Below are 144179 nucleotides of genomic sequence, written 5' to 3' on the forward strand. Positions count from 1 at the left end.
TGGTGGTTTGGGATTTTATTTTGTGAATTTTTTTTGAGGCTCCAATTCTGGGTGTTTGAATCCTATAACTCTGCCTTACCCAACATTCCATCCCTCTTCTTCCCACACAGACACCACTGAGACAACACTCACTCCATTTCCTGTTTCTCCCAGGTCTTGCTTGCTGTACATTATTTATATTGACCCAGCTATCAGCTGTCATCTCAGCCGTGCTCACTAGGACCCTTTGCACAGATGCATAGAACAGCAACCAATCTCTCTCTCTCTCTCTCTCTCTCTCTCTCTCTCTCTCTCTCTCTCTCTCTTTCTGTGTATATGTGTGTGTAGTTGTGTGTGTAGCTGTGTGTCTGTCTATCTGTCTGTATGTCTCTCTTTCCCACATCCCCAGACTCTAAGCTTAAAACCTAGAAGTCCATCCCTTCCTGACATAGCTGTGCAGATCTCTCCTGTCCTTCCTCCACTCTGGCCTAGTATCTCAGAAGCAGGGGCTGCATAGCCCTTTCTCTACTAGGCACAACTCTACGGGAACTTGGAGCCTAGAGAAAATTTTGCTCTATCCAATTAAAACCTTCCCCTACCTTTGCTTTGAGAGTCAAAAAAGCATTTTCTCTAGCAAACATTTTTTGCTTCAAAGAACATCTAATAAAAATCTTCTCAGCGGGACTTAGGCTTTGAGAAACACAAAAGCCTGATATCCAGGCACCTTCATTCTGTCCTTATCTCTGTCTTCTAAGATGAAAGGCTGGGTGTTATCATTTCTTACAGCCACTCAATATTTCTTAACCATTTCAAACAATTTATTTTTCAGTTCTGGGTGTCATTATACAAATAATTACTAATACTGACTTTTTGGGTGTTTTTCATACTTATTAGTTTCCAACAAAATGTTTTAAATTGTGTGTGTGTGCACAGATACAACAGAAAGCTCATTGATTATTCACATATTTATAGAACTGTTGAGGACTTTAAAGCCATTTAACTTCTCTATAATTATGTTCTTGGTGCTAGAGAAGACAAGTACAGCATCCATCCTGAAGGAAATGAGTTTTCTGATGTACTCTGAGACTTACAGGATGTAATTCACAGTTCCCGCACAGTCTCCAGGTTTGCTAATTTATAATATATTCACATAGTAATGGAAATGCCCTCAAGAGAAAACTGCATATGTTCATAACTTTGGAGGATACAGTTTGAAAAATCTAATTAATGGTTTCATTAATAATTACAGAATATTATAGGCTGGTTAACTCACTTCCTGATATGCAAATAGCCCATCTTACACAGAAATGGAGTAGCAAGTCTGGTTTTAATATGTTCACTTTTTATTAAAAAATGCATTGAAAAGAAGGCCATTTAGCAAGACATAAAATAGAACCACTAGTTTAAGTCTAAAAGCATTTGACTGTCATGATCTCTTCTCCTCACCCCAGTGATATTAAGTGCTAACTGGATAAAAGAAATACCTGAAGCAATATTTTAATGCCCACGCTGAGATCCACAAAATACAAAATCTGTAGGAATTTTGATTTAATTGATCTGGATGAGGTGCTTTTAAAAATCACTCGAGGTAGTTTCCAATGTGCGCCCTGCGTTGAGTTCCACTGCATATTTACATTGCTCTTGAAGTTGGACTTCTGTGACCCACAGACCTCCCCAATAATCCATGTTCTCATAAGAACCTTCTTTTGGTCAGTGTCCTCTAGGATTTTCTCTTAACAAATAGTATACAGCTAAATGATGGGACAGCCTTTCATTACCTCGGGCTTAGCTGGTTTAGCCACAGGACAATTTCTCTCCACCTTGAAAAACCAAATAGCCATGTTGTGACCACCCTATGAGAAGTGCCTTGTGATAAAGTATTCCAGGTGACCTTCAGCCATTGGCCAGATGAGAAACCAGGACTTCCCTGATGCAGCTGAAAGGAAAAGAACTCTGCCAGCTTCCATGGGAGCCTGGGGAGGTAGCTTGACCTCCACAACCACACAGAATCCTGCTAATAGCTTGTTTGTAGCTTCATGAGATCCTTGTCTAATACACAAGGAGTTCCCATAAACTGACAAGAAAATTATCCAAGCAGAAGAAGGCTAAAAGACAGAAAATGAGAAAGATAGCAAATGCATGAGCAGTGAGCATACCAGGCTGATCAGATCTCTGACCCATGAAAACTGAGAAAAGATTTGTTTCAACCTTCCAAATTCATGCTAACTTACTACATAAGGAAAAGAGGCATGTATTCCCTCCCTACCTCCCCCACAGTAAAACTATCACCACCACCACACAAGTAACAAACGTTCTTTGATTATAAAATCATAAGTATCTACAAAATAGACATGTATTTTAGGGTGGATCTACATATTTTAGGGGTGGATCTACATATTTTTCAAAGCTGGGGCATTATACAGTATTACCAGCACCCTGCTTGCTTCACTAAGGAGCACCTCAGAGGTTCCCCTAATACAGCACTGACACTGTCTTTTAATGTCTACAGAATATTCAGGGTATAAATGTGAGACAATTAACACTCGGTGGGTCTAGGTGTTGGCCACTATGAGCAATGACACCCAAACCTTCTGTATGAGATCTTCATGTGTGCTGTAATCTCTCCTTTGTGTCCCTAGAATGTGGATGTTAGATTGAAGTGAAGTTCAGATGCATTTCTTTATTCTCCTAGACATTATCAATCCTCAATTTTTTTCTTTTCTTTTTTTCGGAGCTGGGGACCAAACCCAGGGCCTTGTGCTTGCTAGGCAAGCGCTCTACCACTGAGCTAAATCCCCAACCCACAATCCTCAATGTTTAACTGCCATAATTTATTCTATTATTTTATGTCTGAAAGTACACATATTGCAGCAAACAGTAGTAGCATCTTCTTTTTATTTTTTTAGTTTTGGTCACTTTGAGATATAAACAGACATACATTTAGTTTCCATTTGTCTGCCTATAAGGACGTTGATCTTTTTGGATTATCTCTGCTAAGTTCTCATTTTCTATCTTTTGCCCTTTTTCTCTTTGGATAATCTCCTTGTCAGTTGGTGGGAATTCCTTGTGTATTTCAGACACCAACTGTCTGTGCTCTACATACAATTTTTCCCAAAGAGATTGCTCGTCTAATCACTTTTTAAACGTATTGAATCCTGATCCACTGTTACCCGTTTGTAAATGCGGTCTTCTAGACATGCTGCAGCCAGTTTCTATCGTGTTGTTGCATTTAATTTTTGACCCATTCAAATTCTGTCTGTGTGATATAAGGCAGTGATGTAACTGAATCTACTTCCTGGTGAAGAGTTTGCTGGATTAACACCATATGTTGCCAAGCCCACCATTTTTCGGAGTGAAAATATCGCCTTAGCTATATGTTAAACTCTCACACAGACTAGAGTTTATTTTCAGATTCTGAATTCTTAACCACTGATCTGTAGCCAATGCGGTATTGATTCAAATGCATTGAATTCCATCACCTTCTCAGCTGGCAGAGCAAATGCTCCCTCTCTGTTCCCTACTTCAGAAAGGTCTCACCCTATCTAAGACATTATCCTTCATTTAAAATCTCAAAACCTTCCTTAGACTGGAAAAGGGATTTGCTGGGACTTCTCAGTAACACCATTTTTTTCACTCTCCAGTCTTATCTAGGGCATATTTTAATGTTAACTCCTTTATGCAAAAGCTTATTACAAATGTTTATTCTTCGTTCGTTTATATTCTTTAATACAAGCTAGCAGGTTCACCACTTTTCTCCTGGGGACTCTCTCAGGATGCAGGGACTCAGGGGAAGGCAGACCCTGTGTGCTAGGAACATAATTTTCCCGTTCTCTTTCCCCTCCCATTTCCTCCATTTCTAGTTAATATTTAAGAATGAGAATTCGTGTTCTGGCTTAGTCGGAGTTCATCACAGAAAAAAGAATTGACAAGATAAATGGAGGAAGAAGAAATAGGGGAAGGGAGGGAGGGAAGAAGGGAAGGAGGGAGGGAGGGAGGAAGGGAGGGGAAGGGGGGAGGAGGGAGGGAGGGAGATCATGAGCATTGGAAAGGTTTCCAGTCTTTCTGCAAGCTGGTGACATGGGAAACCTGGCAGCACATTTTGACATATCCACAGTTAGAAAACAGGGGTTCCATTTCTGAAGGCCGGAAAAACAGAGGCGTCATTAACAAGAGAACAATATCCCAGCTCAATCATCAGGAGGAGGGAGGACTGAGACTGCCTCTAACTTTCCTCTCCCTCTGCTTTGTCATCCTTTCCAGGCCTAGGATTATAAGATGCCCATCGGCATCAAAGAGGACCAGCCAGGTACCTTGCCTGGTCACCAATTCACGTGCCTTGTCTTCAGGAAATCTCCTTGAAGAGAGTCCCAGACAAGTCTGAGCACCCTAGACCCAGTCAAGGGGCGTGTGCAGCTATCAATCATCACAGGTCCCAACATTCGGAACTCATGAGCTACTGAGTGCTTGAGCACTCGCTTTCACAGGCGTGGACTCATTTCAAAGCCTGCTGCAAAGGCCTGGAGATAAGGGTTTGCTGGACTAGTGCCTGTGTAGCATGGATGATGGCCCTGAGTGCAGTCCCTACCACTGCAGAGAGAAGTTAATTGTGTTTAAAAAGAGCTAGTATTTTCAAAAATAATAAAAAATAGAATAAAGAACAAATAAAATGCTAGATTATGATCCACTTTTCTTCCTCTTTCATGTGGTGGCAATTCTCTCAAGTACAATATTGGGAAATTGTCAAAATTCTTAACATTTTACTTTTCTCTACAACATAAATTGGCCACAAGGGTCCAGTTAAAATGACACCCGCTACAATTTGCTCCAAAAATTTCCAGAATTTGTGAGTGTTAATCATCAGATCAGCGGAATCACCCACAAGTCAACACTGCATTAGTGAGACTTTCTTCTCCCTGTCATACCAAATGCAAACGAATAACCCAGTCTGATTCCCATCCAGACTGACGTTTGTAGAAAATGGGAGGATGATTGGGATAGGTGAAAAGGGATAAGGTTGTTAGAAAAATGAATACATAAGTACTCGGTCATGCCTAGAGAATGTGTGCATACCCGTCACACTGAAGGGGGTCATTTTTATCCAAATATTTCATCAGATATAAAGTCTGGTTAAAGTTCACTACGTGTTTGCTGACAATGACACTATTGAAAATACAGTTCTTTAATTAGACCATTTCATCAGAGCCATGATGAGGCCAGTAGGTGATAACTGAAACCCATGAAGGTTTTACTATCCACTTGACAAGACACAGCATTCAGCTGAGGGTGGGAAAAGAAAAAGAGCAAACTTAAGACTTTGTTTCTATACATTTGACAGTTATCTCAAAGATCAATGATTCCATTTTTATTTTTAATTTTGACCCTGCTTCTCTAATTGCTTTTCTCCTGGGATATAGTTCTATTAGTTGCCATGAGAACAGCATTTCCTGTCTACCTTAAAAACGATGTTACCTCCTTCTTTACCATTCCCAGGCCCAAGTGGGTTCGGGACCTATTAAAATTTCCTAGTTTACAGAGATATAATTTTTAAACATTTCTCTATAAATAAAAACAATGAAATACAAGATTGTTGATAACAATTGAAATTAGATATTTTCAAGCGATATTGTTCTTATCAACACAGATGCTCATATCCTACACACACACACACACACACAACTTTAAGAAAAGAAACAAGTCCATGGTAGAATAGAACTATCTCAAGGTATCTTAAATATGTAAGCCCTCACTAATTTGCTTTTCTCTGGGTTTTTTAAGTCTAACACAATGGCCAACTTTATTCAGAGATTCAGACAAGTTATACTCTGAGGGTTAAGAGGAGTAACGTGAGGAAAGTGTTCAACCACAAGGACACATGACAAAAGTATGTTTTTCCATAGAGGCAGATAAACAAACAATAGCCAGTTGTAATGCATAATATATAGAATTCTAATTTTTGTAATATTTATATCAATAAGGACATGGGAGGTGGGAACTGGGGTAAAAACCTGCTAGCCCAGTGGAGGTAACCTTACTTTTATAACCATACACAAAGAGAGTCCCTTCCTCTTACCCAGGGTTTCGTCCATGAAGCTCTTCCAAGCCAAAAGAGCGCTTTTCTTTATTTCTTAATTCAGTGAATAAGGACAAGGCTGCCCACTCTCTCCCTACTTATTCAATATAGTTCTTGAAGTTCTAGCCAGAGCAATCAGACAACAAAAGGAGGTCAAGGGGATACAGATCAGAAAAGAAGAAGTCAAAATATCACTATTTGCAGATGACATGATAGTATATTTAAGTGATCCCAAAAGTTCCACCAGAGAACTACTAAAGCTGATAAACAACTTCAGCAAAGTGGCTGGGTATAAAATTAACTCAAATAAATCAGTTGCCTTCCTCTATACAAAAGAGAAACAAGCCGAGAAAGAAATTAGGGAAACGACACCCTTCATAATAGACCCAAATAATATAAAGTACCTCAGTGTGACTTTAACCAAGCAAGTAAAAGATCTGTACAATAAGAACTTCAAGACACTGAGGAAAGAAATTGAAGAAGACCTCAGAAGATGGAAAGATCTCCCATGCTCATGGATTGGCAGGATTAATATAGTAAAAATGGCCATTTTACCAAAAGCAATCTACAGATTCAATGCAATCCCCATCAAAATACCAATCCAATTCTTCAAAGAGTTAGACAGAACAATTTGCAAATTCATCTGGAATAACAAAAAACCCAGGATAGCTAAAGCTATCCTCAACAATAAAAGGACTTCAGGGGGAATCACTATCCCTGAACTCAAGCAGTATTACAGAGCAATAGTGATAAAAACTGCATGGTATTGGTACAGAGACAGACAGATAGAACAATGGAATAGAATTGAAGACCCAGAAATGAACCCACACACCTATGGTCACTTGATTTTTGACAAAGGAGCCAAAACCATCCAATGGAAAAAAGATAGCATTTTCAGCAAATGGTGCTGGTTCAACTGGAGGGCAACATGTAGAAGAATGCAGATCTATCCATGCTTATCACCCTGTACAAAGCTTAAGTCCAAGTGGATCAAGGACCTCCACATCAAACCAGACACACTCAAACTAATAGAAGAAAAACTAGGGAAGCATCTGGAACACATGGGCACTGGAAAAAATTTCCTGAACAAAACACCAATGGCTTATGCTCTAAGATCAAGAATCGACAAATGGGATCTCATAAAACTGCAAAGCTTCTGTAAGGCAAAGGACACTGTGGTTAGGACAAAACGGCAACCAACAGATTGGGAAAAGATCTTTACCAATCCTACAACAGATAGAGGCCTTATATCCAAAATATACAAAGAACTCAAGAAGTTAGACCGCAGGGAAACAAATAACCCTATTAAAAAATGGGGTTCAGAGCTAAACAAAGAATTCACAGCTGAGGAATGCCGAATGGCTGAGAAACACCTAAAGAAATGTTCAACATCTTTAGTCATAAGGGAAATGCAAATCAAAACAACCCTGAGATTTCACCTCACACCAGTGAGAATGGCTAAGATCAAAAACTCGGGTGACAGCAGATGCTGGCGAGGATGCGGAGAAAGAGGAACACTCCTCCATTGTTGGTGGGATTGCAGACTGGTACAACCATTCCAGAAATCACTCTGGAGGTTCCTCAGAAAATTGGACAATGAACTGCCTGAGGATCCAGCCATACCTCTCTTGGGCATATACCCAAAAGATGCCCCAACATATAAAAAAGACACAGTCAGAATACAGCAAACACAGAGGCGAATGCCAGCAGCAAACCACTGAATTGAGAATAGGACCCCCGCTGAAGGAATCAGGGAAAGAATTGGAAGAGCTTGAAGGGGCTCGAGTCCACAATGTACAACAATGCCAAGCAACCAGAGCTTCCAGGGACTAAGCCCCTACCCAAAGACTATACATGGACTGACCCTGGACTCCAACCTCATAGGTAGCAATGAATATCCTAGTAAGAGCACCAGTGGAAGGGGAAGCCCTGGGTCCTGCTAAGACTGAACTCCCAGTGAACTAGATTGTTGGGGGGAGGGCGGCAATGGGGAGAGGATGGGGAGGGGAACACCCGTAAAGAAGGGGAGGGGGAGGGATTAGGGGAATGTTTGCCCGGAAACCGGGAAAGGGAATAACACTCGAAATGTAAATAAGAAACAGTCAAGTTAATAAAAAAAAAAAAGAAAGAAAGAAACAAATCTTCCCTAAGACTTAGGAAATTGAAAGGTGATTTCATGACATCATGTGAAACACAACCTTGGAGTTTTGGTAGCAGGTAAGTTGTACTTCATCCACTTGGTCTTGGAGCTTCCTTTCACATACTGATAGCTTACAAATAAAGGCAAATTCCATGCTGGCTCCATTTCCTCTCATCAAAATAGAATTGATCACCTGTAATCTCAGCACTTAGCAATCAAAGGCTGCTGGATACTGTGTGAGTTCAAGGCCAGCCTGGTATATAAAACCAATTCTAGGAAAGCCAGGGCTGGACTATACAGTGAGACTTTGTCTCAAATTAATAATTCATGAAAACCCACGATGAACGGATACACTCAAATATGGCTAGGAGTGAAAGCTTTGGGTGTGGCTGGTCAGCACGGATGTGGCAGACAGCATATGAATAAGTTTTGCAGTTACTCAGGTCAGCACTGAAGCAAAGAGAGCCTGGACGTTGTTGGAACACCAAAAATAGCTTCTCCTATGGGAATGAATGGATTTCTTCCCAACTCTACCCAGCAGCTGGTGCTTTACTTCCTGTGTCTCAGCATCAACCCTGTGAAGCCCCCACCAGTCTCAGCCATTTACATTGAACCTGAAAATCCATTTATGCTAAAATAGAAATGGTTGGTGTTGTGACCAGTTGTTTGCCTTCGTGATGTTCTTATTGCAAGGCTTTTCTGACTAAACAAAGCCAGGCAGAAAGGAAGAGACGGACTCGGAGGTGTTGAGCTACGGTCTGAGTGAGTCCGTCCTCTGAGGTCTTCCAGGAGAATGCTCCCTCCCTTCCACCCTACAGCTTCCACATGGCATTCTGCCCCCAGCTCACAAATCTCTTACATACTTCTCCCTACTTTGCCTCCCACCTAGGAGGACTTTACGTTCCTCACAAACCACACTTCTACCCGTGACAATGTAGGTCAAGGTGAATTCATGAACAGAAGAGCCATTTCAGTTTAAGTTCGGGGGAAATCCTATCCGATCCATCAGCACTGCTTGCCAATTCAAAGGAATTGAAATAAAGAAGTGAATCATTTATACTTGCAGCGTTCTGTATGAATTTAAAACGCACAAATGTACAACTGTTACCGACATGTCGTTCACGTAGAACCAAACCCCGCCATGGGTACAAGCCCACCAGCTCAGACTCCGCTGCTGAGTTTGAACAATGTCTTATGTGAACCACAGTCATCATATGAACCAGTATTTCTGTCCGTTGTTTGCTTATATTTTTATTTGATATTTCTAAATAGGAAAGAGTCAAGATGCTTCTCCTTATCTCATGTAAGACCAGGTAATATAATTCAACTTTCAACTTGAATAGAAGAGAAATATTTTATTTTTTTATTGAAAATAAAATTATACTGCAACATTACCCTCCCTCCAGCTCCTCCCAGATCCTCCACACTTCCCCACCCACTCCAATCTTACCCTTTCTTTCATTGCCATACAAACAGGAAGAAACCTTAAGACTTGAATTTTTTTAAGACAGTCTGAAAAGAAATCCCTTTGTCTTCTTAAATCACTAGTGGTTCACTGTTTTCTTACTTGTACCCAGTATGACAGGACTTTCGAGTGACCTTTTTAGATGAGTTTTCTCTTCCAATGTATTTCATGTGTATCATAGAGATACTGCTTCTTTTGCTCATTTTCACCTGTTTATAGCATGCTTGGTTAATTATTAGTTATGTACTTAAGTAATTAACTAATCTCTTAATTATAAAAAGTATGGTCACAAGAGAAAGCATAAAGTATGGGACTGTGCTAGGAAAAAGAGAAGGCACCATCAGCCATCTTCATGTATCCGCAGTCACCTTCCTCTGCATGGTGAACCATTTTTCACATGAAGTGAAAATTACCCTCCTAAACAGCAAGGCGAATAAGCTTCAGAGGGCTGAAGGAGCCTCTTCTGAGTGCAGTGTGACCTTGCCCACCAGCGTAGCTCCACAGAACAGGAGCCAAGCCTAACCTGGGAAGCACATGTGCATATCTCTCTGAAGAAGTCCAGAAGTTGCAGCAAAGCGCTGTACCCACTCCCTGACGCTCACAACACGAAGATAGTAAGTTTCAGAGGAAATGAGAATAACCCTAGAGCAAGGTAAACCAAAAGACTCGAGCAATTGACATAGACCAAGCAGTCGAGATCTCTGCTCTTGCTGAAAGAGGTTTTCGACTGCAAATTTTTGTAACCTGCAGATCCGTGTTCTTTGAGACTGAGGATTGCAGGTGTCACTATTATTCGCTGAAAAAATATTACCCTTGCCTTGAAATGCAAAACCTCCCTCTCACAGGAGTAATTTCTTTGTGGCATTCAGGTACAAAGGCAAAATTCTGAGCTGAAGACTGAAAGAAAACGAATGTGCAAGAACGCCTGATGGGGTGCGAATACATTGTTCTCACGTCAACAGACAGGAAAGGGAGGCGAACCTCAGTGTATGTGTGTGATTCATCTTCAGTCAGACTCTAATTGCTGCACTCAGCTTAATGGTTGGAACCTGTCCCAGAAATATTGAAAACAGGTGTGCAACAGAAGATGGTTTAAGGTGTCACTTCCTGTGAGGTTCAACCATATTTGCAATTGTCACATGTGATGTGCGACTTATAGTGCAATCTGAGTTTTAAATTATAGAAGACAAATCGATTGGATTAGACTCCGTTAGAAACACTCGTCACTCTGATTATGGAAAACTTGTGCATAGGTACATCATAAATCTATTTTTGCAGTTTTAACTGAATTCACTCATTAACGATTCATGCATGTGTATAACTCATTATGGTCACACTTACCCCTCAGACCTTTCTTTTCCCATTGTCGCCTTTTCTTATTGTCCTTCTTACAGACCCCTGTCCCTTTTCTGTATGTCTTTTGTTTCTGTTTTCATCTTGTGACCCATGAATTTAACCAGGGCTTCCTGTATTAGCACAGAGTCAGAGCTTTCCACGGGAGAATAGGGAACTCATTGGTGACTACACTACTCAAGACAATGGCTCTCCTACACCCAGCATTCATCTACCACCACACAAAGGAATAGGGCCCTCTGAGCCTCTCCACCCGCCCCCATCCAAAACTGACATCCAATCTTGGGCAGTCCCAGTGCAGGCAACTACAGCTCTTTAAGCACAAGATTAAATGGTCGAATCACATGCAAAAGACAGTATTTGAGGACATTCCTTCCTATTATCCCATTCCTTTTTTTCTGCTTTCTCTTCCATAAGGGTCTCTGGCCCCTGAAGTGGGTGGTAAACATGTCCCCATATAAAAATAAATATCTAAGTCACATGTTCTCAGCACCTTGAGAAGCCAAAAGTCTTTGTGTTCACCACTATTAAGTATAAGAAGCTTCTGTGTGCATATAAACTAGAAATCAGTCCAAGACCATGCTCATTAAATGAAACGACAGTAGTAAATTTGCCGATAGGGCCTCTGACATCTCCAGCCAGGAGCTATTGACCAGATTTACAGCATCAGGCAAGAGTTATTTCCTGTAGCTCTAACCTCAGACCCAATCAGAAAGCAGTCACTTATTCCATAAGTCATATCACTATGACACTAGTGGACCCAAAGCATATAAGACCTACCTCTTGATAAGACCATAATATCTTTTCTTCCCCAGCTGCCTCCATACATTTCCAAGCACTATAGAAGTCAGCTAGCAGAGAGAAGGCTCCAATTCAGTCCTGATTTTGTCATGAAACCAAGCCATATGGCTGCCTTTAGCAAAAAGGTCTTGCCAATTAGTTCTTATGGGTAACCAAGAGCAATGCCAACAGGCTGGGTTGCCTTGGTGGCTATGGGGTCCTTCCTAACCAACATGTCCTTGATCCACTTGGAAATGACTTTTGTGTATGCTCAGAGTACAGGTCTAATTTCACTCTTCTACATGTACCTATACAGTTTTCCCAGTACAACTCGTTGGAGATGGTATGTCTTCATCAGTCTGTGTATTGTGTCATCTATTCAAAATTCAAAAAGCAATAGTTGCTAAAGGCTTGCATTTTTCAAAACCTACTTTAATAAGGGTTCTTACAGGCTTCAACCTCCCTATAGCCCACCAACCAAAGATAGGGAAGGAAAATGGCTAATAGGACAAGTGGGGACATGGACCTGTTTAGAAATAGGTTCTTGAAGAGAGTCCAACCTTTGTTGAAATCCAGTCCAATAGAAAAACACTAAACATGAATCAACAGCAGTGACTCCATCCAGAAGAAACCACGGGGCTCTGCCAATTGGCACAACCCTGTCAAAACAGCAAGAAGTGGCTGGGACACCACCAGAGGTTCTTTGGTGAGCCTTTCTCTTTGAAGTCATGACAAATGAAATCAGCAAAGAAAACAAGGCATTGTCAGCAAAGACCAGTGAAGACCAGCAAGGTGAACCAATGCCAGGGTGTCATCCACTGTCCGTTGGGTCATACTTTCCAAACATCACATGGCCTCTCAAGTGTCCTCTCTAGCAAAACATCACATGCTCCTTCACCAGGCAGCTTCCAGTAAAACATCCTCTGTGTCTGCTTCAGCAAAACATCCTCTCATAAGACAGTTTCCAGAAAAACATCCCAACTGGGTCTCCAATGAAACCAGAAATTTCCACTTCAGGTTGCATGTGCTTATATCTGGATCCTCTATTCTATTCCATCAATTCATGTTTGTATTTGTTCTAGTACTGTGCTGGTTTAATTGCAGTGGCTGTGCAATGTAACTTGAAATCAAATATAGTGCACTGTGCAGCACCATTTCTTTTAGTCTAAAGAGACTTCCTATGCTCCCTTTCCCCCTAACTCTCTTCCTCTCCTACCTGCTATTGGGTTGTTGGAAGGAATAAGGGTTGGAAGGGAGGTAGACATAAAAAGAGCCCAAATAAAATAGATAAAGACAAATATGCCCCACAGAAACCTCTTAGAACTGATACTTTCAGCCAAGTGTTAGGATACAAGCTAACCTCATAGCAGCCTTTCCATACACCAATGGCAACACACGGAGATCAATCGTGGAAACAGTCCCATTCACCACAGACCTCAAAAATACTTCAGAATAAAGCTAACGGAGGACATAAAAGACTTCCATAATGAAAACTTTAAAATGTTTAGGAACATCCTGAGGAAGATACTAAAAGATTGAAAAACGTCACCTTTAATTCATCAGTGTACTAGAAGTGTGGCTTCAAGTTTCCCTGAAACCACATAGATTACAGTAGTCTCAGTAAGCAATGATGTCAGGGACACAGAGCTCAGATTAGACAGGCCTGAAGAAGACTTTGAAGAATTAGGAAATCTGAATACTCAGTCACACTTAACTGGTTCCTGTGAAACAGTCATTTTTATTCTAGAGAAAGTTCTCTAAGTTAAAGATACTGAAGGAATGCATTAATTTTTTTTCTTTTCACTATGGTTGGAGGTGAGATATCTAATTTAGTTTCTAAGATATCTAATCTAGACATGCAATATCTAACGAGAGTTCCTGGTTCTTAAAAAGGGGTTCTTTAAAGCACTCAGCAACCACACTTCACATTCCAGATTTATTTGGGAGGGTGATATTACATAGTTTGTCTTAAAATTTTAGTTTCCCCATACATTACATTTCTAAATAAGATCTATTTTCTCCTTTTAGCTTTTATCATGCTTTCACTTCATAAGCAGAAACAGTGACACAAGGTGTCCTCATTTAACCAACTGTCATAGAAAGCATCTAACCCAGTGTGGAAGGAAGCATAGAGACTCTCAGAGGCCCTGAAGCAGGTGGTTTTCTCCTAGCTCACACCCTCGTCAGAGAATGTGCTCTTCCTCTGCAGCCTCACAAAGCACACAATAATGACCTTTTACGTTCAAGGTCAAATGATTCTGTGCCCTGGGCCTCGTGGCTGTTTGCCCCTCCTCCTCTTGCCCTACCTTGTGTCTGACTATGATAAGGACATCTGTAATTGCATAAAGGCGTAAACATAAGCATGTAGAGGCCAGAAGATATTTGTATTTGAGGCAGGATCTGTGCTTGAAACCCATCTATTCAACTGGGACTTCTGGCCAGTGAGCTCTAGATAGCAACACACACACACACACACACACACACACACACACACACACACACACACACACCTCCCCAGGATTACAGATACAGATATACCATGGATACTTAAGGAGCCAAACTCGGCTCCTCACATCTATGCCATTAGTACTTTACAAGCTGAGCTATTTCCACAGGCCCCTAGGTCCATATTAATGTTTTCCATGTAATCTCCATTACTGTTCACCAAGCATATTCATAACTTATAAGTCCCTGCTGACCTAGACATAATACTCATTCTGTAAAGACTTAGGCTGTGCTCAATAATATCCCAGAAAGTTAGGCTTCCACCCAGGCTTTCTGCCTAGATCTTCTGTTTTCACCCTTCAACCAACTTCCAGGTTTTCCATGAGTACGGCTTCCCTTGTGCCTGGACCGGGTATGCTCACTGTATCTCATTCACCCTTGCTTTCTCAACCCTCTTAACAATGGAGAACTTCATTCCTAACACCTATTCTACAACAAACATTGCTCTGTGGTGTATCTTTTGGTTTGTGTTGTAATTTTAAGCAGTAATTAACAACATGTAGGAGTGGGAAAGGGTAAGACAACTCTCATGCTGTAACCACATTGTTTCTCTCTCTCTCTCTCTCTCTCTCTCTCTCTCTCTCTCTCTCTCTCTCTCTCTCTCTCTCTCTCTCTGACACACACACACACACACACCATCCAAGTTTGAAAATGGCAGTCCACGAACAATAGGCCATTCAAGGGAACATTACTATAACTATAGGCAATTCTATAACAACAGGCAATTACTATAACTGTAGAAATTCTGAGAGCAGAAGGAACAACCTTCTCCAGGGAAGAGCACATTAACTGGTTATCAAATACCAAATGGTCAACCCTGAAAACACACATACAAGTAACATTATACAAACTGAGAAGGTTGTATTTATATATTTATATGTAACTTAGTGGTTTGAATAAGAATGATCTTCATAGGCTCAAATATTTGAATGCTTAGTCTTCAGGGAATGGCACTACTTGAGAAGGATTTAAAGGTGTGGCCTTGTCAGAAGAAGGGTGCCCCTGAAGATGGGCTTTGAGATTTCAAAAGCCCAAGTCAGGCCCAGTGGTTCATTCTTCCTGTTGCCTGAAGATTCAGATGCTGGCAGCTATGATTCCTAGATTAGTGCCAAGGAGCAACATCTAGGTTAAACCCAGGACTTCAGAACAGGGCCTTTGGTGACATTGGCAGTTATCTGGAACAGCCCTTATAACACAATTCCATGGAGGGCAGGGCAGGAGACAACCCATAGAGGTAAACACATAGACACACTCAAGACAGGAATCACTGGAAAGGGTTCAGGTGGGTGAAGTCAGGACCTGACAGTTTCCTTTATTTTTTTAAGTTATGAGAATGAGCAGATGGTCTATGGTCTCCAGGAATAGTGGTGTCTTCAGGCCTCTTGTGCTTTTTCCTTTGGGGCCTTCTAGCAGCAGAGAGTGGGTTAGGCAGAAGGCTGTCTATAAACATTTAGACCTAACTCAGGGTTGGTGTTGGACAAAACCAGGGGCATAGACTGGAGAGGTAGGTACCCCTCCACACATAGTCCTTGGAGAACATGTTTTCCTCCTGTTACCCCAGGACAAGACAACAGTCAGAAAACCAGAACAGAAAGTCCAAGAAGGAGGGGTCATGGCCGTTTATGACACCTCAGACAATGGTGAGCTTCAAACAGGAATGCCTGTGGCAACTCTTCCCCCCAAGTCTATCAAGCTGAGGGAGGGAACAGGGTAATTGAGAACAGAAAGGAGGAATACTGGCAGCTTAGGGAGTGGGAAGCAGGCAGAGAGCACGGTCTTCTTGCCTGCACTGTCCTCAGGTGTAGTAGGAAGCAGTTGGTGGTGGTCTATGCTGACCCTCAGAAGAGACCATAGTGCTTCAGACTGTTCTTCAGGATGATGTCATGAGCGGCATCAAACACGACCTGCCCCTTCCTGGTGTCTGTGGTGCATGTTAAGTGCTTGTGTATCTTCTTAGTGTCTACATTTATTCGGGTCTTCAAAAATATTCTCTGAACGTAGCTGGCTAAAAAGGACATGAGTCTGAAAGAAGTGGGTAGGTACAAGGGACAGTTTAGGGGGAGAAAACAGGAGAAATAATATTAAAATTACTAAAACTATATAATAATGTTATCTTAAAATTAAAAATTAAAATATATATTAAAATGAGAAACTGTGTCAGATTTTTAAAGAGTTAACACAAAGGACACTGGCTTTGGCACATCTGGAAAAGTACGGAAAAATACTTGCAGGTACTATAGTCCGCAATGTATTCAGGGTGCTTACGATAACTACTTATTAAGTCAGTCTGGGAGTAGAGCCAATCCTATTGACTAATAACCCAGACTTCTCTGTGTAGCTTTGATAGATGTTATGCAAATGGGATCACTGATGTTACAATTTTTCCTTTTTGCTTAACTCCTCAGAAGTTATGGTTTACCCCAAGTAAATTGATGAATTTCAAAAATTTAATAATCACATTTAAAAGTCACAGGTGCCACATATACCGGGTAATTAAAAATGTAAGTAAAGAAAAGTATAAAAGTTTATACAGCTAAGGGACTCATCAACCACCAAAATATCACACATAAATGTAGACAGTGGAGTCATAGGTCTGTTCCTGTGTACTCTTGGGATGGTGGTTTAGTCCCTGGGAGCTCTGGGAGGTCTGGTTGGTTGATATTGTTGTTGTTCTTATGGGATTGCAAACCTTTCAGCTCCTTCAGATCCTTCTCTAACTCCTCCAATGGGGATCCCATTTTCAGTTCAATGGTTGACCGTGAGCATCCACCTGTATTTGCCAGGCTCTCGCAGAGCCTCTCTGGAGAAAACTATATCAGGCTCCTGTCAGCATGTATTTCTTGGCATCAGCAATATTGTCTGGGTCTGTTTTTCTATAAATGTCAAATTGAATTGTTGGTTGAAGTTCTCAGAACCTTGCCTGGGTCTAGGCATTACCTCATTCATGAATAGTGGTTTAGTCAAATGGATTCTACCACACTTAATGGATCTCAGAACTTTTCCTTTTAACATTTTTAGTGTGATGACCAGGATTCAAAACAGAGTTCCAGAGACCCGGGGAGCACTAAAGAAATCAGGAGTGTTGGCTTCTGAGCTGTGTACTGTTTCTTTGCATGAGGGTCACTGGCTAAGTTCTCACTGTGATTTGAAAGATCCACTGACTCATTTTTGAACATGAATTTGTTTGACCAACCATTTTGGTCCAGACTGCATTTGGAAGTTGTGAAGGAAACATAGGGATGAGTCTTGGAGGAGGCCTCAGGTGTCTGACCTGGTCAGACAAAAAGCTCAGTGAAACCAAGGAGTCAAGAGTTCACCTGGGTCTAGTACTCTGCACCTCTGCTTCCTAGTACGATACAAAATCAGTTTGTGCTATAAAAGAGTACCCACAGTGCAGTGTGCTATGAGAGGACTGCAGGGCCCTTCTGGGATTTATGACCGCTGCTTTAATCAGATTTAAAAAAAAAAAAACACTAGAAGTTTCAGGAGTTGGAACTTCTGCAGGCAATTCATATAGAATCATGGCCAAACCTGCATTTTTTTCTAAAAAAAAAGAAATGGAGTGAAATTTGTTAGAAATAGTTTGGAATTACAATGACCACAATGAAGACATATAAATTTGGGTAAATTTGTTTAGCTATGGGATCTGTTATAAAGAAAGACTGAAAAGCATATAGAGTGAGTTGTATTTTGTAAATAGAGCATCACCTATACAGGACTACACTGTGGCGGAAGGTTATTTGTAGAAGTTTGGCCCTTAGGTAATGGGGTTGGCTTATTTCACTTAAATCTCTATGCCTTGGTCAGAACATTACCCTTAGAATTGTGAATATGTCCTCTTGGTCTGCTTAGAAAATGCTCTCTAAAACCAATGCATGACTTTAATCCCAGCACTTGGGGGCAGAAGCAGGAGGATTCTGTGAATTTGAGGCTAGCCTGGTCTTCATAGTGAGTTCCAGGATGGCCAGGCTATATAGAAGGACCCTGTTTTGAATAAAACAAACAGAAAGGATAAAGAGAGGGAGATAGAAGAGGAGGAAAATGAGGAGGAGGAAAAGGAAATGAATGAAACAAGCAAGAAGGAAAGAAAATGTTCTCCATCTCATTCCTTAATTGGTGATACCCTGAACTCTCTCTAATTAGAGTCACACAGCCTGAGCTAAAAGCCAGTCTAATCTTGTTTATCTGGAGACCTAACTCTCTGAAGAAGAAAGATTACATATGTCAAAGATGCCTTTATCTAAGACGTGTCCTCCCCCCACTGGACCTGGAGAAAAAAAATTAAATCATTGACAGCATTTCCATTAGTGGTGTTAGGGTATTAAAGACACCCACTGTGCTTGTGTTGGAGCTAGTCTAGGAGTATTTATTCTATAAAACTGAATATACTCAATTCAATATGTACACATTTTAAAGTTAAGACATCCAGCTGGTGGATTGTTCTCTCAATCAATACGAAGTGACCTTCTTTATCTCCCCTGACCAATTTTAGGTTGAAACTGCAGGACAGCAACATCTGCCTGTTCTCTAGTTCCATTTGCTTGGAACATTTTTTCCTTTATTTTTACATCAAAGTTGTATGGGCCTTTGATGGCATCTTTTGTTTCATGATGTTCTGATAAAATACCCTAGCAAATGTAGATTATGGGGGAAAGGGTTTATTTTAGCTCATAATTCCACATTACAGTCCATTACTTGGGGCAGTATAGTAAGGCATTGGTCACATCCACAATCAAAGGCAGAGAGATTAATTAAAGCTTTAATAATTAAAAATGGTGCTTGGCTCACTTTGCTTACTCTTCCACAGTTCAGGGTCCTACGCCTAGGGAATGTTGCTACCCGCTGTGAACATATCTTCTCCCATCAATTAACATAATCAAAATAATGCTCACAGACATGTCCACAGGCCAAAAGAAGGCAGACAGTCCCTCCCTGACACTTTCTACTAAAATGTTTCAACTTAACAATTAAAACAAGAATCACAGGTGATGAGTCAAACTTTTTAGCAACAGCAAATAGATGGATCGTTTTTTATCCAATCTTCTACTGTGCATCCTTTGCTTGTGGAATGAAGGCCATTAATACTCATTCATTACTGGAAAGTGTGCTGGCTACACTTAAGTCAACTTGACAAATGCTGTAAGCATCCTAGGAGGGAGGGAACCTCGGTTGAGAAAATGTCCTCATTAGATTGAGCAGTAGACAAGCTGATAAAGCATTTTCTTAATTAGCGATTACCTGGGAAGGCCCTGTCTATTTATTGTAGGTGGGGCCACCCCTAGGCTGGCTGTCCTGGGTTCTAGAGGGAAGCAGACTGAGCAAGCCATGGGGAACAAGCCAGTAAGCACCAGCCCTCCATAGCCTCTGCATCAGCTCCTGCTTCCAGGTTCCCACGTTGTTTGGGTTCCTACCATGGCTTCCTTCATTGATGAACTAGGGATCTGGATGTGTACACCAAATAAATTCTTTTCCTCCTCAACTTACTTTTGGTCATGATGTTTCATCATAGCAATAGTAACCCTAACTAAGACAAATGTGTAATAACTATTGTCCTTTTGCCAATTTCATAGTATTTTCCTATTCCTCATTTGCTTAAAATACTATTCTAGCAGAGTTTATTCTTCCATTTGGCATTGTGAATATGTTTGCCTTTCTCTTCAGTCTGAAGAATTCAAGTATCTACTGAAAAACTGGCTTAGTAGTTATGAATTTCATGGTTTTATGATGAAAAGTTTGTCTTTCTCAGTCACAGATTGGAGATAGGATTTTTCTGAATATAGAAGTCTGCGTTGGTAGTTTTCTTTCCCATTTCCTCCTTAAAATAGCTACTAATAGGTGGACAGTGTGTAGTGACACACATCCTTTCCCATCAGTCAGGAAGCAGAGACAAATAGATATCTATGAATTCAAGGTCAATCTGATAAAAAAAAAGTCCATACTGGGTCCAGTGAGATATCTCAGTGTATAAAGACACTCCAATCTCCAGCATCCACCTAATAGTAGCCAAGTACCAACTCCCACCAACTCCTCTGGTCTTCATCTCCACATTGTTACATTGTTGTATGAGCCTCATCCCAAACACAATGAGCCATTTAATTAATTAGTTAATTCATGTAATTAAGAAATAAATGTGCACCTGGCAGTGGTGGCACCCATGCCTTTAATCCCAGTACTTGAGAGGCAGAGCAAGGCAGACTTCTATGAGTTCAAGGGCTCACCTAGTCTACAGAGCAAGTTCCAGGACAGCCAAGGCTACACAGAGAGGCCCTGTCTCAAGAAAACAAAACAAAACAAAAAAAGTAAAAATAAATGCAAGTTCATTTCAAAAACTACAGTGTAGATTCCGTGTCTCTGCATTAAGCTGTTCTGTCTGCTATCTGTTGTTTATGTTACCTATCCCTGGGACGGAAGCATTCCCCAGACCAAACCAATAACTCCAGGCTGCTTCTGTACTTTCTTTCCTGATTTGTAAAGTTCCATATTTTAATATGCTGTTATCACTAAAGATACTTGCCTTTTACTTCCTGTTTTGATAACCATTAGCCAATTTTCACCCAGATTTTTTTTCTTGAAATTCTAGCTGACCAGGCCAGTGTGCCATCTACTGTCTTCTGACCTGAAGAATTCCTTTTTATTATCACTATATAGTCACTAAAACTAGAAATAATATTATACAAAGAAAGCAAGATATGGTTTGTGGGTCTGGGCTGATGAAGCTCTAGTGCATGAAAGGTGTTTTGAAGAAAAATAAATATGGAGCCTCCAGTATAATGGCCAGTGAACTGGTTAGCTTTTAACTGTTAACTTGGCACACCCTAGGGTCAATGAGAAGAGAACCACAACATAGAAACTGTCTAGATTGGGTTTTGCTATGGGCATGTCTGTGAGAGATTGTCTTAATTGTCTTAATTAATGAAGGAAGTCAACATACTGCAGGCAGCACCATTCCCTAGGCAGAAGGTCCTGAGCTATGTAAGAGCAAATAAAGCCAGGGCTGGGCCAGTAGAGGCTAGGCGCCCAAACAAAAATACAAGAATAAATAAAGCCAGCTGGGCATAAGCAAGCAACATGTCTGCATCTGCTTCTCTTTGGTCTTGACTGTTAATGTGACCTGTGACCAATTGCTTCAAGCTCCTGCCACTGTCCCAAGAAAATAATCTGGGTGAAAATTGGCTAATGGTTATCAAAACAGGAAGGTAAAAGGCAAGTATCTTTAGTGATAATAGTATATTAAAATAGTGAACTTTACAAATCAGGAAAGAAAATTCAGAATCAGCCTGGAGTTGTTGGTTTGGTCTAGGGAATGCTCCCTTCCCAGGGATAGGTTACATAAACAACAGATAGCAGACAAAACAACTTAATGCAGAGACGTGGAATCTACACGGATTTAATGAGAGAAGTGTAGAAGAGGAGAGGAACAGAGGCCGGACATGAGCATGTGGAGGGAATCAGGGAGGGGAGTGGGGAGAGAAGGGACAAAGGGGAAGAGGGCAAGAGAGCAGAGCAGAGAAGAGCCACTGTCACTTCTACTATGATGGACAATAACCTAAAATGTCAAGTCAAGTAAACTCCTTTTCTCCCTATGTTACTTTTAGTCAGGGCATTTTATCACAGAAGTAGAAATAAAATTAGAACAACTGATTATCCTGAAATGACAAGAAGAAAAATAGAGAACAAATACATAAAATGATATTTTAAATAATCTAGAAATGGGAGATGAGTTTGAGGTGATCAAGCTGACTGAAATTAGAGGACTAAAAGGTTTTCTGGGAAATGTACTATTGCTTCTCTGCCTTTTAGTTAAGATCAAGTGTGGAAATGTACACTATTACAAATATGTAAGTCCACAAAATTAGAATTTGGTTCCCTGTGTTTGAAAGCAAGGTTCTCTTGAAAGATTTGTCTGTTTGAAGATCTTGGGTCTTTTCCACTTTATTTGGCTCTTTGTGTTAGTGTGTGAAGTATTATCGCTTTGGTTAACTGAATGATTATTTTGCACTGACTATGGGTTTCTTTTATCGAGAGTTCTGAACCTTTCATTCTTTGAAAGGCTTTCACAAATCAAATTCTAGACTAGATCTTCTGCCTTCAGACTTACTTTTGGTGCATTCCGGGAGGCTTTTAGAAACAATCTAACAAGACAAACCAGTTAGGCTTATGTACTATTTACAGGGAATTTTTGCAAACAGAAAGAGAATAAAAGATCTTTGTAGCTACAGTCTCTCCTTCCCAGGTGTTCTTTTTGAGACATGCAAATGCGAATTGTCAGCTTCCTCTAAGACCAGTGCTTGATCACAGATCTGTGATAGGTAGAAAAATTTAAAACTTAAAAAGAAGGCATATTTAAACACTGTTGTGGAAACCTCCAAGTTGCCTGCAGGTCATTTTCCAACACTGCCCTTTCATGGCCAATTAGAGAAGCACTGGCTGTTCAGTACCTGATGAAGACCTATAGGCTGCTTGGAACTAGCTGCACACTAAAGATGAACCAAGGACCTGGGTTTGAATTGACCCAAAGCTAACAAAACCGAAGGTAAATAACAATGGATATTGTATATTCCTTCCTGGCCAACAAACCTAAAAGGCAAGCAGCTGACAGGGCTGACTATCCCTACCTTAGACACACTGTGCTCTAGGCAACATGGCTCTTGGCTGATTGGACTAAACCAAGGAATGTTATAGGTCAATATTTCCCACAGAGATGCTTATGCCCTATTCTAGACTGAAGAGTTTCCTACTCAAGGAAATTCATAGAGCAGACTCTGACAAATACTAGACTGTTGTAATTTTGGAATCCTATCCTTAAGTAGAGTGGGGATTCCTAGAATTCTCTCAGAGACACTGGTTGCTCTTGAACACATCATGGAGGACAGGAATTGATAAATGCAAGGAAATGTTTTGACAGACTTTCACTCCAAACACAAGTTGTGAGATTATTGTGCAAAACAATTTGAATGAAACAACTTACATGTAGTTATGAACCAAATCTGATCCAAATCAGATTGCCTACAGTGGCCTTGCAAGGAGACCATATTACACACTTGAGTTGGGGAAGGAATTTAATATTAAGCTAGGACTCGTGGATGTTACAAGCACATACATGGTCTGTCCTAAGTCTTTAAACTTCTATTTCTAGAAGTCTCTTTACACCATTCACCATGGAGAAGATAAGACAATACCAACTATGGGAAGATGTTGGCCTGGTGATTCTCCTAACTTCAATGATTGCCACTTCAGTGAAAGCCTCAGAATCAAAACATGAGTCTGTATCTTGTAACATAAAACCTCATATGAGTTCCTAGCACAGTTCCTACACACAGATTTAAAGATCTTAGAGTACTGTCTTAGTTAAGGTTTCAATTGCTCTGAAGAGATACCATGACCAAGGCAACTCCTATAAAAAAATAACATTGAATTGGGGCTATCTTACAATGTCAGAGATTCAGTCTATTATCAATATGGTGGAAAACATAGCAGCTTGCAGGCAGACATGGAGCTGGAGGAACCAAGAATTATACATCTTTATCCTAGGGCAACCAGGAGGAGACTGTCTTCAGCAGGCAGCCAAGAAGAGGCTCTCACTTCCACACTGGGTAGAGCTTGAGAATAGGACCTCAAAACCTATCTCCACAATGACACATATCCTCCAACAAGGCCACACCTCCTAATAGTGCCACTCCCTGGGCCAAGCATATTCAAACCACCACATTCCACTCCCTGGCTCCCATAGGCTTGTTCAAACTCCTTAGTCTATAGGTCAATACCTAGCCATAGCAAAATGCACAATTCATTTAGTCTAACTTTAAAAACCCCATATTCTGATAGAGGTTTAATATCCAAAATATACAAAGAATTCAAGAAGTTAGACTCCTGAAAATCAAATGACCCTATTGAAAAAATGGGGTACAGAGCTAAACAAAGAATTCACAGCTGAGGAATATTGAATGGCTGAGAAGTACCTAAAGAAATGTTCAACATCCTTAGTCATCAGGGAAATGCAAATCAAAACAACCCTGAGATTCTACCTCACTCCAGTCAGAACAGCTAAGATCAAAAACTCAGGTGACAACAGATGCTGGCCAGGATGTGGAGAAAGAGTAACACTCCTCCATTTTTGGTGGGGTTGCAAGCTGGTACAACCATTCTGGAAATCGGTTTGGAGATTCCTCAGAAAATTGGACATTCCACTACCTGAGGTCCTAGCTATACCACTCCTGGACATATACCCAAAAGATGTTCCAACATACAACAAAGACACATGCTCCACTATATTCATAGCAGCCTTATTTATAATAGCCAGAAGCTGGAAAGAAACCAAATGTCCCTCAACATAGGAATGGATACAGAAAATGTGGTATATCTACACAATGGAGTACTACTCGGCTATTAAAAACAATGACTTCATGAAATTCATAGGCAAATGGGTGGACTAGAAAATATCATCCCGAGTGAGGTAACCCATTCACAAAAAAACCACACATGGTATGCACTCATTGATAAGTGGATATTAGCCCCAAAGCTTGAATTACCCAAGATGCAATCCACAGACCACATGAAGCTCAAGAAGAAGGACAGCCAAAGTGCAGATGCTTCAGTCCTTCTAAAAAGGTGGTACAAAAATATTCATAGGAGGAGATATGGAGACAAAGTTTTGAGCAGAGACTGAAGGAATAGCCATTCAGAGTGCCCCACCTGGGGATCCAGCCCATATACATACAACCACCAAACCAAGATAATATTGCTGATGCCAAGAAGTGCATGCTGACAGGAGCCTGATATAGCTGTCTCCTGAGAGGCTGTGCCAGAGCATGACAAGTACAGAGGTGAATGCTTGTAGTCAACCATTGAACTGAGAATGGAATCTTCATTGGAGGAGTTAGAGAAAGGATCGAAGAGGCTGAAGAGGTTTGCATAAGAACTATTCCAAAAAAAACAGAGTTCCCAGGGACTAAACCATCATGTACATACCCATAGAGTACACATGGACAGACCCATGGCTCCAGCTGCATATGTAGCAGAGGATGACCTTGTTGGGCACCATTGGGAGGAGAAGCCCTTGATCCTGCCAAGCCTGAACCCTCCTGAGTAGGGAAATGTCAGGGCTGGGAGATGGGAAGTGGTGGGTGATTGGGTGGGGGAACACCCTCATAGAAGGAGGAAGGAGGATGGGATAGGGGGGTTATGGACGGGAAACCAGGAAAGAGGATATCAATAAAATATTTAAAAATCCTATAATCTATAACAGTCTCAACAATGTCAAAGTTCAAAGTCTCTACTGAGATTCATGCAATCTCTTAACTGTAATCCCCATAAAATCAAAATTAAAAAGCAGAGTACAAACTTCAGACATATGGTACATATGGTACATACACAAAAAATACTAGACCAAGGCAAGACCAAAAAACAGCTGGGGAAACTCCAAACTCTGTATCTCCATGACTGATGTCCAACTCCTTTTACCTTTGATGATGGCAATACACTTCTTTCTCTTGGGATGGTTCCACTCCCTGTTAGCAGCTTTCCTCAGCAGGCATCCCATGGCTCTGGCAACTTTAACATTTTAGGGTCTCCAACGCAATTTCAACTGCACAGCTTCTTGATCCAATGTCTGTGATCCCACGGAGGGCTCAGTCACTTCTCCAGCTTTGCCCTCTGTAGCATTCTAGGCTCTGGTTGACTCTACTCTACTGCTGCTGCTTTTTTTGTTGGTATTGGCATCTCCAACATGCTAGGTCTTCCACTGCAACTAGGCTTCACTAATACCTTCTCATAGGCTCCCCTTTATGGTGTCCCTTTTTGCATGACCTGTTTAGTCTTAGGCTGTGAACTGTAATTGAAACTATACCTTCACCTTTCCTGGCCTCTCGGTGTCAAGCCTCACCAACTCTCCATGACCCCTTCATGCCTTCAAAACTAGTACCACCTGGGTGATTCTCACACATTACCAAGTCCAGCTTCAGCATGAGGTACAACCTTGGCTATCTCTGGAATACAGCTACTTTGTAATCTTAGAAAACACTTCCCAGATGATTTCACTTCAGTGATGCTGCTCTCTTCTTATCACCACTAATTTCTTAGCTCCAGCTAACCAGCATCACTTGTTCCAATTGTTCCTTCTATTCTGGACTGTAAAGCCAGTGCCACATGGCCGAAGCTGCTGAGTTCTCCAGCTTACTAGAGCCGGAATATAGCCTCTCTTGTTCTATTACATCATCACCAGCTTTCTGTTTTCCATTCTTCATTGCCTACGTTTGGCTGTCCTGGAACTTGCTCTGTAGACTGATATTAAATTCAGAGGATCTGCAAGGTTCTGGCTCCTGACTGCTGGAACTAAAAGCATATACCACCATGCCTGCACCTAAGCCTTTCTTTACCATGACCCTGCTCTTTACTAGGCTGGTCTTGAACTCAAAGATCTGACTTCATCGGTCTCCTGGGATTAAAATTGTATACCACCAGACCTGTACCTAAGCTTTTCATAGTCACTATGCTTCAAGAAGCCTGTCTTCCAGCCTTAAGATCTGGATCACACAGGTGCCCTCCATTTCTGGATTGTAGTTCGTTCCAGAGATAGTCAAGTTGACAACCAAGAATAGCTACCACAATCTTTCCCTTGTCGATCTGATATATAATCATATTTCCTTATGTCCAAATGAAAACAATAACCAGGTCATAATATCACCTAACATAACTATCCCTGTTCAGCTGTAAACACACAAACAATAAACTTAGCTGGGTGGGATCTTGCCCAGGGGTCACCACTCCCTTAACTCCTTGAACATAGGATTACGCTCCATTCCACTTCCTGGTGCCCCTTTAATACTTGAACCATACATCTTTTTTCCCCCCAAGATTGCTATGCTTGGTTAAAATGCTTTTCATCAGACTAGGCCACAGGATAAAGTCTAAACTAAGCTCTTTTGAGACTTCCTTTGTTAATGCAACTAATCGAAATCTCTTTACCTTAGTCTCAGGTAGACTCTTCATACAAGGGCAAAATGCAGCCACATTCTTCATCAAAATATCACAAAAACAGTCTCTAGGCCACATACTAACATTCTTCTTTAAAACCTCTTGAGTCAATCTCCCACAGTTCAACTCAACCTCATGTTGCACTATAATTAATAAGGTAGTAGAAAAGGTTTCCACGAGTTCCCACTCTGTGTAGATCTACATGCTCTAGTTGTTTCTGTCAGCCGCTTTCACACACTGTCAGTGCTTTATTAATTATACACAACACCCTCAATACCAAAATCTTCCATATTCCTACAACAATGGCCCATTAAGCCATTCCACTGCTTTCTACATCCAAAGTTTCAAAATCCACATTCCTCAGAACAAAAGTATGGTCAGGGCTATCACACCAATAACCCAGTCCCTGGTACCAACTTCTATCTTAATTGAGGTTCTTCTTGTGAAGACACACCAAGACCAAGGACAACATTTAACCCAGGCTAGCTTAAAAGTTTCAGATATTCTGCCCATTATCATCATGGTAGGAAGCGTGGCCACTTTCAGACATGGTGCTAGAGAGCCAAGAGTTGTACATCTTGATCCTAAGGCAACCAGGAGGAGACTGTCTTCAGTAGGCAGCCAAGGAGAGGCTCTCTCTTCCACACTGGGTAGAGCTTGAGCATAGGACCTCAAAACCCACCTCAACAGTGACACACATCCTCCAACAAGGCCACATCTACTCCAATTTGGCCACACCTCCTAATAGTGCCACTCCCTGGGCTAATCATATTCAAATCACCACAGATGCACTAAGGAAAAGTTTACCTCACATGCAGATGATTTGACTACCCAAGATGAAATATAGCATCTCCACCATCCTGAAGCTCTTCCTGCTCCTGACTTGTCCTTGCTTCTATGGCTTTCACTTGTTGGACTACTGTGATATCCGGTCTTCTAAACACTCTTTTCTAGCCATTATGAATTAGCAGCTGTGGGGTGTTAGCTCAGAGGCTGTACAGCAAGTGGCCTTGTCAGTTACTAATACGTTTTTGCATGAAATAAACACATTGGGCAATGAAGATTCTCCATTATAAGAAGCAAAAATCATTATCGGTCATCATCTAATCATTCAGTTTTAATGGCTTTATTTTCTGCAGGCCTTGGGTAGGAATTGTATGCCAAATTGCTGCTATTCTCTTCCTAAGAGACGTAATAGCAGCCCCCCCTGGTGCTGTGCCTTCTCAGGCTTAAACGTCTACATGCCGCCATCTGCTAAATGGTCTGCATTGGGTAGAATGACAAGAACTTAAATGTGTAGACATAAGGGTGCTATAAATTATGAATGACTTTTCGAATTATATCTAATATCATGGTTACTTAGAGTGGCACAGACACCAAAAGCTTGGCCATATTCTAACCTAAGAGAATAACCCAAGGGGAAGAATAGTTAAATAAAATTTTGTGAGGAGGTATGCAATAAGGCTAGGTGCCTGCGCTGGGTCCACTATTCCAAATCAATAGAGTTTTATCCCCATAACTGGACTTCAGTTGGCACTGAAGGCACCGTAGACAATTGCCTAAGGAAAAACAACTGACTAGGCCATAGCCAATAACTAGTAAATTGTTAGCTGTAGCCAGTCAGGTTGCTCTGTGTCTTGATTCTCTTTTCCTGTTACACTGTTGGTTGTTGCTCTCCGAATCTGTCTCGCTCCTACATTGCCTGCTTTATTGATCAGGGTTTGTTCCACTCAAATACTGCTAAGTATAACTGGTCTGGGGAATTCTCCATTTGACATACCTGCATATAGTAAATGATTCTAGCAAAATTCTATCAGAAGGCCTCATTACAACACTACAGGTGTTTGTTCTGTGCCCTCCAGGGTGCGCTACGTGCTTTGCAATGGGTTCCTAAACCAAGGAGGCTCTGATGAATTTTCTGGGTTTCCTTAAACTTCATCTTTTGTCTGGGATTTAATCTCTCTAATGGACAAAACCTGCTTCAGAGAACTGTGCTGATGGTTAATGGTGTCGGGGAGGCATCTGAAAGGCTCAGGGTGTCTTACACAAGGTTCTCTTCTTTCCCAGTCCACTTACAACCAACACAAGACCAAGAAAATTCAGTCTTTGAACAGAAAGGGGCTCTACACTGAGCAAATCTGAAGGCATTCTAGAGATAAATCATAGCACTGAACAGTACAGACACTGGGAGTGGAATAAACTGTTTCTGCTTCCTCCAGATGTCTGCCTTGTCCTTTCTCACATGTTACCGTGTGTGTGTGTGTGTGTGTGTGTGTGTGTGTGTGTGTGTGTGTGTGTGTGCATGTGTGTGCATGTGTGTGTCTGTGTGTGTGTGTGTCTGTGTGTGTGTGTGTGTGTGTGTGTGTGTGTGTGTGTGTGTGTGTAGTTGGCATTTCCCAGTCAGAACTTTCCAGTTATTCTGGAGCCCAAGGTACACTTAATTTTTTTTTGTCAAATCAGAGTCCTCTGTTCAGTGCACTATTAATAAAGAGCTCATTCACCTAGTAGAAAAATATTTACCAAAATCATTATGCTGCAGACAAGACCAAGACTGGGGTATCTAAAGCAAACTAAAAGTTAGTCTCTTAGACCTCATTATCTGAAGAAAGTCAATACGTAATGAGAAAGATGAACTGACTGATGTCTAATGCATAATGAAAACAATGACTATGCCAAATGCATAGCATAATTAGCATCCATTGCATGAAAGGACATGAGTGTGGCAGTGAGGCAGGCTTCTTACTCCATAGGTAAGTGGCATGCTTTAAGCAGTTTCCCCCTAGCAAGGCAAATTGCTATCCATGTCAAAAGCAAACTATAGGAAAGAACTTGCCTGAAGTAAATTTTCTTCCCCTAAGTATGCTGAATTGGTGATTCATATCTTCCCTCTTTAGAAAACAAAATGTTATGTTTTGGTTGAAAATAAACTTCTGTTAGACTCTGTGGGGATATAAAATATAAATAAGAGCATATAATGGAAAAAGAAAACTTCAGCCACTCTCCCTTGCACTTGATGAGAGAGAGTATCATTTTGGTCCATCGCCGGTGAGAAATAAGCAAAATCAGCTGCAAAGAAGAGTCTCCAGTCACTGAAAGTTTAATGGGGTCCAATTAAAGGCCATGTATAGCTGAAAAATTTGTACTAAGCAGAATAAAATTGATTAGCTAAAACAGTATGACTGAATCCCCAACAATGACAGTGCTGGGTCAACTAGATGGCTCAACAGATAATGGTGATTGCAGCCAAGCCTAATAGCATGAGTTCAATCCCTGGGACCCACATAATAAATGGATCAATCTGACTTCAGCAAGCTGCCCCAAATAAATGAATAAATGCAATGAGGTTTGTTTTAACTGACAGTGACTACAAAATATTAGGAGAGAAAAAATATTCAGCCAGTAGGCATTCTGTTAATAAAACTGGATCCCAACTAGTTCATCACAGAGAAGAAATGGCTTCTGCCCATGCTACCAGAGGATTCCGCTTCTTGTCATGAACTGCAAGTAACACAAAAATTAGCACTTTGATTATTTTACTGATTTGTGCTTGGGTTTTAGCCTTTTGTGTGTGTAAAGTTTACCATACCACAGAGGCTGGCTGAATTAGCATTGTAAACCCATCCAGCTAACGATCAATGATGTCAAATCTGCCAGAATGGTTCCTCTCCATGAATTTTTTAAGAGCGGCAGCTGTGTGAGATCAGCCTTGCTCTTACTGACTTTACCAGGGTGTTTAACCCCCAGACAAGGTACCATGATGAGACAGCATCCTACCCAGTTGGATGGCCAGCTCTTGAGAGCAGGATTTGTTTCTGGTCTCTTCTCAATAGAGTACGATGAGATTAGGTGGCACGCCTTTCCCAGAACATCTCATTTCTTGGCATATGAAACCATCTGTAAGCTGTCACAGTTTCTGCAGGGTCTTTACATGAGTGTGCTGCTTTTACAATGTGCCCAAGGCTTGTGGAATTCAACTTGTCGTCTACTGAGGAAGATTTATGGCTCTGCAGAAGTGGACAAGATCACTTGGAGAAAGATGTGGCACCTCGTTTTCTGAAAAGACTTAAAAAAAAAAGTATCATTTGATTCCTAAACCACTGTATCACTTAAAATACAGACACAGTAAGGAATAAATCATCCTAGGTGGAGCAGTTCTAGAATCATCTATTCTAGTTTGTATAAAGGGTATATGTAGATCAAGTGGCTTTTCAATGTCAGTCATACAGGCTATTTAACTATCAACTTTGGTCTGTCCTTGACAAGAGAAGTTAAGCAGAAAAGTAAGAAAAGAAAGGGGAAAGAGTTCCAATTCATCTAGTAAGGGGAAAAAAATAAAGAGACAAAAACCAACTGAGTATGCGCAGGTTAACTTCACTCACTTCTGAGAGACTCTCTGCTCTAAGAAACCGAGTTCCTATCTGGGGCAATTGTTCAATACCTTCAGCTCTCAGTCCAGACCTAGTCAAATAAATGACAGCGTGCTTGGGAAGAAACCTTTCAATTGGCAGTCTATGTGTGTACAGCAAACACTTTGTGTGATTCTAGTACTAAATTCAGTACTGTTTTGCAACAGCATCGAGTTATATTCTTAAAAGAAGTTAACAGGCTTCTTGTGACATTCTGAGCTCAGGGACTAGGGACCCTCTTTCCTAATAAGGGAGTCCAGCTATTGGCGCCAGATGACAAGCCCTAATTTAGACGAACGGAAGGAAAACTCTGAAGCCGCATAATGTGTGGCGAGAGTGCTATAGAAATGTAAAGGACTATTGCTACAGGATGAAGGCTACGATGCAAAAGCTGGCGGCAGAATAGGTGGGTAAACACCGCGAGGATGAAGGTTGGAAGAACCTTAAGAGGCAGCCGGCGGCACAGCCCCCTCTGCTGGCTTAAACATTCATCTGCAACTAAAGTCTACACGGAAGGAGAAAAGCAGGACTGGAGCTGCTGGAGGAATTGAGTAGTTGATAGGCAGACTAGACTCAAATGAAAAATCTAATGTCGTTACCCACCGGTGATGGTGCATTCAAAGGCACTTTGTATCCGTTGGTCAGCTTCGGCAACTGAGTCTAGAACCAAGAATACAATCCCAGCTACAGAGTGACGACGTAGTGAAAGGATTACAGGGTTTGGGGGGTCGTTCGTTTCTTTCTTTCTTTGTTTAAATAAACCAAATTCATGCGACAGCGCTTATTCAATCACAAACTGGTGTTCAGGAAAAGCATTTGCTGCCAACAAAATACTCAGGTAGGTCCTGAGTTCAAGGCCAGTCTGGGCTACAGAGTGAGTTCTAGTACAACCAGGGCTACACAGAGACAGCCTTCCTCAAAAGCAAAGAAAGGAAGGAAGGAAGGAAGGAAGGAAGGAAGGAAGGAAGGAAGGAAGGAAGGAAGGAAGGAAGAAAAAAGAGAAAGAAAGAAAGGACAGTAGGAAAATTTGATAATTATTTAAAGTTGAAAATGCAGTAGCTGAAGTGACATAGAATTCAGATTTTAAAAACCTGACAAACAAAATTGGTCTCTGGGCTAAATGAAATCCCATCTCATTGGAGTTTTCTCTCCTTCCACCTATGGACCAAGGAGAAAAGGGTTCAGAAATATGTGCTGGAGTGTGTTCGTTAACATCACATTCCTAAATGTCAAATTCAGCACCGAGGGATATTAGATTAACACATGCTAGATCCAAGCACTTTGCAGGGTCTCCCATGTGGATTTAATGTGCATGGGTACAGGGAAGAGGTGAGCTGCCTGAATCAGAACTCTGATAACCAGCCACCTCCATCCCAATATTACACAGCATTGATAATAAAATATAATCAAGTGAAATGGCATTAAGTGATACTGGGCAAACCATGGTATTGTAACTCCAGCTTCTTAAATCAGGTGTGCATTCTCAAGACTTGAATTGTTTCTTAGTCATTAAAAAACTTAAACCGTTCCTAGTGAAAATTTTAATGTACAGCATAGAAGTCCTGCTGAGCCCAGTGCTATTTACATGGTGTGTGAAAATTCTAACGTTCCAGAAACCTAAATATCTTCGTTTACCTTCCCTCAATAAGACCCTGGCTATCTCCTGAAACACAGTAGGGGCAGAGCGCCCTCTGGTGTCTCATTTATATTATTATGCCCGATTAGAAAGTCTCATTTGAAAATTTCTAGCTGTTTATTGAAATTTATTTATATTTGCTAATGTACAATTGCGTTTAGATATCAATCGCTGATATTGTTACTAGTTTAGAGACTTTTCTTACAATTCAATTTGTATAAAATATTGGTCTACAAACTTAGTTAAAATTTTGCATCAATAAAAAACAAAGAATATGCATTTACATACTCATTTCACTATGATAATTAGAGATCAAATTTTTATTCATAAATTATTTATCAAGGTTAATTTTATACATTTAATGCTTTTGTTAAGTGGCTACTGTACTAATTAATTCACAGTATGGAAAAATGGTATAAATTAGAATTCAAAGAATTAAAAATAAAGAATAAGGAATTAAAATAAAGAATGCAGAAAAAATTAAACCTAAGCCCATTGTTAAACTGATTATTGAAATCTAGAAATGTGGAAAATTTGATTTTTGTTACTACAAAATTTCCTTTCAATAAAATTTCAGTATAATTGCCTCCAAAAGAAATGAACTGAGAATGGAGTCCACAATGGAGGAGTTAGAGAAAGGATGGAAGGAGCTGAAAGAGTTTGCAACCCCATAAGAAAAGCAGTACTAATCATCCAGAGCTCTCACGGACTAATCCACCATCCAAAGACTACACATGGACTGACCCATGGTTCCAGCTGCATATGTAGCAAAGGATGGCCTTGTTGGACACCAACGGGAGAAGCTCTTGGTCCTGCCAAGGCTGAATCCCCCAGTGTAGGGGAATGTCAGGGTGGAGAGGCAGGAAGGGGTGGGTGGACAGGTCTGGAAACACCCTCATAGAAGCAGGGGGAGAGGGCATGGGATAGGGGGTTTATGGACTGGAAACGAGGAAAGGGGATAACATTTGAAATGTAAATTAAAAAATATCCAATTAAAAAAATCTTGGAATGTTATCCACCATCCATCAGAAAAGCAACAGAAAAATACTTATTCTAGTCTCTTTCCCTGCTCTACAAACGTATTTGATATAAGCCAAATATCAATTTGACTATTTTATTATATTTTTATATATTTGCCTATATGTTATTATGCTTTGCTGTGGTCACTAAGTGCTACTTTGTCTCTACTACTGGAAGTCAAAACTGCGATGAACATAGCAAGATTTTTGACAAGTAGGCTCATTTCAGCATAAACATAGTAACACATTTGTCTGCAGGCATGAAGAAGCCATACAATGCTAGAGATACTTTTTAACTCTTTTAACTCAGAACTCCAAGTTCAATGGACACATACTGTAACCCTAAGTGACCAAGCCAGCCAACCACCAGAATCCAGAACCAGGAACCAAGACAGGAAGCAGAATTGGTCCCTTTCACCTTCACTCCTTGAGGTGCAACTAGAGAACTCTTGTCTTCTTTTCTTGATTGATTAGCTCAGCTATATTGGAAGAATACTTTTTACTTAGGTGTGGAGAGCTTTTGGGGCCATGTCTAGAAACTTGGTGACCAGCTCAGTCAACCAGTTCTCCGGTGAGTGAGCAAGGATTAAAAGGGGGAAAAAAAGACAATTAGGCAACACTATAGCATGACCCTAGCCAGTTTTGAGGCTGAAGCGGATTTATTTTTTCCCAGTCTGCTTTTATACTATTTTAATTACATGCAAATAATAAGATCAGTTCTAGGTTAAGGAACAAACAAGGCAATAAACAAAGTCCCATGATCACTGTTTCTAGGGGCTTATCAGGATGACCAAGATATCTGAGCCTACTTCCCTGACTTAGCCCAAAGTCATATTCTTGCTGAAGCCTACTTCTTTGTTCTAGCCCAAAATCAGATTCCTCCCTGAACTTACTTCCGTGTCCTAGCCCAATGTCAAATTCCTGCCAAGTTTCTAGACATGGCCCCAAAAGCTCTCCACACCTAAGTAAAAAGTATTCTTCCAATATAGCTGAGCTAATCAATCAAGAAAAGAAGACAAGAGTTCTCTAGTTGCACCTCAAGGAGTGGAGGTGAAAGGCACCAATTCTGCTTCCTGTCTTGGTTCCTGGTTCTGGTTTCTGGTGGGCATTCATACCAAAATGCAGACAGAAAGATCTTAATTCACTTTGGCTAGAGGTGAGTCAATTAATTTGTCAATCTTTTGCCAATGTCCTAAAAATTTGAGTGAGGCTGAATGAAATACTAATGGACTAATATTAACTTGGCTCAGACAATTTTGAAAGAGCAGAGCATTCAGACCCGTGGTGCAGCTATTGCTGGCTGCCGTTAGCCAAGCCTACAGTGAGCATCAGAAGCTAAAAGCAGACCAGAATGGTCTGCGAAATGAACTCTTTAGACAGAAACGATGCTCTTTTAAAGGTTAAGACAATGAATGCAATCATATAAAAGGATAACACATTAGAAATACATCAAGCAATTTACACTGGGATGATAGAAAAGATGCCTTGAGAACGTTTCAGGAATTAGGGCTCTAAAGTATAAAAGCTGCAAACTAATTTGAGAGACTTCCCTTTAAAAATAAAGGACCCAAAAAATAAAACTACAAAATAAAAATAAGAGTACCCCTTGGTTTTTCCAACCTTACATACATCCCTACAGAAGCATTTTCCCAGGTTTATCTTTTCAAGCCCCCCAAATTGCTGCCCTCTAAGGTGAGAGACTCTAACTACTGCCTCAGTTAGCAGCAGAACTGCCATATTTATATACCCCTAGAGTTATGAGTTTATGGAGGTTTCTACCAAGACTTTTTTAATGAGGAACCCATGAGATCAGGCAGTGTGTAGCTGGGTTTGGGATCCTTTATGGGCACCCCCTATAAGAGATATATATAAAGCTGTGAGGGCAAGCTGAGGTGAAGTAGAGACACCAGAAGGTCTGAGATGCTAGATCACAGGAAATATGCAAGGAGAAAAGCTGCAGGTTCTGAGCAAAGCCAGCCTCAGTAGGAGGCAACATGGGCTTCTCATGGTAATCCACGAGGCAGAGTTTCTCGAGACTATTGGAAAGGCGGATGGTGTGTTCATGTGACCCAGATGCTAGACATAGAGTCACAATATTTAAAGCCTTCTCTGCTGTGTTTGGGTCCTGCCTTTGCCCACACTTTCCTCCTCTTCCTTCTTTATATAGCAAGCATGTTTACTGTTGGCTACACTATATCACAATTTTGTAACATTCTCTTTTTTGCAGTCACACTCAGAGCTAAATGTATTACAGTGAGAGGATACAATGCAAACTCAACACAAGGAAGTTAGAGAAGTATACACTTCCAGGACTCCTCTTCAGGTGGACTCACACAGAATATACCTGGTTCCTGAATCAGGACAAGTACAAAATATGTGCCAGAGAAGCTCAGAAGAGACATGGTACTGTAAGTTTTTACTGTGGTCTGGTCATGTAGACACCTCCTGTCTAGTATACCCCAGAACTTCAGGTCTTCCAAAGGAAAGCATATGTTCAGCTTGAACCACATCAACACACTTAAGTCATGGTATCAGTAAGAGAATGATACTGACTCTCCTAAAATGTAAGCTCCTGCTGGTTAGCCAAGGCAAGCTTTGTAAGCAGGCCTTTCTCGTGCTATTGTTTGCTTTTGATGGTTGCATACATAGATATAAAGCATCAGAATCACGCTTCCCTCCCATTGTCTCTTATTTTCTTTCCCTCCTGATCAAACCCTACTTCTCCCTTTCCCAAATTGTTGTCCTTTAGCTTAGTTTAGTGAATCATCTCATTTAACCACAGCAATCTATGTGGCCATTGGATTGAACTATCCATTTGAACTGGAGGACTCTAGTAGATATACAACTGAAGTGACTAACACACACACCCACGCCACCCCTGCTGCCCCTGCTGCCCCTGCTGCCCCTGCTGGCCCTGCTGGCCCTGCTGCCCCTGCTGGCCCTGCTGCCCTTGCTGCCCTTGCTGCCCTTGCTGCCCCTGCTCCCCTGCTGCCCCTGCCGGCCCCAACGCTTCTGCCCCACCCCACTATGCTGCTGCCGCTGCCATCTCCCTAAAATGTGTCAGCAGCAACAGTTCAGCAGTGAAGGGTAGAACCCCTGCAGTGCCTCCTCCACCCATGCCTGACTTTTGTCAAGCCCATTATTGTGAAGATTCAGTGCAGGCTTTTGCAGCTGCTCAGTTTCTGGTTGCCATGACCATGCCCAGCCCTGGAGCTGGCACCATGTGGTGCTCATATCTCTTTCCTGGCTCTTATGTATTTTTTTCTGCTCCCTCTTCCACAATGACTTAGACAAAATAGTGTAAAGGTCTTTTTTTGTCAATTATTCTCAGCACCTTGCACCGTCATAAATTTCTGCATTCACCTCCATTCACTGAAAACAGAGGGCTCTCTGATTAGAGCTAAGAGTAGTGTTTGATTATGGGTATAAACATGTTGAAATTAAGTCAGTTTGGCTAAACTACAGTATTTGGGTATAAGAGTCTATGACTTCCCCTTCCGTGGGATTTTGGCCAGGTTTATAGTACAAAGTGTGAATGAATTTTCTCCATGGAGTGGGCTTCAGATCCAATGAGATACATCCATATCTGTTATACCTATATTGTCCATGTCACTATCACACAAGTGGCACAGCTTACCTGGCAGATAGGTCATAGATTACAGGGGTCACAATATTGCCACCTCTTCCTCTCTTGCAGCTAACATAGAAACTTCCAGGTCTATGAAAGTTAGCCAGCCAGGAGGAAGTCTCCAGCCCAGGTTTAGCTTGATTTCTCTGTATCATGCAGCCCAGGTATATATAGACTTTCATTTATATGGTTAAATGTTGATGAACACCTTTAATCCCAGAATTCAGGAAGCAGAGGCAGGCATATCTTTGTGCATTCACAGCCAGCCTGGTCTATACAGTGAGTTCCAGGGATGCCAGAGCTACATAGCAAAACCCTATCTTTAAATAAAAATGGGTTACTCTCAGTTACAGAGGAGATTGTAACTTTGAGCATCATTAGAACTGTTAAGAGACTTTACAGGCTAGGGGAAGAATACTCTGGTTTGAACCTAAAATGTAGGTCCCAGTCATTTTGAGCACTCTGTCCACAGTTGGTGGCATTATTTTGGAGAGCTATGGAACTCTTAGAAGGTATGGTCTAAGTAGCTCAGTAGGGGCAGGGATGTCGCTTCTCACTGTGCTTACAGGTCTACTCTGATATGGACAGCCTCCTCCATTCACTTCTATCATGGCGAACTGAGCCCCTCGGCCTTCCATTTCCCGCTATGAGAAACCAAAGCCCACCGAAACTGTGAGTTAAAAGAAAGCTTTGCTCCCTCAAGTTGTTTCAGGAATTTTGATCACAGAAACATGAAAGGAATGATTAACAAGCCTATGAAAAACAGACACTTCTGGTTGCTTCTCAGAAACAATGCTTGTCACCTTGTGCATAAACAGTAGCATTTTTTGTCAGTCACTCATGTTGTTGGAAAGAGAGTGCCTTGTTTTCTTCTGAAGGTCTACATGTGTGTTTTGCTGCTGTTTGCTATGGACTCTTTATTAAATATGTTATGGATATGCATGTATGCTATACATGCTTGTGAGCATGCAAGTGTGTGTGCACATGTGCCAACGCACCCATGGAGGCCAGAAAAGGGCATCAGATCCACTGGAGCTGGAACTACAAGCAGTTGTAAGCTGCCCAGTCTAGAGGCTGAGAACTGAACTCAGATCCTCTGGAAAACCGGGAATCATTCCTAACCTCTGAGCCATCTCTCTGGCCCTACACATGCTCTTACTCCCACGTGTTCTTCAAGTCAGCTTACATTTTTCAGTCACTAGAAAATATACTTCGCATTTCGGGGAAAAAAAAAAAACTAGTCTTCACCAAATTTTTACCATAAACCACCAAACTTGTGACAAATCAGAAGGAAAACTATTTTCTTACTTGGCATTCTGGTGACCTCTTTGAATCTGTAATGTGTCTATATTGTTATTCAAAACGCTTTAATTTTAAAAGCCAAGTATGGAGGTAGAAATAGAAAAATCATGATTTTGAGGCTCTGTGGGCCTATTTTAACAAGATCTGACCAGAAAGAAAGAGGGATGGAGGAAAAGAGGGAAGGGGAGAGAGAGAGAGAGTATGAATGCACATTTTAATTTTTTTAAACATTACCTTATACCTGTTGTTTGCACAGCATCTCCCATCATGCCCGTGAAAACCTGTCACCTTAGCCAAAGCTGTTGGCATGGAGGAATGTCCTCATACATCTCCAAGCCTCATGAATATCATTCTGGATATTATCATCATTCTCTTGTTAGAATATTTGCCTCCAGACAATGAAATGTGATTAAGGAATAACATGAGAGCGGGCGACTGTGAAGCCCTTGAATAAATCTGTTAACGGGCATGTTTTCCATTTGCTCCCTCCTATAAATAAGGAGATATATGGCCTCATAAAAATACAAGGAGAACACAAAGCAGACAAGGAACATATGCCAAATTACAAGTGATGGGGCATAATAAAAAATAAGACCAATTCAAAAAGAATTATGTATAAATCTACAGGACAAGGGCAGATTCATCCTCGGGAGCCAGCTCAGACTTGCATAAAATGAGACTGTATGTCTCCAAGTTCTGTCTCTCTTATTTAATGAAACTTTGAAGCCGATCAGCAAACTTTCATTTCTTCTCACTTCTAAGTTTGCGAAGCAGCTGCGTCAAAGAGCTCCATGCTTGATATCAAAGGTCCTAGATGGAATTTCTAGTTCTATCAATTGACCCTTTATAATTTAGGAGATAACCAACCTCACATATGACAAGCACAACACGCCTTCTGGACTGCAAGAGGCTACCATAAATCAGGTACATATGACATACGAGCTCACACCATGTGGACTGCAAGAGACTATTGTAATGTAGGTGTGAGTGACCAACACACCTCTGAGAGATAACAGTAAAACCTCTGGAAATGTGTTCCTATCCTGCACTTTAAATATTCAAATAAGTAAATAATTAGCGGTACCTATCACTAACAACAAGATAGTAAAGAGTGAACTTTTGGGGTAACTTTTGAAATATGAATGTGGTTTCTTCTCTCTCTCTCTCTCTCTCTCTCTCTCACACACACACACACACACACACACACACACACACACACACACACACACATCTCTCACGTCTTTGTCTTCCCCCTTCCACTGTATGTGTGTGACTTTTAATATAGCTGAAAGCTACCAGATTAAAAACAGTGGAAACCGACTATACATGGACTGACCCTGGACTCTGACCTCATAGGTAGCAATGAATATCCTAGTAAGAGCACCAGTGTAAGGGGAAGCCCTGGGTCCTGCTAAGACTGATCCCCCAGTGAACTAGACTGGTGGGGGGAGGGCGGCAATGGGGGGAGGGCAGCAATGGGGGGAGGGTTGGGAGGGGGGAGGGGGATGTTTGCCCGGAAACCGGGAAAGGGAATAACACTCGAAATGTATATAAGAAATACTCAAGTTAATAAAAAAAAAAAAAAAAAAAAAAAAAAAAAAAAAAACAGTGGAAACCGGAAACTTCTGGATTAAAAGCTTTAAATTATCTAACTTCTGCCCTGAACAATGTCTCTAGGTGTACCTGAGAAGCAAGGTATCGGTCTGTGGCATTTAGCATTTGAGATGATGCCACATGACGTGGAGGAAGGATTTGTGAGAGGAGAGGACAGAGAGTCCCGATTCTGCTTGTAGACAGTGGGAGCAGTGGCAGACTCCATTGACTTCTATCCCATTGGGATACATGCCCCATGGGCAGATATGCTGCATGTGGGATTTTAAGAAAGTAATCTTTATATCGTACGGTTAAAAAATAAATCGTGTAGATGAGCTCCAGGTCTTCATCTACCTGGCTTTGACTAAATCAAAAGTCAGGGGGATGGTGAGATGTGTGTCCCCTCAGCTAAGAATTCTGGCTGCCCTTCAGAGGACCTGAGTATGGCTCCCATTGAGCAGCCCCCAGCCAACCAGGGGATATAATGACTCTGTCCTCTGCAGGTATTACACATGTGCACACACACACACACAATTTAAAAAAAAATACAAATAAATTGTGGTGGGTTTGTTTTTTAAGTAAATCACTTCAAGTGGTCCTAATCTAATCAGGTGATCCCTTAAAAGCAGAATTTCTCCTAGTTGGCTTCGGAGAGAGGGGAACAGGATGCTATCAAGTGTCTACAGAGCTTGTTCTGTGTGATCCTCAGAACAACTAGGGAGAAAACAAGTCTTCAATCCTGGAGTGGTAAGGAAGGGAATCCTGCCAGCACCCCTAATGAGTGTGGAGGGAGACTTTAACTCCCTGAGATATCAGAACAGCTTCTACCGTGAGCACAACCCCGTAAATGTGAACAGGGAGTCTAACTAACCTATGTCCACACTTTCACTGGAGGAGACTGAGACTTTAAAGCTGGGGTGGCCTAAACTGTGCACTCTTAGAATCTGCACCCCAAGGGAAAGTTATGAATGTGGTGGAACCTGACTTCCTGATGCCCAGTATCGGTGTACGATGGCAGGCACTGAGAAGCCTAGCTTCCAAATGGCATGTTATACATTTCAGTGCTCATACCCAGTGGGTAGGCATTAACAGATGTTTAAAAAGAGAAATTCTATCATAAATCAGTTATCCCCAGTAGTGGAGTAATTCCTTTGTGCGTATGACAGAGATTTGAAAGGTTCTTAAATATTCAACTTGACACCTCCTCCGGATAATTCCCCGTGTTGCACCAGATTGCAGCTTCTAATAACATTAGGTTTAGGCAAATAACTCTAAGACTTTTTTTATGCCTGACAGAGAGGCTCTTACTTAACATATGTCTATGGATTAGAGAGAACAGCAGCATTTAAATCAGCAATCATTTAATAAGCACCTGCTTTATAGCAGATATTAGATTACCCGCTTAGATCAAAGACAACCTCCCCACTATTGATTGCCAGCTAAAATCGTGACTAATGAATGATCAGAGGCACCTGCTAAACTAAAATCAGATACAAATACGTATTCTATCCCTTTATGACCATGAAGAATGTCAGGAAGAAATAAAACAATAGATATACAAACCTGGCATTATTTTCAGGGGCTCCAACTGTCTGCTGAAGTTCTACAAGAAGCCACAGGCAACTACTAAAGTTGGTTGCATACAGTGTGCCAAGGTATTTCAACACACCAACAGTAAATGGTTGGAATGTACGATTTTAAGAGATAATCTTAACAAAAACATAGGATACCTATATATAAACTTAACATAGGATGGGTGAAAGATCTAAAACTCTGTAAAATTCACTGAAGAAGACTAAAATACAAAAATTCTTATTCTATATCTATAAAATAGATAAAGAATATTTTATGGATCGACAAATAGAAGCTAAGTTTTATGTGAAAAATCAAAGTGACACAAACATTTTGCAAACTAATATTTTGGAGGAAATATAAGAGACTTGCCTTACCTGATATTAAGACTTATTAAAAGCCAGGATTAGTGGCACTGGCCTGTAATCCGACCATTTGAGAGATGAGGCAAGAAGAATCAGATGTTCAAAGGCAACATGAAACCCTGTACCCCAGAAAAAGGCATTATGTAAGTCAAAATAGCCTGGCTACCCTTATAATAATTAGAATCTGTTGCTGTTCACAACGTATGTCATCTTATCTTCTGCAGTTAAATGTTATCACAGGCTTGTTTCTATCAGGTATCATTGTCCCTCTTAAAATCAGGAACCTATCACAAGTAAGGTTTTTTAAAAAGGGAAAGCTACAAGAAGGCTTTTCAAGGATGTAACTGTGGGTGGGGGGTTGGGAGTACTTGCATATCATTCGTGAGGCTCTGGGTTCAATCCCTACTGTGTACTGGATATAAACACACACAAGCAAACACACACACATGCACACGTGCACACACATGCACATGCCATCAGTGTATGTCCCCTCACCAAAGTTTTTCTCTGTGCTTTCTGAGGAGAGCCTTGAAGGTCTTGGGTCTTGAAGCCAGGGAATCCAGGATGACTCGTGTAACAAATTTAGCCCAAAAATCTTAAGATGCCTTCTTGTACACCAGGAATCAACAAATCCTCACTACAGAGGTTCATGTTTTAAAATTTTTAATTATTGTAAGCCAAGGGGAAATATTGAGGAGATAGTATCACACAGAGTATTCAAAGAGTTGTAGAAAAGAAGTGACAGAACACTGTTAGTGCTTAACTTCTAAAACTACACGTGAGTGTGGAGAGATAGCTCAGTGGTTAAGAATAGGAAGAGATCTTCCAGACAACCTGAATTTGTACCTCAGCACTGATTCCAGGCAGCTCGCCACCACACCAACTTGAAAGTCCGACTTCAAGGGATCTGACGTGAACTTCTGTCCTCTGCAGAGACAACCTGCCCCCTCCACACACAGAGAGGGGAGTGGGGGAAGGGAAGAAAAGGGGGAGGGAGGCAGTAGAGGAAGAGAAAAACAAAAGAAAATTAAAGAAAGAAAAAGAGAAAGAGAGGGTATCTTAAAATTGAATGTTCTAATCCAGGCTAAGAGTTTGATAAACTCTCAAATAACTTTCTTCCTTATGAAAAGCAAAATCTCAGTGCCAGGATTTTATTAGAAGTCGTCATGTGAAGAATGTACAAGATATTAAAAGGAAGTCACCCCAGACATAAAATTCAGCATCAGATGAAGGACCAGGGGTTAGGCGAAGGCGCTGGAGGAAACGTGAGCGCACGCATCATCCTCGACTTCAGCCAACGGCTAAATGAAGTCAGTCCCAAAGAGACAAAGGAGGAATGCGAAATTATACCCGAGTTACCAGATCTGAGTACACCGGTGCGAGATGACAGCATATGACCCTATGTCACTTCAAGGGGCTCCAGTCTGAGAAAGGAAGCACAACCCAGCCCCGCAGAGAAGAAGCGTTGGGAACTGTAAGCCAGGTTTGAGGTGTCTGATGTGGGCTCTAGGAAGTCAGCCTGCGTCCTCGGCCAAAACAAGAGTTTTAACCACTGACCCATCTCTTCAGCTCCAACCCACCTCTCACGAGGATTCCCGCCAGGTGAGGAGAATTTGCGAAATTTCTTTCTATTAGTTCAATGTACAGAAAGAAATTAAAGGTCTCGCTCTCTATCTGTGTTTTCTTCTCTGGCTTCATCTTATGCAGGGAGGAGTTCCTCTGCCCTTAAACAACCATGTACAGAGAACTATATTTTTCTTCCTAATAAACATGTTCCTTTCTTGGTGTCTAAATCTTATTTTCTTCACTAATCCCTTCTCTGGCCCTCACTTCAGCTACATACATACCCATTATATGGATGCCTAATGGCTTATTTATTAATTATTTATTATTTTTACATTTACATTGCATCCCTAACTGTCTCCAGAAATATCTAAAGAAATGCCCCTTCAAAAAGACTAATTATCCAACACTTATAAACAACTAATAGTGAAAACAATTTATAAAAAAGAGGAAAGAGTAAAGCTTTACATACACTAAGTCCCTTGTGTTTTACATTCTCGTTCCCCAGCTTTCAATTACATTCTTATGGGAGGTTGCTACACTTCCTCTCATACTGCTGCATCTACCTCAAACACCACAATGGATGTAATCTTCCCAAATGATCCATGTCATGCATATCTCTTCTACTCAAGAAGACACGCATTCCCACAAGCCCTCTTCTTTTCTCTTCATCTCAGCTGCTGGTGTAAGAGGAAATGCTATTTCTCAGTCCTCCTGGCCCAGTAAAGTAAATGACCTGAGAAGCATTAAAACCCAGATTCCTGAGTCCCACACGGCTCTGATCAATCAGTTTCTCTGAGTTGGACCCAGCTAACAAAGTTTCAGAACTCTCCAAGTGAGTCTAATGTGTAACAGAGGTTGGCAGTCATTGACCTAGCACCAGATCAGATCAGATTTGGGAGAGCTTGTTCTGGGCCCCAGGCAATGGTGCATCGCAATTACCTGAGAAAACTGGTTCCAAGCACTGGGCTTTGAGTTACTGAATAAAAACCTCTGAGGGAGACTGCCAAGCATTTCTATTTTTAGCAATCAGCTCTCCCAGCATTTTTATGTAGCCAAAATGATCTTGCTTTGCTAGCTAGCTTGGAGACCAATCACCTAACAGTGCTCTGAACTAGTCATTAACGTATCCATAAAACAACAGAGAACTGTGCAGGCATAGGTTTTGATTGGATGGGTCTCTGGCAAACCCTGAGATTCTGTACTTCAGTGAAGCTCCCACAGGGTGTCTGTTTTGCAGGCCTTAGAATCACACTTTCAGGACTCAGAACTCACACTACACAGAGACCCCACCCCTCCATTGTTTCCTCCCTCTTCGTGCCTAGTGTTTGTAGCTTGTCTCTGTTTTAAGTATCTAGAATGTTCTTCATTCTAAATGATCACACACCTGACACAGGATCTCTTTCCCTCAGTCCTCACATTGACCTATTCTTGCTAAATATCTCCATAAAGTACTGCAACATTTATTGTCCATACCCATTATTTCCATGCCCAATGGCTTGCTTACTAATTATTTATTATTTTCACACTTATCTTTCATCCTTAACTATATCCAGAGCTACCTAAAGAAATGTCACTTTAAAAAGAGTAATAATTCAACACTTGCAGACAACTAATAGTGAAAATTTTTATAAAAGAGAAGAAAGAGTAGATTAAAGAAAAAAGAAAGCCTTGAGAAAGATATCATATTTTTTCCTTAAATAAGCCCGTTTTCATGGATGACATGAAATGACCAGCATGGGCAACTGTCCTGGAACAGGTTGACCTCCCATTAGTACGATCTCTTTTAATTAATTCTGGACTCTGAGAAAGCTTGCTTGTTAAGCTGAGCAGTGGTTTTATGTCCAAAACAATGCTTCATAGCTCTTGAAAAGAGAATTTTCAGCTTCATAAGGAAACACAAAAATAAAAGCAAGATAGCTTTAAAAAAAACAATCTTGAATTAGAAAAGAACTGTTTTAGATATCGTTATACCAAATCTCAAATTATACTACATAGCTATAGCTATACTATAGTAACAAAAACAGCCTGGTATTGGCACAAAAATGGACAATCATGGACACTTTTTTTTCTTTTTCTCTTTCTTTTTTCTTGAAGTCTCTCATTGTCCACAATGTAAAATCCATTGTGGCTTTTTTTTGAAAGGTATCTGTTACTTGCTGATTTGTAACAAAACCTTCACTATTTTAAGTTTCCCTCCTATACTAACAGGATTCTATATGCATCACTTGGCATCATTTTAGCCAGGATGCTCAGGCACGCTTGCTGTGTTGAGAGCGCTCTGCTGTTGTATTCAATAGACAACTTTGTAGGTGGTTGGTTGAAATGATAGCATTGCTCGACCTCCGAGGCAGTGGTGCTCAGCCTTTCTAGTGCTGTGTCCCTTTAATCCTGTTCCTCACATTGTAACTCCCAGCCATAAAATTGTTTTTGTTGCTACTTCCTAAGTGTAATTTTGCTACTGTTGCAAATCACAATAGAAGTATTCTCTGATGGTTCTTAGGGGCCCACAGTGGGAGAACAGGTGCTTCAGGGGCTTTTTTGTGTGTGGGGAGGGGGGTTGTTGTTGTTTTGTTTTGTTTTGTATTGTTTTGTTTTTGTATTCCTACACAAGTAGCTCAGGCTATCTGGGTCTTGTTTCCCGTGTCAATCTAGAACGGGAGGAGGCAAGCATACAATCTGCCTGCTCGGATCCTTCCCTATTTTTGCACAGGAACAATCTATCCTTAACAAATAAGCCTGGCAGCAGAACTGGCCGTGGCTTCTAACCACAGGAAAGCAATAAAATTGGGTCCACAAAGATAAACTTCTTAGACTCAAACACCGAGCGCTACAAGATGATTATTGGAAGACGACAAGTTAAAAGCAGAAGAGTTTCTATTGATCGTTGACGTGGAGAAAGCTTTCCAACCATGACCTGGAATCCAGAAATGCTAAACGACTCATGCTTGACCATAATGATGCTTTAAATGTGAGCCAAAAATAAATAAATAAATAAAACTGCAGTCAGTTAAAAGGGGGAATTTAAGCTTGCCAATTTTTGCTAACAAAATGTTTATGGAAATTTTAAGTATAAAAGCAAGACTCTGAGGAAACAAATGCAGAACTTTTTTAACAGCTGGTCATTTTACAATATCTTTAAAAATTATAACTATTTGGGGCTGGAGAGCTGGCTCAGCAATTTAGAGTATGTACTACTTTTGCAGGGGAGCCAAGTTTAGTTCCCAAGACCTGTTTCAAGCAGCTCCCAACCACTAGCTCCATGGGAGTTCAATTCCTCTAACTTCTCCAGGCAACCTTATTCTTGTGCACGTACCCACCACACACAGAGACGATGGCGACCCATGAAGTCAGAGCTGCTGGGAATACAAAACATGTGAGCTGCAACCAGCAAGGCAAGAAGGGTGGGGCTTTCTAAGTCTTCTGGGGCTCACATCACGTCATGGTGTGCCCTGGATACAGGATATGAAGCTATAGAATTTACGTTTTCCCTGATTGATTTTAGTCTTCATTTGGTCTAATCTTTCTTTTCTGTTCTCCTGTTCTTCCCTACTTTTTAAATTCTTTCAGAGGTTCATAGCTAGGGGTTACCTCAAATGATATAGTATTGTCTGTGCTTGGATATTTGAGTAATGCTAAAATTAAGACTGTGAAGACTCTGTGATGTTGACTAAATAAGGTTTACATTGTGAGATAAACCTTCGAGAGCCAAGGTGCAATGTCATACAGGGAGGATGTCACACAGAGCATCACGTGTTAGGAACTTGGACCCCAGTGTTGACACGAAGTGTGTTGGATCACAAGGGTGTAATCTCACCAATGGATTTCCCCATGTCTGAATGAGCTGCTGTCAGGTGGGGCTTGGTCGCAGCACCAGATCACTGAGAACATGTATTTGAAGGGCATATTCTGTCAGTAGAGCTTCTCTCTCTGCTTTGTGTCTGCCACAAGGTGGGGAGCATTCCTTCCCTGATGAATGTCTTCTTCCCTTCATCACAAGCAAGGCAGACAATTGGGCTCAAGTGAGAGAAGTTCTTCAAGATGTTCTTCTCCCAAGTTCCATTTTGGTAGAAAGCTGAATAGCAGCATGCCTTGTTTAATTAAATTAACCTTTAATTGAATACACATATAACATAAATATCCTTATATTCGTAACAATTGATTTATATATGTAACATAATTAACGTTACATAGTAATGTAACATAATTGATGTAACAATTAATAAGAAACATGGTTTTTCTTCCTTATATTTAACAAAAAAGAACCTCCTGTTGTCAAATCTCACTGAAGATTTCAGTAATTTATTTAAAGAAATATTTTATGCTTAGGAAATATTATGTAATTTCTCATTATTAAAAATAATGGTAGAGTAGAATCTTCATTCCTTTAATTATTCAGGAGAAATAACACTAACTTCAGAGTCATAGGAAGTTGACATAATTATGCAGCACAGCATTGTATTGGTTGTGTCATTTTATGTGAGCCATTAAACTTCTCTGGAATTTACTGTCCTTATCTATAAATTGTGAACTGTCCTAGTACTCACCATTATTAAAGTGCCTGTACAATGTTGGAACCGTGGGACACACTCTTGGAGGCTAATCTACTTTGCCGTACGCCATCTCCCTGAATCTGCTATTCTCTTTCCTACCAGCCTGGGGACTACAGCCCAGACATTCAAGGTTCACCATCAGCCAAAGCTCCAGGCCAATGTTACTGAGTGACCTAGGTCTTAGTGATGAGCCACGGTCCTCCCTGTCTTCAATACAGTATATTTTCCAAGCTTTCCACATCTGCTGCAAGTCTCCTCTGCAAATTGGTAAATGAAGCAGAATGTATCATTTCTGCCAAGATAATTTGCATTTTAATAAGACATAAAATCTACTCCATTAGTCATTAGAGCAATTTTAATCATCACATAGCATATAATTACTGTACTATATAATAAGTCCCTTTGAACTAATTTGAACCTGACTCGACCGGACTTCGCAATCGTCTTATTTAGAGACAAGCTAGGCAATTTTTTGATCACTCCAGAAACTATCTACAAATGAGGGAGAAACTTGAACTAAAATAAACTTTCCTGATATGTACTACAACACCAAAAATGAGGAAGAAATCTGTTAATTATGTAGGAGGTTTTTTCTTTAATGCTCTAGTATAATGATCTATATTAAGATTTCCAAATTTTAAGCTATCTTTTGAACTTAGAAAAGCAAAAACCTACTTGCATATAGCATATTATACTTTTAATACATTGCTATCTTCGACTTCCTAATGCTTCATATATAATATGTAAGTCTATATTTGTGTAATTTTTTTGTTTTGAGTGTTCTTACTAAGGTCAATGTCAAACTTATCTTTGAGTGTTTTAATTGTAGACATCTTGCTTCCTTTTTTTTTTACATGAGAGTAACTAGTAGAAGAATTAAATAAATGTTCTTCTTTGGAATCTAGATTTAACTCATGTAGTAAACAACCTGAACCTCATGTCCGTTAATGGTTATCTACAAAAACATTAACAATCCTTTTATCCAGAAGTCAGTGTAAACATGCCAATCTCCTACTGAGACACTTCCTTTTTTATTATTATTATATTAGATGTCTTTACTATTCGGGGATTGGTGAATGTATTGGTCTATTGTAAATCCATTTTCCGTTTTTATTATTGTAGTGACCTAGCAGGATTTGGGCCTTTTTGATAATTCCCAGAACCCTGTGAAACTTTGTTTCAAATCTTAAATATACACAAAATTTGTGAGGGGCACAGCTTGCCCATCCTTTACTATAAGAGCCTCCACAAATCCTATATTCATCCCTCACAGTAAAGGGCTCTGTGAATCTCTTGTACCCATCCCTGATCACAGTGAGGTGCTCTGTGAACCCCGTGAGCCCATCCTTTGCTGCGAGAGCCTCTGTGAACCCCGTGAGCCCATCCTTTGCCGCGGAGCACAGGCAATCCCGTGTGCTCACCCTTCCGCTTCATCAGTCCCTTTGCTCACTTTAATTCACCTAGCTTCTATCCAGTTCTCTCTACAGCTCATTATTTTATGAAATTGCAAATACTATATTATTTCACTGTAAACATTTATATTCCTTACCTACCTATAATGAATCTTTTTAATACCGCACAACGTATTATGACAACTGAAAGAATTAACAAGGGTTTAACAATAGCAAACATCCAGTGATTAAAGATTACATTTTCTTCGTGAATACCGTAATTTAAAAATAGGTCTCATGTTTTATCCCAGTAAGCCCACAGACTGAAGACAATTTGCCCACCTTTGAAGATCCTTGTTTGGTAGATTGTTTCTCTCTCTCTCTCTCTCTCTCTCTCTCTCTCTCTCTCTCTCTCTCTCTCTCTCTTGTTTGTTCTAGGTACAGCATGTGGAGGGAGAGGCGGACTGTCTTGTGGAGTGTGCCATTGCTTGTAGTCTGCTGATTGTATGTCCAACATCTTTCCAAAATCTCTGTATTTCCTGTGAATTCATAGTTTGTTTTAGGGGTGCTGAAATTTTTGTATGGATGTTTTGCTCAATGATGGTTTAGTTCATGTTTTTTGCTCCAAGAGACACATATTATCTGGGTGCCTTTTTGGGTGACATGAGCAGCTATTAACGGTTAGTGTTTGCCTTCATTTTTGATCTTTTAATGAACCCAATTTTTACTTGATTATCTTCTTATTTATTTTCTATTCCATTATTAATAATGCTTGTGGGGCAAGTGGAACCGTAACACCGGACAGAAAAACTGGTAAGACTGAGTAGATTAAGGAACCCCTGCAAGTCTCATAATTGAGAATGGAAGGCATCTGAATATGCTCCAACCAGACTCCTGTCCTGAAACACCCCACTAAGAGGACCATGACAACTGGTCACAGAGCATATAGCCCAAGAGTTCTCCATGTTAACGGGGTATCTGGATGGGCCCTGAGGGTTTAGCCAATAAAGGTTTCTTCTCTGGCATTCCTTCCTGCAAAAGGTATTTAATCTCTGGTCCTCGTGGAGTAAGTCACATGCACCTTTTCTACCACGAATAAACAGTTTAGATAAGCAAGAACTGTCTCCTTCCTCAAAGACTGCTGCTGAAGGAAGCCTTTGTCAATATCAAGCCACCTAAATCTCCTGCAGATGGCCTCTCCTGCCTCCTGACACTCACCCTGAGCTAAGCTGAATTAGCTCCCCCCACCCCAACTCATCTCAGATCCTCCTCTGGGCCCCACATTCTCAGCTCCTTGAGGTCCCCCCGCAGTGTCTGGATATCTTGGAGCTGGAGTTAGAGAACCACAGCTTCAGCTGGCTAGTGCCCCCATGTTGGCCTTCACTCTACCTCCCCTGAGCAAGTTTCTGAATGCCACAAGCCTGCCACTCCGATGGCAATGGGGAAGGAATATAGCCTAGCACCCCTGCGTTTAGTCTCTCAGAGCAGCGTCCTGTCACCCCAAAAACACAGAACCACAAATATATTACATTTCTTCCATATTCATTTAGTTACTACTATGATAAGATATTTTTGCATCAGCTACATAGTAAACATTGCATTGCCATTAAAGAACACAATTTTAGAAATCTGCTGCTTTTACAGTAAGTAATGTAAGCTTGGGTAACAAATTTCCTTTAGAGTTCAACAGCCTGAGGCCTAACTATGAATTTACAGTACGTATGGTTTTAAAACTGAGTCAGAAGAAAGCTTAAGACCAATTTTATTAGCATTTGAGAGAAAAGCAACAAGATAAACAAGCTATAAATCCTGACAACTGCCTAGAGAAAAGGAGATGGAGGGACAGAAAGCCACACATGACTGTTCAATCAATGCTGACAGTCAGCCACAAGGTGAAAAAGAAAGGGGCCTTAGGGGAAAATACAGGTCATAAATTAGTCTTCAAGAACTTGTGTTAAGGGAGGATGGGGAGGGGAACACCCATGAGTAAGGGGAGGGGAGGGATTAGGGGGAATGTTTGCCCGGAAACCGGGAAAGGGAATAACACTCGAAATGTATATAAGAAATACTCAAGTTAATAAAAAAAAAAAAGAAGAACTTGTGTTAAGCAGTGATTTCTTCAATATTTAAATGTAAAACTTTTCCACTCTTCTCAAAGTGAATTATTTTTATATTATTTTATAGTCTAGAAAGCGGTCATTATTTTGGTCGATCTTTAAAACTTGCTAAAAAAGCATTGAGATTATAAAAATAAGAATTGAGGATCATAATCAGCTAGTTCTGTTTCTTTCTTTGAACATGTTTCTCTAACATTTTACTCTTTTGTATGATTCAAGGGGGGGCGGGAACAGCCACCCTGATGTATCAGGAGCTTGGGTCTCTCCATATCATTCTGTCGGAGCTGGCCAAGCTGGAAGTCCACAGCTCCTAGTAGATCTGTAAGAAAAGTGCAGCCACAGGGCAAGGCGCTGCCCCAAGCGACAGATGTACACATACAGAGAATCACAACTTAACACACCGGGAAGCCCCAGACAAAATCTTCTTAGAAGCCAGCGTTTGAGGAAGAAAACTAATACTGTAACTGCTAACTGCTATAGGGTCAATGTGAACATGTCTGGGACCCGAGATTCATTAAAAGTAACGTTTTCCATTCTGTATCATCTCTGTGCCTGGTCAGATTTTCAATACCATCAATTGTTCCCCGTTCCAATCCACCCCGTCTGTACTTCCAAGACGGTCAAGGAAATGGTTCTTGAAGCCACTTGGAGAGACCTTTATTTTGTTATTTACTTTTACTTTATGTGTTTGGGTGGCTTGCCTGCATGTATGTCTGCAACACATGTGTACCTGTTACCCTTAGGGCATAGCATCCTCTCAAACTAGAGTTAACGGACCACTGTGAGCCACCATGTGGGAGCTGGGAATCAAAGCCAGGTCTTCTGGAAGAGCAGCCGGGGAGCCAGTGCTCCTAATCACTGAACCATCTCTCCGGCCCTGGGGACTGTCTTTACATTCCAAAAATGATTCTGCTCAAGGAGCTCAGACTCTGAGAGGCAAGGGGTAAATGTGCTCATGTTAAAATGGTAAACACTGAGATGAATTGGTAACTTCAAAGCAGAAGGAAAAAGTGATCTGACTCGACGGTGATCAATAGACACTCCTTAGGATATCAGCTCATAGATGTACACACGGCAGGGAATACTGTTCTACAAAAGATATCGCCAAGATATTAAGGAAAGCCAAAATGGAGAGAGAAAAATGCAAAAGACATTGAGAATAGTTATCTAAAACCTATAAATAATTCTTAAAAGCCAACAATCAGAAAACCGATAATCCAACCTTAGAGGGGTCTGTAATAATTAACAGACACCTCACCAAAGAAGACGTTCAAATGTAATATAAGCATACAACGTGTTCCGGATGCTATGCCACTGGGGTGTCAGACTTTGTGGTAAGCACTTTTATCCACCGAACCATTCCATTTGCCTGCTGTTACCAAAGGAAAAAACACATCTTTATGATCGTAAAAGTAATAATTATGTTTTTATGGGAAGAAAGTGATTCTCTACCTCCTACTAAAAATTATCATACAAAAAAAGAGTCCTTAGGCTCTTGAGCTCTGAAGGTAGGCTTTTGGGAATCTATTATATTGTTTATATGTTTGTGTATAAAAAAAGCAAGAAATCTGAAATAGCAAACAGTGGTAGATTAACAAAATGATATTTACAGGAGCGTTTTTATTTATACTAGCAAGGAAAACTTCAAAAGCTGGAAAACACTATAGAGCAACTAGTTAAACTATATAATTCATTTTGTGACATATATGTATGTATATTATAGAATTATTGGGCACTTATAAAGATTAGAATATTGCAGTTTTAAATGGAAAGCAGAAAGATAATATTTCAGTGTTCTTATAGATGTGAAAAAACTAAAAAATGGGCAGAAAAATCTAATAGCAGTTATATGGAGAAGATGGATATAATGTTTTTGCTTTTCTATCTTTTCTTTTATTGTTTATTCTAATCGTGGAAATGTTGGTTTTTTTCCAGGCCCGACGTTTTCGTAGACTGGTTACACAACCTACCCCATCACACAGGCAAAAGAACGAGACTTCCTGGCTACAAATTTATAGTCCCTTAAAGGCTGCCCTTAATACTCATTCCCAGCTGATTTCATCTCTAAATACACTCATGCCGGAGAATGTGAGAACACAGTGTGTTTGGCATTGAGACTTCTTGTTTGCAAGGAATACAGACATTTGGCAATGCCAGTCAACTAGGTGGAGGATGGGGAAGACTGAACATGCCTGCCCAGGTCTTCACAGTTATTACAGAGGAAATACCGTCTCCAGAGTATAAAAGAAAAGACCAGGACTCTTATTCAGCAAAATTAACTGACCCAGAAGTGCAAATAAAGTCAATTCTATTCATTGTTTAGATGATTCTTGCCACTGTTTCATTTAAATATATTTTTTAATTTAATTTTATTTTTCATTGTATGCATTATCTGTGTGGAGATATGGTGGCCAAAACAGGATGTCAGATCACTTGTAGCAGAGTTAGAGCAGCTTGTGAGCCACCCACCTGACATGGGTGCTAGGAATAGAACTTGGGTCCTCGGAACGAGCAGAAACAGATTTTGATCACTGAACCTTCTCCCCCAAGAATATCTTTTTTGTTTTGGTTTGGTTTGGTTTTTTCTTAATCTAAGGAAACAGCTAGATTTGTGGCTCCAAATTCTAGATTCCTCTTTAAAAAAAAATGTAAAATTTAAATTATGAGGAAAATTTCTGCATGTGTCCTGAATAATTGAATTGCAGATGTATTTATTGGGCACTTGTGACATACAAAGCTCTGTGGAAGACCAATGGTAAGTGATGGGCGTTCGTTCTTACTGATTACGGTCCAGTGGGAGAGCAGACATGTATCCGGATTCACACCACGAAATGTCGGCAATGAATCAATGTAAGGGTTCAGAGCAAATGGGGACGGACACACTTCCTGATTCATCATAACTACAAAAGCTATGAAAACAACCTCTTATTGGGTGATTGTCAGTAATATATTAAATTAAATATTCTATTGACTTACAATCCACGTGCCATCTTGATTTTTCTGGTTAGATTTAATATTACCTGTTTATTAAAAGAACGGATGGGGTTATCTCCCACTCTGCTGATGTGAGCAGACTCAACTCAAGTCCTTTCACATCAGAAATAAAGTTAGTAAGTTAAAAGCAGAGAAACTCATTGCTTACTTTGGATTTGTGCAGATTGCCCCCATCTCCCTTCTGATCTTTCAAACAGGAAAATCACAGAACACCTTCTGTAAGAATAACCCTTGTTTTTTTTTTTTTAAGGCTTTAGTTATAAAGACGAATGGAGATGAAGAACTTATCTGTACACTTAGGTTGGTTATCCAAGTGGAACTGAAACAGCCAATTGTACAGAGCCATATTGGATTTGGGCCTAGCCGCTTTTTGACTGCATGGTTCAAAGTGACTAGGTGACTCTGGGCTGTTTGGCCACAGAGACTCACCCCTAAGATGACTGCCTTAAGTCTTAAGATTGTTGAATGAAAGCCTCTCCCATGAATTTACGGCACAGGAAGATAACATTCAAGGGATGCCTCAGCTCCCTTAGCAGATACCTGTTACCTCCTGAATCAACACCCGGTGTCTCCACTGCCTGACCTCATCGTCTACCGTCTACCGCCTGACCTCTTTGCCTCCAGCTATCACTACCTGTATCCGCACCTCCCCCTCCTCTGTGTTTCACAAAGGTCACTCCCCTACCTGAAAGCCTTAAAAGCTGTAACGTTCATCCCAATAAATGAGACCTTGACAACAGAATCTTGCTTGGTCTCCTTCTTCTCTCGCCCCCCATTTAGGCCCAAGGGTAGCGCCCCTTCAGGACCCTGAATAACTGGGTCCCCGCTGGAGGGGACAGCCAACGAATCTCAGTGGTTTAATAAGAGAGACCATTTCTTTTACCAGGACTGTTGGACTATTGTCCCGCGAGGTCCTGCTTAGTGGTTTCAAGGCACTCCCATCCTATCATCCCAGCTCTGTGAAAAGAATAATTTTTAACCAGTCTCTCTTTTCACAAATGATCTGAATTATAATCAGAGATGCTTTAGCTTGAAGAATTCTGACGTTTTGAGACTTGTGAAAATAAATGGGTCTGCTTTTTCTAAAATAGAACAGGTCTCTGCTGTGCTTGCATGACTATAGATTTACAAAAGAATATTATGTCCTGAAATTAACAAGATATTAATATTGTAGAAATGTGAGAACCTGAATTTAGAATCTTAGCTTTCACATAGATGCCAACATATCCCGAGCACTGTAACAGGGCCAGAGGGAGGCAGAAATAAGAGGTTTCTGAGGGTTTGCTGGTAAGTCAGTCTATCAGAAACTGCAAGTGCAGAGCTCAGTGAAAAACCCTGTCTCAATATAGGCAAACACCCAAACCTCCCCAAACAACACCACCAACCAAGTCCTAAGTATTTAAGTATCTGTTATTTCTCATTCAAACCATTGCACTCCACTCCTTGGCCCCCATTCCACTACCCACCCTACCACGATGTGAAATGCATTTAGCCCAGTTTTGAAAGTCTTTGTAGTCTTTCATAGTCTGAATATTGTTTTAAAATCCACATTCTCTATTCAAGGTGATCTTTAACTGTGACCACCTGTTATGATCAAAAAGTAAAGGACAGGTTTATCAAGGCGTAGAATACAAATTAGTTGCATCTTTCTTTCTGTTCCAATAACCTTTATCATTCTTCTACATTTTCCTCAATGTAAATGTATGCATACTCAGGAGAGGATTAATTTGAAAAAAGATTGAGACATGTCTTTTGTGGAACTCGTATTGAGGTCAGTAGGCTCTATCCCTAATCTTAGTCTGAAAGTCTGCTACTTCCTGGGCAAGCAGCTGGTACTCTTCTGCTGCCTTCTGGTATAGCTCTTCAAGTCTAGAGTGAGAATCAGAGATTGGGGGCAGGAGATCTTGGGAAGGGGAAGGCCTACCTAGGGTATCTGGGAAACAAGATCCAAGCGTGATGGGAAGCTTACAGGAAGGGAAGGAGGAGACCTAATCTGAAGTGTAGGGGTCCTGGAGAAGCCAGGAGAGCTGGTTGGCCTATAGGGTGTGGCAGAGCAACACCTATCCATTTACTCAAAGAGGTAATATCCAAGAAATTGCAATATCCAAGATTGTCTACTGGATGGGGAGAAACAGAGCCTAGATGATGGTTCCAGGTCAGGGGACTGTCAGTGTAAGGAGGTGATAAGGCTATGAGGTAAGGAAAAGCAGGGCCTGCTTTACTGACTTACGAAAAGACACTCTAGGAAGAGCTTTGTCTTTGAGCTTTTGAGATGCGAAGAATTGAGCTGGCTGGCAGTGTCTGGGAGGGAAGTCCCAGAGGCATGGGGCAAACCTTTGCAATTAGAAGGAACAGACCCACCTAGCAGCATAGGGAATAGTCTCCTGCACTCTTTTACTATTTTTTAAAACAACAACAAAAGATATTCAATTTATTCATATTCCTAATTAATAAACAAAAAGAATTTTTTAAAACAATGTTTACAATGACTAGATTAGGTCTTTGGGATATAAATTCGACTTTAATAGGACTAAGTGTTAAAGAAAAATTCATGACAATAGAACTGTTATATTAAACTATAGAATATTACTGGTTTTATTATCATGAATACTTACTTGTTTTAAATAATCCACTGCTAGAAGCGAGAAACATCACCTTTCACCTTTCATAATTACTCACACAAAGAGAGTTTTTACTTCCAAATGTGAATAACATGAAAATCAAAACCTTTTGAAAAGTGAAGAAGGTAGAAGTTTGGAGCTAAAGGGAGCAGCTGGTCATTATACACAAGGTCAAAAGAAGCCATCATCAGGTTCCTGTTCAGGCAGGAACAGTGGTGCAGTGTTAAAGCTGGAAAAGCCTTTTATCCTCAACTCTCTTGAATCCCATCTTCCCCACTATTGGCGGCCAACACTCGCTTTCATGTAGAATCTTCACTCAACATTGACTTTTCAGTGTGTTAGTCTGTGCTTGAAACTTTCATTCAATATTAGCTTTGATTTTATTGATTTGGCAAGACCACATCCAGTCCTGATTCATGTTTTATAATGTTGAGGAAGGAGACAACAACGATGAGATTAGGAAGATGGCTCAAACAGGTAAGATCACTTGATGTGTAATCAAAAGGACCTAAGCTCAAATTCCCAGCACTGGTGTAAAAAAACCACTCATGGTCATGCTTGCCTATATCCCTAGTATTGTGTGTTAGGTCTGTAGGATAAAGAGGGTCACAAAAACAAGGAGGTCACAGAGCCCTGCCAGTCACCATCCTAGTCATATATTTGGTAAGAAACTCTGTCTCAAGGAGCCAAGAAATAGAATGATAAAGCAATTATTTACCGTGGCTTCCATGTATATGTCTATGCACATGCAGAATTAATAAAATAAAATGTCAAAAAAAAAAGGAACGCTCTTGGAAGTGATACTTTAAAGAAATTGCTTTATATGTAAAAGGAACTCACCAAGAAAGGAAGTCTATGACAGGACATGGCTGAGATGAGACAAGGAATATATTCGAAGGCAGCTAAAGTAAACGTCTCTGATGGAAAAGACAAGAATCACAAGGAGCAGCCGGATGCTCTGGTTCAGTTTTTATAACCTGCCCATTTTCTTGTTTATCATCTTGCTCTGACCACACAGTATTAAAGAGCATGACTGCTAAAGCAAGCAGAAGTTGCAAAAGACAAATAGAGGTTCACTCTCTTCCAAAGTCTGCTAAATCAAAGACCAATTGTTTGCTAGCAATATGAGGAAGCCTGGGCTCTCCGTCAAAGCTAATTTCTCACAAATAGGAACAATGGAACATTCAGAATAAGCTCTGATTACGTACGTGTCCCCAATGTTTGTGGTAGAGAAATGATTTCAAGTTTCTTCTTTAAACAGAATGAAGAAAAACAATGGTTATTTGCTAATGAATAGCTGATATAATTATGCCAGGCACTGTTCCCAATCTATAATAATCCAGTGCCCTTTATGTCCACAACAAACCTGGGGGAAGGTGGTAAATTATCCTGTGACATTTAAATCCATGGACCAAAGAAGGAGCACAATTAAAACCAGAAAGTATTTGCTTCGAATAAGTAAAAATAGATACTGAAAGAATGTTTAGAAACATTTATACTAGAAAAGAATGAGTGTCTCAAATTGATTTCTTTAACTTCTTAAGTAGTAAAAATTTAAAAGAAGATCAATTAAGCCCAATAGAATCAGAGTCCTACCTAATATTTATTTTCTTCCAGTGCCTAACTTTCTGAATTGCTAAGTGACCCCTAAGAACACATCGTTAAGGACACAGAGATACAGCAAGTATAGCATTAGGCAGGTAAAGCTTGTCAGCCAACAGGGTGGTGAAGTTAACTTCCTCAGGGACCTGTTCAAGCATACATTCTGCAAATAACATGGTACATGGAACAGACACCAGGTCTGTACAAGGAGGCCCAGTTTATTATAGTCTGGACCAGTTTTAGTGTCTGTTTAGAGCAGTGGTTCTCAACGTTCCTAATGCTGTGTCCCTTTAACATAGTTCCTCATGTTGTGGTAACTCCCAACCGTAAAAGTTTTTGCTACTTCATAACTTTAATTTTGCTACTGTTATGAATCATAAGGTAAATATCTGATATGCGACCCCACCAGCTGAGAACCACTGGCATAAAGTGACTTTTCAGTAATCAGAAGAATAGAGTGGCCCTCTTGCAAAACTTGGTGTGTCTCCTTCCTAACATGCATAATGCTCTAAAGGTCAGTGTAATTACTAAAAAGGGAACATGACATTATCAAATAAGGAGCACAAAATACCTTTACAAACATATAAGGAGCACAAAATACCTTTACAAACATATAAGGAGCACAAAATACCTTTACAAACAAGAGAACTGGTTGGCATCATTTTAGTTAAAGGGAATGTTGCAGGCAACATCTTCCAAAACCATTTGAAGGAAATTGACCACATGACATGAAAAGTTACTGGGGAGAAGAATATGAAGTAATTCCAACAGAAGGTGCTTCGGGTGTGTTGTTGAAAGAACAGTTGAGGAGATTTTAAGAGAATGAAAATCTAAGGTGCGAATGCACAGAGGTTTCCATTCATTCCTTGTGATTATCTGGTAGTCTGCAAAGAATATGCCTCGTCCCTAAGAAAGTGCCCCATCCGCAGTAGTGTGATCAAGCAGACTGTTCATGCACTTCTCTCATAAATAAGGAAGTGATCTTTAAGGCACTGTTGGTCACTTAAAGCCATCTGAACAAAGAACAAATTCTTGGTTCCTCAACTAGTATGTTCACTGGAATTAATAATTGTGCTTCATGAAAGGTGCTATTCTACATTTAATGTTAACCCATTTACTGGAGAGAAGGTTCAGGCTGAAGAGCTATAGCGTGCACATGCGTCCACAGTGGTGACAGGAGGAGTGGCAGTGCTGATCACGTGTTATCTCAGGCATTGCTTGTTTGGTGTTTATGAGAGTCATCAGCTACCTCTATGGCCTTTCATCTTCCGTGCTGCTTGTTTCTTCAAATGTAACGTGGATGCAGTTAAACCTAGAGCAAAAAAAATGAAAAAAAGCAACATCCCCTCAGTCTCCCTCCTATTCCTTTTCTCTATTTCAAGTTGCCAAAGTCATCGCCCCTTTCTTGGTAGTCAAAAGCCAACTCCTGAACACACAAGAAACTCTGACTTGCAGTGCCTTAACATCACCTCCTAGTTCCCAATTCTTTCTCAGCACATCAACATTCAGCTTCCGTCTCTACGGTTTGCTTGCTTGCTTATCTTCTGAATTTTAACTACCTGTCTCTAGATACTACTCCTTACTTGGTTGGTTGGTTCGTTGGTTGGTTGGTTGGTTGTTGGTTGGTTGGTTGGTTGGTTGGTTGGTTTTGTTCTTTTGTGACATGGTTTCTCTGTATAGCCCTAGCTGTCCGGCACTTACCAGGTAACTTACAGTTACCACTTGGTCAACTGGAGACCAAGTTGACTTAGAATTCGCAGGGATCCACCTACCTCTGCCTCTGAGATTAAATTGAGTGCCACCACCACCCAGCTACATTCTACTTCTTAATCTCTAACTAAGGTTCTAACTCTTAGTATGTAACTACTGCCAGTCTCTGGCACAACAGTTAGATTTGCACTCCCTTCTATTTATTTGTTCCTTTATCCTTATGTCTTTAGTGACTTTTGTTTCTTCCTGTTGCCTCATTTTTTCCTCTTTTACCTGCATAAATACTTCGTTGAGGATGTTCTTTTCTGACCTATGAAAGTTCCCTGTAGCCAGTATCCACCATGCCATATCCTGGGACTGAGTCTTTACTAGGCTAGTGAGGAAATAAAGAAAATCCAAACACAGAGACAGACAGACAGACAGACTGACAGACAGATGGATGGACAGACAGACAGACAGATGGACGGATGGGTGGATGGACAGACAGATGGACAGACAAGCTAGGGGTCAGGTAGACTATGCTTGACATGAGAGTCAGAAAATGCAGGCTGTCCCTTGCACTATGGAATTTTGATGGCAAAACAATGCTAGTTTCTCTTTGGCATGAATAAGGAATCTGGATCTAAGCCCCAAGGTTACAGATATTGCATATGAGGCTCAAGCTGTCACCTGAGCATCCTTAAAAGCTTGAATTCTTCAAGTACACCCTGGCCCTGATTGATTTCCATAGAGCTCAGTAGATCTCCAGATTCCAGATCTGCCAGGAAGTAGCCTACAAGGAATCACCTCAGACAAGTGCACCAGAAACTTTCACCCCTCTTTACTCCTTTGCATACTTCCTTTTTTTCTTAATTTTTTTTGATGTGGACCTCAGACTCGCAATGTTGTAGTCATCATGCATGTCTCAGACGTTTTCTTAATTTTTTATTAGATATATTTCTTTACTTACATTTCAAATGTTATTCCCCTTCCTGGTTTCCTGACCATAAGCCCCCATTCCTTCCCCTCCCTCCCCCATACAAGTATTCCCTCTGTACATCACCCTTACTGCCCCCCCATATTCCCCTGCACTGAGGTTCTAACCTTGGCAAGATCAAGGGCTTCCCCTTCTACTGGTGCCCAACAAGATTATTCTCTACTACATATGCAGTTGGAGCCCTGGGTCAGTCCATGTATAGTCTTTCTGTAGTGGTTTAGTCCTTGGAAGCTCTGGTTGGTTGGCATTGTTGTTTTTATAGGGTTGAAAGCTCCTTCAACTCTTTCAATTCTTCCTCAAATTCCCCCCAAGCGGGTCCTGTTCTCAGTTCAGTGGTTTGCTGCTAGCATTGACCTCTATATTGGATATGCTCTGGATGTGTCTCTCAGGAGAGATCTATATCCGGTCCCTTTCAGCATGCACTTTTTAGTTTCATCAATCTTTTATCTGGTTTTGGTGGCTGTATATATATATATATATATATATATATATATATATATATATATATATATATATATATATATATGGGTCACATGTGGGGCAGGCTCTGAATGGCCATTCCTTCCATATTCCCTCCTATGGATATTTTTTCTCCCATTTTAAGAAGAAGTGGGAGCATCCTCATTTTGGTCATCCTTCTTCTTGAGCTTCCTGTGGTCTGTGGGTAATTCGAGCATTTGGGCTAATATCCAATATTATATGCAATAAGTGCATACCAACTGTGCTTTTCTGTGATTGGGTTACCTCACTCAGGATGATATTTTCTACTTCATTCCATTTGCCTATGAATTTCATGAAGTCATTGTTTTTGATAGCTGAGTAGTACTCCATTGTGTAGATGTACCACATTTTTTTAATCCATTCCTCTGTTGAAGGGCATCTGGGTTCTTTCCAGCTTCTGGCTATTATAAATAAGGCTGCTATGAACATAGTGAAGCATGTGTCTCTGTCGTATGTTGGGGCATCTTTTGGGTATATGCCCAAGAGATGTATAGCTGGGTCCTCAGGTAGTGCAATGTCCAATTTTCCGAGGAACCTCCAGAAGGATTTCCAGAGTGGTTGTACCAGTTTGCAATCCCACCAACAATGGAGGAGTGTTCCTCTTTCTCCACATACTCACCAGCATCTGCTGTTGCCGGAGTGTTTGATCTTAGCCATTCTGACTGGTGTGAGGTGGAATCTCAGGGTTGTTTTGATTTGCATTTCCCTGATAACTAAGGATATTGAACATGTCTTTAGGTGTTTTTTTGATCATTCGATATTCCTCAGCTGAGAATGTTTTGTTTAGATTTTTATCTCTTTTTTTTAATAGAGTTATTTCACTCTCTGGAGTCTAACTTCCTGAGCTCTTTCTATATTTTGGATATTAGCCCTCTATCAGATATAGGATTGGTAAAGATCTTTTCCCAATCTGTTGATTGCGGTTTGTCCTAATGACAGTGTCCTTTGCCTTAGAAAAGCTTTACAGTTTTATGAGGTCCCATTTATCGATTCTTGATCTTAGAGCATAAGCCATTGGTGTATTGTTCAAGAAATTTTCCCCAGTACCCATGTGTTTGAGACAAACTTTTTCTTCTATTAGTTTGAGTGTATCTGGTTTGATGTGGAGGTCCTTGATCCACTTGGACTTAAGCGTAGTACATGGTGATAAGAATGGATCGGTCTGCACTCTTCTACATGCTGACCTCCAGTTGAACCAGCACCATTTGCTGAAAATGCTATCTTTTTTCCATTGGATGGTTGTGGTTCCTTTGTCAAAAATCAAGTGAATATAGGTGTGGGTTTATTTCTGGGTCTTCAATTTTGTTCCACTGATCTATCTGCCTGTCTCTGTACCAATACCAGGCAGTTTTTATCACTATTGCGCTGTAATACTGCTTGAGGTCAGGGATGGTGATTCCCCTTGAAGTCCTTTTATTGTTGAGGATAGTTTTTGCTTTCCTGAGTCTTTTGTTACTCCAGATGAATTTGCAAATTGCTCTTTCTATCTCTATAAAGAATTGAGTAGGAATTTTGATGGGGATTGCATTGAACCTATAGATTGCTTTTGGTAAAATGGCCATTTTTACTATATTAATCTTGCCAATCCATGAGCATGGGAGATCTTTCCATCTTCTGAGATCTTCCTCAATTACTTTCTTCAGAGACTTGAAGTTCTTGTCATGCAGAACTTTCACTTGCTTGGTTAAAGTCACATCAAGATATTTTATATTATTTGGGACTCTTATGAAGGGTGTCATTTCCCTAATTTCTTTCTCGGCTTGTTTCTCTTTCGTGTAGAGGAAGGCTACTGATTTATTTGAGTTAATTTTATACCCAGCCACTTTAATGAAGGTGTTTATCAGGTTTAGTAGTTCTCTGTTGGAACTTTTGGGATCACTTAAGTACACTATCATATCATCTGCAAATAGTGATATTTTGACTTCTTCCTTTCCGATCTGTATCCCTTTGATCTCCTTTTGGTGTCTGATTGCTCTGGCTAAAACTTCGAGAACTACATTGAATAAGTAGGGAGAGAGTGGGCAGCATTTTCTAGTCCCTGATTTTAGTGTGATTGCTTCAAGTTTCCCTCCATTTAGTTTAATTTTAGCTACTGGTTTGCTGTATATGGCTTATACTGTGTTTAGGTATGGGCCTTAATTTCCTATTCTTTCCAGGACTTTTATTATGAAAGGGTGTTGAATTTTGTCAAATGCTTTCTCAGCATCTAATGAAATGATCATGCGGTTTTTATCTTTCAGTTTGCTTATATAGTGGATTACGTTGATGGATTTTCATATATTAAACTTAAACCATCCCTGCATGCCTGGGATGAAGCCTACTTGATCATGATGGATGATTGTTTTGATGTGCTCTCGGATTCAGTTTGCAAGAATTTTATTGAGTATTTTTGCATCGATATTCATAAGGGAAATTGGTCTGAAGTTCTCTTTCTTTGTTGGGTCTTTGTGTGGTTTAGGTATAAGAGTAATTGTGGCTTCATAGAAGGAGTTCAGTAGTGCTCCATCTGTTTCAATTTTGTGGAATAGTTTGGATAATATTGGTATGAGGTCTTCTATGAAGGTCTGATAGAATTCTGCACTAAACCCGTCTGGACCTGGGCTCCTTTTGGTTGGGAGACCTTTAATGACTGCTTCTATTTCTTGAGGAGTTGTGGGGTTCTTTAGATGGTTTATCTGTTCCTGATTTAACTTTGGTACCTGGTATCTGTCTAGAAAATTGTCCATTTCCTGCAGATTTTCAAGTTTTGTTGAATATAGGCTTTTGTAGTAGGATCTGATGATTTTTTGAATTTCCTCTGATTCTGTAGTTATGTCTCCCTTTTCATTTCTGATTTTGTTAATTTGGACACACTCTCTGTGTCCTCTGGTTAGTCTGGCTAAGTGTTTATCTATCTTGTTGATTTTCTCAAAGAACCAACTTTTGGTTCTGTTGATTCTTTCTATGGTCCTTTTTGTTTCTACTTGGTTGATTTCAGCTCTGAGTTTGATTATTTCCTGCCTTCTACTCCTCCTGGGTGTATTTGCTTCTTTTTGTTCTAGAGCTTTTAGGTGTGCTGTCAAGCTGCTGACATATGCTCTCTCCTGTTTCTTTCTGCAGGCACTCAGAGCTATGAGTTTTCCTCTTAGCACAGCTTTCATTGTGTCCCATAAGTTTGTGTAGGTTGTACCTTCATTTTCATTAAATTCTAAGAAGTCTTTAATTTCTTTCTTTATTTCTTCCTTGACCAGGTTATCATTGAGTAGAGCATTGTTCAACTTTCATGTATATGTGGGCATTCTTCCCTTATTGTCATTGAAGACCAGTTTTAGCCTGTGGTGGTCTGATAGGACGCATGGGATTATTTCTATCTTTCTGTATCTGTTGAGGCCTGCTTTATGACCGATTATATGGTCAATTTTGGAGAAAGTACCATGAGGTCGTGAGAAGAAGGTATATCCTTTTGTTTTAGGGTAGAATGTTCTAAAAATATCTGTTAAGTCCATTTGGTTCATGCCTTCTCTTAGTCTGTCTATGTCTCTGTTTAATTTGTTTCTATGATCTGTCCATTGATGTGAGTGGGGTGGTGAAATCTCCTACTATTATTTTGTGAGGTGCAATATGTGCTTTGAGCTTTAGTAAGGTTTCTTTTATGAATGTAGGTGCCCTTGCATTTGGAGCATAGATATTTAGGATTAAGAGTCCATCTTGGTGGATTTTTCCTTTGATGAATATGAAGTATCCTTCCTTATCTTTTTTAATGACTTTTGGTTGAAAGTCAATTTTATTTGATATTAGAATGACAACTCCAGCTTATTTCTTCAGGCCATTTGCTTGGAAAGTTGTTTTCCAGCCATTTACTCTGAGGTAGTATCTGTCTTTGTCTCTGAGGTGTGTTTCCTGAATGCAGCCAAATGCTGGGTCCTCTTTACGTATCCAGTCTGTTAGTGTATGTCTTTTTATTGGAGAATTGAGTCCGTTGATGTTGAGAGATATTAAGGAAGAGTGATTGGTGCTTCCTGTTATTTTCATTGTTAGAGGTGGAATTATGTTTGTTTGTCTCTCTTTTGGTTTCATGGAAAGGAAATTATATTCTTGCTTTCTGTACAGTGTAGTCTCTCTCCTTGTGTTAAAGTTTTCCATCTATTATCCTTTGTAGGACTGGATTTGTAGAAAGATATTGTGCAAATTTGGTTTTGTCATGGAATATCTTGGTTTCTCCATCTATGTTAATTGAAAGTTTTGCTGGATACTGTAACTTGGGCTGGCATTTGAGCTCTCTTAGGGTCTGTATGACATCTGTTCAGGATCTTCTGGCTTTCATAGTCTCTGGTGAGAAGTCTGGTGTGATTCTGATAGGTCTGCCTTTATATGTCACTTGACCTTTTTCCTTGACCGCTTTTAACATTCTTTCTTTGTTTTGTGCATTTGGTGTTTTAACTTTTATGTGATGGGAGGAATTTCTCTTCTGGTCCAATCTATTTGGAGTTCTACGGGCTTCTTGTATGTTTATGGGCATCTCTTTCTTTAGGTTAGGGAAGTTTTCTTCTATAATTTTGTTGAATATATTTACTGGCCCTTTAAGTTGGGAATCTTCACTTTCTTTTATACCTATTATCCTTAGGTTTGATCTTATTTTGTCCTGAATTTCCTGTATGTTTCGGGCTAGGAGCTTTTTGCCTTTTACCTTTTCTTTGACAGTTGTGTCAATGTTTTCTATTGTATCTTCTGCCCCTGAGATTCTCTCTTCTTTTATATTCTGTTGGTGCTGCTTATATCTACAGCTCCTTCTCTTTTCCTTAGGTTTTCTATATCCAGGGTTGTCTCCCTTCTTTATTGTTTCTATTTCCATTTTCAATTCATTCACCTGTTTGGTTGTGTTTTCCTGTAATTCTTTCAGGGATTTTTATGTTTCCTCTCTAAGGGCTTCTTCTTGTTTAGTTTTGTTTTCCTGCATTTCTTTAAGGGGATTCTTTATGTCTTTCTTAAAGTCTTCCATCATTATCAAAAAAAGTGATTTTAAATCTAGATCTTGCTTTTCTGGTGTGTTTGGATATCCAGTATTTTCTTTGGTGGGAGTACTGGGCTCTGATGATGCCAAGTGTTCTTGGTTTCTGTTGTTCAGGTTCCTGCACTTGCCTCTAGCCATTGGGTTGTCTCTGGTGTTTGCTTGTCATGCTGTTTCTAAGAGTGACTTGGCCCTGCTGTATGCCTCTGTGTCAGCACTCCTGTAGAACTGTTTTCCTGTTTTCTCTCAGCCTTTCTTGAGAACAGGTGTTCTGATTTCAGGTGTGGCAGTACTTCTGGAGATTGTCTTGCAGCTCTGGGGGGGGGGGGGGGGCAGGAATCAAAGGGTCCTGCCTCTGATTGTTCCTGTAAGTCCTTGCACCCAGTGGGCACAGTTGGCACTATGCGATTCCCTCTTGGGTCTGGACTACGGGCAGAGGGTAGTTCCTCTGACTTCTCAGGAGTATCCACACTTCAGAGGGTCCAGCTCTCCCCCCCCACCATGGGATTTGGGTGCAGGGAGCTGTTTGGCCAGTTCAGTTTGGTCCTGGGCACAGACCAGAACCATGGGTACTGGTGACTGTCTGTTCCTATATTCCTGTGTCCAGAGGCACTGTGCAGTTTCCCCTTGGACCAGGGATGTGGGCAGAGGTGGCAGTCTGTCCTGCAGTCTCAGGATGTCTGCACTCCTGGGTGGTCAGCTCTCTTCCCCATGGGATTTTTGCATACTTTTAACATACATTTTTAAAGTCCTTTTAATCATGCTTAATTTCTCCATTTCCTTTTACCTGTTTTTTTTATTTGAAGACTTGTTCACGAAAAAAAGTAATTTTTTTTATTAACTTAAGTATTTCTTATTTACATTTCGAGTGTTATTCCCTTTCCCGGTTTCCGGGCAAACATCCCCCTAATCCCTCCCCCTCCCCTTCTTTATTGGTGTTCCCCTCCCCATCCTCCCCCCATTGCTGCCCTCCCCCCAACAATCTAGTTCACTGGGGGTTCAGTCTTAGCAGGACCCAGGGCTACCCCTTCCACTGGTGCTCTTACTAGAATATTCATTGCTTCCTATGAGGTCAGAGTCCAGGGTCAGTCCATGTATAGTCGAGAAAAAGTAATTCTTAATTGTATCAAAACACATGCAATTATTTCTTTTAGGTGACAATTTGATGGGATTAACAAATACTTAGAAAGCTGGTGGCAGCTGTTGTTTTTGGTGAAAGGATGTTTTCAGAGAAGATTGCCACGTGATTCTGCTAGAGTAGAGAAAGGCTGCCCTCTGTTAAGATGGCCGTGGTCCAATCAGCTAAGGACCTAGGTAGAATAAGCCCAAGAACTTATCTCTCTGCCTTGTAAAACTGTAAAACTGCAGACACACTCTCCCTCTGCCATAGGCATCACAGGTCCTGCATGTACATCCAGGGCTTCTGTCCATGCTTCAGACCTCCAGCTTGAGGCTGGCACTTCCACCACCAGCTTCCCTGGTTCTGCACCTTTAAGACTTAAATTGAACTATCTAGCAACAGTCTTCTCTGAAAACATCCTTAACACCCCAACAAAATCTGTCACCAGTTTCCTAAGTATCTGTTAGTTTCATCAAGTTAACATCTAAAGGTAATAATTGCAAAACCCTTATGTGTTTTGATGCAATTAAGAACTGTTTTTCCCTGTGAAGACATCCAACATGTAGGTAGGTAGTTATGAGTCCTCAAAAATCTCCATAATTAGATAAGACAGTTCCTCTAATAAATATTCTCATATTTGTTCATCTGTCCTCTTCTGTCTCAGCGAGAACCTGTAATGACCTCGCACACACAATGAGGTACGTGTATCATACTATCTTATAGCATAGTGCCTAATTCTTTAGTTCAGTCCTTCTTCACCTCTGATTTTAAATTGTCCTCCTTCGGGTTTTTAGAAGTAAGCCAATTTCCATTTATAGCTCATAGCTGCTCTCCTATTCATAGAAGCAACAGTATTTTCAATTTCTATGTGTGCAAGCTCCTTCTGCCCATGTTTGCCCTCTCTTTTATAACTATTTCACATTTGCATGTGCCCCTGAACCTCTTCTGAGTGGGAAACTAGCAACTTCCAGAGCTTTTCACCTGTGTAGCATTTTTTTTCTGAGCACTTCTCCGGAATGTGTCACAGTCTCTCTTTCCTGTCTGTTTCAGGTGACTGTGATGCATTGCCATCAGAAACACCAAAGTTCTTTACCACCCTCAACCCTAGGTGGAATGCAAACTTATTTGTTCTTGGGAAGACAATACAATCCCATGATTGATCTTATGGTCAGACCACAGTTCTATTGACAGTTCTATTAATTGCTTGTGAAAATGCAAATTGGTATAGCCACTCAGAGAACCGTTTACTACTTTTCTTTTAAAAACTAATTATGCATTTACCATATTATCGGCCACTTATTCCAGAGAAATGGACACCTATGCACACGTAAACACACTCTGCATCCTACTGCAAATGTTCAAAGCAATACTATTTGGCATAGTCCTAAACTGGAAACAATTAAGGTTGCAAGTTAATAGGAGGCAAGTTAAACAAACCATGATGCTATGTAACATTTTTTTTGTTTGTTTGTTTGTTTTTGTTTTTTTATTAACTTGAGTATTTCTTATATACATTTCGAGTGTTATTCCCTTTCCCGGTTTCCAGGCAAACATCCCCCTAGTCCCTCCCCCTCCCCTTCTTTACGGGTGTTCCCCTCCCCATCCTCCCCCCATTGCCGCCCTCCCCCCAACAATCTAGTTCCTATGTAACATTTTTAAACGATGAACCTGCAAAAATGTAGATCAACTGCAAAGGTTTTCTCCTGAGTTCAAGGAAATCTTAAAAGGTCACACAGTAGTTTAAGTAATGCTGTCAATGATGATATTGTAAAGATGGAAAAATAGTCATTCTTCCGGCGGTGGGGGTGGGGGAGGGATCAAGTGTGGGTAACGAGTGTAGGAGACCGCTATGGAGATGCTTTGGCATTGTGGCTGAAATGGTTACGCACAACTATACACTTGCTAAATATAAAGAAAGATAGAGGCTATGTGTCGATGTCAGTTTTCTGCTTCAATCTGGACCATAGTTATATAAAGCACAGCTATGAAAAAACCTGAGAGGAGCCTCAGAGGAACTCTCTGGACTATTTTCACCAAACATCTCTCAATGCATAACTGTTTTAAATTTTTTTAAATATGATAAATACACTTAATGGCCCTGTATCTACTTTTAGTTGAGTTTTAACATTTAAATCTTATTGCAACTTGGAATATAACTTAGTGTATAAAGTCAGTCTAGGCTAAGAAGATCCTCTCTCCCAAAATGTCTTACAAACCCTCTTTGTTTTTTAACGTTTACTAAATACAGTAGCATTTCCCTTTCCACAGAGCTAGATTGTTGCTCTCTTTCAATGTAAATTAATTTGCAAAGAAAGTTCTGTGTTAATAATTAGTTTTCTAACATATCCTCCTGCCTAGCAGACAAGAACTGTTCTTTGATATCTCGAAGCTGATGTCATCCTCGAATCTGTGGCAGAAGGCGCTGGCTCCGTGTACTATCCAACTGGTGGGAGGGTAGGGGTGACTTTAGGTACACAGTAAAACGTCATCACAGCAAGCAGGACAGCTGCTCTTAGGAGTTGTTCTTGAAGGTTGGCCTTTGGCTGGCATCCAGAAATTTAGCAGGTCAATAGTTTCCTCCCATTATAAAACAACTTTGAATGATAATACTCACCCTCTGCTCCTGAATTACACCAGGTGCGTTGAGCAGAATACCTATCTTCTTTCTGGGAGGCTAGGATATTGACAGCTGCTAAGGAGAGGATGATTTTGTGTCTAGCGTCAATAAAACCACAGGCATTTAGCCTTTAGTACATTTCCCTGGACACAACACATAGCACATATCAAAGCTGGTTTCTGCAGTGGGGAGCTCTGCACAACTCCACAGGGTTAGTACTTCCAGCCCTTAGACCGTGTCTCCTTCAAACTTTGCCCAGACTCCTTTGCCCTCGGATTTTGTCTTGTACTACTGTGTTATTTGTCTTGGCGGACTTCTGATCCAGATTACCTCCTGTGTTGGAATCCAAAGCGTATCACAACTGACTGAGATGAGTGCAAGAGGCTTACCCTCTGCTTTGCTTTGGTTTCCTCCTAAGTAGAACTGGCAACAGTTACTGGAGTGCCAGCTCAGCCAGTGAGCTCTCACTGCGTCCTGCCTGACACCTCAGACTCTCACTGCTTGGACCGCCTGAGGTGGATCATCACAACCACTGTTGGGTGGTTCATAACTGTCTGTGACTGCAGCAACTCCAGGGAGCCTTGACCTCTCTGTTCTCTGAGGTCACCTGCATATGTCCAAACACAGATGCACAAGCATGCACATAATATTTGGAAACAAGAAATAAACTCATTTTTTGGAAAAAAAATTGCCAATAACAGTGTTTACGTCAGAGGGCTGCTGTGATAATTAAGTGTATTAATGGAGGGGACATGTTTTAGGTAGTACCTGAGGCATATGAAGTATATGCAGTTTTAGCTATAATTGTCATTCACACTAAGAATGCAGAACATATAGACTGTACTCCCATTCCATCCCTTTGAGTGATAAGTCATTCAAAGTCTTCCTCTGAGTGGGAGGAATGGGATAATGACTCCAGAACGTACCCAATTCTGAATGTTCAAGTACTTCAAGGAACTCTTTTTATTAGAATCCCACATACTTTCCTCTCATTCTCTGAGCACGTCACCCTAAAATTCATCATATGGACCATACTGCTTCTGTCATTCATTTGTCATTTATTTTCGTCCTGATAATGTGCACTTTACTCAGCCTCAAACCATAGCTTTAGGAACAAAGGCTACTCGTCCTCTTTGTACAAACCAAATATTGATTCTTCATTCCACACTAATGCATGTGTTGAGTAGATGCCAAGCTCTCTTCTAATGAGGCTTTGGGGGGGAAAAGAAAACCAAATTTCTGATCTCAAAGAATCAGTACTGTAGACCAGCCAATAAGACGTTCTTGCGATATGTTGTCATTAGCACAACAATAAAAGATAAAGTGGTCAAGTACACTTTATTTCTTCCTACTGTGTACGTTCTGTAGTACACAGAAAATGTCTGCAGATGAAACATACTGAGTCTTGAATGATACAAAGTTCTGCAAATGAAACTAAAAATTAAAGGGAAGTATCCCTCTTGTTATAGTGTGTCTCATGCATAAATGATGGAGTCATGATATTGAGATTTCATATTTATACTCAGACAACGAATGGCTTGGTCTCGCTAAAGTGGGTATCCTTCTTTTTAGTTATCTAAAATAAAGATATGTCTTTAAATATCTTCCACATTATAACCAATTTATTACCAAACCATCCATATCATTTTTCTCTCATTAAAAAAATTAAACATAGTAAAAATATACAGCATGATTTTTATATATATATATATATGCACATATTTAAGGAGAGACACGGTTGACCAAGGACAAGTGCAGAAGGTCAGTGAATTGGCCCAGATGATAGATGAGTGAGTGCAGATGCAAATTAAATATTTATGTGCATATATGTGTATGTATATATGTATATATAATTTGGTTGTGTACATTTACTACATACAATAATTAAATTTATATATACATTTATATATTATATATACAGTACATGTATTAAATTAGCAGAGTCAATTAACATGTCATATATAAAATTTCTAATATATGAATAAAACTTAAAATGATATATATATAAAGTACACTAATTACTATAGCTGAGTCAGTTAACATTAATATATCCATCATCATCACCAGTCATAGTTGCTATGCACATATATGTGAGAACACAAAAATCTACTCTCAAGTTTAAGATATATATATATAGATATAGATAGATAGATAGATAGATAGATAGATAGATAGATAGACAGACAGATAATCAACATTACATTATATCCCTAAAATATCTTATAACTGGGATTCATTCCTCTTGACCAACATCTCCTATTCTTTATACCTGAGACCCTGTTCTTTATACCTGAGACCCTGTTCTTTATACTTGAGACTAGCTCAGTGGTAGAGCGCTTGCCTAGCAAGCGCAAGGCCCTGGGTTCGGTCCTCAGCTCCGAAAAAAAAAAAAATTAGGAGACTTTATAACTGTTCTTTCTTTTGCTTACATTATTTGAGATTCTACAGATGTGTATCCTCAAAGCAAGATAATTTCATTCAATACATATATATGTCTTCATAAATGGCAGAATGTGAGATCTTATTTTTTTCCTTTAGTCTGTTCATTTCTCTTCATCTGCACTGAGTCTGGATCAGTTCATTGATCTCTTGCAGTTGTCCTTAATCAATCACATCTCTCCTTAAATATGTTCTTCGCACTGTAGCTAAAATACTTTTTTTAATGCTTTGGTGCTGGAGAGATGGTACTGGTTATGAGTACTTGCTGCTCTTGCAGAGGATCTAGGTATGAATCTCAGCACCCACATCGCAACTCACAATAATTCCTAATTGCAGTCCCCGAGGATCTGACCTCCATGAGCATCCAGGACCCATGCTGTGTACACAGATATACACAGCCAACATTCATAGACATAAAATAATTTTTTAAAAATTTAATAACCTATCCTAAATAATTCAGACCGCCAAAATCCATTAAATGAAGCCCAATAAACACACTTGTAATTCAATTATTCAGGACACCTGCTGAAATTTTCCTCATAATTTAAATTTTATATTGATGTTTTTAAATCAATGGAGCTAAGGAGACTCGCCTGCATGAGGGATGGTGAAGGTGAGTTACTCGATCTTGTTACTTTCACCGTGAAGAAGGTATCGTTGCAAGATTATATATAGCCTAGCCCAGATTAGACCGGAATGGACTGAATAAAGCATCTTTCAAGGAAGCCATTCAGAATGTAGTAGGGAATCCAAGCTGGTTATAGGAGGGGGAGCCAAAATGAGTAAAGGGAAATGGGTAACATGGAGAAGCAAATGAATAGAGATCTCAAGGATAAGGCAAGCCAGGCTTTTCACCATCAGCCCAAACAGGCTACAGATTTGCAAAGGGGAAGATTACATAGAATGAATAAGATCTGTATCACATAGAATTACGTTGAAATTTAGAAGTACTGGTGTAACGCGATAATTTTATGCACATTAACATGAATACTTGTGTATGAATATATGGTCTCTAATAGTTTTGTAAACACAAACATGAATATGTGTGTATGAACATATGGTCACTGCCTCTGTCTACTAAGAAGCAATGAGTACTATGGTACTAAGGAGCAAGCCTTAGATCTTGTAATCAAATACCACCTTCAAAATAACCAAGACTTCTTGGACAAATAGCTCCTGTCAGTGCCAAAGCAGGAGGAGTCCTGAATGACCCTAGAACAATCTACTGTATACTAAAACATCTAAGCTTAAAGAATGGTGAGATTGGGGCTGGAGAGATGGCTCAGTGGTTAAGAGCACTGACTGCTCTTCCAGAGGTCCAGAGTTCAATTCCCAGCAACCACATGGTGGCTCACAACCATCTTGTAATGGGATCTGATGCCCTCTTCTGGTGTGTCTGAAGACAGCTACAGTGTACTTATATATAATAATAAATAAATAAATCTTGTTTAAAAATGGTGAGATTGGCAAGATAACACAAAAACCAATTTTTAAGAGTTTCAATTGGCCAGATATAAAACTACTTAAATTTCTAAATAAAGGAGAGTAACGGGTTTTATTAGCTTCATAAAACAGGAATCCATGAATCTTTAAGGATATAATGGATAAATTGAAAGCTTAACAAGAAGAATTTATTTCTCCAAGTAGCTCCCCACAAAGGACATCTTATTAAATAAAAAACAATGTAATTTTACATGGGAAAAAATCACATAAATCTTCATAATCAAGTTATCTAACACTACCAATAATGGGAGAAATAAAATTTTGAGACATTCTGACAAGATAGTGAGAATATAATGCCATTTGATACATGTCTGTCAAATGTACACACCAAAATTGAGTCATGAAGAATCTTCAGTCAAATAAAAATAGGAAGGAATCTATAACATAACTGGCCTGTATTCTATACAAGCTTAAGACCTTGAAATATAGGAAAATCTGGGAAAACATTCCTCATTAAGGAAGTCTAAAACACTATTGTGCTAAAAAGATAAAAAAAAAATAACTCCTTACTAGAACCTTCTACTGGGAAGTCTTACTGATAATTGGAAAAAACGGAACCTGACATTTGTGGACTAGACATTGATAATGTGTTGACAGTAACTTCCTGGTTTCTAAGGTTGTTCTTATAAAAGAAAGCATCCCATCTATGAAAAAATACACACTAGTTTTGGGAGGTCATGGGAGAAGTCAACTTACTTCCAAACTATCGAGAAAAAACATTTTTTGTACTACACGTTTAATTCCTTGTAACTTTGAGATCATTTTCAAATTAAGCAAAGTCATCTTTACATAAAACATTTTTCATCACTTAAAACTCTTCTTCAGCTTCCCATTGGAAAAGGGAGTGTGTTTTTAATTTATTTTTAAAGATTCATTTATTTTTATGTGCACAGGTGTTCTGCCTACTTGTCTGTGAAAGAGTAGTGCTAGATCCTCTGGAACTGCAGTTACAGACAGTTGTGGGCTGCCATGTAGGTGTTAGGAATTGAACTCAGGGAAGAACAGCCAGTAATCTTAACCACTGAGCCATACAAGGTCTTAAAATGAGCTTTAAGCTGAGGGATGGTCCTGTCTACTTTTTGGTTTGCTGCGGCCTGTGTTCTTTTTGTTTGTTTGTTTGTTTTTTTGTTTCACTATGTATTTTTCCTTCCTAATTACAGATAGTTTTGAATAACTAACAACAGGTTGATGTCCTTCCATTATCCAATTTCTTGAGGGCAGTTAGTGTTGGTATCAGGAATTACTTTCACCTCCAGCAGCCACACCATTTGGTAACTGTTGCCATAGCAACAGCCATACATCCCCAGTATTCCTTTGGCTTAACTCTCCAACCTGGGAGCAGTTACATCTTATTCCAAATAAAAGGCAGACATCTTCTGCCCTTTCTTTCTTTTCTTTTCTCTTCTTTCTCTCATCCTTCCCCTTGTATCATTCTCCCATTAAATCTCTCCATGTGGAACAGTGTTGGCTTGGTGTGCTTTATCCGAGCGCAGGTCGATATTTAAACAACAGTTAGTCTTTGCTCACGTTACCCACCAGGATGTATCCCAGGGAAGAGAAAATGGTTTGCATAGTGTTTTCAATTACTTGCCGCATGCTGCCTGTGTCTGTGTTCTCCCTGCTCTCCCTTTCCTAAGCATGTCTTCTTTGTGTCCTCCCTTCAGGGGTTGCAAATGATGTAAGACGGAGCTGCAGTTCCTCACAATAAAGCTTTAAGAAGCTTCCCTATCATCTAAAAGATAAAGTCGAAGTGTATTCACAATAGTAGCAAAAAATTACCATTGGCTTCCACTTGATTCTTCAGTTCTGTTTTGCTTTTAGATTTATTCTGAGCAATTTTGGTTCCCTGTGCCATAGTGAACGAGGCTGCTTAAGTGTCAATCTCATTTTCCTCAATATTTAGTTGCCCATTTATTTATCCATTTTGAAATCTGTACAGTAATCAGCAGTCTCTCCGGAGAGTATTTGTAGGACTGAGTTAAGGCATGTGTACTTCGGCCAGTTCCTGGTACAGGTTAACAGCTGCTACTTCAGGCTGTTTGATATTTTTGCCTTTGTTCGTTATACTTCCGTTTCTTACAATATGTTGATTTAGCAACCGGTCCTACAGCCATAAAATTATTAACTGATATCTGGTTTAGTACCCAAAGACTCATTACCAGTCTCTATGTATTTTAAATTACGACCATCAGGTTCCCTCGTTTCCTCTTCCAGGGACTTTTAATTGTGTCTACTTCAATGGTCAAAGTGTCATGACTCAAAAAAAAAAAAAAAATGCAGCTTCTGTATCAAATTCAGTAAAGGAGAGGAGAAATGATTAGAAGGCGGATTCACAAGCCCAGAAATCCTGTAGAACGCTTCATGTTTGTTGATACGCAGAAGCTGTAAATAATTTTATTTCTAGGAAGGTTTTATTATTATTCTGTCCAGTCCCTTGCAAACGGGGTCAATTCAGGCGAGTTCTCCACTTTCTGCCAAATCTGCCCTTTCAAGGATACCCACCCTTTAACCAAACCTCTGGAGAGGACTCGCAAGCCGGATCTCTCCACCCGGGTTTTCCCGTCGCCCTGGCAACGGGACCGGAAAGGGCGGGCTTCACACCCCTTCTTCCGCCAGCGGTTGACGACGGCCGCAAAATGTCTGTGGGCCGCGCTGCGGGATTCTTTTCTATCTCTGGCTAGGAGCGGGACCGGCAGCCGCACAGAAGGCCACGTCAGCCTAAGCGGTCCCACCCGTCCCACCCGGCTGGCCGCTGTCTGGCCTTTTCCTAGCCCCCTCCCGCCTTTCCCACAATGCCCCGCGTCAGGCCCCGCCCACCGGCGCGACGGGAGCGGCAGAATTGCAGCTGCGCGCGTTCGCAGTAGGCGTCCGGTCCTGCCGGCTCCGGGGCTAGGCGGCCTAAGGATGGGACAGTAGCTGAGGACGCCGAGGTGGGCGCGGGCCGGGCCCCACGCACCGCGGGGACATCAGGGAGAGAAGGCGCTAGATAGACCGCATCCCACCGCCTCGGTGCCCCATTGTACCGGGTTCTGACTGCCCGCTTCTGCTCTCCCTTTCTTACTCGGGTTCTCTCTCCCTGGTCCGATCTGTGACCTCTGACGCACCCTCGCCAGCCCGGTTCCCTCTGTCTTTCGCCTCTCCTCCATCCCGCTCTGGAGCGATGGCAGCATCCATCATTAACATTGCGTTTACCTGCAGCCTCACTGGCCCCGGTCTGTTCAGTTATTCCCAGGCTGCCTGAGAAACCCACCCTAAGCCTAGGGACACCTTATCCCAAAGTGCTCATTGAGATTTGTTCTTCATTTGTTTTCCTTCCTGATGGTTGTCAGTCTGGATATTTCTGTTTTTTTCTTTCCGTATATTTTACAAAGGTATTTGTAGGGCTGGGGAGGGGGGATGAAAAGGGGGAGGTAGAAGTGAGATGAGGCCTGTTCCCAGGTAAGGAGGGATACTTAGAAACATATCTGGACTTAAATGAAAAAAGTTAAAACTGAGAATGTTAGGGAAGTTAGATCTTTTTTTTTTTTCCCTCAAAGCATTTTAAGATATCAAAGAGTACTAGTTTAGCTGTAAGGTTAATGCTAGGGTTTTACCCTCAAGCGTGCCTGGTTCTTCTCGTCTTTGTTTTCCTATTTTTTGCTTACTCCAGACAGCTTTGCAGTGAAATTGCTCTGATTTGCAATTCTTCTTCCTTTTTTACTATAAAATAACTAATCTTGGTGCTAACACTTTAGGAAACTTGTGACTTTTTTACGTTATCTATCTTTATACTGATGTTCTTAAACAATTACGTGAAAGGTACAACCCTCTTGGAGAAGCTTCATGCTTCCTTTTAGTTCCTTCAAAGGCTTTCTCTGCAAATGAGATTAGATTTAAAAAGGGAAATTGAACAGCTTTCCAGGCCTGGAAGAGACTGAAAGGGAAGGGGAATTAGAGAAGGGTAACTTGCTGGGAGAAGAAGGAAATACTGCTGATTCTTATCCTGGTAGTATCTTATTGACCAGAGCCTTTCTGTCTCTGTCTGTCTCTCTCCCTCTGTGTGTGTGTGTGTGTGTGTGTGTGTGTGTGTGTGTGTGTGTGTGTGTGTATGTGTGTTTATTGTAAGCTAGGTAGCTATCTACTACTAATTACCAATATAGAGGCAAGGATCCTGGAGAATAGGTGTTCAAAGCCAGTCACAGAGACCTTCAGTGCAGACTGTATTGCTGACCGTGTCACTTGGCAAATCCCGTTATAAATGTTCAGGTTGAAAAGTATTTTAACTGCCTGGTTTGCTCTCTCTAGGTTAACATTTCTGAGCTGTGTTCCGAGATGCTTGATTGACCCTTGAAGTAATGTGGACAGAGATTCTCACATGTGTTTATTATAACCACCGGACCCAGCCTTGTATCTTAATGTTCACATAAGTCAGAGCTTGCATAAGAGAAGAGAATGGGAGTCTGGTTAAACAGAGATGAATTTATCAGAGACGTGAAGCGGATAAGTCTCTGTCTTCTAGTACTGTATGTGGTTATCGTGGTGGGCACGGATCAGAATTTTTACAGTTTACTTGGAGTGTCTAAAACTGCAAGCAGCAGAGAAATAAGACAAGCCTTTAAGAAATTAGCACTGAAGTTACATCCTGATAAAAACCCGGTAGGTAAAATTTCTCTTTTAAATACCTGATTACTTTGCCATATCTCTATTTTAATTATTTTTAAATGAGCATTTGATATGCTTACGCATAATGCCTAAAATTATGATTGGAAACTGTAGATATAATTCAGAAGTAGAGCCTAGCATGCACAAGGCTTAGGGGTCTGATCCCCACCACCTAAAACTAGTAATTCATCTGTCAAAGTAAAACCAGGAGAAGCAAAGCACAGTGATTTCTGTCGGTATCAAATTCGGTTACCTCTTCTCTGTAAGCTGATTCCCAGCAGTAGAGGCTCTCACCCCAAGGCCTATCTGTGAAGCGGTGCTCACACTAGAGTGAGTGAAGAACACTAAAGTGAGTGAAGAACAATAGAGACAAATCTGCCCTCAGGACTCATGTCCTGCAGATGTGACAGCAGTAGCTAGTTACAGTGTGCTTTAACTTTCACTCTTTTGTGAAAGTTAAACTTTTGACTTACAAACTTATAAATGAAAACTTGAGAGCTCCAAATGGATTTCTAGTTGTAAATATTTGATTGTGTACCACGAATCTTTAAAAACAGATTAATTTTCAATGTTATGGAATTTAAGGGTTTTTTTTTTCATTAATTTTTACCTTGTCATATGAAAGGACATGGTGGAGATAATTTTTGAAGTAGAAATTTATAAATGAAATTATTTTGTTCAATTACATAATAATTACATTATAAACTCTTAGTTAATTATCTTTCCCAGACATCTATCTGTACTATATTAAAAGATCTGTATTATATTTAAAGATTTGTTCTTATTGTTGTTTTACAAGTTTTGTCTTAAAATTTCCAAGTGTGATTTCCAGAAGCCAATTCTGGGAAACAGTAAAAAAGTAACATTTTTCAGTCCAGTTTTGAATTTTGTTGGTATTATTTCTTATTTAATAAACTGTTGCATTGAAAAACACATTTTATGTTGAGTCTCAACTGGGAACATCACCATTGTTACAGAAGTAACACATTTTGGAGTTAGCCTTCCAGGGGTTAGTTTTTTTCTTAGTTACAGTTTTTTTTCAGCATTTTCTACAAGATAATTATTGATCTTTACCCATTGATCTTATTTGGATACTTTATATAGAAATGAGAAACTGTGTTGCCAGAGCTGTCAAGCTTTTCCCGTTTTGAAAATCTGCTTCCTTAGAAGGACTTCCTTATTTCATCTTGATGATTCATGTTCTTTTTTCCCGCCCTGTTTTCTGCTGGTGTCTAGAATTCAGGAATCTCTGGGATCAATTAAAGCTATTTTGCTAAAAGGATTCAAATTGTGCATTTGAAGTAACTATAGCATCTCATTTTTTAACAGAATAACCCAAATGCACATGGTGATTTTTTAAAAATAAATAGAGCATATGAAGTACTCAAAGATGAAGATCTGCGGAAAAAGTATGACAAATACGGAGAAAAGGGCCTGGAAGATAATCAGGGAGGCCAGTACGAGAGCTGGAGCTACTACCGCTACGACTTCGGTAAGGCTGCATCACTCCTGCGCTCTGCACTGTCTCCCCTCATCTGTGCGGTAAGGCGGCATCACTCCTGCGCTCGGTGCTGTCCTGCGCTCGGTGCTGTCTCCCTCACCTGAGCAGGACTTGACGCTCTGCACCTCCAAGCTGTCTCCCGGCCCGAAGCTTTTTTTTTTCTGGAGCTGGGGACCAAACCCAGGGCCTTTCACTTGCTAGGCAAGCGCTCTACCACTGACCTAAATCCCCAACCGAAGCTTTTCTTAATATGAGAAAAAGAAAGATTATTTTTGTTCTGCTATTTAGTTTATGTATTTCATGTATGTTTCTCTGATGAGTGTTTTCTAATATACTCTGAAGTTGAACTGAAAAGGAAGTGGGTTGGTATTCAGAAATTACTGTACGTAGATGAGAGTACATTGGTCAGATTATACTTAATATTCTTATGTATGGTTCCTGTTAATTTAGCAGTGTTTTGTGCTGTATGTTGCATTAGAAGTTAACTATTGAAGCTTTTCAAAACTTTGAAGAAGATTACATGTTCCAAGAAAGCTAAACTTTTTTAAGTATAATGGCAGCTTGTCTGGTAGAAGCCTTGTCCTCCTTTGTGGCTCCATTGTTGATCATGATTTTACATGGTGACAAGAATAAACAAAAAAGCAAGAGGAGAGGGGGGCACAAAGGAAAGAAGGGAAGGCGGAAGAAAAGATAGAGGTATGGTCACAGAACCAGTGTTTCCTGTCGTCACTAGTTAGCTTCCAATGCAGGTAAGACCTGACGTGCTTTTATATCAGAATAAAGAAAATAGATTAAATTCTTATCTGCAGTTTACTCAAGACTTGATTTGCTTTTGAGAATATTTAAATATATTACCTACTGACTTTCTCCAGCTAGACCTGGTTTGCTACTTAAATAAAAGTTTATTGGAATACACTTCTACTTATTTGTTATATATGATCTATGACTTCTATAAGACTATAAGGGTAGAATTGAATGTTTAAATTAAAAACAAAAAACACCACAGAAACTTTGTCCTATAATGTCCTATAAAGTTCAAAATATTTATTTACAAGTGACCTCTGTAGAAAAAAAAATGTGCTATTTGTACTTTATACCCATTGTTAATGTTACTTGGATATTAGGTAGTAATGAGGACTTTTCTCACATTGAGTTGAGCCACAGTAAATAAATTTATACTTACTACTAAGTATCTGCTTCTGCAGATTGTATAGGCATAGGATTTTAAGCAATATCACGTATTTTAAAGTGATACCCTAGATTAAATAGCATGTCATCTTGAGGAGAAGTTAGGTGAACGGTACATAAGAATTTGTGCTGTTTTTGCAATTTCTTTTTTAAAGGTTTATTTATTTATTTTTATGTATATGGGCCCACTGTCACGATCTTCAGACACACCGCAAGGGGGCATCGGATCCCATTACAGGTGCTGTGAGCCACCATGAAGTTGCTGGGAATTGAACTCAGGTTCTTTGGAAGAGCAGCCAGTCTTCTTAATCTCTAAGCCAACACTCCAGCCTGTTTTTACAACTTCTAATGAGTTTGTGGTTATTTTTAAAAGTAGCAAAACAAAGCAGGTGTTTCATATGGGATTGGAGAAGGTGATTGGGATCCTAATCCCTCCCTGTGGAGAAGTGCTCTCAGCCAGAGTCCTCGGTGGTTGTACTTGCCATTGCCTTTTCTCTCAATTGATGTGTAGTTTTCAAGTTTGAAATTCAGTGTAACTATCTGATTTTTTCGTATAGCTAAGGCAAGAGTGAATAATCTTTTATGTAGTGATTTGTTACAATGAAGTTTTAATTTTATGATTTTTATCCACTTTTAAAATTAGGTATTTACGATGATGATCCTGAGATCATAACATTAGAAAGAAGAGAATTTGGTAAGTTTATAGACTTTCTGAAAATACATTTATCTCTTACCCAAAACTCACAGGTCTAAATGTAATCAGCAGTTAGAAGAAATGACCTACATGATCCATTAAACTTTTCAGTGTTTCGAAATAAAAGCACCAGCATAGGGCTAGAGCAGCAGTTCTCAGCCCGGGCGTAACAACATTTTTACAGGGGTCGCCTAAACCCATCTGTATATCAGATATCCACATAATTCACAGCAGCAACGAAATAATTAAAATAATTGTATGGTTGGGAGTCACCACAGCATGAAAGATTGAAGGATGAGGAAGACCTACTGGCTAAAGAGCTCGCTCGGGGGTTAAGGGCCTTCTGCTCTTGCAGAGGACCTGGATCCAATTCCTAGCATCCACATGGTGTCTCAACCATTGCTAACTATAGTTTCAAGGATTTCAATGCTTTGCAGAACTATCACATACATCAAATAAAATTTTAAAAACTTTAATACTTCTTAGCCAGTACTTAGCAAGATGCCTAAATATGAATATCAAAAAATAAAAATAATGCACAGTTCAGGTTTAGATTCTAGATTATTCTAAGTTATTTTGTTGTAAACTTGCAACAACAAAAAAAGTGCTATTTCAGAACTTTTGATTCTTACCTTTCACATAAGTGGTTATTGTGGAAGAGGTTGAGTGTTCTATGTGATGGGTGGTAAAATGTCCTACTCTCTGCTCATCAAACTTTAGACCCTTCTGTACAGCTGTATGATCTTTTCTGCCTTGTGTGTGTTGTGTGTGTGCCTGGTGTGTATCTATGTATGTGTGTGTGTTCTATGTTTATGTGTGCCTGGTATGTATATATGTATGTGTGTATTCTATGTTTATATATGCCTGGTGTGTGTGTGGGTGTGTGTGTGTGTGTGTGTGTGTGTGTGTGTGCGCGCGCACATGTACATGCATGCACATGGGTTTGGGTTTGTGTGTCTGGAATTGACCCTAGAGCCTCAAGCACGCTAGGCAAGTACTCTACTTCTTCTGTTCTACTTCAAAATGAGTTGTACCCAGGAGAATTCCAGTTCTAGTTTGCTATATTATAATCATACTTAACTCTAAAACAAAATGCTAGTTACAAAAATATATATGTGTTTTGTGTTATTATAAAAGGTGTACAGTTATTAGATTTTTAAGTAGAGTTCCTTCTAAGCAAAGATTGTCTCTTTTACTTTTTTATTATAGGTAAATTCTAATTTAAAGTGTGGCTAACTATTTAATATGGTGCCATTTATAAATTATATATATATGAATATTTCAACATTTTTCCTACAAAAGAAATAGGAGAACTCAATTTGTTGCCAGATAAAACTAATACCTGTATCACACTGTATGTGGTTATGAGGCTCTGTAACTTTTTCTATGTGGTTCTTAGTCTGACTCATCTCATCTATAAGTGTTACCTTGTGGATCATTTGTGGTAAGGAAACAGGAGATCGCATATAGAATTAGAGGAACTGATCCAGACCTGCAACTGACTGCTCTGTGAGACCACCAAGAATAAGACTTTACTAAGATTTATATTGCAAATGAATTTATAATTTTTCAGATGTCACTGCCTCCTAATTAGGTCACTTAGAACCCCAAATGATAATTTTAAATTCAGCCATGAAACCCTAGAGATAATTCAGTGATAGTTAACTAATACTAGCTCTGTTCCTCACGTCAGTAGATTGTGTTAAGGTGATCCTGACATTTTAGTTCAAGAAGTGGAGAGAAGATGACAAATGTGGGTTATAGAGACTATTCCATGTTTCCTATTGGTTTGAGTTATTTAATCTTTCAATAAATAGAATTGTTTTTTAAATGATGTGTGTATTCTTAGTGACGTCTGGGATGTCCCCAGTACTCTCAAATCAGTTCTATTTAGATAGAACAGAAATGGTCACATGCTGTGCTGTGATCATGCCCTAGTTCATCTCTACTTGCAGAACCCTTCCTCAGTCCCATTAAGTCCTTTTATACTTCTGGCTGATTAGTCCATTGAAATCTCACCCTTTCTTGCCCCTCGGGCATCTCTTCTAGCATTGGCCAGTACTGGCTGAGTTCCTCTGACCCATGTATTGGCATTGGATTCCCTTACTATACCTGCCTCAGGCCTTCAACATAGGTCTTTATTTTGTCCCGTTTCCAGTTGTTAGTACTGAGAAAAGTATCCTAAATCACACAGTTCACTTTTACCAGGAAAGGAACCCCCAGATGTCCGACGTGAGTCCAGTGGAGATAGTAGTGTTCGTCAGCTCTTGATTTCAAACCCGTCAGGCTCTTTCCTTCTGTGAGGAGTCCTAGTTTCCGTTAAGCATAAGCATGTTATCTTTTTCTCTGTCACAGTCCAACAGTACATCGGTTGTGATCAAGTTCTAGGCCAAGTAAGGCCACAGTTCAGCATCCTTTTGAAGATGGCTCAAGAAAGAGGAACTTAATATAGTGCTATATTTTCTGTACTAGTAGAAGCTATGGTACAGATATTATTAGATATTCTGGCTTTGCGATTTTAAAAAATATGCATTTTTAAATATTCTTGTTCTGTTTTCAGTTACTGAGTTAATATAGAAGCATTTCATTGTACTATTTTACTATACTTTTAAAAATATTTTTAGCCCAGCACAATGGTCAATCCTGTGGGCCCAGCTTCTTAGGAAGCTGAGGCAGAAGGACTAAGTTCCTGCCCAGATTAGACAGCATAGCAAAACTATATTTGTTTCTAAATCTAAGTAAATAAATGAAAGTATATTTTTAATCTTACTACTCCATAGGCCGTGAGAACTGAGGAAGTACTTATTGCCAGGATTAGAAGTGTTTCTGACTCAGGGATACACACAGCAGTAGATGCTCTTTCTCGTGTATTTATAATTCATAGGGTGATCTCTTTCTATTGAGGTTTTCATTAACTCTGGTGAAGACTTTCCCTAAATTAATACCAGTTGCTGGTCTAAGCCAACATAACATTTGTTGAGATCATCTAAGTAGTTTAACACATCTTCAACTTTGCTAAAGAATGACTGAGGAAAGTCCTGTTATGCACTCTCACCTGCAATGTGTAGATGAACTGTTTATCCACAGAAATGCCTTGCCACTGAAATGTGTTTCTGCGTGGTTTCAACTAACCAGTCAGCTAAGCAAAATAAGCATGGTACATATTTCCTAAGAGTTAGGATTTATGAACATTTTATTTTAATGTTTATTCAAATCACTGACAGCTTACTTGAGTATTAAATGCTATGAAGACTCTTAAAGCAAATCACCCTCACATTTTTTCTGGATACTAGAGTGATCCTTGCTTAAAATCGTAAAGTTTGTCATCATCATGTCATTCTATAGTTCTATGCCACTGGCTAGGTATTACATGTTGCTCAAATCTATGTTAGGAAAAATATGTACTGATATTTTAAGATGCGGAATTCTTTACCTTGCATTCTTCAGTAACATGCTTTCAAAGGTAAAGATCTTATTTAGGAAAAGGATTTAATTTTATCACTGTAATCTTTACTCTGTTATACAGGTCACTAGCACACACCATTCATTTCAGTAGTCCCAGCCAGAGGCAGGAGGATCCCTGTGAGTTCAAGTCAAGCCTGGTCTTTATAGCAAGTTCTAGGCTACCAGGGTTATACAGTAAGACCCTGCCTACAAGGCTGCTACTCATTCAAGTATAGACTTAGGAGAGGTTTGTAAAAGTTACAAGGCCTTGATGTTTGAAAAAAATACTACTAGGGAAACCACAGAAATAAGGGCAGTGTGGACTATTTAGGACTGATTTTGTTTTTCATTCTGATCTTAGCAAAATGGTCTGTGATTGAAATATGCTGTAACCCTCAGTAAACCGTATGGCTTATGTGCTTTCAGATGCTGCTGTCAACTCGGGAGAACTGTGGTTTGTAAACTTTTACTCCCCGGGATGTTCGCATTGCCATGATTTAGCCCCCACTGTACGTATGTTTAATGTCCAGCTATTAAAGCCTTTTTCCTAGTTGATGTATTATTTGTGCTTCCTTTTTCTCTTATTGTAGTATGTTGGAAGTTATTTTGTATTAGTAACTGACTATGAAATCACTATCAAATACTTTTCCCATATATTTTATTTAGTAAAACTCTCCTCCTTTAAAATTATATAAAGTGAGGTATGTTCTAGAGAAGAAACATTACCGAGAAACACTTGTTTTCTTTTTCTATTATAGTGGAGAGAATTTGCTAAAGAAGTGGATGGATTGCTTCGAATCGGAGCTGTCAACTGTGGTGATGACCGGATGCTTTGCCGAATGAAAGGAGTCAACAGTTACCCCAGCCTCTTCATCTTTAGGTCTGGAATGGTAAGGGATGTCTGTGTTTTTAAGATTTGTGAAACTTTATAACCAGCTAAATACTAGAGAAAACAATATGTAAACTTTTAGTCTGTTTTCTGCTTTTTCTTCTTTTAGGAGCTAATTTATAATAAACTTTTTTTATTACTTTATGAAACTTTTTAAGGACCATCAGTTCCTGTCATAGAGGTTATTTAATGCGCATACCATGTTTTATGGTTTGTGATGTATTTTAGGCACTGTCTCGTGGGATAGAAAGCTCTAATCTCTTCCTTTTCCCCAATTTCCGTTGATGAAACTGAAGCTAAAATTGTTACAAATGGTACAAAAGAGTATTCTGTATGGTCTGTACTGTCAAAGCTCTCTTAAGTATTATTTGTAAATACACTGTAATTTAAAAATAGAACTTCCTGCATTATTCAGAATCTTAAGTACAGGTATTTGGTAGACTTTCGCAATGAAAGAGTTAAAGATGTTTTTATGAAAACCAACAGGCTGCAGTGAAGTACAACGGGGATAGGTCAAAGGAGAGCTTAGTGAGCTTCGCCATGCAGCACGTCAGGACCACAGTGACAGAGCTGTCAACAGGTGAGGTGTTCCTAACCGTGGGGTTTTCTGTGATGTTTTGAAATCAGTGCTTTGAATTTACAATGCTAGTTGTACAATAGGGTCACGGTAATGCTGTTTTGAAGTATCTTTATCTGTGCTTCCTAGAAAGGAAGTGTGTCACCGCTCAGGTTCCTGATGACTTATACTTGAACAGGCTGGTTGGGTTTACATAAGGACTACTGCAGATCAGGCGTAGAGGGCTGTGAGCTGGAGGAAATGGCATCCTTAAAACAGCTGACTCGGCAGTGAGGCAGCGCCTGCTTCCACGGCCACTGGCAAAAAGTTCATTTAAAGTTCAAAACCATTTCCAGTGGTGGATTTTAATTCACCAAGTGATTTTAGATTGTCTATTTGAAGTGTCCATGAGACACTTGCTAGCTAGAAGAATGTCTTACTCATTTGGCACCAGCTGTGGTTTAGGAACTGTTCTGCACTGTGTTTGCCGGGAGAGCATGCGAGCCCACTTCACTTCAGCAAGCAAGATGCTAGTAAGCAGCTGAAATGCAGTCCGGTGACTCACGCTTAGAAACTATCGTAAAGGATATGGAGTAAGCCAGGGTTGGAAAAGAAAGGCTACAATATACTTCCTTAGAGAAAACATAACTAGTGTCCCATTGCATTGAGTAGGAAAGCCTCAGAGAACACTGGGTGTTTGGAAATTGTCAATTCTTTCCAAATCTAATGGAGAGCAGTGGAATGCAGTGACCTTGTGTGGAAGAACTGCTGGCCAATAGACAGGCAAAGCGAAGGTTAAAAGGGACTTTTCTTATGTTTGAATTTTCTTAGTAATTGTTGTCTTAAAAATAGTAATATTTAGAGGGGACTGGAAGTAGTTAAGTTTGGAAAGAAAGAAATACCAATTTGGAAGAGTTAGATGTACTCATAAATTTTACTTTCTTTAAAGGAAATTTTGTTAATGCCATAGAAACTGCCTTTGCTGCTGGTATTGGCTGGCTGATCACATTCTGTTTTAAAGGAGAAGGTAATTTTGTCTTTTTGTTAGAATAAAAACACTAACATCTAAATTTAGAGGATAATTTATGCTGCCGAACTTGATTTTTATTATGTCAGTAATCAGTTATTTCAAAGTATAATTTAAGCTTCAGAAGCATTTACTTAATAAATGTGTCTTTACACATAACAATGAAATTAGTAATATGTAAATGTATCTTTATAACTTCCTATTAGTGGACGGGTTTTTCAGCCTAGTTATTCTCAGGATGCATTGTACCTCAAATAGCCAAAGATAAACTGGGCACTGTCCAAAGTAATTAATTGTATCAGCTACAATTGCTTCCAAAATAGTTTTTAGAAATTTAGATTCTGAAAGTTACATATATAAAATTGTGTCTGCCTCATTATTGATAATAGATAGTCTCATTTCTAAGGGTCTTTGTGAGTTGTTTAAAATTCAGTGTCCTGCATACCACACGAGTAAGATCAGTGAACAGTAGTTCCAAATATTACAAAACAGCCCCATTGTTAGTACTTTTTGCGTCTGATCCCAATGTGTGCATTCTTCTTACTCATCACCTTTTTACTTTTGTGTCCATTGCTGGGGATATATTGTTTTACGACTAAAAAAAGCCATTCACCCATCCAAGACCTATGTTAGGAAAACATGGCCTTGAAACCCAGGGGTTCTCAACCTTCCTAGTGCTGTGACTATTTAAGTTCCTTGTGTCTTGGTGATTCCAACCATACAATTAGTTCTTGCTACTCATAACTTTAACTTTACTACTGTTATGAATGGTAATGTAAATATCTGATATGCAAGATGTCTGACAGGTCACAACCCACAGGTTGAGAACCACCAGTCTAGCCAGTGCCAAATGCTGGTTCTTCTGTCTACACATGAGCTTTTGAAGCATTCTAACATGTTATCATTCATCTCTAGCCTCTGACATGCCACAGTTCCCTATCTTCCAAATCTTACCTCATTATGTCCTCTTCATATTTAACAACATATTATATATATGCCTGTTAAGATTAAAATTTATTGTATTATGAGGATTCTATATATACCTTTTTAAATGTTTCCAGTACATTCTTTCAGGTCATGAGGGGTTTTTTTGGCCAAAAGAGATGTGCTGAGAGAGTAAGCCCTTAGAGAAGTAGTGGCTGCTCCTCTGTGTGGCTGGAAATCCTGAGGCATTCCAGGGAGGGAATGAAAGATTGTGTGAGAGACAGAGGCAGACTGCTTGATGACCGCAGTCTGCTTGCTGGGCCTGTCAGCCTTTACCAAGGCAGCTCAGTTACCTGCCCTAGAAACATGTGGTTGTTCAGGGGAAGCATCCTAATTAAAACTAAAATAGCCTCGTAAATTTTCTTCCCTTCAGATTGTTTGACACCACAGACACGACTCCGGCTTAGTGGCATGTTGGTAAGCATCCATCCTTTTGGTTAAACTGGAACATGTAAAAGTGTAACTAGAAATTGACACCAAGCATCTTTACAGTTTCATGATCACTTTATCCTACTCATATGTGATCTTATTTTTTGATAGATGATTAGCTCTGCGTCTTTCTAAATGTTAGCTATGCTCAGTCACTGTTAACAAGCTCACCTCTCTAAGTCTCCCATGTTTATTATTGTCTATGAATTAATCCAGTTATATGCTAACATTTTTGTTATTTCCAAACCTTAGATTTTGTTGTCTTAGTTTTTAGCCTGTTGTAAGTAGCCTTCTCCGTACTCCCTATATTGTGCTGTAAATTATTCTTATCCTTTTAGTAATACTAAAGCTCCCACTGTGGTCTGGGAGACTGTCAGTTGTAAAAGCTGGAAAAGTATATAATACTGATACTGACATTGACTGGGTGTGATTTTTAGACATAGTAGATCAAATTTGTGAAGTTCGCACCTGACTCATTTCTGTACTGTTTAACTTGATAGATGGACATATTAAAACAACTAAAATTGATTTTAATATGTATTACATATATCTATTACATATGTGTATGCATGTATGTAGGATAGTCATCTGTTATTTAAAGATTAAGGATAATGTACTAAGGAATATATTAGGCAATTTCATCATTGTAAGGCATTATAGATTTTACTAAGACAAGCCTAGCGTGTTTAGAGTGCCTAAAACCTAGCTCTTATAGGATAGCCCATTGCTTCTAGGCTATAAAACTCTATAGCATCTTACAATGCTGGAAATATAGGAGGGGACAGCACATTACTAAGTATGTGTGTATAAACACAGAATATGATAAAAATGTAGTATGAAAACTAAGAATTGGTGGACCTCTACAAAGCATGTACCATGGATGGTATTTTTGTGATTGCAGGTTGCTCTTGGGGAATGAGTGGTGAGCTGCTGTGCAGGCCTGAGCCCACATTATTACTGTAGTCTTTATATACATTATACACTTGGGCCACACCAAGTTTGTGAATGCATGTTTTTTTCTTCAGTAATTATCTTAGTTAACTAAAGGGCTCCTGCTCCTGCTGAGGGACTGGGTCATCTATACCATCTCCTACAGGATGAAATCTAAAGGCAGCAGCTTTTTCCTAACCCTCTAGCTCCCAAATAACTGAGAGACCTGTTGATTTGTTCAACAATCTTTAAGCACAATAGCTGAGATATCTGCTCTCTAGCTACTTGCCAGCCACAGGCGTCAAGTTACTTGCATTTAGTCTCTCCTGTGCTCCCTCTGCTGTAGCTGTCTGTGACTGCTCCTCATTCATGACCTCATGGTGACTATATTCTTCTTCCTCTACTTCGTGGCTCTTCTGAACCTTGGCCTGCCTAGTGGCCAACTCCCTTCTCTCTGGTTCTGCGCCCTACCCCTGAGATTGGAAGTCCAGTCTTCCTCTCCCTTCTGACCAGTTTTTTATTAACCAATCAGAGACAATTGGGGAGCATTCGTTACATCACATTACTACAGAAGATTCTTCAATATTCATGACAAGGCCCATGTCCAGACTGGGACTCTAACTAGATCTCAGGGCATAGAAATCAGCATCTGAATATACAGTGCACAAGACCAATCAAACCCCAACAGTCTCCCATCTCCATCTCCTGTCCCACTGGTGGGTCTTGATTGACAGTAGCATGCAGGGAATCACTCTTATGAAAGCAGTAATACCCTTTTGGGTATTATGTCCATGACAGTCCATTAATTGTATTCCTGTATTCATCATAGATTTACTTTTAAGTAGATAATAATATGCCATGAGCATCCTTCTCTTTTAATGGAAGCCATTTGTGGTAAGTGTCCACATTTTTTTTTTTTAACAGAGTTTATTAAAGTCTATAGAAAGTTTGGCAAAAACTTTGACTGAATTGAAGGTTTCTGTTTTTTTCTTCCACATTTTCCTTTTATCAGCTGCAAATTCTTTAAGCTGTAGAATTGCTGTTCCCTTGCAGTCTTCCAGGATGACTGTCAGTACCATGAGGACTTATGCGTACATGGCTGTTCTTTGTTAGAGGCAACACGATCATTATAACCATTTGATAGCCGTTTGTATATTTGGGTGTTTCCTTAAAAAATGGCTTTGGCTAATATTAAAATCACAAACAATGTATTTGTTTCCATATTTCACTTTGAAATTAGGCTATTGCTCTTTCAAGATTATTTTAAAATCAGTTAAGGATCTTAAAAAAAAAAAATGCCAAAAGCACATCTAGATCAGTTAGAGTAAACTATTTGAAGGCGAGGTGTGAACATCAGTGTCTTTGACTGGTTTGATTGTTATAATCTTTGGTCATCAGAAGAGCTACTGGCCTCTACATGTCCTCCATGGAACTCTGTAGTTTTAGCGTCAGGGATGTACTGTCCTTGAAACCCTGTTGGAAACGCTTGTCTTTCTCTCCCTTTCAAAGAGATTTTCACCTTTTCAAGTAGGTCTTAATGCATTAGTACATAGCTGTTTGACAGTCTTAGGTGATTTCATGACATTCATTTGGTGCCTGCATAGCTTTGGTGTTTACTAATACTTTCTAGTGTTTCTTTTTCTTGATTTTCTCGACTTTAAAGCTTTTCATGTTTTACCTGTTTTCTACTTGTTTGATATTTTATTTAGTTTTATGCTTTATTTACTTCTTTCTGTCTTCTTAGGGTTCAATTTGTTCTAAAATTGTTGAAATAGATAAATCATTAATAGGCCTCATTTTCTAATATTTAGACTATAAATTACCACAAATTACAGCTTTAACACATACCAAATTTTATTACATAGTATTTTTATTATCAATTGAAATAATTTCTAACTTTATCATAGACTATTTAGTACTATGCTTAATGTCTACAAATTTTTTGAAGCTTCACGTTATTTTTGGCTATGTTAAATGAACATGGTTTTAGTATCTTTAAGCGACATTGAGATGTGTTTATGGCCTAATACCTACTTTTATAAATATTCGTGCACCTCTATAAGATGAACTGAGGTGCATGTGTGTGTGAATGAAGTTATCATCAAGTCTAGATTTACCTTTCCTTGTAAGAGTATCATACCTCCTACTAATACTGTGGACTTTGCTACGTCTCCCTTTTGTTTTGCTAAGTTTTTCTTATGTTTTGAGTCTTATAAGAATACAAATTTGAATTGTTGACTTTCTTTGTAACTTGTATACCATAAGGTTACAAGTGTCTAACATCCATTTTCTTAGACAAGGTAGGAGACCTTGAGTGTAAATTCTTTCCTTACCTCTTACAACTTTGCTGCCATCCGCGTTCGTCGTAGGTGGGTTTCCATAAGTCTTCCATGTAGTAAATTAAGCATAGTTTTACATGTATGTGTATCAGGACTTGGTGCTGGTGATGAATCCAGGGTTTGGAGTATGCTGGATAGATCCCCAGTCCAAGTAAATTGTGTATCTTACGTGTACAATTTAAGTTTTACTTACAGATGCTCACATATAATTCCATCTGCTTTTAAGGTATTTATCACTAATTTGCTGGTTTTGTTACCACATAGGTACAATTTTCTTGCTTTGCTTTTACATTATTGGACTTTGTGAGCCTGTAGGTTAATTTTTTTCAACTTGTTAGCCATTATTTCAATTGTTGCTTATTTCCTGTTCTTTTGTCTTCCTGGACTCCCATAGATGTTATTCTATGTTTTGTCAGCTTGACTAGTCTAGAAAGTTTCTTGACATTTCAAGAAATGTCTTTTCATGTAGGATTTTGGTGCTCATTACAGGAGCTCAGCCAGCAACAAGTGAGCGCTGTCACTGTGCTGATTTATTACCTCATATCGGCGCAGAGAGCACCGAGGAGCTTCATGATCATGGAAGGGCAGTTGTAGTGTAGCTCCATACACAAGTCACGGTTTAGGCTTTTTATATCTGAGACAATTGAACAGCCTAGTTTTAAATAACAGTGTCGAATGTAGTTCTTGTAGGTATGCACAAAAAATGCAAAAGTAGATGTTTATTATAGTAGGTGTTTGATATTGAGGAAACTACATTTTATTGTCTGAGGCTATAGAAGAGAGGACTGTTTTTGAAGTGGTAACGTAATGGAAAAGCTGAGTTTTAAGTAAAGGCAAGTCTCAGAGAGCTTTTTCTTGTCCTTACATCACGGCATTTTCCCTTCCTCCCACTTTCCCTAAGGATGGCCTTGTTAACGTGGGATGGGTGGACTGTGACACACAGGACAGCCTCTGCAAGAGCCTGGACGCCACAGCCAGCACTACTGCCTATTTCCCTCCTGGAGCCACTTTGAATAACAAAGAAAAATCCAGTGTTTTGGTACGTATGACTTTAAGGGAATTCCTTTGGGTACAGTTGGACACAAGCACATACTGGAAGGTGGAGCAGTAACGTTTCGTGAACGATGTAGAAGGAAATTAATCAGTTTATACCATTTGATTATGGGGCATTTCATGACTTGGCATAGTTTCTAGGTGTTTCTTATTTAGTTTAAAAAATACATTTTAGGGATTGTTTTCAAAGCAGCATTTACATAACCTTTCAGACTGTTATATTTCGAAATGACAGAAATGGAGCACATTTTCATTGCTTTCATGTAACTGTAGTCTTCATGTGTAATCTGTATCGTCAGATGTGGCTGGGACTGGGATAGCCTGTTTTTCTTTTTAGTGTTCCTCCCATCCATTCTTTCCCCCAGTTGCTCCCCTGCCCTCACACCCTCGAGAGCTCTCTAATGCCTCTTGCCGTAATTTGCTTACGTGTGACGCCATTGTCTTCTCCTGCATTGTTGTAATACTTACTACAAGCGTGAGCTTATTTGCTGCTAAATGCTAAGCACATGGCATGTATGTGTATGGTCCCTGTAATGTCACATACGTACACATAGATGTTTGCGTATGTACATATAGGTTCCAGCAATATGGAAAATGAAATGGATATGTGCAGATATGATTTTTTTATAAATAGGATCATAGGAGTTTTTAATCACTATCAGAAAACGGTTTTATTATATTTGTAGTATTTTAATTATTCATTTATACATTAATTTATTTTAAAATGTCCATTCTTTTAGAAGTAATTGCTAAATGTAACTACTGGCTATGGCATACTTATTTAATGCTCCTCTTTGGGACATATTTGTGTATTTCCTGGTTATAAGCAGTGTTGTACGCTTGCATATTCATCTTGTGTATTTCTTCGGTTATCTGTTTGAAATGAGGCAGTTGTGGCAGTTTCCCCACTTCATATTATCAGGTTACAGAGCCAACTCCCTAGCCAAGAAATTATTTCCTATAGCCATATTTGTGCCTCAATTATTTATTATAAAAGCACATTTAAGAAACTGAGAAAAAAAATGTGAGTTTTTGCTCGTGGTGTTAAGAGTTACATTTCTATTCATTGTTTATTTGCATGCCTAGCACTACTAGTACAGTGTAGATCTCATGACAGTTCTGCAGGTTTGAGGGAAGTCTAGTAAGTTAAGTAATATTTGAATTTTTTAACATAAATGGTTTATAGCTATGAAGATATATACTAAATCCTATGGTTAATAGCCTATACGTTTTCTTGCTGCATTTTTTATAGTAGCATATGCTTCATGTAAGGACAGCACAGAGTCCTAGTATGCTGAGGATAAAATACAGGCAGTAAAAGTATATCTGATGGGAGGTGTGCTTCTTCTGAGCATTGGTGTTTTCAGACATGTTTGAAGAAATATTTGTCTATGTATTTTACTCTTAAAAACCCCACCTATATGATTTGGTTTCTGAAAACACAATCATTTTTCAGCTCTCAGTCCTTATAGATAGAAATACTGTAATATCAGAAACGTTCTAATATTAAACATCCTGCGAGATTGTATAGCATGGGCATTGTGTAAAATATGGCTGAAACTGAAATTAAGCAAGTGTATTTTCCTAATGACTTAGAATTCACTTCACATTACAGAGAGGATTAAAACGGAAAGGTTCACTTACTGAATTAACATCTCATAATTCTTTTACATCCTTATTTTTTAAAAAGGACAACAACAAAAGCATAGGGGGCTGGCAAGATGTTTCAATAAAGATGCTGGCTTGCACAAGCCTGGTGACCTGAGTTGCTGAGTGGAGCCCACATAAAGGCAGTAGAACACAGCCGGCTCCATGATGTCCTCTGACCCCTCTGTGCATGTGTGGTATGCATGTATGCACATGCACACTAACAGACTTTTTAAATTAAAAAAAAAACAAGTCCAGTTATACAGTATTTTTAGTAATTATCAAAATATGCTGTACTTTTAAAGTAGAATAATTTGAAAAAGCACTTAACGTACATGATTGTTTTCTTAAAGCTTACTCTGTAAAAATTGAAATAAGATGTCAAATATACTAAATGAGTATTTACTTAAAAAGTTTACAGTGTGGTTTCCTTGTTCTAGTTTCTTAATTCTCTGGATGCTAAGGAAATATACATGGAAATCATACATAATCTTCCAGACTTTGAACTTCTTTCAGCAAATAAACTAGAGGTAATGTTTTCACAATAAGTGTTGGTAACATTGCATGTTTTCGCTATATTTGGTTTATTGCTAGAAAGACTCACATAGTACTTTCAAAGTTCTATATTTTAGTTAGTTCTGGGTTCAGTTCTGATTACTGATGTTTCTAATTAAAAAGATCTCAGTGTCCTGAGTCTGAGCTCCAGAAAGGGCCAGAAAGGCAAGGTGCATTTAACAGAGCAACCTTGGTCTGATTTCAGCTCTACTTTCTTCTTTTTTTTTTTTTTAATTATATTTCTTTACTTACATTTTAAACGTTATTCCCCTTCCCGGTCTCCTGTCCATAAGCCCCCATTCCCCCCTCTCCCCCACATGGGTATTCCCCCCATACATCCCCTTATTACCCCCCCATATTCCCCTGCACTGGAGGTCCAACCTTGGCAGGACCAAGAGCTTCCCTTTCCCCTGGTGCCCCACAAGGCTATACTCTGCTACATATGCAGTTGGAGCCCTGGGTCAGTCATGTATAGTCTTTCGGTAGTGGTTTAGTCCTTGGAAGCTCTGGCATTGTTGTTCTTATGGGGTTGCAAGCTCCTTTAACTCTTTCAATACTTCCTCTAATTCCCCCCAAGGGGATCCTGTTCTCGGTTCAGTGGTTTGCTGCTAGCATTGACCTCTATATTGGACATGATCTGGATGTTTCTCTCAGGAGAGATCTATATCCGGTCCCTTTCAGCATGCATTTTCTAGCTTCATCAATCTTATCTAGTTTTTGTGGCTGTATATATATATATATGGGCTACTTTCTTCTTATACAGCTTCGCTCTGGGATTTTGGGAGCATCTTCTCATAGTATTACAAATGAGCAGTTAGTAGTAGTCAGTCACATGATTCTGTTCATCGTTTAACTCTGGATTTCATATTTTTACAAAATATATTATTTAGCCTAAAAAGAAATCTGACTTCTCCACCCCTACCTCAAATATTAAAGTTATATTATTTTCTTAAACCACCGCTGCATTAACAACCATTGCGTTGTTTTTATAACTCAGTGGCCCACCTCTTATCATGTGCTTTACGTAGCATTATTATTAGTGACTGCAAAATAAGAGTATAGCTGATTTTAAATTTAGCTGAGACTTGAACTAATGGATAGGGTGACTAAACTTTATTTTGTCTAAGAAATAAACATTAGATCTTTAGAATTATAGTCACACTTGCTGATACTGTGTTTTCTGTCTCACTTCAAGGATCGTTTGGCACATCATCGCTGGCTTGTATTTTTTCATTTTGGAAAAAATGAAAATGCAAATGATCCTGAATTGAAAAAACTGAAAACTCTACTTAAAAATGAACATATTCAAGTAAGGGGAAAAAAAACTATACTTTGTGTAACTAGTGTGCCTCCTACTTATCTGTTATTTGTTAGTATGGCTGAAGTTTGTCAACTTTTTTTCTTTTCAAAACCAACTGTAATGTCTGGAGATATATTTGGTTAGTTAGCATGCATGGGGCTCTAAATATGATTTCCCAGTAGTGTATAAACCTGCCAGTAGCACAAATTTGAAATCCCTGTGGAAGCAGTTGGATCAGAAGTTCAGTGTCCTCCTCAACTCCTTAGGGGCCAGCCTGAACCACATAACACTCGGTGGTCCTTGAAGACATGTTTAGCTTTCCTATTGCTATCCTGTGGTACGTAGACTCACTGCAGTAGGCTTTGTCCCTGGCTTTTGGTCTGTTAGTTAATATTTTCATTTACTTCGTTTCAGGGAACCAGGGCCTGGCAGTAGCACTGCCTGTCCTGGAGCTTATCCCTCCTCACTCCTGACTTGGAGGCTGGGCCCGCATGCCCAGTTTCAGAGCATTTCCACTTCCCTGTACATTTCTTAAGAGACCCATTGATTATTTTGTTTGTTCTCCGTTGTTTGACTTGATTTCCACTTTTATTTCATGTAGTCTTAGTTGATGGATGTGATTTCAGTTGTTTTAGTTGATATTTGCTTGTGACTTACATGGTTTGTCGTAGTGCTCTTATAAAGGATACTTCTTAGTAGCACCCACTAAGTCACAATGGTTGTGAATATAGTCCTACATACATAAGTGGATGTGGAAGCTAGAAGTCAACCTGTGTCCTCTTCAGTCACTGCCGACCTAATTTCTGAAGTGGTATCCCTCACTGAACCTCAAGTTTGCTGGTTGAGGTAGGCCGGCTGGCCTGCATGCCCCAGCAGTCCCCTTCCCTGCCTTTCCATCACGGAGATTATGGGTGCAAATTACTGTGCTCAGATCATGGGAGTATAATATAATTACATTATTTCTTTTCTTTTTCTTTCCTCCCTCCAAACATTCCCATATGCTCCTCCTTGCTGTTTTTCAAACTCATGGCCCCTGTGTTGTTTCTAACGCGACTACTGGTTACTGAACTCGGGTGCACATGGTTGCATAGCAAGCAGTTTCCTGCAAGAGCTACTTCTTGGGCCCCTGAATGTTAATGGCTTCAGGTCTCTACTCTCTCCAATCCTGGCTCATTCCCCTTCCTGCCCAGATGTTTGTCCATCCGATTGTTATTCTTTAATGACTCTTAGCTCAAATGCTGTACCCCTCTCCCTTAGTTTATCATTTGCTTGTGTTATTCATGCTATTTTCTCTGACACTGGGAACATCATCCTTTTTCATCATTTTTGAAGTGCCCCGGTTGTAAAGTTACCTTTGCTTTGCCACAGAATGTAGTAGCCCCTACATTCTTTTCAAGAATATATTTATTAAGAAGTTCACATTTTCTTAGAAATTTCCTGAGGCTTCTGAACTCTTTAGGGAGCATTCTTTATTGAGTTCAATATTAAATGTAAAGGAACCATCTCTGTTCCCTTCATTTTATAACCTATTGACTTCTAGTAATAAACATACCATTTGGGAATACTTATCTTGGTGAGTATTTGAAAGTATACAAAGTGCTTCTGTTTAATTCAGTGTTCTTCTCTTCAGGTTGGAAGGTTTGACTGCTCTTCTGCACCAGGCATCTGCTCTGATCTTTATGTTTTCCAGTCTTGTCTAGCAGTGTTTAAAGGACAAGGAACCAAAGAATATGAAATTCATCACGGTAAGTCTGTTAGTGACTTTTCTCTTGCTGTTATCAAACACCATGACCAGGGCACCTTTGGGAGGAGGGTTTATGGTTCCAGAGGAATAGAGTCCTCGTCACTGCAGGTAACACAGCAACGGCAGGCATGGCGACAGGAGCGGCGGAGAGCTCACATCTTGTACTTCCAGCAGGAAACAGTACAAACTGAGATTAGCATGAGGCTTTGAACTCTCCTGGTCCATGCCAGTGGCACATTTCCTCCAAGAAGGTCACATTCCTAAGCCCCACTAAAGAGCACAACCAACTGGGGACGACCATCCATGACAGTGAAAGTAGGAAAAATTACAGAAATTCATCTTGACTCAAACAGAAATACTTAACTGTGGTTTTTATTTTGTGGACACAATTATTGTCAAAAATTTATTCCCACTAACAAATATAGGGAGAGACACTTTTAATTATATATAGACATTTTATTATGCTTATTCTTCTTATAAAAATCTTGTTTAACATTTTTGATAACTATTTTAGCAAAAATCCAAGGGTGACACATCACTGTGTGGGAATTAGCTTATCGTCAAAGCAAGCAGCCCCTGCGAGTTCTATCACCATACCATGCCTGCTACTGCTTTGTTTCTTGAATTCAGAATTATGTCTCTGATGTCCTGAAAGACATGCATGTAAATGGGTAACAGATACCAATTTGATGCCTCCTACTTGAGCTTTACCTTATGGAACTGCTTCAGGTATGAAGTTACAGAATTGTAAGATATGAAGCAGTCTACTGCTATAAACAGACACCATTTCCAAGGCACCTTAGAAGAAAGTATTGGCTTGTTCACAATTCTAAGGGTTGGTTCATGACCATCATGGAGGGTGGCAGGTAGGTAGTCGTGGTGTTAGAACAGAATCTGAGAGCTCACATCTACTCCCCACAGGCTTCAGGAAGAGAGAAGAATGAGGTTGGGCCTGGGCTGGGCATTTCCAACTTCAAACTCCATCTCAGTGACACACCTCCAACAAGGCCATTCCTCCTAATCCTTCCCAAACAGTTCATCCACTGCAAAGTAAATATTCAAATGTGAGCCTGTGGGAGCCATTGTCATTCAAACCACAAAAGAAGTGCTCTCAAGAAGTTTGCATGGCAGTGTGATAGGGACAAGAGAAAGATCTCTAAGGAAAATAGGAAAAGTGTTTAGTGGCCACTTTATATAAATCTCAACTAGACCAAAAGTATTTGTCAGTAGCATATCAAGTGACAATATCTGAATTGAGCACAAACTGTTCACCTACTAAAAGCAAATACAGAAATAAAAAAGAGTAGGGCCCTTTAGGCTAAAGCAGCACTTCTCAACCTGTGGGTCGTGGGACCTTTGGCAAATTTCTATCTAAAAATATTTACATTACAGTAGCAGAATTACAGTTATGACGTAGCAACAAAAATAATTTTATGGTTGGGAGTCACCACATCACAAGGACATATATTAAAGGGTTGTTGCATTAGGAAGGTTGAGAACTGGACTAAAGGAAGTGTGTGAACAGAAATACAGTAAGATGACCCTGACTACCAGTACTATTTACACTCGGATAAGGGCTTCGTACAGGGAAGCTCTTGACTCCTTCACAGCTTCCAGTGAAAGGAAACCTGTGTCTTGCTCTAGAACCACGCGTGGCTTGGGACTCTGAGCTGTGTTAGAGCCTCACAGCAAGACAGGTTTTACTGTGAGCCATGCTAGCCTGAGGCTCACTGTACCTCAGGCTCAAACTACCCGTGCACTTCCTCTTCCTCTGCCCTCTTTCTGCCCTGGCCTCTGCAGATTTGCAGCAGCGTGCCCAGGTTGTACTTACATGTTATCTCTGAAGTGTTCCTCATAACTTCTCCACATGTCTCCAGTCCATCATCACTTTGTCTGCAGTCGCGTCCTGCTTGTTTGCACTTAGTACCTAGCACACCATTTTCCTGCCACCGCCCTGCCTTTTGAGTCTTCTGGAGAGTGAACTTCACACTCCTTACTATGGCAACAATGGCACTGTCTTTTTCGCTCACTCTTCTGTCTCCAGCACTTCAAGTAATGCCAGATACATAGTAGGAGCTCTGTAAAGAACTGTTAAATGAACGGGGTACTTTCATTTCTGTTTCTGCCTGTTTTCTTAGCCTCATCCCCCACCTCTGCTCCATCAAATACTAGCTTCAAGTCCTTTTGAATCCTTGGGCATGCCATGTTCTCGGAGTCCTTTATGCCTTCACACATGAACCTACCTTTGAAATTATAAAGATTCCTTCCTATTCCTCCAGATAGTCAGCAAACTCCAAATTACCCTTCAGAACTTACCCTTCTTCCCTAAGAAGTACACTCAATCTATAAGCTCTTCTTTTTGTGTTGATAAGAACTATAACATACTTTGCACTCAGCGCCTTTGTGTTCTATGTATAATACACAAAATAGGAAGGGAAGTGAGCTCCTTTTAACCCGTGCCCTAAAGAGTTTTATAGACTCGGAGAGAAATGGACAGTTTGTAAATGTTTGAGTGTGATGACATCTGTTACCCAAATAACAACTGTTTGGTGGTTGGGAGTATGAGAACAGGTTATCTTAGTTTTTGTGATAGCACAGTCAGGTAGATGAAGGCTGTCTGAAGGCTAGGCTGTAGCTACCACATGACGATTCAGCATGGCACTTGGGATCATGGACAAGCTTCATGTGGCAGGCAGCCTTGGTTGGTTTTGTGGCTCTGTAGGATGGTTACAGTGTGGACGCTAAATAATCCCAGAATAAGTAATCTGAAAATGAGAAAGCAGCCAGAAGTAGCAGTGACTTTTGTAACCTGATAGCATATAAGATCATAGTCACACATCCCACTAGTCACATAGACCAACTCTTGGACATGAAGTAAATGTCACTGGGCTATCTTGAAAAGAAACTGGCTATCACTAAGTAAGTGCACTTACAAAACATCTGAGGCACAACAGTGTTGGGAGTTTAGAGGAAACTCTGAAAGCGATCTCCCATTAAGATGTAAAGTATAAACAATGGTTACCCAGAAGAGGAGTTAAAACACATTCCAAGTTACCCAGTAGACTTACTCACAGGCCTGAAATAATAGAGCCCTGTTGATCTTAAGCCAGCAGGACTTTTTTTCCTTTTTTTTTTTTCTTTTTTTCCGGAGCTGGGGACTGAACCCAGGGCCTTGCGGTTGCTAGGCAAGCGCTCTACCACTGAGCTAAATCCCCAACCCCAAACCAGCAGGACTTTAAAGACGAGAAAGCTCATTCTTGAGAGAAAATAAAGATGCAGATTATCTGTGATTTTTCTGGGAAAAGGAATTGGAATTTTATCCTGAGGGACAGTAGAGAGATAAGTCACTGGCTGCCCAGATTGGGTGGGAATCAAAATTGGACGGAAAAGTCAGGCAGAGGCTGGTTAGTCATTGACAGTGACTATAGAAAATGCCATAGGTAAGTGATGGTAACCAAGAAAAATAATGAAGGTCAGTAGGCCAGTTTAAACCTTTTAGAAGCTCGGTGTAATTTGGTTATTGATAGGATAGGTTATTGATAAGAGAGAGGAGTCATGCAATTCTAATTTTATTTAATGAACTGTACTTTGAATAATTGGATCTTTTTGTGAGGAAGAGGATACTAAATTGAGTTGACCAGAAGTAGAATGTGCAGGTCACAGTTGAATATACACTTTGACCTCAAGAAATTTAAGCCAAAAATGAAGATAGTAAGTTGTGTATTAATGGCTAGGGCCTGAGTGAGTGAATGTTAGTGTGAGTAAAGAAAAAGAATCAGTGATCAGGATCACCTTTCAGGGTAGTCAGAAAAGGAAAGCGTGTGAAACAGTTCAAGAACAGGACTTACGAAAACGGGCAGGAGAGTATAATATCATACGTGTGTCACTCTCAATGTAAATAGTGCCAGCTGACTTCTGTTGCCATAACTTTAAAAGGAGGAGTTTCTCTCTTTCTGCTTGCCATGACAGTATGAGTGTCTGACTCACATCGCTCAGTCAGTAAGTCAGAGACACTTGGAAAAATAGTTAAGAAAGGTCTGCCAAGCCAAGGAACATGTACTTCTTTAGACTGTGGCAGGTCATTAAAAGCATTTAAGGTTTTTTGGTTGGTTGGTTGGTTGGTTGGTTTTTTTTTTTAAGGGTGACTGTAGTAGCGATAGGAAAATGGGCTCATTCAGGGAAGCTGAGGCCAGAAATCCTAGTGTAGCTGTTGGAGTTGGCCAGACTGAGCTTCAGCAGTAACAGTAGGCATGATGCTGGGGCAGGAAATGCAATAAACCAATCACACAAGAATCATACCCTAGAGTCCCTCTGGGAAGTCTCATTTAGGCACATGAGTAATACTATGACAAGTCAAAGAATATGAGAAAAGAAACCCGTGGTTGGGAAGAGAATGACCTATTATAATTCAAATACGTTATGTTTCAAACATCAAGTACATGGTAATAGAGTTTGGATTCAAGAGAATACTGAAGTGCTTGTTGTACTTCTGATGGTGAGAAAGCGTGCCATAGAGGCCTTATCATTTAACTAGTCCAATGAACATACAGTAGATGGGGATTCCCGGAACAGCAAGCCAAGGTGAAGGTAGAGAACACAGAAATCTCACCAAAGCCATTGCGTTCATAGGCCCTTCTTTCTTTCTTGAATATTTCAAATATAAAAATTGGAATGTTTCTATAGATACAAAAGACACCACATGTTTTAATTTTTCTCAATCTATAGGAAAGAAGATTCTATACGATATACTTGCTTTTGCCAAAGAAAGTGTTAATTCGCACGTTACCACACTTGGACCTCAGAACTTCCCTGCAAGTGACAAAGAACCGTGGCTTGTTGACTTCTTTGCCCCTGTGAGTTATTTTTATCTGTCAAGTTTCCAAAAGCCGTTTTCTTGACAACATGAACGCTAGTACTACAGTTGTTCCTGCTTCTCCTTACGGGCTCTCCCGGGATAGTGTTAGGCAGCACACCCACTGGACTGTGTGTCAGTAGTAGACGCAGTGCGACTCTTCACCGTCTCAGTCTTGCTGCTCATCCCTATTCCTCTCTTCCCAGTGGTGTCCGCCATGCCGTGCGCTTTTGCCAGAGTTACGGAAAGCATCAACACTGCTCTATGGTCAGCTCAAAGTTGGTACCCTAGACTGCACAATTCATGAAGGACTCTGCAACATGGTAAATAAAACAGCTTTTCAGATGCATGCCCATTTATAGCTGTAATGTTGAAATAATCTCAACAAAACACTAAATTGTAGTTGAATTGTAAATATATAGAAGGTTGATGGTGTACAAGATTTTGTTCACCAGACTCCAGCATCTATTTGACTCCATAAAATACTTATATAAATTTCTATTTTCTCTGTCTTTGTACTTTTGTAACATACATTTAAGTTTTTACAGTCTGTATGATTATTTAGATTTCTTGATACTCGTCAGCTTAGAGTAGTTGATTTGACCAGACAGGATATCCAATTTAGAAGAAGTGAAAGTGACAGTGCTTATGCAGGTGACAACATCTTATATTTTAAATATGCTCTGGTACTTGTGAATGGGATGTGAAACTTTCTAGTGTTAGTGTAAGAATAGTCTAGAAACACGAGATTGTATAGATGATGTAAGTGTAGAGGTCTTAGTTAGGGTTTCCATTGCTAAAGACACCATAACCAAGACAACTCTTATAAGGGTCATCATATATTTGGGGCTGACTTACAGGTTCAGAGGTTCAGTCCATTCTCATCAAGGCAGGAGCATGGCAGCGTGCAGGCAAACACGGTGCTGGAGAAGGAGCCAAGAGTTGTACATCTTGATCTGAAGGCAGCTAGGAGGATGGTCTCAAAGCCTACCCCACCCCCACAATTACACACTTCCTCCAGTAAATCCACACCTCCTAACAGTGCCACTCCCCAGGCCAAGCATATTCAAACACATGAGTCTATGGAGGCCAAACATTGTCAAACTGCTACAGCCACCATGACTGGATGGTGATTATAGCTGTGTAACTACATAAAAGTTTATATCCTTTCTATGAGTGGTTTAACTCAAAAACTAAAATGTTAAAGACAAAGATGGTGAGGAAAACAAAGCCTGTTTTTAATGCAGACTAGAAGAGTGGACATGTTTGGTTTCACTAGTCAAGAAAATACAAACCCCATTAAATTTTTGATATCTTTCCTACCGAAATTTATCAAATTGACAAAAAAAAAAAAAGAGCAGTGTAATAATATTTAGAAATGGTATAGTGAAATACCAGAGCATCTACAAATAAGCCAGGTGAGGGGTGTAACTCAGTGATACAGGACGTTTTCCATGTTTAAGGCCTGGGTTCAAAACCTTGCCCTGAAAAAGAAATCTTCACCAGCGTGAGTAAATCCTAGAAGACTCAGGGTAAAAAGAAATCTTCACCAGCTGAGTAAATCCTAGAAGACTCAGTGTACAATGAGCAATAAGGGTTCTCAGAGTCGGAGAAAAGACTTTAAATATTCAAAGCGGTGCAGTGTGCTGCTTTAAGACAGTGTCCATGTGGGGCAGCTTAGACCCCAGTGAATTGGACACGCGCCAGCACAGCAGATTAGGAAGGAGTCGGACCAAGGGAGACAGTGTCAGCAACAAACAGGCATGGCCACACCTACTGGTTGTTACATATAAGGAGCAGATATGTAGGTAGTTATGAGATTACTCTTGGTTTCGGTGTGTTTGAAATTAAAAGTAAGTTGGGTTGGGGCAGGGGATATGTTTGTGTATTTTAAAGAAACAAATAAAATGGGTCATTGGTGTCTAATGCCCTTTATGTGACTTGGAAAGTAGGTGACAATCATAGATGCAAACATCATGAGTAACAGTAGTTAATTTTAATCCCTTTAGTTTTCCCACATTTTCTCAAGTAAGTACATTATCAACAGTTAAAGTATAAGGGATAAAAATAAGCATCACATTCACCTGATGGAAGGCCAGGATTCCCCTCTTACGTGCCTCCTACAGTTGGTTCCTCATGACCAAGTCACTTACTCCTCAGGAGCTCAGTAGCCTGGTCTGTAAAGTAGGTTTTGGGTTTGTTTGTTTTGTTTTGTTTTGTTTTGTTTTTTAAAAAAGGGTTTGTTTTTCAAGACAGGTTTTCTCTGTGTATCCCTGGCTGTCCTGGAACTCACTCTGTAGACTGGGCTGGCCTCAAACTCAGATATCCGCCTGCTTCTACCTCCTAAGTGCTAGGATTAAAGGTGTGCATCACCACCACCAAGCTAGGTTTTGTCATTGTAACTGAGTAAAACTGCTCTGAGGAATGAATGAGAGGTTCAGTGTGGCTAGACTAACTCAAAAGATAATAAGAACTTGTAGACTTTTACCTAGTCTCTGTTAACCTAATAAATGTTTTGAATTCACACATTTTCAAAACTTCACAATATGCAAAATTTCCCATTTACTAATGAGTTAGACAAGGAAATCACCTCATTACTTTAAAAATTACATCTTTCAGGGCTGATGCCCATGTTAACTGTGAGGAGGGAATTAAATATTTTATACTGTGAGAACTGTCTTGAGTAAAGAATAAAAAGTAATCATTTTCCTAGAGCCTGACTCATAATTCTTTAATATAAAATATAGTCGTGGTCATTTGTTCTTCTATTTTCTGTTGCTGATTGCCCTCTGGGATGATTATTACTGTCACTAGAGGAAGTGACTGCTGTGTCTTCCCCCTCCTCTTCCCTCCTACTCTGAAGAGAGCAAAAAGATGAAGTGCACGCTGCGCAGTCACTCTGGCTCCCTTCCCACGTTCTAGTGCCATTGGGTTAGTGATTAACTCCATCAGCACAAGCCTTAGCGCATTGTCCTTGCTAAACTTGTCTAATCCACCGAGAAGATAGCAGTGGATTTACAGTCTTGTAAAAGGGTGCTAGACATGGCCCAACAGTGTGAGCATTTGCTGATCTTACCAAGGACCCAGGTTCTGTCCCTGCACCCACATGGTGAAAACAGCATCCATTAGTCCAGTTCCAAGGGATTAGATACTGTCTTCTCACCCCCAACACCAAGAAACACATAATATGCATACATACGTTCAGGCAAAACACCCATACATATAAAATAGAAAATAAATCTATAAAAAGCAAGCTGTTACAAAATTGAAACTAATAAGTATGCGAATCTCTTCTTCCTCCTCCCAGTATAACATCCAAGCTTATCCAACAACAGTGGTGTTCAACCAGTCCAGTGTTCATGAGTATGAAGGACATCATTCTGCGGAACAGATCCTGGAGTTCATAGAGGTATTTTAAATCCTAGGCTATGGCTAGAAACCTGTATGTATCCTTTGGACAACAGTTTGTATTAGGACTTATTCTTTGTGCCAGGAGATAGATTTCTGAAAACTTTTTTTTTTTTAAGCCTTTGTTTTATTACTTACTGTGGTGTTTTGTACATGGAAGATATTGCTGTTGAATATGTGAAATTACAATTTTCCATGAAGCCTGTCACCCTTTTCCTGTTTTCTTTCACTGCATTCACAGCATCAAGGCCAGGCATCCTGCACTGAGCTTGTGCACTGTTAGCACAGAAGGGCCTGCTTTCATTCAGTCTTGACTTCTGAAGGAGTTGGAATTGTAGCTCATTGTTCTTCACTCGTGTCCATTCTCCCGTGTCCTGTTCATCTGTCCTCCACAGTAAAATGTTGTATTGTTTTGTTCTGATTGCTGTCCTAGTGAAACTCATGTTACTAGTACTTGATTCAGGCTGAGGCGCTATGAAAACTGCCTTGGAATATGCATCCTCTAGAAAGGTGTATAGCATCTCCATTTAAATATCAAAAATAGTTATAGGCTTTATGTTAGTCATTAAATGGTGATTTCTAAACACATATTCTTGCTATCTTAACAGACAATGGGGCCTATGTAGGAGTGATCTGGATTACTCCTAGAACTTGATTGTATGATCTATTCACAGTCTCTTCCAGGATACCTTTCTCCAGCTTACAATGGTTTTAAAGCAGTGGAAAAATATACCTTTTAAGAACACTGATTGGCAAAAGCCTAACTTGATAGTAGATTTCTTTTAAATATCTGTGTCTTCTGATTTCTCTAAAATAGGAACTTTCTAAATGATAGGTCCAACAACTTGCCAGAAATACATGAAAAACTTGGTGTGTGTAATGATAGTCTTTTTATTTTTTAGGATCTCAGAAACCCTTCCGTGGTCTCTCTTACACCCACCACTTTCAATGAACTAGTTAAACAGAGAAAACATGACGAAGTCTGGATGGTTGATTTCTATTCTCCATGGTGTCATCCTTGTCAGGTCTTAATGCCAGAGTGGAAACGCATGGCCCGGGTACAGTAACATATTACTTACATCTTAGACCTACCGAGAATGTTTGCTTAGCAGCTACTGAAACCGAGGGGATAAACCTGTGCTAGACAACATACACACCCTTAGTGAATCTTTAAGACGACACACTGCCCCCACCCACTCACTGCACTGCCTAATACACTTGACCAAAGTGCTGGCAGTGCCAACCCTGAGGGCATCTTCATTTTCTGTCTACATTTTCTATTATTTTACTTTTAGAGCTTACAGATACTGTTTCCTCACAATATTGGGTCCTTAAAATAGCTTCGTAGGTAGGCATGGTGGCGAATCCTGATAATACTAGCATTCAGATGCTGAGACAGGGAGGATCGGGAGTCCAAGAGTATCCTGGGCCACCAAGCTCCAGACTCTCCAAAACAAACAAGCAAAAATGAAACAAAATAGAAAATAACCTCAAATAGTAAAACATATTTCCTGTAAACAGGCAGTGCTATAAGATACTGAATGAAGGCACATTTAAAATACTGAATCAGACAAAGCTTGCCTTCATTAGAAAAAAAATATTTAAAAAAAAATACTGATTATATTTTGGTTGCTATTGTTTTTTGTTGTTGTTGTCTTTTTGTTTTGTTTTTTGTTTTGTGAGACAGGGTTTCCCTGTATAACCCTGGCTGACTATCCTAGAACACACTCTGTAGACCAGGCCAACCTTGAACTCACGAGACCCACCTGCACTCAGGAGTCAAAGACTTATGTCACCACAGCCTATGTATTAACCTACATAGTAAACGAGTAGAACCAGTTATTTCATCTGCAATAACTATGGGAAGTTCTTAATTACAAAGTTACGGCATTCAAATTCATTAGTTTAAGTGGCATATTTTAAATCCTTAACCATTGTTCCCTGATACTGATAATTATAAAATACCCATTTTTACAATGACTATTTAACATGTATGAAGGTTGCAGTGAGGGCTAGATAGTTGAGTTAACAGTTAGGATTACTGACTGCTCTTGCAGAAAACCTGTTTGGTTCCAAGCACTCTCCACCATCATTAACTCCAGATCCAGGGATTCCAGGGCCTTCTTTTGGCTTCCAAGGGCAGTGCATACACATCGTGCATGTACGAGTAGACAAAGAATTCATACACATAAGTAGTTGTTTTTTAATTGTGAGTTATAGAGGTGATTTTAATCATTGACCCATGTGTTGACTTCTGTTCTTTTATAGACGTTAACTGGATTGATCAATGTAGGCAGTGTGGACTGCCAACAGTATCATTCTTTTTGTACTCAAGAAAATGTCCAGAGATACCCTGAGATAAGATTTTATCCCCAAAAGTCAAGTAGAGCTTATCAGTATCAGTAAGTATTCTGTCGCCTTTGAAGATGTCGATTATACTCATTCGGTTATACAGTTAACATTTAAGTAGGCCAACAGATATGTCTTGGGAGGCCACCACTGGATGGATGGTCCCTCAGAAGATGAGGGTACTGGACAGTAAAACTAGTTATGAAGTTCTAGTCAAGAAGCTGTGAGAGGAAGAACTAGTGTTTAAGTCTTTACTTGGCCCTAAGTCCTAGCCAGACCTTACCTACATTGTTCATAGTAGTCTTTATACTTAGGGGTATAATCTCCTACCATTGCTGGGACTAACCCATCAGACTTGGAGCTCACCCGCTACGGTTGGGGGCTGAGATTTGAACCCAGAACTATCCTTGTGTCCACGTGTTCCATACTACGTAGGTATTGCAAAGAAACAGCATGCAATTGTAACTAAGTGAAACTCGAGACATGAGTTTCTCTATAAACAGTAAAAGAATCTGCTGTGGGGAAATCACAAAACCCATACAGTCCTGGGTACTTAAGGGTAGGGAAAGATCCAGAGACTCCAGAAAAATATATAGTCCTATAACTCTTACTTACTTTGTGTAGAGATACAAGGAAACATTAACCCGTCGAGCTATTTTTTAAATTTCTACAGTAAGACTGTTTCTTGACCATATTCAGTAATAGAAAATACTCTTTACAACTTGATTTTTTTCTTCTTCTTCTTTCAGTAGTTACAATGGCTGGAATAGGGATGCTTATTCCCTGAGAAGCTGGGGTCTCGGGTGAGTAAGATGCACATTATCATATAACACTGATTCCAAGCTGTTTGTCTTCTTATGTGCGTAGTGAGGACTCCGGCATTTAAAATACATGGAAAAGGATGGCACTTATCAAAAATAGAGCCTTTCTAACGTAGGACTGCTTGCGGTATTGCCATAGGATGCTTGCTTTGCTTCTGTATAATACATGTTTGATTCCCTTACCGCAGGTTTTTACCCCAAGCATCCATAGATTTAACACCTCAGACATTCAACGAAAAAGTTCTACAAGGGAAAACTCACTGGGTGATTGATTTCTATGCTCCTTGGTGTGGACCTTGCCAGAATTTTGCTCCCGAGTTTGAACTCTTGGCTAGGGTAAGTATTGTTGTCTAGTTAAATAAAATTTACACACATGTATGTTTTAACAGTTGGTTAAAACATGGTAAACTAATTAATTTAGTTCTAAAAAAATTTCTCTTAGTTTTTTTTTTTTTAATGTGTTTCTATAATTATTATCTGACTTTCTTGAGATAGATTTCTCTTTATAACTCTGGCTGACCCGAAATTCCCTATGTAGACCAGGCCAGCCTCAAACTGCTTGCCTTTTCCTGGAAAGTGCTAGTATTAAAAGCGTTTACTGACAGATTACAAGTGTCTGCTTGTCTTTATGTACGTTGTTATTCCTGTAGTTGGACTGCTCACCTAAGTTAGCCTCCCTGTTTGTTTATTCCAGTAGCCATAGAAACCAGAGGAAGGCAGAGGAAGGACACCTTGGCTGTCCTAGAGCTGGAGAGAGTACCCTAAGTCAGGAGAGGAGCCTGGCGGTAGGAAGAGGGGAGACACGGGACAGCAGAACTTTGTGAGAGATAGGTGAAGCAGAGGGAACTGACCATACAGCTAGCTTCCGCCTTGAATGACCGACCACAAAGGAAAGAGATTCCCATGCCTTATGTATAGGTGTTCATGAGGCACTCACAAAGAGCAGTCCGGTAGAGTAGATTACCTCCTCAGCACAGGATTATATAGAGCCCACTGAGAGACTGTCGGCCATGGAAGAACCCAAAGGTGGGACTAGTGCAATGTCAGGGGTCCAGGCTAGTTGAGAGTGCTGGTCTTCTCATACGATCACCCTCCTCCTCAGCTTCCTCCAGCTTTCCCCCAATTCAACCACAGGGCTCAGCAGCTTCTGTCCATTGGGTGGGTGGAAATATCTCATCTGGCTCTTTGAGCTCTTGTTGGGTCTAGAAAAACTTTATATAAATATATAAAGATTAGAAATATATTGTGGGGGGTTGGGGATTTGGCTCAGTGGTAGAGAGAGCGCTTGCCTAGGAAGCACAAGGTCCTGGGTTCGATCCCCAGCCCCGAAAAAAAGAAAAAAAAAAGAAATATATTGTGGAAAAGTGGCAAGCTCTGTGAATTGTTGTTTTGTTTTTCAGATGATCAAAGGGAAAGTAAAAGCTGGGAAAGTGGACTGTCAGGCTTACCCCCAAACGTGCCAGAAAGCTGGCATCAGAGCCTACCCCAGTGTCAAACTGTACCTCTATGAAAGAGCAAAGGTGCGTGCAGTCTCTAACTCTGCCTTCCTCCAGTAGCCCAGCCCAGAATGGTGTGTGGGAGGAAGATTTTGTCTAGTTTCCGGTTTCTCCCTTCATCTTCTAAAAATATGTCTTACTGAGATGTCGTCTTTTCTGGTATACCAAAGGATCTTAAAAGACTTTCTGGTCTGTGTGCTCTCAGTTGCCTTATAGACTTTGTGCTCCATGAACAGGAAGAAACAAAACCAAACATTAGTACACATTGTGTCTATGAATTCAAAGTTCTATGCAATTTTATATATTTTCTATTTTTTAATATAATAATGCTTTTTAAATGTTCCCTTCTAAAAAAAGTTGAAAGACATTAGTTTATAAATACTTTGAAATACACTTAGTAACAGCATTTTTGAGGGATGCTTACTAAGGGCTTAGATTATAAGTGGGGACTTTTGCTTTGGGTAAAATTGTTTGGGGGCCCTACTACTGATATGCCCTTTTCATGGTTTTTTTGGTTTTTTATTTGTTTGTTTATTTGTTTGTTGGTTGTTGGTTGGGTTTGGTTTTTGTTTGTGTTAGGTAACTTGCTTTGAGGAGCTGGCTGGCATTGGCCTCTCAGATATATCCACCTGCCTCTGAGTATTAGGATTTCATGCTTTACAGTGCCTGGCTCTGTTAGATTTTTCAATGAAAGAAACCAGAGCTCTACCAAGGTCTCAGTCAGCCAGGGTCTGTGATCACTGGTTCAAAAGTGGCATCTTTCAGCTGATACAGTTGTTAACAGAAAGCACATCAGATCTGTCCAGTCCTCCCAGGTACAATACAATGCTTTTGAACAGATCTAAGATATCTTAGCATGAATGTTGACCCTTTTAAGAGAAATGAAGACACATTTTGCCTACTAAAATATTTTGTAAGAAAAGAACTGGGACGTGAGCTGATGGCATCCTTTCCTTCATGGCGTTCTTTAGTACTTTGTAGTACTAAAGGCTAAACACACAAGGGCAATGCTCTACTGCCAAGCACCCCACGTCAGTCTGGTACACACATGCACCCCACCACAGAGAATCTTTGAAACAGTGATGCGTTTTCCCAGAGACCGTTTTGTGAACATGCAGTATCATTCTTTCTAGTGTGGGTTAGCTACTTTCGTAGCATTATGCACTTGAAGAAACAGGAAATTTAAACGGCTTTGGAACAAAAGAACTTTAAGGCCTAAGTAAGCAAGCTTCTTGTGTGGAAATGTCATGTTTTGATTAAAATATCTAAAAGATAACATGAGTGTTTTTAATTTTAGAAAAGTATTTGGGAAGAGCAAATAAATTCCAGAGATGCAAAAACTATTGCTGCCTTAATTTATGGAAAATTGGAAACGTTCCAAAGCCAAGTAAAGAGAAATAAGGTGAGAGCCAAGCCTACAAGTGAGTGGCAGGCTGCCAAGATAATGTTCTCAGTGTGCATTCCATGCAAAAATGAATATTCAGAGACATTCTCACTTTGGAGAAATACAGCAGCCAACGTGATAGACTCTAGATAATGGAATGCTTGGAAATTTGTGTACTCACCAGTTAACAAAAAAAACCCCTTAGACTCCAGTGTATAGAGCAGCATCACTCATACAGCAAAATAGGGAAAGACAGCCACACACCAACGGAGTGGATAAGCAAAAGTGGTGCATTGATACTGTGGAGTCTTGTTAAGGTAAAAAGCGAAAGCATCCATACTGCACGGTAAAGTTTTAGGAAAAAAAGCTTAGTAAACCGGGCAGTGGTGTACACCCTGGTCTACAGAGCAAGTTCCAGGATAGCCAGGTATTATACTGAGAAACCCAGTCTTAGAAACGAAAAAAGAAAAAAGAAAAAGAAGAAGAAGAAGGAAAAGAAAGGAAGGAGGGAAGGGAGGGAGGAAGGGAGGAAGGGAGGGAGGGAGGGAGGGAGGGAGGGAGGGAGGGAGGAAATGTGCTTAATGGAATGGAGCTAGTCACAAAGACCACATAGAGCATGGTTCTATACATGTAAAATGTTAGAAGGCAGGTTAGTGGGTGCCAAGACAGGGTGAGGCTGGAAACGGCAGTGACTACTTAAGAGTGTGAAGGAGTCTGGCTCTGAAGTACAGGAAATGTTGTGAAAGTAGGTGTATAACTCTGAGTCTCCCCGGGGCTTGTACTGTGCATTTTCTAGCTTTAGTAGTGAAATACGCGAGCTGGGTTTGGTGGTGCACATCTTTAATGTCAGCACTTGGAGGTAGAGACGGGCGTGAGTTTGATGCTAGCCTGGTCTGTGTACTAAGTTCCAAACTAGGCAGGAGTACTGTCTCCAAAATATTTTCTTAAAAGAAAATGTACGGTAATGTAATTTAAAATAGTGGTGTGGTTAATAGTTATCTAAATCTTGTTTAGTGTAAGTAAAATACTGAATTAATAGCAGTAAATATTCTGGAACCTAAACATATTTTAGAAAGCAAGGTTTCCTTTGTGCTTGGTATAGATGGACTGTTTAAACCTTAATCCTGTTCCTGAATTTGTCTGTGCGCATCGGCACCACAGTGTCCTTCCGGTGGCTCTTCTGAACCCAAGCTATTTGATCTCTCCTCAGTCCCTTCTCATGTGTGTGGGAGCTGCTGAGTAGAATCTAATCCAGGCAACCGCGCATAGCCTCTGCAGAGTCTCAGGCCTTACAGAAACTCGTTCTGTGGAGCAGTGAACGGGAGCCCTAAGTGGAGAAAGGCTGATGGCCTGTTTCCCAAACATTTCTCCACATCTGAGGGGATCCATGTCTCCTTAGCAGATACAGTATATTCTCCTAGTGTTTGACTTATTTTAGACCTTATGATTTCATCCAAGTTAAATATCTTTAAATGTGTTATTACTCATGAATCAAAATGCTATAGTTGAAATTAAGGTAGAGAACATGCCGTATTGTCACTCAGTGTCTTGACACCTTTGCTGCCACCGTGTAAACTACTGTGACAGGAGCAACTTAGGATAAAATAGCTTCTGACTCACAGTTCAAGAAGCCCATTCTCCTGCGGGGTGGTCGGGAGGCAGGTGCTTGGGTGTCTGGTCATGCCACACCCACAGTGAGGAGACTGATGAACTCGTGCTGCTGCTCAGTGCCTTCCTCACTCTTACACAGTCGGGGTCCCTGCCAGAAAATGGGGTGGCTCCCACAGGAGTTCCAGAGATCCCGTCAAGTTGACAGTAACCATCTCACTTAGGATGAAAACTGACACTTCAATTGTTAATCAAGCAAAGAATGTTTGATACTCTATTAAGTAAGAACATTGAGTATGTATAAGAAAGTAAAATATTGATTAATTTATAATACCTTTCTCTTTTAATCACCTTTATATTAATACAGGATGAGCTCTGATGATATTGAAGAAAAAAGAATTATAAGGAAAAGAATCTGGAAAATGGCATCAGAGGATCCCTTTCCCAAGTCAAGATGCTCTTGAGGAAGCAGGTGCACATGACCTGGGACAGGAAACACCTGTGCAGTGCTGCACCTGCAGATGCTTCCTGTGGAGAGCCAGGTGGCCAGTGAGACTGGCGTCCACATAGGGTTCTTTGTTGTGTCTTTGTTGTTGTTGTTAATCCTTTTAGAAATACAAACATCAGTCTTAGCTCAGGGCCATATAGAAATGTTCCACAGGCCAAGGGCAGCCCAGGGACTAGTTTGCTGACCACAGAACTGATGTTTGGACACCTGGCCCTGCATGTGGGTCTGTCTTCATACTGTACAAAGTGGACTTGGGTTTTTACTTGTAATTTTGCGATAGGCCTGAAAACAAGTGACTTGGTTTTCAGTCACCCCTTCTAAGAATTCTGTCTATGACCATGTATTTTATTTTGACTATTTTCACAAATGGGAAAATAAAAATGTACCCAGTTTTCCTACTATGTACTACTGTATAGACAGGTTTTCTTGTAAGAGTTGAAGAGCTATTCTTAATTTATCACCACAGTAAGTGTAAAAATCCTGTAAACTGTGGTCCCAAGAACAAGGTAAGAAGTATTTACAGCAGTTAGTGGGCTGTGTGGATGTCACAGGGCTGACCCCTGAGCCCTAAGCTTAGAGTGCACACCTTCATGTATTTGCTTTCATAAGTGTCCCTGCTAATGGTGTCATTTGTGTTGTTTGACGTGTCTTCCTGATATTGACGGATTTCCCTTCAGGGTTCTTCGTTTGGATCACTCACACTGATTTTTTTCCCCCTGTAGCTATGGTTTTTTTCTTTGTCCAATGTTCACTATTCCAATAGGAACGGTAATTAGATTTATTTTAAATGGCTCATGATGATGCTGTTACTCAGTTACTGTCTTTTTCAGTAAAGCATTGCCAGAACAACTACAGTTATTTTTACTAAAATCAAGCACATGATGGACTCTTCCCATTTCTCAGTTGTTTGGACTTAAAGGGTCATAGGTTTCTCCTTCAACTCCAAAAGCAGAGTGACCTCTGGTTCAGTTCTCTCCCCCAGTGTGTGGGATGATCAGAGAATGCCAGTGAATAAAATCAAATTATTTTTTCTAAAACTCTTTTGAAGATGATTGTTGTGTTTACCTGCTCCCTAGTCTGTCTGCATGAAGGTTATGCCGTAGGTTTGAGTTGGGAAAGCAGTGCACTTTATTGTTTGTTGGGACCTCATTCAAATTCTCCTGGGTTTTATTACATTTTAACTCCCTGGCTCAGACTCTGCTGTACTTGTGAGCACACACTGTTTGAATCATGACTGATAATGGCAAGAGCCTTTCATTTATTAAACTTCGAAAGCCTAGAACTTCTTTTTAAAGTGGCTTGTTTATGCAAAATTCCACAAGTGGAATGCCCAAAGATGTCTTACTCAATAAAAGTATACTAATTTAACATACTAGTTACTTGTACACTGCTGTACTGGGCAACAGAGGGGTGTGTGAATGGAGCCTACAGACTGCACTCCTGTCGCAAAACCATAGCTAGTGGATAGGTATTCCTATAGTTATTTCCTATACTTTCTGGTAAACATCTTATAGGCAGTACATTAACCAGTAGGTACGACTTTGCTTAAGCTGTATGCCTATGGAATGTGTGCTGAACGTAGGACCTGCCGCTGGACATTAGGTCACTTTGTTACTACAGTGGCTGACGTCAGGTTCATGTTGTACCTTCACAGCAGTCTTAGAACTCCCAAAACTGACTGGCAAGTTGCTATTTAAGTGGGATACATACACCTAAGGAGTATCACATGTAGAATGCAGCAAACTCCATTCCTGTGTGCAGCTCCTCCTAGCAGAACACAGCAAACCTGGGAGACAGGCTGTGCACAGCCAATTAGAACTTGTACTGGATACTTGGGCCTTACCATCTTTTTAGTCAGAGTGTACTGCTGTAGGGACTGGGGAGATGGTTCGTTGGGTGAAGCCCTTTGCATGCAAGCGTAAGGATCTGAGAATGCAGTAAAGCCGGGTGAGATGGTAGTGTATCCATGTCCCTGTTCTTCCTGCCCTCTAGCCATGCCTTTATAATTCCTGCCAAATCAGAGCTTAGCGTGGCTTTTCCCACAGATGTGTATGTATGTTTTAATTAACCACAAGTATATTCTAACTTTAATTCAAACTACTGTGCTAATTTATGATAAGAATTATTGAGCAAATTATCATTTCATATAAGATGGTCCAAATAGAGATACTTCATCATAGAAATAGAAGTAGAAAATTCCAAAATGCATATCACTCTGAGAAGAATTAAAAAAAAAAAAAAAGAGTGACTTGGTGAAAGAATAAAACTGGAAAATACCACAAAATCTGACTTCAAAATATACTATAAAATCACAGTAATGAGAACAGGATTCTGCCAACATTAAAAACTGGCAGGTCAGCGGAAGAGAGGGCTCTGAAATTAAACTATACTCATGGACAATTGATTTTCAACTACGACTCCACAAGAGCATACAGTGGAGAGAAGAGTGTCTCCAGTAAACCCTAGCAAAACTGAAGACACATGCAGAAGTAGCCTTGGATTTTGTAGTTACTGTAAGGAGATATATAGGGAACACTTCAAGATAGTAGTATAGCAATGACTTTAAGGACACCAAAAGCACAGACACAAACAGATGAAATTCTACTAAAAACCTGCATGGCAAAGGAAAAAATTCAGAGAACACCTTATAGCATATGGAAGTACAAACATCATGTATGATATTGATGTCCAGATTGTAAAGAAAAGTTCAAAGTAAGATGAAAAATATAACCTGTCTGTGTAGTCAACAATAAGAACTGCTCAGGCTGGCGAGATGACTCAGAGGGTAAGAGCACTGACTCCACTTCCAGAGGTCCTGAGTTCAATTCCCAGCAACCACATGGTGGCTCACAATTATCTGTAATGGGATCCGATGCCCTCTTTTGGTGTCTGAAAACAGCTACAGTTCACTATATAAATAAAATAAATAAATCTTTAAAAAAAAAAAAAAAAAAGCTGCTCAACCTCACTGATGAAGACACGCAACCCCAAGCCAGAGATCATGGTGGCACACAGCGTCCTCCTGTTCAGGGGCCGTCATCACCAAGAAACGTAAGTGCTGTGGCCCATGACAGAACTGGAGTACACTCTAAGTGAAATAAAGTGAAATAAAGCAGGCACAGAGAAATACCACCTCCTACTGAAAAGGAAGCCTCTGGAAGAGAAGAAGTGGCCACCAGGCCACCGCAAACCAAAGGGATGGAGAAGCAGAAGTGGCCACTGCCACCACAAACCAAAGGAAGACCAAGAGAAGTAAAATCAGGGCTGGTCAAACTGTGCCCTACAAAAGAGCAGCTGAGATGGCTATGAGGAGTTAAAGGCACCTGCTGTGAACCTGTCCCCTGCCCAGCTCCCCACCCTCACCCCAACAACCTGAACTCAATCCCCAGGACCCATGTGGCGGAAGGAAAGAACCAACTCCCTTCAGTTGTCTCTCTGGCTTCTCCATGTGTGAATGCTCACACACAAACACGAAATAAGTGTGGTTTGGGGTTTCATTTTGTTTAATTTAGTCTGTAATGCACTTCAGTGCACTAAAGGGCAGGAAACCGACACACAGGGATGCTTACTGTTTGGAGAGAGAGAGTAGCCCATTACTTGACTTACAGGAGAATGGTGTACTGTGTACCTTGTATCTAACAAGCATGCTGTGCCCAGAAAAGCGTAAATGCCACAATAAAAGTATATCAGTGACGATTCCTGTTTAATTAGTACCCCTCACAATGCCTAAGAATACTGTAATCGGTGTTTTTAAGATGTTTATTAGTAAACCCCATGAAACCACACCTACTCTACTCCTTTGAAAAGAACTGTTTTCCTTCTCCCTCAGACAGGCTTCCTGTGGGTGGCACCAGTAGGTGGCAGTGAAAGATAAGAAGAAACTTCACCTATGGGGGGTGGGAGGAGTCTTTCCTACTTCATGCTGTGCTGTGGAGTCAGACCCTCAGTGCATTGTTTTTTAGCTGAAAGGATCCTGAACACAAGTGTTGACCAGTGAAACTGCAAGCAAGCTGGAGTTTGTGATCCCATGTAACATGAGTAACAGTGGACAGGCTGGCATCACAGAGGCAATGGCCACTGTAGAGCGCAAGGCTCGGTACACGCAATGAAGCATAGCAGACTCCCATTGAAGAACACGGCCTCCTGCCTCAAAAGATTTAAAAGTCATCAAAGTGTACTGATGCTTTTCTCAAAATTCTCAGAGTTTTCTGTGCTTCCTAAGGTTCCTTTAAGCTCACAGCATCCTCATTCTCAGTTTTAAAGGACAGTTGCTTAAAAAGGGAGTTCCTGTCTTGTGACCCAATTCCTTGGTGAGTTTGGTAATTTTGCTAACTTTATCTGTCTGTACCATGACTACTTAATTTGCTAAGTAGAAAAAATACATTTTTTAATGTACAGACAAAAACCAAAATGTAGAAATTTTATGAAACAGAAAAAAAATTTTTAATCATTTCATCCAAATATACTGTGTGGTCTTGTTGGGTCTGATTTGGGCACACACACACACACACACACACACACACACACACACACACGCACACGGGACTGCCGATATAGCTCATAGCTCAGTGGTAGAACATTAACTGAGCAGGTAAAAGGCCCTAGGATAGACAAAAGAAAAAGATGGAAGGCAAGGTGGAGGACCAGGAATAAGGAAGGAGAGAGAAAAAAAAAGAAACAAGAAAATTAGAACAGGTATTTGATAAGGGTATTTTTTAAGTACGCTGATTTTTTTATGATAACAATGTCCAATATTTGCTTCAAAATATAGAGATACAGAGGAAACAAAATGGGTAAGGGTGAGTGTCTTAGTTCGGATTTTATTGCTATGAACAGACACCATGACCAAGGCAACTCTTGAGAAAGGGACAACATTTCATTGGGGCTGGCTTTCAGGCTCGGAGGTTCAGTCCATTATCATCATGGCGGGATGGCAGCATTCAGGCAGGCATGGTGCAGGAAGAGCTGAGAGTGTCACATTTTCCTCTGAAGGCTGCTAGCAGACAGCTAGGATGAGACTCTTAAAGCCCACACCCACAGTGACACAGTTACTTCAACAGGGCCACACCTTCTAATAGTGCCACTCCCTGGACCAAGCATATACAAACCATCACAGTGAGTCAGATGGGGATTGATGCACTGCTTTGAAATATTCCATAACAAAGGTTTTGTATTAACCAAATCCAATGGCCAAGAAGCACTTAAAGAATTGCTCAATACCCTTGGTTTTCAGGAGAGTGCAAATTAGATTCTATCTTACATTCAAGCAGAATGGCTACGATCAAAAACTCAAGTGACAGCACATGCTGGAAAGGATGTGGAACAAGGGGAGCTCTCCTCTATTGCTGATGGGGGTACAAATTTATACAACCACTTTGGAAATCAATGTGATTTCTTTAAAAATTGGAAATAGTTCTACCTTAAGACCCAGCTATACCACTCCTGGGCATATGCCCAGAAGATGCTTCACCATGCCACAAGGACACAAGCTCCACTATGTTCATGAAACTTTATTCATAATAGCCAGAAACTGGACACAACCTAGATGTCCCTCAACCAAATAATGGATAAAGAAAATGTACATTTACAAAACAGAATACTTCTCAGCTATTACAAAGACATGCTTTGTGGGCAAATGAATAGAACTAGAAAATACCCTGAGTTAGGTAACCCCGACCCAGAAAGACACCTGTGGAAGGTACTTAAAGTGGATATTAGTCATAAAGTACAGGATACCCAGGATACACGCCAAAGACCCAAAGAAGCTAAACAAGAAGGAAGACCCACAGGAAGATGCTTGAATCTCTTAGAAAAAGGGATAAATAGTCATAGGAAGTAGATGGAGGGAGGGAATGGGACAGGAGAGGGGTTGGGAAGGGGGCAAGGGGTTCAGGATCAGGTGTCGGGAGAGACAGGAGAGAGGGCCAGGAGAATGAATGGAAATCTATAGCTGTGGGGTTTGGGGGAGGAACATCTCTAGGACATGCCAGAGACCTGGAGTGGGGGAGGCTCCCAGGAGTCTATGCAGGTGACCTTAGCTGAGACTCAGAGCACCGGGGGCGTGGAACCTAAAGAAGCTACCTCCTATAGGCAGGTAGGATCCCCAGAGGCAGGATAAGGACACCAACCCATCCATAAAACTCTCGACCCAAACAGTACTCTTCACGATAGCCACAAATAACTCAAAAATACCTTGGTGTGACTCTAACCAAGAAAGTAAAAGACCTGTGTGACAAGAACTTCAAGTCTCTGAAGAAAGAAATTGAAGATATCAGAAGGTGGAAAGACCTCCCATGCGCATGGATTCAACATAGTAAAAATGGCCCACTTATCAAAAGCAATCTACAGATTCAAAGCATTTCCCACTAAAATTCCAACATGGTTCTACACAGACCTTGAAAGAACAATTCTTAACCTCATATGGAAATCAAAACAACCCAGGATAGCTAAAACGACCCTGAACAATAAAAATCTTCGTGAAGAATCACCATCCCTGACCCCAAGCTGTACCACAGAGCAATAATGGTAAAAGTAAAAGCATGGTATTGGTATAGAACAGACAGGTGGATCAATGGATGGAATCAAAGATCCAGAAATAAACCCACACACCTATGAACACGATTTTTGACAAAGAAGCCAAACCATACAATGGAAAAGGGAGGATGTCTTCAACAAATGGTGCTGGTCTAACTGGATGTCTGCAAGTAGAAGATTGCAAATAGATCCACATTTATCACCCTGCACAAAACTCAACTCTAAGTGAAACAGAGACCTCAACATAAGACTAGACACACTTAATCTAACAGAACAGAAAGAGGTAAATAGCCTTGAACTCGTCAGAACAGGAGACAACTTCCTAAACAGAACACCAATGGCTCAGGCACTGAGGCCAAGAATTAATAAACAGGACCTCGTGAGACTGACAAGCTCCTGTAAAGGCAAAGGACACAGTCGTCAGGACAAAGACAAGGGGAAGAAATAATGGGGATTTGACTTACATGAGGGGGGACTGGGAGGAGAGGAAGGACTGATATTGGGTTATAAAGGGAATAAGTAAGTTTAAATAAATAACATGGACATGAAAAAACTTTGAACCCAAAAATTGTCCTTTCTACAAGAAATGCAGGCACAAAGATGGAGTACAGACTGAGGGAATGGCCAACCAACAACTGGCCCAATTTGAGATCCTTCCCATGGGTAAGGACTTACACTGTGACACCCTTACACTATTAATGATGCTCTGCTATGCTTGCAGACAGGAACCTAGCTTGCAGACAAGAACCTAGTATCTTATGGAACGGCCTCATCCAGCATCTTATGGAAACAGATGCAAAGACCCACAGCCAAACATTAGGCAGAGCTCGGAGAGTCATGTGAAAGAGGGGTGGAGGGGATTGAATGAGCTGGAGAGGTCAATGACCTACACAGCTGATGAACCTGGGCCCGTGGGGCCTCACACAGACTGAGCCAACCAAAGAACATGCAGCAGCTGGACCTAAGTCTCCTATGCATGTGTAGCAGATTGCAGCTTGGTCTTCATGAGGGTCCCCTAACAATTGGCATAGAAGAGGTCTCTTACTCTGTTGCCTGCCTTTGGATCCCTTACCCTAGCTGGGCTGCCTCAGTGGAAGAGGATGTGCTTAGTCTTGATGAGGCTTAATGTATCAGGGTGGGTTGGTACCCATTGGGGATTTCCCCTTCTGAGGAGAAAGGGAGGAGATTATGATGGGAGAAGGGTTGGGAGGGTGGGAGTGAGAGGAGAGGAGGGAGGGGAGCTGCAATCGGGTAAATAAATAAATAAATAAATAACATAGGAGGAAACAAATGAAGCATTAATAATAGTTTCCCAGTAAATCAATTCACTAAATTAGAAGTCACTGGATGAAAATAGATTTGTCTGGAGTGAGGAAAATCCTTTTATTATTCTTTTTTTTCCCTTTTCAAGTTATAGTGCAGGTTGGCCTCAAACTCAAAATCCTCCTGCCTCAGCTTCCTGAGTGCTAGGACTACAGGTTTATCCCATTAGACCTGGTTTCCATCATTACTGTTACCTATATTAATGTTACCTATATTGAGATTTCTCAGGAGCCTAGAACAGCTCTCAAGATTCGTTTGCATATGCCAGCTATGAGACATAAAAGTTTATATGGTGGTTTGTCCAGAAGCACTCTTACCTAGACCCTGATGCCCCAAGTTAGGGGTATAAACTAAGTCCTAATCAGTGTAAAAATATAAAAGGAAAAAGAAGTTAGTTAGTTAGTTAGTTAGTTAGTTAGTTAGTTAGTTAGTTTCAGAAAGGTAAAATTAAAGATTCAAGTCCTGAATATTTTGCTTTAATGTTTTCTGTAGTAACAGTTTTGGAATGTTGGTTTCCTTAAAGCACATAAATAAGAATGTTTTCGTTTTAATCCCAGTCATGGGAGATGGGGCTGCTTCAGACTGTCCACAGCAGCTGACTGTGATTTACCTTGTGCTCTAGAAGGGGTGTGATTTTTGCAAGCTACAGGTAGTTTCTGCAACTGTGTGATATTTGGAGTTTTAGGGACTTCTCAGAGGGTGGATGAATGCTAGGGCCACAGAGGCAGTGTGGGTTGCCGGGTGCTTGTTGGTTGGTGTTAGTTGGTGTTGGCCTCAGTTTGTTAAGTAGTCATGCACATAGAAAAAAAGCAAGAACTAAATATTCTGATAGGAAAGATCAAACTTGTGCCAAGGAACTCAATGCCCCTAATCAGCAGGAAATACTCTAACAATAAAGTCACCCATTTCTGAGCCCTGACTTTATTCAGAGAGCCCTTTCTTTTCCTCTCTATCCTCTTTTCTCTCTTATCCAGTGTCAGGGGGTTGAAAAGGTGGGAGGAAAGGGGGTAGAGAAGGGTTGAAAAGAAAACCCACAGAGTAGCAAAAAAGACCAGTAACAGTTTTCAGATTTTACAGCAGCCTACATATTGTTTTTAGAAATTGAGGTCTGAATGTTAGTGTCTTTTTTCCCCACTGTACACGCTCACGCACACATTCACCCCCACGCATGCACCAGATCCATCCACTGAAATCCTGACACCCCAGTGACAGACACTCTTAAGAGGTGGGGTTGGGAGAGGTGGCTAGTTCATGACGTAGAAGGAGAATGCTAGCCTACACCCAGTTAGAAGGTTCCATCTGCAATATAAACCAGGAAACGGATCCTTGTCAGATGCTAAGCCTGCCCATACCTTGATCTTGAACATTTGTCGTCTAAAACTCAGAAAAATCATCCTGCTGTTTACAAGCCACTGCTCTGTGCTTATCACAGCAGCTTAACACCACAGTGGGAGTTCCAGCTTAGATGGGGAGCAGCAGTCTCGGGGAGGCCAGAATAAGCAGGCCCTAGAGATCCATGACTTGAAGGTTTGTTTCATAACTTCAATTTCGTCTGGTCAGGTGTTCCCTTCTGCAAAACAGCCATTGATACATATGTGGGAAATTTTCTTTCTTTTTTTCCCTTTCACTAAAAGAGTATTTTAATTTGTTTGACCCATCTCTAATTTCCTGAGTGCACAACTAATAAATGACCATGGGCTTGTTACAAAATTCAACACAGGGGGATTGGAGGGATGGCTTGGTGGTTAAGGCTGCTGTCTGCTCTTCTAGAGACAGGTTCAATTCCCAGCCCCTACCTGGCAGCTCACAACTGTCAGTAACTCCAGTCCTTTAGAATCCAACCCTTCTGTTAGCCTCTGTAGGTACTGCACGGCCTTTAAGATGCAATGCAAGACATTCATGCAGGCAAAACGCCCATAAAATAAAATAAAAAGAAAATCAAAACAATTAAAACAGACTTCAGCATAAGATGTAAAATAAAAACAACCCAAGAGGCCCTCAGTTCTCAGATTCCTACCTACAACCTAAAACATTGGCAAGACTCTCTTTACATACGTACAGTAACTACGAGGATTGAAGAAACACAGAGAAATGGTTAGGTTTGAAATTTTTTTTTCTGTATTTATGGTTTATGCCAGGAATCCTGGCTCTTGGAAAGGATTTGGCTGCAGATTGAGGCCAGGCTGGGTGACAATAGTTTTCAAGCCAGTTTGGGCTACTATGTGAAAATCTGTCTCACATAATCAGAACAAGTAAAAAGTAACCTTTTGTAACTTGAACCTTCTTCTAACATGGTGTCTTGAAGGCTCCAAATCACTACAACCGAAAACACGAACATTTCCCCTGCTCTTCCATAATATTTTAATAACAGCATATAAAGTGAACCTAATATAATTTAGGCATTTATTAGTAAGCATTTAGGTAGGGTTTTTCCTCCCTGAAAAAACCAGGAATATCATATTCACTGTTCGAATATATACCATGCTGTGTTCATGTACTATGGTGTTTTGTGTGTGTGTGGTGTGTGGTGTGTGGTGTGTGTGTGTGTGCGTGCGTGTGTGTGTGTGTGTGTGTGTGTGTGTGTGTGTAGAATTTAATATTGTCTAAGTGTCCTTCAAACAGGACTGTGTTTATTTCTGGAACAGTCTAAAGTGTGACAACATATATTTCTTACTCATTCAATATCATAGTACTAATATCTTCCATGTTTCCCATAGTATTGGTCAAAATATTTCAATGATCCTTCGATTTGTCAGTCATTCCATATATTTACTAGTCATTACCCTTTCTTCTCTGAATTGTCTAGTTTTCCCCAACTTTTCTATTCACCTATTAATATGCTACATTAGTACATTAGCACATTAATCCTAAAACCTTCATTCATACCTTCCAGGGTGACTCACCCAGAGAAAGCCAGGGACAGGGGTGACTCAGAGAAGCAGATCACAGCCTTCTCATCAGGAAAGGTTGAAGAACTACATCTGGTTTGCAGAAGCAGCAAGCATCACTTGCAGAAATATCCTCGTTTACGCTAAGAGCAGCAGTAGAAAAGTATAAAATTTTTGTGAAATATTTGCTAAGTGTCACTGTCTCTAACACATTTTGGAGTTTTTGTTATTTTATTGACAAATGTTGATATTACATAGATATGAATTTTCATATATCTGAAATATATGGTGTTGAACTTTACAGACCAAAGAATTATTTTGAAAAGCAACACTGGAAAAAACGCCAGCTAGGAGCAGCTGGGATCAGAGTGAATAAACATAGCTCTCTTTGCTTGGCCATTAACGTCTCCTTCAATCGTATGTAACTTCACGAAGTCAATTTTAGCTCAGCTGATCACATGGATATGAAGGGTGAGGCCTCTTCTTGCAGGAACTATGGACTTGGCACGCTAAGCCAAGCTGCAACAACATACCAATCACATGCTCATTGTTGTAGTCTGTTTTGTCAGGCCTGGGATGTGTGTGAGAAAGTGCTGGGCCTGGAGAGGTGGCTCAGTAGTTAAGAGCACTTGCTGTTCCTAAGGAGGACCTGGGTTCAGTTCCTAGCTCTTATCATGGAGGCTCAAACCTCCGCTTCTAGGGAAGTCAACACCCTTTTATGACCTCTGGAGGCACCAGGCACATACATAAAATAAGTCTTTTAAAAACTGTTTTTAAAAGAGAAAAGGATGTGGGTCTATTTTCTTATCTATTTCTTCCCTGGTTATAGGTTCTGCCCAAACGTGGCATTCTAAGTTCAATCCCAGGAACCCACATCAGAGTGGAAGGAAGAGGCTTCCTGTGGCCTGTGGCATGCACTCCTCCACACATCTCATGTACACACACTCTCGTAAAATAAGTGAGAACCATAATGTGTTTTGTGTCAAATAAAGCCTTTAAGTTGGAAAAAATAAGTGAGAAAACTAGAGTAAAAACAGTATTCGTAAAAGCTATATACTTTAGAAAACGCCAAGAAAGTAACAGTGGAGTTGAAATAGATCCCTCAAAAGGGACATCCGCATGGGTAGCAGTAATGCGTTCTAAAGAGATGGCCATGTCTGTTATTCAGTTCCAGGAAACAGAGGAAGGCATTTAATCTTACAGACATCCTTATCTCGGAGTAAAGCCAAAGAATTTTCTTACTGCAAGATATTTACTAGTTTTTGAAAATGGGAAACTTCTGGGGACTTAAAGGTGACTTGACAAATTAGTTTTCTTATAACACACAGAGTTAACTTTTGCTATTTAATTTTAAGAAAACTACCCACCAGTGACCAACCTCCGTAACTGTTTCATCTTGAAAAACTCAAACTTACACCACTAAGCTGCAAGTCCTTTTCCCCTTGGCACCAGTTCCTGGAGATTGCTGTTCTATGCCTCTAACTTTTAGCTAATCTAGATGTCACATATAAACGAAACCATTGGGTCCTTTGTGCCTGGGTTACTTCATTTAGCATAGTGTCCTCGGTGTTCGGAATGCCGCAGTGTAGCACCTGTCCAGAATGATCCTGTTAAAGGCTGAGAAACAGCCAGTGATGTATATACAACACATGACGGTAACCATTCATCTGTCGATTGGCCCTCGGGTACCACAGTTGGAGCCAGGGTGATAATGTTGCTGTGAACAAGGTCTTCAAGACCTTGTTTACGGTTCTTTGGGACATATTTATGGGAGTGAAATTGCTGCGTTAGAGAGTAACTCTTTTTTTAAATTGTAGGAGGAACCACCATACTCTTGTCCATATAGCTGCACTATTTCACAGTTCCATTACCCAGGTAACAGACTCCCAAATTCTCCGCATCCTCACCCAGTTGGTGGATTTGGGGGTTGCTTGTAGTAACCATCCCATAAGTCCATTCATATGTACATGGTTAGGACTGACCACTCAAGATTGACTAAACAACAAGAGAGCTGGTCCCTGGAGAAAACTGCTTCTCCCTCTCTGGGCAGCCATTGACTGCCTGTCGCTCTTCGTCTAGGAGTTCGATATCCATAGTTTGGGTCTCTATTGCTAAGATAAAGCACCATTGTCAAAAACAAACTAGGAAGGGAAGAGTTAACTTGGCTCATGCATCCTGGTTACAGACTTTTGAGAGAAGCCAAGGCAGTAATCAGGGAAGGAGCCCTAATCAAAGGCTATGGAAGGGTGCTGCTTTCCGGCTTGATCAGCCTTCTTTTCTACAGAACGAAGGACCACAAGCCCAGGAGTGTCCCAGTCACCATGGGCTAAGTCCTTCCCATCAATCACTGATTAGGAAACCGCCCTTACAGGCCTGTCTGCCTAAACCCCGGCCTTACAGTAGAACCTTCTCCTTAGCTGAGGGTCCCTCCTCTCAGATAACTCTAGCTCTGTCAAGATAACATGAAACTAGCCAGGACAGGGTCCTTGTGGGATTCCCTCATCTGTGCACATCAACCCACGTTGTCATTTTGCAGGCTTGGTTTAGGCAACTACGATTGTGAGATCTCACGGGTGCAGCTTCCCCATCTTGTCTCTAAGACACCATCTTGCCCCAGAATCTTAACCTTCTGTCTCTTCCAGCCTTTTACCCCACCCCACCAACCTCAAAGAAACACCCCAAGTCTTACTTACAGAAGGTGCATTGCAGATCCATGAATTGGATTTGGGTACCCAGTCTCTGCATTTTATGGATCATGAGAACTGCACTTACCTGTGGCTATAAGGCTAAGCAGGAGAAGCAGTTGGGAATTGTATCAGTTTAGGAAGAAGGCAGGAGTAGGCTCTCCTCTTGAGTCTGTGAGCTTTTCAGTCAAGAGTGTGCAATCCCTTCCTGTTAAGCTGTATTTAAATCTAATAGACAACTACGGGCTACTTCTAACATAGAAGGGCCACCATTGTGTCACTGGGGACATCTTTCTAGGCTGGTCATTGTGGTTAGTAGACTTTGCAGCTGGATAGAACTACTGATGGATTTTTATCTATCGTCAGCTTTCATGGCACCTTCAGGTACTACAAGAGCTAGTCCTCAGGAATGAGGCTTTAAGATCTGTATAAACTTCATTCCTCCATATCCTATGTCCAAAATGTGTGCTGTCTTCAACAGTGGGATACAGTCAGTAGCAATAGGGTCTAACCAAGGCAACCAAGGGCAATGGCGATAGCCTATATTGTTTTGGGAGTCTCTTGAATGCTCTCTGACCAACAACTGGAAAGGAAGTTTCTCATGCCTGGCACAGTGGTTCTGTTAGATAGTCCATCTTGTGGGTTTTGTTTGTTTGTTTGTTTTTGCTGAAAACATCCTTTTTGAGAAAAGATCTCACTGTGCAGCACTGTGCATCCACGTGTGTGTGGATGTTGTTTATCTGGTACCCGACTCCTTAAACTGCATCCTATATTGTAGAGCCTCCATTGATGCTTTACTTAGCCTACAATGATCCGTGAACTTCTAAAGATACTTAACTCTCAACCACCTGACTTAGAAATCACACACACACACACACACACACACACACACACACACACACACACACACATTTGTTCAGTCTTGTGTTAGCCCCTGACTTTTACACACTCACACACATCATTTTCTCTCAAGCTAGACTGTTAGATCTTCAAGAGTAGGAGAAGTTTGTTTTATACAGACAGAATGTTGCCGAGGTCTATCCATGAAATGTACGCATTTCATTTACATGGCTGAAGGCAAAAATTGAGATGTTTACAACACACATGTTTCTTTCATGCAGATCTGAACATTAGTTAGATGTGCTTAAATCTCCTAGATAAAATGTGGCAATAGGCACTGGCTTTTGTAACTTCTTTTCTCTTTTCTTGAAGAAGATGACAGAAGCTGACCTTCCAGTACAGAAATCATTCACCACACCGCTGGTCCGTCTCACTGAAGCTAAGCGCACATGTTTTCAGAGACCATCCCTGCCTTGTGTTGTCTTAGTTTCCCAAGCTCCAGGTTCCTCTCCCCCTCCTACCCCCACTCTTTTCCCCTTTGTTCATTCTTCTAATAGTTAAAGCTTGATGACTTAGTTTCAAATAAACACTTTAATAGTTCTTCATTTACGATAAAGTATGAACTATATAAATTCAGAGAAAAAAAAACCCACACCGAGATTTACCCTACATGAAATGTGTTCCCTCAGAAGTTGGGCAATTCATCCATTACAGGCTTGAGCCATAAAATTGGAATCCAAGCAGTAATTCTCCAATTAAAGAAACTCTGGGCCCTGGGCTTCAGTTCTCCTGAATCATAACTAGTTGGCAACACAGCTGTCCTGCATTGGTGTGAATAAGCCTTAACATAAAAACTCTTCACCCAGCCTGAAAAGTGAGAAAATACGGGAGAAATATATTCCGGTGGACATTTATACACAACATTTTGCATACCATTTTGATCAAATTGGTCTCAAATGAGTTACTGTGAAGTGAAATTTAGAAAAGAAAAAAACAACCATATAAACATCTTGAACTGTAACAGGTCAGCCCTACTAGAAATCAGTGTGTGTTCTGATGCAAGGCTGGGAAATAGATTTGTCCATGATGATTATGCAGCTGGTCATAAAACAGTGTCCACAGAGACAGCAGTCCTGTGCCTTGGCTTCCAAATATTCTCCACAATGGCCTCCTCTGTGGACTCCAGCCACAAACATGCTTGCTTATTGTGCCGCTCACTTTCCTTTAACAAATCTAGCATTCTGGTGTATAAGCTGTGCAAAAAATGTGTCAAAGAAAACAAAGATGTCAATAAGATGAAAAAAATAAAAAAACAACCCCAGGAATTTTGTGGTTTCTTTTTTTTTTAAGATTTATTTATTCATTTATTATATATAAGTACGCTGTAGCTGTCTTCAAACACACCAGAAGAGGGCATCGGATCTCTTTACAGATGGTTGTGAGTCACCATGTGGTTGCTGGGAATTGAACTCACGACCTCTGGAAGAGCAGTCGGGGCTCTTAACCGCTGAGCCATCTCTCCAGCCCAATTTTGTGGTTTCTAATGTTCTAAAATTTTCTATTTAGAAGAAGTTGTTTCAATTTGTTCCAGAGTGCGTATTGAATTAACGCTCAAATATCAAAATTGCATTTCAAAAAAATGAACATTTAAAGACTGTAAATTACGTTTGTGTTGTATAAAGTACTGAGCATATGAGTTTTAAATTGAATTCTAGACAACAGAACATTCAAGGGAACCAGAGAACCAGATGCTACAACTTTTCTAAGTTCCAGCCTGGTTACTCGCCTGGTTCCCCTGCCCCAGACTGTGTGAAGTATGAAAGCTAGGTGCTGTCTTCTTCACTTTCTAGGTCATGGACTCAAAACTCAATAGCTTTTAGGAAAATAAATGAATGAAAGAAAAATATGCGTACAGAGCAACAGCCTCCCAAACGCACACACGGCCTCTCGCTCAGTTGTGCTGCACCCATGCACAGGTCTCCGTGGTCCGGGACGCATCGGCTGAACTGCACATTCAGTTTGAATCAAGAAGATTACAGCAATGTAGTGGGCTATTATTATGAAAGGTTCCAGGGATTGTGGAATGGAATAAGATGTTGAACTCAAAGCAAAAAATAAAAATTCAATTTTTATTTCAGTCTCTTTCTGACCAGGAGGATTTTTATTATATTTGCCAAAGACCTTAATAGAATCAAGTGATTTCCTTTTTAGCTGCCTGTTCGGTTCCTCACGTTAATGCCACCAAAGTGTCGGACCAAAGATTTATTGTTTAACTTATCTCATTTGTACTAACAAATTCCAGACTTCTTACTATACATGATTTACCTAAATCACAGGCCAGTTTCTTATCGTCCAGTATATTTTTTTAGTCTCCTGATCTTTTGTCCAGTTCCATGAATGTGGCCAGAGTCCTTACAAGCAGCAGGTATCAAGTTCCATTGCCACATGGGACCTAGACAAGATCTCTGAGTCCCAAAACCTCATTCTGAGTGCTATCAATGCTGTAGTCCCCAGGACCGAAGATGCACATCTTCTATAGCTGGGGAAAGTCTACCTCACCCCACAATTCCAAAACAGGGGGAACAGTATGAAAACCCCCATAACCTTCCAAAACAAAAGAACATACTGGGGACTAAACTCAAACTCACGAGCCTGTGGGGGAACATTGCACATCCAAACCGCAATGGTTACGAAAGCAAAGGTGACAGGTGAGACTGCACCAAATGTAAGAGTCTGCCCAGCACAGGAAATAAGCACAAACTTAACTAACGATCCAAAGAAAGGACTAAAGAACACTTGAGCTTTCCGTCTGACAAGAAACTCACATCCAGAATATAAACCGAACAGCAAAACCTGAAGAATCCCATTTCAAAGTGAGCTGCAAATCTGAACAGACATTTATCCAAAGAAGGCGTGCAGACAGCCCATGCGTAATTGTCCCGTCTCACAAATCATTAGGGATATGTGACTCCGAATCACAATGCCCCACCCCAGCTGTCATCATGGAAACAAAACCTGAATGCTGAAGAGGATGTAGGTAAACGTAGCCATTTTTGACATAGTGAAGCTATAAATTAGTTCAGCCCTGTGAAAGCCAGAATAGCAATGCCTCGAAAATACAAACTCTGGGCAATCACAGAGACTGAGACAAGGAATAGCTCACTTCTTGGACTGGACGTCCTTGAAGGACTACTGTGGTCTGTGATGCCACTGAAGCCCATGTGTGAGTCAGTGGTTCTGAAGCAACCAGGGACCAGGTTGACGTCCAAGTCCCATGTTACCATCCAGATGTCCATGGTCTCTTTCTCAGCCTGAGGCCATGTTGGTGTGCATAGACCATACTGTCACCTGGGCCATATAGACATGCGTGCACATAGACGTTGATGTCCAGGGTCCAGGCAACCACTGAGGGTCTTGTCTAGGTCTGTGGTCCTACTACAGCTGGGTGACTTGTTCATGGTCTGTGCTGTCACCAGAAAGCATGTGGAAGCCCTTGATCTGTGCCCCCACTGACAGAAGAGAGCAAGGAAGCTACTTTGGCAGTGAGATAGAGAGGTATGGAAGGCTTCTGTGACAAACCCTAGCCCCTCAACATCCCCCTCCCAAGCAGCCTACATAGGAAGCCACTGAAGAGACCTCTTTAAAACTGTGATAAGGGTGCTGAAGCGTAGCTCTCCACAGTTGATGGCTTTTGGCAAGAGTGCAGGAGGAAAATGACTCGATTCTGTTTAGGGGGCAGGCCACTGAGAGTTTGACCATGCTCCAATGAGTATAGAGATAACAGAAATAAAACTTTATTTTATTTTTATTTTATTAGGTGGTGGTGGAGTCACAAGGGTAGAAGTTGAGGATGCAAAAGAACTGGGAAGTTAATATGGTGGGGATATAGGATGTGAAATTCCCAAATATATAAAAGTATTGTGTTGAAAAAGAAAGCACTCAGCTGCCTATGTTTCCAGCCATTCCACCAATGGATACGTAGATGCACAGGAGATGAAATAAGTGTGCCAAAAGATACATGTCTATGGGGGCTGGGGATTTAGCTCAGTGGTAGAGCACTTACCTAGGAAGCGCAAGGCCCTGGGTTCGGTCCCCAGCTCCGAAAAAAAGAACCAAAAAAAAAAAAAAAAAAAAAGATACATGTCTATGTTTGTTACAGCATTGCTTATAGGTGAGTAGCCTAGCAGCCCAGTAGTGAATGGATGAAGAAATGGGACATGTGTGTATCTTCTTCAGCCATAGAAAAGATCGGAATCTTGTCATCTGCAGAAACATGGACAGACCATGGCATTGTGTTAAGTGACATAAGTCAGACACAGAGGAAGACCACATTTTCCCATCACTTACTTGTGCAAACTAACAGATTAATCTCATGGCGTGGAGTGCAAGAGTGGTCCTCACACAGTGGACAAGGGAGACAGAGAGGACTGAAATAACATCACCAAAAGCATGCGACGGGTATTTCTTTTGTATAGCATAGTGCACAATCTATTAAAGTGACCGATGATATATTTTTAAATGACCAGGAAAAGAGTAAAATGCCTGCACATAAAAACAATTCCTGTTTGATTTTAAAGCATTAGGAGGTCGTATTCCTAAATGCCTGCTTACCACTCTAACAATGATGGGACCTGGGAGAATGGGGCCAAATGAGGCAGACCAAAGACTCATGCAGTAGTCGACTTTAACCAGAGCATCAGTTTATACTCTAAGGGTTAAGTAGTCACATCAGTAAAGTGGCCAATCACAAAGACAAGCCACACACAGTGGACAAGCCATACCCAGCAAAAGAAAAAAAAAACAAAAAAAAAAAAAAAAAAACCTCACAAACAACCCACCCATCCACTCACCCCCAAAACACCATGTTTTTCCTTAGAGTCAGATAAACAAAAAACAATACCCAGCTGTGATGGATAATCTGAGGTAAACTCACTCCCATCCACTACACCTGGGAGGAGCACAAAAACACATTCCAAGAACAAGTCTGTGTTTTAAAGAAGCTAAGGTCACAAGACCCTAGTTTTCTCACAAACACTCAGAATTCTCCCCAGAGGACCCCATTCTTGCACAGTGTTCTGGCACTAATTACCCTGATCTGACCTTCAATTCTTTTACATCTAAGCACATGTGCGCACATGCACCGTGTGTGTGTGTGTGCTCGTTTTTGGATGATAGTGCACACATATGGAGCTCTCGTGGGACTTGATTCTCTTCTGCTCCATGGGTCTTGGGGTTTAAGCTCCAATCCTCAGGCTTGGCAGTCAGCACCGTTGCCCACTAAGCCATTTCTCCTACTACTTCATCATGATTAATTTACATCGTATTTATGTGCACCCCATAGATAATATCTTAACTTTTTAAAACAGAAAACCGTCTATCATTCCCTACCTCAGTTCACTGTTAAAGCTCAAACAACCTCACAATCTCATTGCCACTCACATTTTCGCCAAGCTCGGCTGAGAGGAAGGCTTCTGGACAGAGGACCGCAGGGCCCACAGTCCACTCTATTCTCTAAATAGCCTAGAATGTTTTTGCAGATGAAGCCAGACCAGCAGAGGACCACAAACTGGACCACATCTTCTGCAGCCCCCACCCCCACTGGGAGAGCCTTTCACTGAATTTGGCCTTGGTGTTTGTTATACGTTATGAAACAGTGTGGGATGTTATTAAAAATGGGCCTGTGAAAATCTGTCAGATTTATTGGAAAATAGTGTCCTCTGTATCACATAGTAACTTCTTTGTGGGATTTACAGAAAAATTTCTTCCTGGTCCCCTAACCAGAAATAATTATGCTTCTCTTGAGTAACTGGCTTGTTTTTATCTCCTCAACACTGAAGCGTGTCATGGATCATTTTCCCCTCTCGGCTTTGTCTGCCAAGAATCTTAAAGGCAAATTTGTGGTCAATGTCTAGCAAAACCGCAGGCAGGACCTTACAGTTTCTACTCTGTGTATGACTCGTACTTCCAGATTCATTGTTGAGGCAGAAAAGCATCACAGAGGCAACAGGCCTGAGTTTTGAGCTCTAGGCCTCTAATACTTAAAAGTTGTGTGGTCCTTATCACAGATCCATGCCCAGTCCGCCCGTGGAATGAAAATACTAACACCTCCTCCTGGGGCTAGCATTAGGACTCAATAGAGTCATACACACAAGAAGCTTAAAACAGGGCCCACCATACAGCAAGAAAATACATTTATGTGCTGCCATTATTCTCAGCTGTTTTTACTTTACATTACATTTACTTTATCACTGTTTTTGTTTTTACATTAGCCTACTCCCAGCACCCATATGGTGGCTTACACATTCAAAACTCCATTTCCAGGACCAATGTTCTCTTCTGATCTTCACATGCACCAGACATGCAAGTGGCACACATACATACAGCAGGCAAAACACATACATGCATAAAGTAAAAAGAGGTAATTCTTTTTTGTTTCTGTTCCTTTTTTTCCAAAATAATACTTTTATTGGTTATATGGAAATTTCATATTATGCACCCCAATCACACTCACTTTCTAGTCTTCCCAGGTTTGTTCCCCAATTACATATATATATATATATATATATATATATATATATATATATATATATATATATTCCAGCATAGCCACATTATCTAGATCAGTAGTGGTTTTCAACCACTTTTGGGTCAAATGACCCTTTCACAGGGGTCATCTTTCACAGACCATCAAAAAAGACAAATATTTGCATTACAATTCATAATGGTAGCAAAATTGCAGTCATGAAGTAGCCACGAGAATGATTGTATGGTTGGCGGTCACCGCAACATGAAGAACTGTATTTAAGGGTTGCAGCATAAGGAAGGCTGAAAACCACTGATCTAGATGGATTCGAATATGGTACCTGATTCTTTCATGGATGTTAGAGGCCTCACTGTGCTCTGATTTGCTTTAATTATAATCTATCCTGACGGCAAGTTTGATGGGAACAGTCCTTTGTACCATGACTGTTCAAAAAGCACCTCTGGGAGATGCCACTAAAATTCCCTCAGTAAACAAGGTCAGCATTTCAGGAAAGCTGTTTCTCTATGTCTTGTTCTTTCCGAAGAGTCCACACCTCTAAGAAATCTTCCCTCTGGTTGCTTGGCTAAAAGGGTAATGCATCCTTTGTTTGTGGATGGAGATCATCGGTTCAGATCATGAGGGTCAGTTATCCACCCTAAAGAAAGCACGTGGGGCAGGAAATGCATGGGAAGGTTTCATTCCTAGTGTAGAGCACAACTGAAGGGTGGCACTGTGTTTTACCATGACGTAGATGAATACTTCTTACGTACTTCTCTCACTTTAAAACATTTGCCTATCTAGATACAATTTCAAATTCCAATGTATGTGACAAAATGAATTCAGCGATAAGTACTTTAATTCTGTCTAATAGAACTATTTAAAAGGTTGTACCATAATTATACTGTAAGCAAAGTGACATTTGAGCTACAGATACTTTTCTGGTAGGATACAATTTTTACAAGCTTTCAACCACTTTCCTTGAAGTTACTTAGCAAGTGGATGCTGAAAATGGCCAGTTCACGGGCTCTTTCTGAACAGGGTTCTTAAAAGAAGAAATATGAGTGGTTCATAAACACTTTTATAAAGTGTTCAACATTGTTAGCCTCCAGGAAAATGAAAACTACTTGAAGATTCCACCTCAGACCCTTCAGAATGGCTACTGTCCCACACGCACCCGATGCTAGTGTGGATATGGGAGAGGAAACCGTTATCCAATGTTGGTGGGAGTACAAAGTGGTATGGCCACTGTGGCCATCAGCCTCAGAGGTTCCACAAAGAAACCAAATATAGAAGTACCACATAAGGGGCTTGGTAGTTAAGAGCACTGACTATTTTTCCAGAGGTTTTGAGTTCAATTCCCAACAACCACATAGTGCCTCACAGCCATCTGTAATGAAATCAACTACTTCCTCTGGTGTGTCTGAAGACAGTTAGTATACTAATATAAATAAAGTAAATAAATCTAAAGAAAAAAGAGAAATACAACATAAACCAGCTATATCAGTCTTGTGTATATATCCAAAAGATTCTATAGTCCCCTGAAGAGATATTTCCATATCCATGTCCATTGCTGCTCTACTCTTAATATTTAGGAACTGGAATCATCCTAAACGTCTGTCTACTGATAAATGAGTAATGAAAACGTGACACCAATACACAATAGAATTATACTGCGCTGTGAAGAAAAGTGAAAGTCTTCAATTGGGTGGAAAATACTATACTGAGTGAGGTCAAACAAGCCCAGAAAGTAAATGTGATGTGTTCTCCCTCAGGTGTGGACAATAGCTTCAATTTTTCTGTTTGTTTGTTTAACTTGGAATTCCTATAGTGGCCTATAAGTGAGAAACGACTATGAGTAGGGAAGCTCTTATAGCAAAATACTTGTAATATGAAACAAGATGGATGGAGTAGCAAAAATGGCAAGGGTTAAACAGGAGTGGGTGTAGGGTACAGGGAAAGAATTAACAAAAGCTAAGACCATATGGAGCAGCCACCTGGAAGCCTACTTCTCTACAAACTAATTTTAAAATATAACCTTAAAATGAGTTTGAACAGAGACGATCCCAGAAGTCATGGGTTATTCAACAAACTCTTAATGCCAGCTGTGGGATTCCTCCCTAACAGTTGCTCGCCAAGGCCAAGAGGCCCCCCAAAACCATGCACATTATGACCACAGCCCCATGGCTGCCCATCAGAACTGTATGGTGAGACTCTGTTGCTGAAGAAACCATACACCTTGTCTACAGAGCACAGTGAAATGCTAGAGTCACGTCGAAGTTTCCTCCCTGCTGGAGAGCTTTTATAGTGCAGAAGAGATGCTAGTGGACAGCTATGGGAGAAAATGGCCTTCCCCAGCTGTGGAGCCTCCATGTTACAATGCAGACTTTGCACACACACACACACACACACACACACACACACACACACACACACCTACTAGGACAATAGTGGCACAGCTGTTGTAGAGGAAATCAACTGACTTCTGATTGGTTCTTCTGAAGAGGAAAGCTCATCCCTGGTGCTTTGACTTAGTCAAAGGCCTGTGGCTGGGAAATCATAGACTGTTCCTGGAGCAAACCTACTATGTTTATTTTTCTAAATGGGTGGGTTGCCAATCTGCCTCCTACAGATTTGTTTATGCCAATAGAGTAAGTATGTCCTTAGTAAGGGACAAAGTCTTCTCTTTGTAATAAACAGCACTTAGTGAAGACTCACGGCTGGCCAAAGTGTCACGAACCGGTGACTGCTGCATGATCAGCCTTAAAAGGAACACCCACATCACCTACTCCAGGGAGTACCATGGAAGAGGGAAGGAGAAGAAAGAATCGAAGAACCAGATGATAGGGAAGAGGGTTATGAGACACTACCTTGTGAGCATGAAATGGTCGTGGGACTCATGAACTCACTGCAGCTGTGGTTGGCCTATGTGAAACTAAAGCCATAAACAGTATCATAGAAAGGTGGGGGACTCATGGCACCCAGCCGGAGTGCCTGAGGGGGAGGAAGTCATTGTCCTCAGAAATGTAGCCCTGTGAGGTTACTTACAGTCTTACCCACATGGCAGCCCTGGTTCAATCCAGTGGGCCACAAAGCAAAACTCGTGAACGTGATGGGGCCTTGGTAGGAGGAAGTGGGGCTTGGGAGGAGGAGCAGGGAGATGACCAGGATGTGATATACACGCATATAAAATTGTCAAAGAATAAATTAATGTACGAAATACTTTCTCCAAATTTTAATTGTTGTAAATTGGAGCTTTATTCCTTGGGTTTCAGTAAGAGCAGATTTTTCCCTATTAAAAAAACTATTCAATCCTTTCAACTTATTAGGTTTCTAATGAAAATTATGTTTGTACAAAAGGAGGGATTTAGAGGCTGGTGAGGTGGCTCAGTGGTTAAGAGTACTTGCCGCTCTTGCAGAGAACCCAGGTCCATTTGGTCCCTGAGCCCACGCTGCCCATGCCCATGCGGGATGGATCATAACTGTGTGTAACTTCAGCTCCATGGGATCTGTTCAGTCTCAAACCCAGCAAAAATAGTTGAGGTGCCTATCAAAGCGGACCCGGCCAGCAGGTTCTCCCAGCATGCCTCAGTTCTTACCTGTTACAGGGTATGGCTGATACACCACACTCCCTACCCTAAACACATTCAGTCCAGGGGTTGGGCTGCTCTTTCTCCTGTTGCCCTTCCCTATGTAATCCACCCATTTTGGTTGCTCACCCTCCCCTCTCCCCTCTCCCCTTCCCGCTCTCCTCACAGGCCCAGCTCAGAGTCGTGTTCACTTGGGACTTCTCCAGATGTCCCTGCCTCTGGCGATGCTCTCATTTTATCTACAATAAACCTCCTCCCCCACACCTAGGAGCAGTTAAGTCCTTCCTTCCATTTTTATTTCTTCTTCTTCTTCTTCTTCTTCTTCTTCTTCTTCTTCTTCTTCTTCTTCTTCTTCTTCTTCTTCTTCTTCTTCTTCTTCCTCCTCCTCCTCCTCCTCCTCCTCCTCCTCCTCCTCCTCCTCTTTCTTTCATTCAAGATCCAACACCCTCTTAAGGCCTCCTGCACATGTATACAAACATGCATGGACACACACACATAAACATATATAAAAATAAACTTTTTCAAAAGAAGGGCTTAAAGCTATTTACTACTAGTTCCTACTATTTACTACGTCTATGTCTACAGTCAGCAGAGACAAGGTAAAATGAACATTCTTTTTGAAGAGCACCACAGTGAAGGGAGCCAGGAATAACAGCGTGTCTGCTGATGGGAGACACAACGAATCACAAAGTTTTAAAAGAAGGAAGAGAGATAGTAAGGGGTGTGACTGGAGTCACTTCTTGGAAAGGGGACCAGGGAAGACCCCACTGATGAGAAAGGGGATATGGCAAGAAGGCTGTGTGGAGGACATGATTTGCACCAAGGTGAAGAAAGAGACTTGCCCAGCAAAGGGTGAGCAGGTCCCTGGGTTCACTTTGCTGGCTGCTGACCATGAGTCCAGTCCAGAGTCCTAATCTTGGCTCCGTCAGCTCCCTGCCCTGCTTGACCTCATCTCTCACAAGAAGGTAACAGTGTCTGTCCTGTCTGTACCCTGAGGCTGCCGAAGCTTAGGTTTATACTCAGGGAATATTTTGAGCCCTATGGGCAAAGAGCATCAGGAAAACACAAGTACAATTACGTGACTTCCCCCCATATTTTCTCCTGTCTTTTCCCACTTTGGCTGTGACTTTATTAAAAACAAATAAACAAACCTGGTGGCTTATCCCTCCCTCTCATTAAGCTAGCCTTATTGGCCATTTTAGACACGTTGGCATCTAGGGTAGTCCTAAGACTATGCTCTACATTGAAAGTCAAGGTCAACATGAAAGTAATGGCCTACCATTCTACGAAATATCTCAGCCATTCTTGCTGGACTAGTAGAGGGGTTTGAGAGACAAATGTACTCTCAACAAAAAGCAGACCATCTCAGAGTCTTTGAGGCAAGAAGGAGAGATGCATAGACAAGGTTCTGACAGGAGGCTTGAATAAATACCCAGAGGAAAATGTACTCTTTCTGGGTCCACAGAATTCAGTCTCCTTTCATTCTATTTGAGTTTAGCTACAGTGCTAAGTTATGGTAAGTGTAGAAAGCAGGACAGTTAAAGAAAAGTTTACTACTGATCTAGACTGAAAACATGAAAAAAGTTCAGAATGAAGTTCAAATCTCTCAATAGTTTAAAGATGACTCTATTATGGAACACAATTAACATTAATTTCAAAATAAAGAACACCCTTTTGGCTTTGGGTGCCGGGAATCAAACCCCAGACTTAGTGCACAGGGAGTGTCTGCTCTAGCGCTGTGGCAAATCCTGAGGAGATGGTGTGACAAGACCCAGGCAGGTGTCATGTGACTTGAACAGCTTGCAGCTCATTGCTAATTTGTCTCCCCAATGCCCCCACCAAATGCCTGTGCCTCCCTGGATTCTATTTAAGTTAACCCAGCTACCCCATCACTCCACCAGTAAGTGCCTTTGATTTTTCTCTACTCCTACCTGCTATGGTATATAAAGACAACACCAACAGTGAATTGGCAAGTACCACTAAGTCACTGCTCCTAGGGAAGAGGAAGGGTCATATCACTACACACCTCTGGTCATAATTTTGTCAACTGGTCTGTCCATACATAACCTTGTTTTATGCATGTTTCTGCGTTAAAACACATGAATTAATATACTATCCATTTATTAACATCAAACACATGGCCAACTGTCATGGTAAGATTAAAAAAGGACATTACCAGTTCCCTTGCATCATTGTTCTACACTGGGCCCCTGGTACTCTCGGACCTAGGCAGTCACTTCGCTGGCAATAGTTCTGGCACCATAGGGCCATATAGAATTAACTTTAATTTATCTCAGCAGCGGCTGGCTTCAGTGTGGCACCATGCCACATTAGCCTAGCTATCTTCTAGCCCCAACGATCTCTCTGCTTCCATTGCTAGTCACTGTTGCCAGCCCTGGCCAGCCCGGAACTCTCTGGTTCCAGCCAACACCCGGTAAAATCAAGATTCAACAAATTGTAACCCAACAATGAGATTTACATGTTAAATACTCGATCCACAAAACACCCACGGAATAAGTTCACTGCCAATTAATAAAGATAGAAACCGCCCACCTAGACAAGATAATATTGACCTAGACCACCTGGATAGGAATAATCTTCCTCCACCTTGATTCCTCTCCTTCCTAGTCTTTTCCCTGCCTACCCTTCCTTCTCATCCACTGATAGGCTACTCCTTATCCTGGACCCTCCTTGCTGCATAATAACATCATCCAATAGCCAACAGTGCCGTAACTCATGCCTACTTGAAACTTCCTAGTAGATGTGTGCTTTTTTTTTTTTTTTTTTTTTTTTTTTAGATTTATTTAGTGTAGGAGTACGCTGTCCCTGTCACTGTCTTTGGAAACTCCAGAAGAGGGCATCAGATCACATTACAAATATGTGGTTGCTGTGGACTGAACGAGGACCTCTGGAAGAGCAGTCAATGCTCTTAACCACTGAACCATCTGTCCTGTCCCAATAGATGTGTGTTCTT

The 144179-nt window shown here is 40.4% G+C and overlaps 1 protein-coding gene and 1 long non-coding RNA gene across 3 annotated transcripts; one reads left to right on the top strand and one right to left on the bottom strand.

Moving 5' to 3' along the window:
- Positions 1 to 17651: 17651 nt before the first annotated feature.
- On the bottom strand, positions 17652 to 45099 carry LOC147995549 (uncharacterized). Its single transcript, XR_015683639.1, has 3 exons — positions 43632 to 45099; positions 42798 to 42904; positions 17652 to 31326 (listed from the first exon to the last, which is right to left on the bottom strand). It is a non-coding gene; the product is annotated as an uncharacterized LOC147995549 (long non-coding RNA).
- A 33196-nt stretch (positions 45100 to 78295) lies between these two features.
- Positions 78296 to 118194, top strand: Dnajc10 (DnaJ heat shock protein family (Hsp40) member C10). 2 transcript variants are annotated; one of them, NM_001106486.2, is given in 23 exon segments: positions 78296 to 78409; positions 79764 to 80114; positions 81450 to 81612; positions 83453 to 83503; positions 87374 to 87456; positions 87706 to 87837; positions 88323 to 88416; positions 89342 to 89419; positions 90777 to 90820; positions 95003 to 95140; positions 97242 to 97331; positions 98552 to 98665; positions 100287 to 100401; positions 105126 to 105253; positions 105459 to 105575; positions 108560 to 108661; positions 109563 to 109718; positions 110929 to 111062; positions 111759 to 111812; positions 112019 to 112166; positions 113231 to 113350; positions 114624 to 114728; positions 116686 to 118194. In NM_001106486.2, coding segments are annotated over 22 exon segments (2382 nt in total). In that variant the 5' UTR covers positions 78296 to 78409; positions 79764 to 79910; the 3' UTR covers positions 116698 to 118194.
- Positions 118195 to 144179: the final 25985 nt, after the last annotated feature.

This window comes from Rattus norvegicus, chromosome 3, assembly GCF_021556685.1.
Source record: "Rattus norvegicus strain SHRSP/BbbUtx chromosome 3, alternate assembly SHRSP_T2T, whole genome shotgun sequence".
Classification (NCBI taxonomy): Eukaryota; Metazoa; Chordata; class Mammalia; order Rodentia; family Muridae; genus Rattus; species Rattus norvegicus.

Bases quoted from the DNA above. Each gene is read 5' to 3' on its own strand.
- Dnajc10 (XM_087650827.1), top strand. From the start codon at position 79,911: ATGGGAGTCTGGTTAAACAGAGATGAATTTATCAGAGACGTGAAGCGG. The intron at 90,821-95,002 runs GTAAGCATCCAT...ACTTTCCCTAAG, and splicing joins TCCGGCTTAGTGGCATGTTG to GATGGCCTTGTTAACGTGGG. The intron at 111,063-111,758 runs GTAAGTATTCTG...TTCTTCTTTCAG, and splicing joins AGTAGAGCTTATCAGTATCA to TAGTTACAATGGCTGGAATA.